General features: G+C 41.8%; 1 protein-coding gene and 1 non-coding gene across 3 annotated transcripts; both read left to right on the forward strand.

The window, feature by feature from the left end:
- The first annotated feature begins 53,725 nt into the window (after nucleotides 1–53,725).
- Nucleotides 53,726–112,013, forward strand: LOC117536566 (rho GTPase-activating protein 20-like). 2 transcript variants are annotated; one of them, XM_034201492.1, is made up of 15 exons: nucleotides 53,726–53,856; nucleotides 75,868–75,953; nucleotides 83,226–83,402; nucleotides 85,642–85,791; nucleotides 87,424–87,465; nucleotides 87,779–87,863; nucleotides 88,008–88,085; nucleotides 88,656–88,722; nucleotides 89,568–89,765; nucleotides 95,434–95,624; nucleotides 97,589–97,753; nucleotides 98,944–99,053; nucleotides 99,711–99,900; nucleotides 106,884–106,998; nucleotides 109,158–112,013. In XM_034201492.1, the coding sequence occupies exons 1-15, from the start codon at nucleotides 53,782–53,784 to the stop codon at nucleotides 110,831–110,833; spliced, it is 3,405 nt and encodes a 1,134-aa protein (XP_034057383.1). In that variant the 5' UTR covers nucleotides 53,726–53,781; the 3' UTR covers nucleotides 110,834–112,013. The 2 variants fall into 2 exon arrangements, with proteins under 2 accessions (XP_034057383.1, XP_034057382.1); XM_034201491.1 differs by lacking the exon at nucleotides 53,726–53,856 and adding an exon at nucleotides 72,641–72,938.
- Nucleotides 112,014–121,180: 9,167 nt separating this feature from the next.
- On the forward strand, nucleotides 121,181–121,252 carry trnae-cuc. Its single transcript has one exon. It is a non-coding gene; the product is annotated as a tRNA-Glu (tRNA).
- The last annotated feature ends 21,519 nt before the right edge of the window (nucleotides 121,253–142,771 follow it).

Raw genomic sequence — 142,771 nt, forward strand, 5'->3', positions numbered from 1 at the left:
TCACAAAGCTTTGATGCGTTCAAGTGCATTATTCTGGCACAGGAAGATTATGTTATAGGACATTAACGATAAAACTGAATATTGTTGTTCTATTTTTAGACACATCTCGTGATCGACTGGTTGGGCACCCCTGCGTTAGATGAAAATAAGGAGCCACTCCCCACGCCCCTCTGCGAGATATTTGGTTAAAAAGAACACAATGGTGCTCTAGGAGGAGATTCAGGTGATAAGGTGGTGGTGGGGGTTACCTTGGTTGGTGATTGGCTAATGGTTACACAAGCCAAAAAATCGTTATGACATCATAAAGTGGCCAAAATCTGATCAGCTCATTTTCAGACAGGTTTTTATATAAATGGATCAGGACAAAAAGTGAGAGAATCTTTTTTCCTGAAACTTTCAAAATCTCTTTACACAGAGGGGACACATGTTGATGTATAAAAGACGTGAGAACGTGGATTTTGCATAATAGGTGACCTTTAATGCTGCTGTTGCACAACAACCCTAATCTAGGACTTTATTTGGACCAAAACTGTATTCGATGTCATTTTGTAAGATTTAATAGATGTTGTGTTTTCAAATGGTAATATCTTTCTTTCTTCTTCTTAAACAGTTTTCAATCCGGATTTGAACCCATAATGTCACTCCGGAAAGCTGTTCTTGCTCCCCTTAAAAGTTCCTTCATGTAACTAATCTGAGGGTTATTTGTACGCTCTTTTACCCAATCAGAAGTCTCTCTCTGTAGTTACCACAAGCTAGGCTTCCTGGAGAAGTCTGGTATTGTGGTCATGTTGATTAGTGGCTTGGAGATGTATGCAGCTATATATATACTTTCGGAAACACACCCAAAATACAGACCATTCTGGAAAAGCGGTGGCGCTGGGGGTGGAGAGCAAAGAAGAGACAAAAAAAGTCCCCAACATACCACAGATGTTTCTGAGAGCCATTTGATCCACAGGGAACTGAAAGAAAAAGTGACTTCATTAAGTGGTTGAATGATACCGTATGTCAGGGGTACTCAAACTTTTTTGTTAGAGGTCCACTTGTGAATTTTATACAAGGTCAATGGTCCGGATCAATGCCAGTAAAGTCGCCCCCCCACACCCCCGGAGCGGAGCAACGAAACTGAAATTAAGAAGCAGTTTGGGCGCGCTATGCATGTACTTTGGTCAGGAGGTTTTAAAGTGCTATATAAATAAAGTTGGATTGGATTGGATTGGATTAATCTACTTTATTTGGGGGTCCCCTTCTGGTCCAAGCACTTGCCTGTCGGTAAACGGCGCCCCTGTATACACACAGACATTCAATACATACATACATACATACATACATACATACATACATACATACATACATACATACATACATACATACATACATACATACATACATACATACATACATACATACATACATACATACATACATACATACATACATACATACATACATACAGTATCATGGCTTGAACTAGTGGGAGAAATGGCACGGTTTGTCTGTTGCCAATGCCTTAAACCTCGGCAAAAATGGCATTAGAAGCATTAGAAAGTCAAGGTAAACTTGTGGTTAACTTAAATGCGTGTCACGCTCGCGCACACAAGTAAATATATGCACGTTCATTCTCAGAACGCGTCAGACACAAGACAATATACATTAAAGGGGACCTATCATGCAAAATGCACTTTGTGATGTCTTTTATACATAAACATGTGTCCCCGGTGCGTCGGGGAACTCACGCAGCGTCAGAAAATAAAACCCGCTCTCTTTTCCTCCGTACCCAAATCTTTTAAAAACAGGGTGTACCCCTACGAGCGGATATAGATTTGCTGCCAATCTGACGTCAAATCGGCAGCGGACCCACATAAACTTGCTATCAGAACCAATGCCTGACGCGTTTTGAACGTGTTTTGGACGTAATCTCGTCTTTGTTTACATTAGCAAGCCTCGCCAACACTCAGAGCTAACCTGTACTGGAGAGCACATGTGTTTAAAAAGCAGGAAATAAAAAAGGAACTCACCTTGTGATAAACCTGCAAGAGAAAAAGCATTTGAGCTCCAGACTGTTTCAGAAATAAAATTTTTTTTTAATTTTTTTTAAAATATATAATGGGACACAGGGTTCGGTCCGGATTGATTTGCAGTTCAGACCTTGGTCCGGAGTTTGAGAAGCCCTGCCGTATGTGATCTGCTTCTCGCTGCCAAAGAAAAGAAAAGCATCAGACCGTAAACATCTTTTAAACTCTAGGGCTGCTGGTGTTCAAACTTTCAAATTCTGAAACAAGCTTTGGTTCAGGAAGCCAACCCATGATGGCACTTCCTCTAGAGCAGTGATTCTCAAACTTTTTTCAATAATGTACCCCCTTTGAAAAAAAAATTCAGCCAAGATCTGATCAGCGCAAAAACAATTTGTACAGTACAGCGCTGCACCATCAGTGTCTGATTTATTAAAACAACAACATTGTAACTGAGAAACACTTAAATGCTACATTTCAAATGTTTACAATCCATCACTAAATTCATGGCAAACCAATTTTAACATCATGCAATAACACTAAGACGACATTAGTTGCATTGAACTGATCTTTTTAATAAGTTGTACTTACAATGTAGTGAGAAATATGGGCTTGTGCTTCACTGAGGATCTTTGTTATTCTCAGTGACAGGAAGGCCACTGCAGTTTTACACTTCGCGTTTTGAAATATGTGTAACTCTGTTAATATAAAACCCACACTGCTCAAACTTCGTTACTTTTCCTAAAATTGGTATTTTTTTTTCTCATTAACATAAAATAAATCTCACGTACCCCCTGCAGTACTCCAACGTACCCCTAGGGGTCCACGTACCCCCATTTGAGAACCACTGCTCTAGAGGACGGAAGGCCAGTAGACTAAAACTGCCTACCCAAATGAGATGGTGTACAGGAGATGTATTGTGGAGTGATTGGTACCCTTGATTTCCTCTGAGAGACTTATTGCCGTGTGTTTGAACAGTTCTCATCAAAACATAGTTGGAAACGTCCAAAACAGTAGACTTGTCCCCTTGTTTTGTGTCTACATTTTTGCTCATGTATACCTACATGTGCTATTTAGGGTGCAAAAGTTTGTCACAATGCAAAATATGGCAAATTGCACTATGAGTGATCTGATGGTGAACTCATAACGATGACAACTCAACAACTCAATGATCGCCAACTTGGCTAGTGAGGAAAGTGGTTCATGTTACGACATTAAGATTGCTAACTAGCTTGCAATCGTCACTTCCCTTGAGGGCACAGAAGCCCGGTTGAAATTCACATACAGTGAAAGTTTACTTAAGAACGTATTCATTAAAGGGCCCTATTATGTTCATTTTCAGGTTCATATTTGAAATTTGTGCCTCCACTGTGACATTTCCATGCTTTATGAAACCAAATGCTGAGTTTTTGTTATTACTGACGAGTCGACGTTATGCCACGTAACGTTGTGCCGTTTAACCATCATCATATTCTAACCCTTGCCAAGTAATTTTGTTGACTAAACATGACCAAGTACTTTTGTTGCTCTAAATTGTTGCGTTAACGTTAACCAAGATAACAAAGTTACACCAGTGTGTAAAGTGTTACAACGTTAACCACGTGCAAACCTTATGTGTGAAGATACAACCTAAAAACATTCTTTTGGTGTTATTTTCAGCCAGTGTGACTGGATTTATGTTTCCCAGATGTGCATGAACCATTTCTATTTACTCAATGAATGAATCACTGACTGAAACTGGCAACAATGAAACACAACACAGCGTTTGTACCCAAATTCTTGAAGCATTGTTTGTGTTCACATTTTGATTAAGGCGTAGTCCACATGTTCACAGGAACTATCTGTAAACAGGATTCTTCATCCTTCTTAGTTCTCTATTTAGATAAGCACTGTTTTAACACACACACACACACACACACACACACACACACACACACACACACACACACACACACACACACACACACACACACACACACACCACACACACACACACACACACACACACACACACACACACACACACACACACACACACACACACACACACACACACACACACACACACACACACACACACACATACCATGTATACATCACAATTTTGCCCTATTTGTGACACCGTAAAACCGAACATTTGAAGACATGTTTCCATTAATGCTGTAAAAATTATCGCGTTAACGGCGGTAATTAATTTTTTGAATTAATTGCGTTAACATATTTAACGCATTTAACGCGTGCAGAATGGCCCGCCCCATACGTGCCACCAGTGGCAGCGCCAGGGTAATGGCTGAAGGCTACACCCATACCAAGAAATGGCTTAGCCCCACCATGAACAATGATGTTAAAGTAAGCAAAATAAAGTCCGCCAACTCGCGCAGAGTAAATTGCACAGACAGCAGTTAGTAAGATTGATTTCAGTAGCCACTTGTCTGCACATACCAAAGACCAGAAACGGTTTTGAAAACGTTTGTCACGTAGTGATCGTCTTCTCAATAGAACATCTTTGATAATGTCTTCTGGCCAATCAGAATCACGATAACGGCGTGGTGTTGTTGCAGGAAGTCCCGACGGAGAATACTTTTGCTGTAGTACAGGGGTGCACATAACTGGTACGCAGGTTATGTGCGTAATCTGAAATGCGTACCGTCACTTGTGTCACAAAGCGCATACATTTGCGTACCGACGTACTTGTGAAGCTTTTCCAGAAGGCGGTTAGATCACCGGACGACAGAGTCGGTCTCCGTGGGCACAGACAGGGCTGCTGTTAACGTCGGTCTGTACAACGGAATTGTGCCAAAACTACGCCAACCGGCTGCGGAGGGAGACTCCCCCCCCTTCACTGGAGAACTGCGCTAAAACAGTTGATCACAATGTTCGCGCTCTGTGGTCATGAAGTACTCCACTAGCCCCCCCCCCGTCGACTTTCCTGAAGTACTCCCCCGTTGATAGAAATCAACACGTAATGAATTAAGACCCCACGGTTTGATGATTGATAGGTGTGAGGGCTGTCTTTCATTTTGACACACATGTTATAATAAACATATGTTAAATGGATATCCGCCTTCTTTCATTTATCTTTCCATTCCCACGACAATATACATAAAGAAATGGCATATTTTGGACATAGTTCGAATGGTGATTAATCATGATTAATTCATTTTTAAGCTGTGATTAATCTGATTAAAAATGTTAATCGTTTGACAGCCCTAGTTTCCATACAAAGGCACAGTTTTTGAGTTTACCTTGGGCATTGAAAAAAGGCCAAACAACGTTGAAATTCCGTATTGAAGAAGATTTGATTTGATTTTAATAATAACTTGTTTAAGTATAAATAAGGTACCTGGAAATAAATCTGACTTAAAGTGAAGTAAATATTCCTCCACTATGAAAGATTTATATCACTTCCTTTCTGTCTGTTCTGTGTCTGATTTTATCTTATTCCACAGAACAACAGTAGACTAAATTGTGCTGTGGAAAGCAACACCAGATGAAAGTCAGTGTGAAACATTTCTCAAAAATGACGATCAACAGTGTTAGTCATTTCTGTTGCAAATCTGAAACAAGTTTGTCGTCTCAGTTGTAATTTAGTTATTATTTTCTCAGAGTTGAATATTTCAACAGAAAACCGCCCCGAAATAGAAACCATATGTGCGTATTTTTCCATCAGTATTTGAAAATCAAAAACGCTGTGAGTGAATAGAGGGAAGAAGACGTAGAAAGAGTGATGGATCAACATGGTTTGGTGAGTTTGAGCTAATTAAATACATGGAGAGTCAGGGAGGGCATAGCATACTGACAACATTTATTATTCTATGACTTAAAGGTGGGGTAGGTAAGTTTGAGAAACCGGCTCGAGATACACTTTTTTCATCTGTGGAAGCCGTGGTACTGTAAAAAGCACGACCAATCATCTGAGCCGGCCCGGCTAAAGTAACTGGATGGCCTACCTGCCTGTCAGCCTTCCATCTGTGCACAAACTTATCTCGTGCCCTCATTGGTCATGTGCGCGTTCGTGTGTGTTGGAGGAGGGGCTCTGTGAGGAAGTGGCAGATTTGTTCCGGCTGTGTATTTTCAAATTCTAGCGCACTCAAGCTGGTTTCTCCAAAATTACCTACCCACCTTTAAGTAAACTTAGTAACTTAAATACAACACAAAATATCTTCTCTTTTGGCTCTTCAAGGGAAAAACGTGTACCCCTGATTATCTATTTCATATCTGACACTTCTGTTTATCTATCCTTCCTATTCATTAATGTATTCCTTCACCCCACTCCCCTCCATTGAGCTGAATTCCCTCTGCTCTATTTCACTGTGATGATTGACTCCCGAACCCCCTACAGCACTCCTGTTGTTCACATCTGTGGTTTTATCAGAGCTGAAGCAGGCTGGCATGGTCTACTTAAAGTTGGACAGAAAATAAATCTCCATTTTGCTCATGGTGCAGGTGTTAATGATGGGTAAACAGGGTGGTAAAAAGTGTTTTCCAAATGTCTAATGTGTGCTGAAAACAATCCTACCTGATTTGATCACATACGATTAAATCAGTGTGACAAGACTGGGGTTGATATTATCAGAGGCAGTCATGTGACCATGTTACTACTTACAGTGGGTTAAGAAAGAGGTCAAACCTGACGCAGCTGGCGCCCATGTTTCCCTCGCGAGTCACTCTGGGAATAACATTCATTTTTCTCATGGCGCTACATCTCTGCACGCCTCTCTCATAAAAGTCACATTAACCTGACGTGTCTCTTGTAAAAGTAAAGCGCCTACACACCTTTACAACTCTGTAAACCAGGTCATGGACACATTCCCTGTTGGATCCTCTTCACTGAACTACATTTGTGTTGTTACTTGTTTTCCCAGAATGAGTATTTGTAGTTTCCTTTTTGGTTGCTTTTCTGTTGCTTCGAAAGACAAAAAAAGTAAAGTTTGCCTCGCAAATGCTATTCTCACATTTGTCTTTGTCGGAGGTGCTTAATCTTCTATTGTTATGTTGGTTTACTCAATGAGTAAGGCAGAGATTAAGATGAAAGGTTCAAAATGTACTCAGTTTATTTGATGGACTATTTTTTATCATGCAAAAATGCCAGCATTGTTCTTTCCTGCGAAAACACAGATACAACACAGATGTCACACAACACAGATGTCAACGTTTTTTGCAAGTGATGCTTATTGAGCGACCTTTATTGAATGTAATGCAGAATAAAAATGAGTATAACAAGCCAGAAAGTGTTTTTGAAGAGGGTTGAAGGATAGTCGTATGGCTCAAACAAGACTCCTGTCATTTCTCTGGTGTAAGCTGTCCCATAAAGCCTGTTAGAAACTTTGAAAAGTGCTTTATGATCTGACAGCACTTGTTAAAACTCCAAATATCTTAACGGCTAAATGTCTAATAAGTGTTTTTCTGCATTGTCATGGTTTAGTTTTCACCTCAAACATTTCCAAGAAGTCTGCAGTTGCGGTTACGATTAATTTCTCCTCAAAATTCTTTGGATAATGTTTTTTCCAGATATGTGGGATGAAAATGTTTATTTGATTAAACTCTAATTGTAAGGCTTAGTTGTTTCAGTAAACAGTTTATATGCAGTCTACCATCCATGGTTAAAAGGCATCCAACTGGCATGACAACTTTTATTTTGAAAAACAAAGAAACTAACTCTGGCTTCAAGTGCAAGTTCATCTTTTTGTGAGCACTCTCAAGGTCACTTTGAGGAGTTTAGCTGAGCGAGCGTGACTGATACCAGAGCATTTCTGTTTTGGGAGTTTGATTGAACGGGCAGAAAGAGTTCGACTCGATGCCACCGGAGCTCAGCAGAGATGGCAAAAGTACACACACCCTTTACTCGAGTAGAAGTACAGATACTCATGTTTAAAAATACTCTGATGAAAGTAGAAGTACTGACTAAACTTCTTTACTCAAGTAAAAGTAAAGAAGTATGGGCTTTGAAATGTACTGAAGTGAAAAGTACCCATAACTAGCAGCTGTTTTAAAGAGTACCTGACCTCCCTTTATATTAATAGAACAATAATGTCATTGTTAGCTAATGAATGTTTCCATGCTGAACAACGGCAACATGACAACGTTTCCATTGGTCCCTCTTCTTTAGAGAAGACCAGGAAATGATGGATACACGGATCGTGTTCAAATCAATAGGCACGCAATGACTCTAAAGAATAATGATCACGCACCAAACACACATTCAAACTAAAGGAACCAGCTGTTTGGAAAATGTGAGAAGTAGAAAGTACAGGTATTTGAGTTCAACATGTAAGAAGTAGAAAGTACAGGTATTTGAGTTCAACATGTAAGAAGTAGAAAGTACAGGTATTTGGGTTCAACATGTAAGAAGTAGAAAGTACAGGTATTTGAGTTCAACATGTAAGAAGTAGAAAGTACAGGTATTTGGGTTCAACATGTAAGAAGTAGAAAGTACAGGTATTTGAGTTCAACATGTAAGAAGTAGAAAGTACAGGTATTTGGGTTCAACATGTAAGAAGTAGAAAGTACAGGTACTTGTGTTAAAAATGTAAGAAGTAAAAGTAAAAAGTTGTCAGAAAAATAAGTAGTAGAGTAAAGTACTGATACCAGAAACATGTAATTAAGTGTAACAAAGTATTTGTACTCCACTACTTCCCACCTCTGGCCGGTGGATAGTCTGAGTTTCTGCTGCTGCCAGAGAGCTCTGTCTTCATTCCTCCCAAACTCCATCCAGATCTCAGACTCCTGCTTCTCATTGCCTGCTTGGGAGGTTTGGTCTCTGGACGCTACAGTAAAGCAATACCACCCTAATCTTTGAGTGTGTGAGTCAGTGTGTACGTGTGCAGTTTAAGCACAGCATCCTGAAGTTTATGCACAAGTTAATGTGTTTATTTGTGGGTATGTCAATCTGTGGTCTGTGTGTGAGTTAAGGTTTTATGAGATACAGCACAGGGATAAAACTACTCCAGCTGGGATTGAATAGTTCTAACTATATAAACAAGAAACTATACTGTTGTATGCATGTCAATGAGTACAGAATAAGGTTAAATAACACAAGCACAGTCATGAAAGAAGTATGTAAATTGTTAACCTAAGAAAAGTACCAATACATTAATGTCAAAATACTCCTTTACAAGTAAAAGTCCTGTATTCAAAAAAGTATTGTCAGAAAAATGTACTTTAAGTGATGTCACTATATGTTCAGAAAGTAAATCAAATTAGTCCAATGGAGGTTTTTCAGTCTGTGGAAGGAACTTTGGCATTTTAGCCTTTGCAGACCATTTACATGCACTTAAAACCTACGCCTCCGCCCGTCCCCTAACCCTAAGAGCACCGCCATTTTTGTTCACACCCAGGTCACTTTCCGCATTGACTACTGCAACCCCCTTCTCTTTGGTCTCCCTCTCAAATCCATCCACATACTTCATCTGGTCCAGAACTCTGCGACCTTGAGAGCCTTGAAAGGCGCCTATATAAAATAAATGCATTATTATTATATAACAAACTACAGGAAAGGGAAAACCCAGAAAAAGCACAATAGGGTCTCTTTTATACATTGGATTATTTTGTATCTCTGGACCTCAAGCAGTTAAATAAACCTATCCTGGTTAAATAAAGGTAAAATCTCAAAAAGTAAAAGCACATTTCAGATAAATGTAAATGTACAATATTTCCTTGTGAAATGATAAAGTAAATGATAAATTGAAATGATGACTTTCCACCACTGACTATCAGCACAATGACAAGCGTTGACATGTTCATAACCTTATTTGGTTCAGTATAACTCCTTCTCTTCCTTCAATAAAACAGATGATGTATTCCTCACACAGCTGCATTGTCTTTGTCACTTCAGTGAAGAGTTATTAGACTGCTCTCCTGCTGAGTTCTCTGCAGGAATGCAGTTTGTTTATCCGTCTTTACGCCACGTTTTATGATCACCAATGCTAGCCGATGCCAGGAATGTGAGACAAATGTAAATGTTTTACTTACAGTATTGATCTCTGAGGAGGATTCAGAGGTCAGAGCAGCAGCGGTGGCTTCGTGCCTGGTAGGAATTTACAGTTTTTGCTAAAGGGCACTTCAGCAGGATGGAGGCAAGTCTTTCTGGATCACAGCTGTTGACCCAAACATCTTGTTGACTTTATTTTTGTCTGATGAAATCCAAAAAACATGTTCGGCTCTGGCTTTGCAATCACTTTCATTTATTTCTTAAAGGTCTCCTATTACACTGTTTTTCATCAATATATAGGTCTCAGATATACAGAACCTGTCTCTGATTGGCTGAAACACCAAACAGATCATTGCAGCATCCCATAATCCCCTCTGTTTCAGCCCTGTTTCAAAAGTGCTGATTCTCTGTTTGTTAAAGTTTAGATGAAAATAAGGAGCCCCTCCCCACGCCCCTCTGAGAGATATGTGGTTACAAAGAACTCAATGGTGCTCTAGGAGGAGATGCAGGTGATAAGGTGGGGGTGGGGGGGGGGGGGTTTGATTTATTTTAGGATTATAAACTATAACAAATGTTGCCTTGGCTCGGCCCTGTGGGGTTTCTGTGAAGTTTGAGAGTAAAAAATGTCATGAGTGAGTCAAAAGTTTGAATCATAACACCAACATTAATAACCATGCATAATTAGTTCTCTGACTCAAAGGATTTCCGCTCAATATAAATTAAATTACAGAGTGCAGTCCCAGTTTATGATACATCACTGCTGCATTTCTTGGTTTTGGGTATGATGTCTGTTCCTGAAACATCACTGGATATACCATGGTGCTCTCTGCCTCGTGTCTCTTTCTGAAGAGGAAAACGTTTCGTGGTGGGGTGGAGCCGGAGCGTTGAAAAATGTATTCTCGGAAGACATATTTCAGCGAGTGTGAAAAATGACTGCAAGGCCAAAACCCATACATGTGCCTCCCTGCTCACGTGCTGCACTGGAGGCAAGGATTGTGCTTTCTTGCAGTGTTTTCTTTACTGCACATATTTTATATTTTATTCCATTCTATTTCAATGTAAATACTGCTTTACTTTACTTTATTCTTTATTTGACTATATATATATTTTTTATGTTATTATAGTGTTCTTAAAGATGCATAAGTGGGTATGTTTTGACCCGGTGAGGTGGTTTTCTTGAAGTATCTTTGTAATTACATTTTTGTATCATTTCATATTCCAGCTATTCCTCCAAAAACATGTTTTGGATATCATGCCATTCAAATTTAAAATTTAAATTTGAAGAAATTGTAGTTTTTGTATTGCTACCCCAAGCTTCCATAAGTGGATCAAAAATGACCCGCATGCATTTCCTATGGGATCCTATGGGAACCTTTGATTCTTATCACCCGTTGATGTCAGGAATACATTCACTGTAGACCACACAGACCACATCACAAGTGACACCTCTCAGGAAGATTATTTTACACAGCAAGATCTGATACCTGTCAGTATAATAATAATAATAATACATTATATATTTAAAGGGCTTTTCAAGGACTCAAAATCGCTTTACAATATAAGGGAAGGTTAGGGTGGGGGGCAGGGGCGGACTGGGGGGAAAAAGTGGGCCGGGGATTAATTGACAGACAGGCCCACTTAATGCGCGGCATGTATCGGCCGGCCGGTGACGAAAGTATGTTACTTAACAAAAAACCCTGCATTTGATGTTATTTTGGACAATTATTCATATAGTAATCACATTACCTGAGCCCTTGAGTTGCCTAGAGCAAAATAGTTACAGCATATATTTAGTGATTTTAATGTTAACAGATCATTGATGCAATAATATTTTGACCCAATTTGCCTGACTTGACACATGGAATAAAACATGGGCGTAGGAAGCATCCTCAATGTGGGTGAGACAATTTAACAGGGGGTGTGAGCAGGTGGTGGACCTCACCTCCTCTAGGGGGGTCCGGGGGCATGCTCCCCCGGGAAGATTTTTTTTAAAATGTTGAAGTTGCATCAATCTGGTCCATTTTGAGAGCAAAATTAGGGACTAAATCTATGGCAGTCAGTAGGGGCTTGGACTGTGAGCCAGGGTCGCCGGTTCAAGTCCCCGACCAGACCTATTTGGAGTGTGGACTTCTACTTGGAGAGGTCCCAGTTCACCTCCTGCCGTGGTGCCCTTGAGCAAGGCACCAGACATCCCCCTTCCCCCCTCACTCCCATTGCTCCGCGGGCGCTGTACAATAGCTGCCCACTGCTCCTAGTACTAGACTCCTGGTGCTAGGATGGGTTAAAAGCAGAGAACACATTTCACTGTGTGTGCTGTGTGCTCTGCATGTGTGACCATTGAAGAGGGTTTCATCCCAATTCTTCTTTTTGAACAAGATCTTTGCATCAATATGTTCAAAACGTTTTTTTTCCAAATGTAATTTTTTTTTCTAAAATTATAAATAGTGAAAAATTAAATATAAAATATTTCTAGTGTGAACCAAAATATAATACTAAATATTATACAAGTGATTTTTCTTAACCGAAATGACAAACATGGCACAAAAACACACTAATACGGGTCCTTTTTGACCCACTTATGGAAGAGTGTAGTCACTCGTGCATCTAAAGGTTAAAATAGTTCTCTATCTGATTCTGATTCTGAATTAATGATCTACTGTTTCTAACATAAAGTTGGATATTTTATAATTGTGAAGGTAATCCTCGATATGCAAAACTAGGCTAAAATTCTTCAGACAGGTACTGCCTAAAAATGTATCCTAACCTAAAAAATCGCTTTAAATTACATGTAATTGAGCTGACACTTTTATCTCAATCCAAATAATCTGAATAAGTGCAATAAACCATATAGGCTAAATACAAACTCAGTATACAGCGAGAAACCATCATGTTTAGACGCTTTTGATAAGTTAAACCATTGTGAGTGCTGGTTTGTGTTAGTTTAAATGGCCATGGTCCATGGAAACAGGTGTTTTTTTTAATAGTTTGTGACGAAAGACTGATATTAAGGCGAGCTCTTTCTAAAATCTTGGAGCCAAATACAGTAGCAATCATGAGGCATAACCTAAGCAACTTGTGAGAGCTTCAGGAATCAAGGGTCATCCTCCAGAGTCGAGACACAACTCTGAGTGCTAGTCTAGTTTAAGTGCATTTCTTAATGTCTTGAAGGAACATATACAAGGTCTTATGTTTGAAAATGGACCAAAGGAGCCAGAGAGTTGTGAGGGTTACAGAAAGGTTCAGAAAGAGAGAAGGATAGTTACTGACAGTCAGAGTTTCAACTGACTTGAGTCATCAACTTCACGCCTCGCTGCAAGTGTGTGTGTGTGTGTGTGTGTGTGTGTGTGTGTGTGTGTGTGTGTGTGTGTGTGTGTGTGTGTGTGTGTGTGTGTGTGTGTGTGTGGTGCCCTGAGGCTGCTAACACATATATGCATCACTACAAATATGTACACACACACAAACCGGCACTTAGTCGGCTGGGATTGAGCTCAAATCCAGGTGTGGGGGGTGTGAGGTCAGACTGTAGATCAGATTCCTCTTTCTCAGACTGAACTCATTGACTGCACTTTCACTGCATGAGGTCAACTCCCTCCTTCACTTATAATTATAAAGAACGTGGAAACATGTATAGATGTTAGAGATAGGATAATGACAAATGGTCTCCTTTGGTTTCTAAAGAATCCAAAGATAAAATGAGGCTATGACCGGAAAAGCAAAGGTTTCTGAAGAATACTTGAAATCACTTGAAAGTGAAAGGACTACATGTTTATCACAGAACCTACAAATCTACCAGACACAAATGATGGGGCAATCACATTTGTAAAGGGAAGTGGTCAGGGTATTTTTTATCATCCTATATGCACTTAAGTGTGTGTGGGGATTTATTTCAGGTCAGGAAAACTGCTTGTTTCCTGTCTAAATAATTACATTAACCAATACCTGTGGATCATTCAGAGAAAAGGATTGAAAACCTGCAACAATCATCTGCCGAAAGAAAAGCAAGACATGGTTTTGTGTCTAGGGGTGTTTCTCAATGTCGAGTAAAGCTGCTCCAGAGCCACTATTTCAAGCATACTACGTCATCGAGTGCCGCCGAAGGACTGTTCCAATGTAGGCCTACTTGGAATTCTACCGAGCCCGCCATACTTCGTAGCGAGAAATTTCGAAGCTGCACATGTGTAGACTCCGCGGTCTTAAAATCCCCACAATGCTTTACGCACGGACCAATTTCCCCAAATCTGTGGCGGAAAATGTAAGGCGGGGCCTCTCATATGACACACACCTGCACACTTGCTCGCCTGTTCCACTCTTCGTTTTCCGAATGCCAGGAAGTTTACCTCGCTTCTGAAGCAAGTGACTCGGAAGACACGTGCTACCAAGCAAGCGTACTCGACATTGAGAAACACCCCTGGGGCCTCATTTATAACGCCGTGCGTAGGATTCACGTGGGAAGGTTGCTTACGTAGTAGAAATCCAAAAAATAGGTACAGAAATGTTCCGACATTTTCCGATTCACCAAACATTTGGCGTACCGGCGAGGAAAGTGCGTACAGCACTTCCTACGCCGGTTTCCCTTTATAAATCACAATCGACTCGAAATGCGGTGCAGCTTTTGCGGGCTTCACGTAACGCCCATATTTGCCTATACATAGTCAAAGAAACGCCCATTCATTCATTCATGTTGACTGACTTTATGAAGAAGATAGCAGGAAATTATGTCAGAACAGCTAAAAAAGACATCTCACACCGTGTCAGATTTTGGTTATTTTGGGGAGGTCGAGATAAATCATTGTTTGGTGGATGCAGTTTGAACCAGAGTAGCAGCATGGAGGTCGGATCGTCACCAAAATAAATAAATAAGTGGTCCAAAAAAGGTTCATGACAAAAAAAATACACATAGCCTTCCTCAGGCAGTGTGTTTGTACCGGGGACAGGAGACACCCCCTTGATGAGAGACTGTAAGAAGTGATCGGGGAATCCCTCCAGAGTGGAGTCATGACGACTGGATCTGAATTATGTTTTCGTATTTGGTGGTTTGTGTCCCAGCTGTCGATCAGCTGTGCGCAGCATCTCCACTGCAGCAACTCTATATCCACCAGTTAAAGGAAATACAACTAATGTGTTGTGTTATATTAGCTGTACAATTTACCACATATGGTGTTCTTAGTTTCCATACCTCATACCTTTCATACCATATGTGTTTTATGAGCGACTTATCAAGTCTTAGCAAATGGCATAAAACATGATTAAACATGGTAGTATATAAAACCATGCTCGTACAACCTATATAAATGCAAAACCGCATCATTTATGAGAAAACATTTCATAACATTAACACAACATATTCGAGGTGGTTTTAAATAACATATCGGGACGGGTGGCGCAGTGGTCTGTGCATCCGATCATCAGATCAAGGGGGAGTGCTGGGGAACTCCAGTTCGAAACCCGCTCCTGCCGCCACTGCGTCAGGCCGTTGTGTACTTGGGCAAGACACTTCACCCGGATTTGCTCCTGTGGGTATTGTCCACAGTACATGTATGATACCAATGTGTACTTGTAAAAGCGCCTCGATGACCTCGAGGCGTGAAGATGGACGGTGTGGCGCAGTGCGCTGTGCAATGATCATCAGATCAAGGGGTGAAACCCGCCGCTGCTGCATCTGTAAAGCCGGTGTGTCCTTGGGCAAGACACTTCACCTGAACTTGCTCCTCTGGGTATTGTCCACAGTATCTGACCATTGCATGTATGATATATGTGTAATGTGTGTATATGTAAAGCGCTTTGAGTCATTGAAAAAGCGCTATAATAAATGTAAGGAATTATTAATTATTATTAGGGCCGGGACTCGATTAAAAAAATTAATCTAATTAATTAGAGGCTTTGTAATTAATTAATCGAAATTAATCGCATTTTTAATCACATATAAATATTTGACCTGAGAACAGTGAGAAGCAATTTTTTTCACATGGATTTTAGTATACCATTAGGCGCATTCACACCGCAGTCCTTTTCCCACAAAGGTTCATGAGAACTTAGTTCATGAGAACTCTTTGAACCTGGGGGTGGATTAGGCAAATGAAGCCGCTGACGTCACTTCTTCTTCTTCTGCTTTGGGTTTACTGGCAGGCCGCAAACCACTTCACGGCGTATACTGCCGCCCAAAGTCCCCGGCCGGAAGTCCCCGGAGTTGGGGACTGGCTTCAGTAGAAGCTGAAGCCTTCCGAGTAAATCGCCAGAACGCCGACACCTCCTCATCTCCACCGCTCCCATGTTTTATTTTGTGTTGCCATACATTTGTCTCTCTGCGTTTCTGCGCTGGGCTAATGCTAATAATGCTAATGCGAGGATAATAAAATTCACAAAACTTTTTGGGAGTTTTACGGGGCGTGGTTTGCAATCCGCCCAGCCAATCAGAAATATAGCTCTTTTCTCACAAGAGAGCCGTACGAAAGTCCCTGCTCTCTAGCAGGGACTTTCGTGGGGTGAACTAATTTTAGTACCGGCTCTTTTTGGTGTGAACGCGATAAAAGAGGCTAACGTCCACGCTAGCTTCCACGCTAGCTGCTATATGTTTATATGTTTTGCATTGAGGTGATACTTGAGGCTTGATGTGCTGCGGTGATATGCGAATTCCTTTTTGCATAATTTGCACACAAACCGTGCTCTTATCGACGCTTCCATCCGTCCGTTTTTTAAAACAACATTTCCCACTGTTGTTCACTGTGGTTTGTTGTTGTCTGAAGTCATGAACGTTAGTTGGTGCTCCAGTATAATCGGTACGCCTGAAACTCATCCCGTGAGAAACGTTCCGCGGTGCAAAAATAAGTGCGATTAAAATGCGTTAATTTTTTTAACGCGTTAATTTTTGTGTAATTAATTAATCTTAATTAACGCGTTAAAGTCCCGGCCCTAATTATTATATCCGTATTTATTTATTTCTCCAAGTTATGTTTTGTGTGCACTGAGGAGTCGCAAACAGGCGTTTGTTTAATCATTTTAAGATTGGCTTTAATCAATGTTTGAAAATGAATTCTTCATATATGATAAACGAGAGGTAACATTTTGTTTATGGTATTATTTCCACATATTTCTCTCCATTCTTCCTTCTGCCAACGGTGTCGCAGTTTCTCGTCTCTCCCGTTGTTGTGCTTAGTGCGAACTTATGGGTCAGACCCGGCGTCATGGGGCCGGGCTCGCCCATCCAGGATTTGGGCCCGCCCATCCAGGATTTGGGCCCGCTGTTTTAATCAGGGCTGAATACAACATTTGAATTGTTTTATTATTATGTTCAGTGGCGGCGCCAAGGTATACTGGGGTAGGCTACAGCCATACCAAGAAATGGCTTAGCCCCACCATGAAAAATGATTTTAACCTGTTAAGCCCGAAGGTCCCCGCCGGCGGGGACCCTGGGTATTTTTTTCACAATACTGTGTCTCAGGGGATCTTAATATTTAAGAACCTATTAATGTGTTATACCAGATTAACGGAAATAATCTCAGCTAACTGCCGATACAAACCATGTTTACCAAAACAAAACACAAGTCTCATAAGAAGCATCTAAATTACCCCTGAGCGAAAAATGCTAACGGACATTGGCACAGAACTCAAGATAAAAGTACCCTTATTACTTATCATAGCTGCATATACAATATATCCGATTAAAGCTGAGACTCCATAGATTATGTAGGTATATAGTATCATTACTGAGTGATCCGGACTCGCGACAGGGGAAGCAAATACAGTCATCACAACACGTACCTTTACGAAGCTTCTAGGGAGATCGTCTCACAAGTAGCTGTCAATCTGATCAAAGTACGTGTTCAATGGCATTAAAATGAGAAAAAACGCGGCTGAATCTGTTAATCCATAGGTTCTTAACGTCCATGTATAAAAAACTGATTGAATTTATAATCCATAATTCCATTTTTATGTAAAAATCGGAGAGTAAATGCTAGCTGCTAATGGTAGCCACCACAGCTAGCTGCTGCTTCCGGTCTCGGCGATGCAGCAGTCTCACACATACACATGACCAAATAAGGACTATGCCGATTCCATTGGCTCTGACTGTCAGAAAGAGATGTCACATGTCAAAATCGAGCAAGGGGGGCCAGAGATATGGAAAATCCACCCAAATGGCCCCAGAAGAGGTTTTTTTTTTTGCTAAATCTGTCTAAAAAGGTCAAATATCACTTGTTTTGCATCAATCTTGATACAGGGTACTTATTATATGTTGTACTTTGGATTCCTAAAGCTTTTAGTCTACTAACCCATCATCCAAGGTTAGTTTTCACTATAAGTACAACATATTTTTTGGACGGACACTATAATTTACAGTTTTTTACCATGTTCAATCTGAATTTTCTTTAAAATAAAAAACATCTATATTGAATCTGACGTTTCTACATCCAACTCACAGGTTTATCATTACTTTGAGAAAAAAGATTATTAATTTAACCCTTTTAGAAGGGAAGATATGGTCATTTGTTCTGGGAATGTCATTTTCGAGCCTGAAACCTGAAAAACAGGCTCGGGGTTTAACAGGTTAAAGTAAACAAAATAAAGTCCGCCAACTCGCGCGGAGTAAATTGCACAGACAGCAGTAAATACCGAAGACTAGAAACGGTTTGAAAACTTTTGTCACGTAGTGATCATCTTCTCAATAGAACATCTTTGATAATGTCTTCTGGCCAATCAGAATCAAGATAACGACGTGGTGTTGATGCAGGAAGTCCCGACGGAGAATACTTTTGCTGTAGTAAATCTCTATATAGGCCTACATCGATACAACATTACGTGTTGATAGAAAATCAACACATAATGAAATAAGACCCCACGGTTTGATGATTGATAAGTGTGTGGGCTGTCTTTCATTTTGACACACAGAACAATGGGGGCTATCCACCCTTATCCACAATGTAAAGTAATTCACAGCCTCTTCCCTCTTCTCTCTGTGAGGAGCAGCAGGTTCAGCTTTCAGAAGAAAGTAACACAAAACTAAAATGGCATTCATGTCGTGTAGTAATAGATGTATTTATTTTTCTTCTCAAGAGAGTACCAGAATGTGTATTTTATGTTAGTATTTCAAAAAATCTCCTGGGGGAGAATCCCCCCAGACCCCCCTGCAGGGGTTGGGTTTTCAGCATGTCAACTCTTTCACCTGTAGGGAAATTGCAGGATTGGCTCCAGGTCGCCCTTTTTATTTAGGTACTACAAGACAAATGTGCCTTTTTATTTCATACAGTTCAATTTGGATTGAGACAGGGAAATAATCTAAACCTCACGCGTGGCGTTTCACTGTCAAGGGGAGCGTGTATGTAATTACATTGCAAATACTGACTTGAGCCCCACCACTGTATGGGTTAGCCCTACCATAGATTACCCAACAAAAACACTCAGGAGCCGCCACTGATTATGTTTATTGTTGTTATTTGTAGGGCTTTGTCCTAATATTTATTTTTGTTTTAAACTATGTTGAAAGATTAGTTTAATATCATTTTTTAAATTTTGCTATGAAATTCTGAATGAAAGGCTGCGCGCGAGACTGTTTTTTTGCTGGGTTGAGTCGTGTGGGTTTTTGAGTGAGATGCGGCACAGCAGCCTGTCAGTTTACTCTTGCTAGGTTAGTTTGGCTATTATCATTTATATTTATCTGCAACAATGGATATCAGGAAGTGGTTCACACTTATACACTTGAAAGGAATATGGCAACTCAGCGCCAGATGCAGGCACATTAGAAGACATCAGTTACGTTACCAACGAGCTAGCAAGCCAGCCAGGGACAAGGGAGGCTGGCAATCAATTATATTTTGAAGAGAAATTGACTCTCAAGCCGGCTCTCTCACAAACTCCTGCTCTTGCCCCTTTCACACCAGCGCTTTTTCAGCTCCGGCTCGGAGCTGGAGCCTGAAAAGCGCCGGTTTTTCCTGTTCACACCGCAGCGGCGCCGGCTCTTAGCTCCGGAATCAGGTTCACTTCCAGCTCCAAAAAATTGTCGGTCTAGAGGCAAGAGCTTCGGAGCTAAGAGGTGGCGTCGCTTACGTCTCTCTTACGTCGAGGCGTGCAGGAAACTAAACCCTCCTCCCCTGAACATGGGTCGACTGTCATGCCTGCCTACAAGCAGTAGTGCTTATAAACATACTTTATAAAGTCAGGCAACACTAACCAGGCTTCGTGTGATTCTGTTTATTTGTACCTTACTTTGACCATCCGTTCACTGTTATTGATCATTGTGGAGAGAGGCAGACGTGTTGTTTTGTATTATAGCAGCTATCGGATGGAATCAATACATGGGCTGCACAGGTTAGAATCATAATAAAAATACGCCGGTAAAATGTGCCTGTAGAAAACGGGTTATGCCACAATAGGATAGCAATAGCAAGTAGTCAGTTTAGCTTCGGTTGCTATGCTAACATCACCCATTTTATACCAGAGAAACTTTCATAACAGCGTTGTGATACCAAACAGCGTCAATTCAGACGGACACACATTCACTTAGGCTAAGGGGAACTGGGGATATGTATCAGCTGCTTGTGTGAGTTGGACAGTGAATATTTTAGAGCGGCCGCTGCAGTGTGAGCTAACCGGGAGCTAACGGAGGAGAATAAACTGCCGTGGAAGAGCAGCTATTAGCCAACACTGCAGCGGTCGGTAAATGCCGCAGAAACACATGAATACACAATGAACCACGGCACTCTGGAGCAAAGCATAAGGTTGGAGAAGTCGTTATTCAATTTAATCTGGCTTCGTGTGATTAAAAGCAACACGATCATCGACCCGACGCAGTTGTTGTTGTGAGCGCCGTAATGCCGTTGGGGAGCAAATCAGCGATATAAACGGTGACGTCATGACGCAGCAGCGGCAGCGGCAGCACCAGTCGGGTGCTGGGCGGTGTGAACAGAGCGGGAGCAGAAAAGGGAAACCGGAGCTGAACCAGAAAAGCTCTAGCTCGGAGCTAGAAAGGGAAAAGCGCTGGTGTGAAAGCCGCATCTGTGCGCAAGTAGATCGCTGCACATGCTCTCTGCCTCGCTCAATCTCTCTCTCTCTCTCTCTCTCTCTCTCTCTCTCCTCTCTCTCTCTCCTCTCTCTCTCTCTCCTCTCTCTCTCTCTCTCTCTCTCTCTCTCTCTCCTCTCTCTCTCTCTCTCTCTCTCTCTCTCTATCTCTCTCTCCTCTCTCTCTCTCTCTCTCGCACAGCGTTACAAATGTGCCACAAAACCAACCAATGGATGTAGCCTAAAATAAGACCGTCAACAGCCTTATGGCAACCTAACCCCCCACCCCCTTGACAAATCTCGAGATTTCCCAGGAAATGCAAGTTTCGGGGTGGGCCCGCCCTGGTAAATCAAATGCCCGCCCAGAGACGTATGTCTGCCGCCGGGTCTGGCATGGGTTAGAGTTTGCGTGGAGGACCACACGTTTGCCCGTCAAGTTAGTATTTTATAAATCGCAAACATTGCGTAGAAACTGGCGTACGCCATTTTTTGAGTGTATATCCCTTTATAAATGAGGCCCCTGGTCTGTACTCTGGTTTTCCTTTGTCTTCCCTCCTGTGTCCTCCAAGTCCTCCTAGTTTGTTCTAGTTTTGTTTGTTACTTTTCCTTTTGTCCAATCTCGCCAGTGTTGGTGCTGTACCAGCTTTTCATTTTTATAAAAGCTTACCTTTTCTTTATATTCCCATACCTGCCTCCCCTATTTCTCCTGCTCTTGGGTCCCCATTCTTGCCAAACCCTAGTTTTGAAACATAAATGCAGAGCCTCAAAACGAATTCCTGTGGGTTTGCTTTTTACATTTTAAGAGAAAGGAGGCATATTGACAGTGGCGTAACTATCGATGGTGCAGCTGGTGCATTGCACCGGGGCCCACAGCCGTCCAGGGGCCCATGCAAAAAATATTTTTTTCAATATATAGATTTTTTTGGGGCCCCAATGGCATTGACTGGTTGACGCAGTCTTCAAAGTAACCTAGCAACCTAAATTAATTTCATGTCATGTGATATCTTGATACCATACCATATACCATATATTGATACAGATTTCAGTATTCTGAGCCCCTACTCTCCCCATAACTGACGGCAACAAAAGTCCTACATTATTCAATTAAAATGAAGAAGTAAAAACAATAAGTGTGGCTTGATATTGAGTAAGAAAAAGGTTGATAAACGCTGTGAGAATGGATCTGCGGGTAGCATTCGCTCGCGATCTCAAGTCGTCTACAACATACGTTTAGGGAGCTATATAGAGGACTATGGACATCCCGGAAAGTTGAAAATGTACGCTAAGGGCCCCCCCCTTGCGTTGGAAAAAGCCGACACAGGGGACTTGACATAACGTCAACATAGGCCGACCTGGGAGTGAGGATGTGTTGGATAAGCACATTTTTAAAACATAGTCATTGTCCATGCCGGTTTCAGTTGGATTATTTGTCACAGTTGCTCCGATCAGATCGGTCTCCTCCATTTTGTAGATTATTTACGACTTTTGAATCCACATAAACACATCGGCAAAATCCGGCTTACTTTGAACATGTGTTTTAAACAGTTTAATCCCTTTTGTGAACTATTTCCACTTGCGTCGTCCTTTAATTTCTTCATACAGCGGGAATCCAAATTAATTAATCCTGAGTCCAATAACCATCAAAGTCACTCCAATAGTGCTCCTTAATTACGCTTTCATTCTCCTTTAACAAAATACTTCACATTCATCCAGTTTGTGACAGTAGTTGTAGCATTTTTGAGACTTTTAAACTTTAATTACCGCTGTTTCCCCCCCCCCCCCCTTTTGTGTGTGTGTGTGTGGGGGGGGGCGCAACTTCCAACAGGAGTCATTTGGGGGGGCTCTTGGGAAAAAAGGTTGGGAACCCCTGCCCTACGAGATAGAGGAGTCAAGTGCCTCTTTCACGGGGTGTTTCTCAATGTCGAGGATGCTTCCTTGGTAGGACATGTCTTCCGAGTCAGGTCATTCAGAAGCGAGGCAAGAATCCTTCCTAGCCTCGGAAAACGAAGAATGGTGGAACAGGCTAACAGGTGTGCGTCATATGCGAGGCCCCGCCTTAAATGGAGCCCGATTTCCGCCGAAGATTTTGGAAATTGGTCCGTGCGCAAAGCATTGTGGGGATTTTAAGACCGTGGAGAATACACATGTGCAGCCTCGAAATTTCCCGCAATGAAGGACGCCGGCCTCGGTAGAATTCCAAGGATCCTGGACATTGGAACAGTCCTTCCGCGGCACTCGATGACGTAGCATCCTTGAAATAGTCCTCGACATTGAGAAACACCCTCTGTCTCTGATTTTCACAGACTAGTTTTTGATTGATTTTTTAGTTGATTCTATTATTTATTTTGTTAAATGTGCTGGCACTTCAGCTCATGTTGGTCTAATTTTTTTTAAAACATTTGTCATAGCTAGATCCACATACATTGCCCTAGACAAACAGACTTTGAAAAATGATCTGTCAGATAATTTCTTAAGAATGTACTTCACTTCTTGTTTCCCAATAGTTTTGTCCAGTGTATGTCAATATAGCAAATGACACCAATCATTTCCTCAATCTACCTTACTGAGTTCTGGTCAGAGATAAAGGACATTAAAATGGAGAGTTCGATTCAGCAAAAGTTGAATCCCTTCTGTCACAGCAGTCTTCAATGAGATATATTGCTGACACTGTTGTTCAATGGCTTGTATGTAGGGAGAGTTTCATCGATATCTGTATGTTGTTATAGCTGTGAATTCAATTTGCCGTCAGGGACAATACATCTGAATTTAAATTTGTTGAAGAATATTTCATTAGTATCGTAAAAGCTATGGTATTGAAGAACTTGAGTACTGTTCCTTACCTAGATCACTGACCATATCCAATGTTAACAAAATAAAGATATATATCAGATGGATTTATTAAAACGATACACCCAGAATAATAAGAAAAGGAGTGATGGAAATTTCCCGACCGGTTCACTTCGTCACTTTAATGGATTCAGCTCAATGATGAAGTACAGCAGCTCTGCCAAAAACAACTGCAGCTCCTCCCGACTGATACACAGAGCTTTACTGTTACATTATATTTTGTTATCTTTTACATTCTTGTGTTTTTCATTGTTTGGTTTTAATTCAGACTTGCTTCTTGCCTTCAGCTCAGAGTTAAGTTCGGGGTAATGCAATATAGAAATACCTGATAAAAGCTGCTGATCGTACCAGGCATCACAAACACTGCTCAACAACACAACTAAGATGCAACAATATCTGACCTCTCTTTTACTTTATCTTGCTATTAATCAGAAAGCATTTTCAAAAGAACCCAATCTTCAGAATAGCCTACACGTAACAGAAATGATACAGACCGTAAGAAAATGTTTTATTCATTTATTATGTACAACCCTCTCCAGGCATGCACATTTTCATTAATCCAGTGACTAAGTATTATTTCTTAGCGATTAAACATCTGATTATCTTTCCTGTTAACTGATTACTCAATCACAACATTATAAGAAATTCCAGTTTCAGTTTTTTAAAGCCCAATTTGACTTCTAAAAAATGCTTTAGCCTGTCTCCAGTGCAGGACAAATTGCTTCATTAGCAATTTGAGCTAACTGCTCTATCTGGAATCGCTACTTCCCTGTTGGCAGTGAATCAAAGAGCTAGCTAATGCTCTCAGTCAGAGCCAAGGATAACTTGCAGTGTGATGATAACTATTCATAAATTACAGAGACTCTTAATCTTGTGTTTCAGATTTGTAGTTATTCCTTTAAGCCTGCGTCACACTGTGGACACACCCAATGGACACACGAATATGGAATTGTGAATTTCGCACGAAAATGGCCCCGAACCACACACGAAGGCAACATTTACATTACATTTAAGACATACAACTGCAATGAAAGTAACAAAAACAATGATGTTAAAGTACTATGATACTGTACTGATATTTTTAGACTTTGTTCTTTACTTTATCCGTCTTTATATGTAGAAGATATTAAGTTTTCTCCGTAATGTTGTTTCCATAGCAACAACAACTTCCTGTCAACTCGCCTTCAAAATAATATATGATATCCTTTTCAGTTTCACAGAACACAAATTGGGTTATTTACATAATATGTTTACATGATTTTGTTGTGCAATAAAACAATCCGATGGACACACGATAAAGGAAATGTTCAAATTCGGCTCTGATCGTATCAACATCGGGCCATTCGTGAGGGCATCTTAAGCCATCGTATGACCGCCGGTGGAGTTTCTCATGCTCCGGCAGCAACTTCGTGAGCGGTGGCAAAATCTTTGGCATGCCAAAAAATTGCCGAAGGACCTTGCGAAGGTTCATTTTTGTGTTGAATTCGTGTGTCCATTTTGCCCTTCGTAAGGCCATCGTGATGTTGTTACGATCAGAGCCGAATTTGAACATTTCCTTTATCGTGTTTCCATCGGGTGTCAATTTCGGGACAGTGTGATGCGGGCTTAAAGATGCTTATCAGGTAATTGCACCTTCTCGACTGTTTTTATTCATGATTGTGATGTGCTGTTTCAAGTCACCCTATTCTCTCTACCATTTCCCCTTATAGTCTGTGTTATTGCAGCCAATAAGACATGACCACCACTCTTTCCTGGAAAAGTATTCCTCCCTGTTTCTAAGTATTTAACTATTGTGTTGCTACACCGCACTGTTGTCTCTCTGTAGCTTTCTAAAACAAATCCTGATGATTTTCCGTAAAATCAGCTTCTGCAGTCTGTTAGTAAACAACGGATCAACGGTCACATTTCCGAGCCCTCTTCTCAGTCATGGAAACACAAACTACTTTCTCTTTTCTTTCCATGTTTATTTCTGGTTTCAGATTTGCTACAAAGAGCAGTAAAGTTGTCAGTTTCAGAGTGAAGGAATGCACGATGTTTCCCGAACATGGTACCAAAATTGAATGGCATAAATCAGGCATGACAGCCTTGAGCCTTCCTTGTGACCTGCATCTGTCTTGTATCATCTCCCCACAGTTTAGAAAAAACTTCCTGTAAAATAAGTTTTATTTGGGACATTTCTTTTAAATCCCACAGCAGAAACAGGAAGGAGCAACTGAGGATACATGCATTATTAAACACAAGTTATTTAAAAGTTGAAATATCAACTCAAACTGGATCCTTAAAATTGTGTTAACATATTTTTTGAGTTAAAGTAATACCACACTGTAAATAATAATCCAGATTGGGTAATAAATAGACAATTACACACAGCCCAAAGGCACATTTTCATAATGCCTGTGTCCAGTTAATAGTCACAAGCATCAATATTACAAAAGATGAAAATGATATAGAGATTAAAATGAGGAAAGCAGCACATACTCACAATTGAGAAGCTGGAACCATGAAGAAATTGCCATTTTTACATGTTTTTCTTGACAATTTGCCAAATTATGCTAAAAACTAACTTATGTTTTCAGGTACAATTAATGAAGTCAAAAGTACCCCTGAGATGTGTTTTAGAAGTGAACTACAGTACCAGTTTTTAAAAAAACTTTTTATCTCTTACATTTGATCAGTGTCTTATGTTGTGAAGCGCTTCTGGATTTGTCTTGACAGATGAGAAGCGCTATATACATTTAATTAATTATTATTATTACCACAAATGTGTACTTGAGTCATTACAAACGTCTGTCTTACTGAGTCTTTACTTGCAGGGGCGGTTCTAGGGGGGGGGGGGGCAGTGCCCCCCTTAACACTGACCTCTGACCCCCCTAACAATGACATTTTTTTAATTTTTTTTAAATGTATATTTTCTGGTACTCGGTTTGCCAAAAAACGCAGGATTTTGTTGCTGTAATGTGAGATTGTGCAGACATCCTTATGTAAAGTAGAGATGTAACTGTTCATTGCCTTTATTTTTATATAAATATGGTGTTAGTGCAAACATTGCACTATAACTTAAGCTGAAGCTAACAGTAATAACTATTAGATCTATCTGAAATAAATAAGTGTACTGAAACAAATACCAATAACTGTATTGCATTGTTTTCTTATGCGCAATTACTTCATAGTGTCTAGTTCTCTTTTTCGTCCTGCATTTATTGTGCCCCCCTCAGAAAATAACTGGCCCCCCAGTGGCCCCCCCAGTCAAATTGGTCTAGAACCGCCACTGGTCTTTAGGCTGCACAGAGGGAGACATTTAAACTGTATCCCTCTCCTCTGCTGCTCATCTGTCCTCATTTGACGTTTTCATAATTCACCTCTGAATGTTATGTAAAATATCTCCTGAGAAGAAATAAATTCAACGGTAAATCCAAGCAGTAAATATCCCAGGATTAGACGGGAGGTGAGATATACGTCTTTAGGACAGTGTGCATGTGTTTTTATTATGAGACCCAAGTTCCCAACGGCGAAAACACGTGGGTTTGCTGTCCTGGCTCCAAGATGGTGGAATGAGCTCCTCATTGACATCAGGACGGCAGATAGCTTGCACATCTTCCGGCGCAAACTGAAAACTCATCTCTTTCGACTCCACTTCGAGCGATAGAACTATTAACAAAGCACTTTTATACTAATAAAGGACTGGCTTTTCTAAAGCCAGTTGAGTAGCACTTGAAATGTTTTTGCTCTATGAAACCTGATGTACTTATATGATTCTGTTTTCTTCAAGTTGTATTTTGTTGGACGAACGCACTTATTGTAAGTCGCTTTGGATAAAAGCGTCAGCTAAATGCAATGTAATGTAATGTAATGAGTAGTTGTAAGTATGTCAACACCACTACGCTTGGAAGGAAAAAAGGAAACCGAAGCTCAATTTTTAGTAAAGATGTGTGTGTAAGATTAGTCTCAGCTTTTTAAGATAATAATGTACACACACGCCAAGTTTGAGCCCAGCCAAACTACGCTCACCTCCAAAAACAACATTGACTTTCCAGTTTTTAGAAATCTGATCGATGTGCTGATAAGACAAGTGTGGCATTTCTGAAACGCATGCCAGATCCCTCCTATCTGCTTCAATCATCACAAAATAAACACGGTCATGGGGGGTGCGTCGGTTGGGTAACAACTTTTATTTGTTACAGTGGTATTTATACTGTTAGTGAAGTAATCTGAGGAGAAAAACCACAAAATGTCTAAATCAGAATATCAACAAGGAATGTCTAAAACTGTGCAAGAAAGACAAAGAAAGACTTCATAATACAGTGCAAGAAATGTGAGTTACACAACATTTAGAAACGACCTAATGGATAATACATAGCTAATAGTTATTACTTCCTGAATAACTCCAAATCAAGAAAAAAAGAACGAGTTACAGACTGGGCGATATGTGGGTGATAATCACGAGGTTTTGATTATTTCAGGTAACGTCTTCCCCTCTGTCTCCCTCTTTCAACTCTGTATCTCCAATAAAGGCCCTCTCTGACCCCCCCCCCTAAAAAACCACTTTGCATGTAAGTGGTATTCTGTTAACTATAATGTTGTTGATGGTTTGTGAAAAGTGGAGAGGATGCAGAGAGACAGAAATAATGCACTGTGATGTCAATATGAGAATAAGTGTTTATACACAATGCCTTATATAACATTTCATTAAGCTACAGTTTCATCCAAAGCGACATTAATGTAGTGCATTCAACCATGAAGATACAAACCAAAAAAAGCAACAATTTTGCACATTAACTTTTAATAGGTTAAACCATTGTAGGTGCTGTATTACATTCGCTTCAAATAAGCTATACCTTTCAAGTGTTACAAACTGCTGACGGCAACAAAAGTCCTACATTATTCAATTAAAATAAATAAGTAAAAACAATAAGTGTGGCTTGATATTGAGTAAGAAAAAGGTTGATAAACGCTGTGAGATTGGATCTGCGGGTAGCATTCGCTCGCGATCTCAAGTCGTCTACAACATACGTTTAGGGAGCTATATAGAGGACTATGGACATCCCGGAAAGTTGAAAATGTACGCTAAGCCCCCCCCCCTCTTGCGTAGGAAAAAGCCGACACAGGGGACTTGACATAACGTCAACATAGGCCGACCTGGGAGTGAGGATGTGTTGGTGCAGAAGATAAGTATACTTTCTTCTGTACTCAACGTTTGCTCGTTGTAGAAGAGTAAATCAGTCTCACTTTACCTGCACATGAGTTAAAACTACTTGTGTTTAAAATGCAACTTGAGACGCTAAGATTATAAGTGTCCCATTCATAGAAACACCTGTAAGAACGCAGCGTTGAGTCACTAACCACAGCTTTGGCTGCAGAGTGTCTGTGGTTTGAAGCGCGCTGTGCCACAGGGAAGACGAGGGATTATCTCGTATTTGTTAAGAGATTTCTGGTAATGGTGTCTGGCATGAAACACACATTCTTTAGACATATCACCTGTGTGTGTGTGTTTTAATAATGTAAGGTACGCCAGGAAGCTTAAGAGCCCTATTGTATTTGTTTGTTTAACTTGTTGCAAGTACATTTTTTAATCTACAAGCCATTTTTATCAGTTAAATATTAAACCTTTGAATGTGTCCACTGATGCATTAATTCTATTAAACCCTGTCCTTGCATGGTTTGTATTCTATGTTCAGTTCAGGTGCCCCGTTATTATAAACATAGGAAAATATAATGTAGCAAGAATACATGTATATAGTCGTGTTGTTTCATTCAGTAAAGTTTAATAAAGGCAATTAGCTTGATAGATTACGTACCAAAAAACAATGCAAAAAACTCTAAAATAATTATTTTTCTGCAGCTTAATTTTTCTAACATTTGGATTGTTCTTATATATTTGTATTCTTTTTTGTAATGCTGATAAATGCATTTAAGGCTATCCAAATGTAACACATTGCAATGTCATTCCTAGACTAATGAATGAATACTTCCATCAAACAACAACAACAACAACAACAACCTCACTGTCAAGCTGTCAATCAGAGTGATGAATGTCCCTATGTGGCTCAGTTTGATCATATCTAAAGTTCATGTAGGTGAAGCAGAGATGAAGATGTGACAGAGTTAAGGAGAATCACTTTTTTTCCAGCTGCTCTGCCAACTATTTTCACTTTCCTTCACACAAAGTGTTTTGTGGGTGTCTTATCAGAGGTCTTTAATTGTCCTGTTTTTATTGTTGGATTCCAACAATAACGGCCCGTCTACACTACAGGCATCAACAAATCTTGAAGCTGGGCGTGTCTGAAACTTGGCGATTTTTTGCGAGCAACGCCACCAACAACTAATCACATGAATCTCCCGCCCCCGACATACAAAGCAATAGCAATGTTAAAACGAAGTAAACTGGATATAAAATCCCCAAACAGGCGAAAACCTACCAGTTTCACCCACTGTCTCTGCCACCTCCCTCCATGCCTGGTTCCTCCGGTTTGTATCCCGGTAAATAGTTCTGGTCGGAAAGAACCGGGTGATTTGCTACCGTAATTTCTCGTTTGGAATATGAGGAAATGAACTGCGGTCTGGCTCTCCCAGCTTGCACGCGGTTTGATTGGCTAGTGCTTGTACTGGCGGGAATTGCAAAAACGGGATTTGATTGGCTGACGCCAGCTTCGAAAGCATCAAAAGTTGAACATTGCTCAACTTTTGATGCCGATAGACGCTCGCGATGCTTGCAACGCCTTGCCATGCTACCCACAATGCAGTTCTGCGAAGTTTGAAAATATCCTACGTCACCCCATTCAAATGAATCCGGGCGAAGCGTTGAAAGCATTTTTTGACGCCTGTAGTGTAGACGGGCGGTAAGGGACATTCATCACTCTGATTGACAGCCTCTCCTTCTGCACAGTGTGCTGTGGTCTGTCCTCTCTCTCCCACACACACACACACACACACACACACACACACACACACACACACACACACACACACACACACACACACACACACACACACACACACACACACACACACACACACACACACACACACACACACACACACACACACACACACACACACACACAACACACACACACACACAACACACACACACACACACACACACACACACACACACACTTAACAAACCATCAGAGATTCCTGCTTGTCGGACCATCTTTATCTTCCTCCACGACTCGGGGTCAGCCAGGAGTTCATCTCTCATCTAGAAGGAGCTTTCACATTGATTTGGCAAAATAACTGATGATCCTGCCTTTTAGACGTGTCCGTCTCTTGGCCCTATAGCATGGCGACAACGTAAGTCCAATATATTCTTCAATGTGCAAAATTTATTGGATATGACAATCTGGATAAGAATGATGATATCTGCACATTTCTCAAATTCCTCTGCGGCACCACTTTGCATTGTTTACCACACTGCATCACATCCAAATAGGCAGTCATGACGTCCAAAATTAAACAGTGTGCATAAAAATGTGACTCATTTTCCAGGACAACAGTTGAAATAAGCCTTGTTTTTTTTGCATTTTAACAAATGTTACGGAAATGTTTACTAATGTGCAATGTTCTTCTTGCACTATTTCAATTTTATTTGTATTTACTTGCACATCCCAACACATTCTCTTGCACTATTTGATCAGTTGTACTTGTTCTATGTCCTATATATATGTTGCACTGTTGGAGGAGCCTGTGACCTAAGTCTTTCATTGCCATATCTACACTGTAGCTACTGTGCAAATGACAATAAAGCCTTGAAACTTGAAACCTTGCTAAATAAACTACTAAATAAACACAAACATCCATGTTGGCACAAACGTATCTCTTTGGCTTCCTGGTCACCAGTACAGGGTTTTATCTCTCCGGTGTTTGCATTTCGTGTCCGTGTTTGTCCCTCATCTCGCTTCGATACACCTCGCTGCAGGTCTGGTGCACAGCGAGGTCAGCCAAACAAATCCACGCCAAACAATGAAGAATATTTGGCTATATTCTGCTGCCAGTCACTAAGCCAGGAAGGCTGCACGGAAACGTTATCAGTGAACTAGAAATACAACAAATATTTATTATATTTTGTTTGGCATCAATGTCTTTCATTAACCAACCTGTAGAAATACAGTACAGTAGTGCTGTTAGTGTAATTCAACCTTCAACAGAGATAAGAGGTGGATTACCTTTTATCTCTGCCCTCTGCTTCCAATTCTGACCGGACATCATCCTGCCTGATGCTCTCCTGTCTTTCTACTGCAAAATATTTAAAACATAGAAAATCAGAAACATAGAAAAAGAATGAAACAGGTGGAGGAAGAAGCCAGATATTTGATTGAACTAAAAGTACTAAAACCATACTGTAAAAGTACGCTGTTCTAAGTTAAAGTCCTGCTTTTAAAAGGTCGCTTGAGTAAAAGTAAGTTAGTATTATAAGCAAAATGTACATTAGATGTAAAAGTACCCAATTAATTTTTTTGAGAGGTTCTGTAAGTAATAACAGACAAATATAAATGACAAAAAAACAGTGATAAGATACTTTTATTTATAACAAACCATAATTTTTTATAAAACAAATTAAGATGTGTGCTAAAATCCAAATTTCTAAAGCAATTTGTAACTGAAGCCATAATAAAAATGCTATCTAGTACCCCAAATGTGCACTTGAGTACAACACTTGAGTGAACTAACTTAGTTACACCACTGAAAACAGGGGACAATCTAATTTTGACATAACCAAGGACAGCTGTATCCCTGCAAGATCTGATTATCCTCAGTTTACTAGACTTTCACCCCCTATGTGAAATCCACCAATCAGAAACCAGGACTTGCCTCAGCCAGACGTATGGCTACAGTGTGTGTGTGTCTGTGTGTGCTCTGCAGATTTAAAGGCTACATGCTACCGTATGAACTCTGACTCCTATACACAAGCCCTCTTTCTTTCGGTGTGTGTACTCTCGCCCAACACAGGGTTGAGTGTGAGTTCATGTAACGGCCCTCCAGCTGACTTAAGGGGCCCGAGTCCTGGTCGGATGGTCCTACAGCTACCCCATGGTTTCCAATGTCGGATTAAGGGGGGGCCATTTCTGTAATTTTCCAAAACCGAAAATCCAAGATTCACATCCACTTCAGGACCTGATTGGCGAGCTGTGAAGAGGTGAGGAAGGAAGAAGGGTTTGGCGTCATTTCTGCAACTTTCTTTATCACGGAAAATGAAAATGTGGGCTGTCATTCCCAATGTCACATCTCCAGCCTCTTTATGATGAGAAGCATTTCACTCCGCTTTGTAGTGTAGCAGGAACACGACATGTCATTCAAACCAATTGTTTGCCTCTCAGACCCTCAATCACGGCTCTACCTCTATGATGGGGAACTTACTACAACGTTGATGCAAGATATCAGAATCAAGTTTATTGCCAGGTACGTTTACACATACAAGGAAATTGTTTTGGTATCTGGTGGTGCGAAAATAAACAATCTAAAAAAATAAGTTGCGATAGGTAAACAAACTAATATATAAGGATAATCAAAAATAAGTATTTTTAAGTAACAATTTAGCATAAAAAAGGATGCTAAAGACAAGTATTTACACCATATATAATGAACAACCACAACAAGTAAAGGTACAAAATGAAACCTCATATAACAGCACCTGACAAGTGAGTGAGGGGGATTTATAGTACAATGCCTCACAATGATTAATTTACTTTACTATCATACTGTTTGATGATCTGTAATAAACTCATTATTAAAACTACATTTGTTGCCAAATAATCAATTTTTATAAGAAGTAGCCATGGAATAAGTGGTGTAAGTAATGTACAGAGATGCCGTCATTGTTGCAAAATATGGTAGATATGGTATGGTAGACACTGAATATGTTCCCATAGGTAATTCGCCTGGCTTTCCCCGTGCTGCTATCGTTCCCAATTCATTTTCCATTGAGCAGTTTCAGACTTTAGTTGTTGGTAGAATCACAAGTTTTTTGCGCTCTAGTTTTTCATGTTGACTGATATTTCTAGACTGTTTAAGTCCAAAGAAGTAACACTTATGAATTAAAATAATGGGCGTTGTTCCTAAAAAAAGCAGAATACATTTAAACTTCCTCTCCTTCTGCACAGTGTGCTGTGGTCTGTCCTCTCTCCCTCTCTCTCACACACACACACACACACACACACACACACACACACACACACACACACACACACACACACACACACACACACACACACACACACACACACACACACACACACACACACACACACACACACACACACACACACACACACACACACACACACACACACACACCATGTATACATCACTTCAGGGGACATTACATTGACTTACATGCATTTCCTGGAGACTTATCCTAACCTTAACCATAACCAACACATGCCTAACCCTAACCCTTACCCTAATCCTAAACCTAACCAAGTCTTCACCCTAAAATTAATGATTCCCCTCATGGGGACCTCTATTTTGTCCCCATAAGGGAGGCGAGTCCCCACACGTGACTGTGTAAACAGATTTAGGTCCCCACAAGTATAGTACTACTAGGCCACACACACACACACACATACACACACACACACACACACACCACACACACACACACACACACACACACACACACACACACACACACACACACACACACACACACACACACCACACACACACACAAACACACACAATTGGTCATCCACCTGCATCTCTCTGTGTGTGTGTGGCTGTATATACTGTGACTCACATCTAACCTTTTGTCCTTCTTCTCCCCCCCCTCAAACCCCCTCCTCCCTTGATGGTGACTCATTTGTCACAGCCCAATCTCCCCACAATCAACGCTGTTCCCAGCACCAAAACAATGATCATCTGCTCGCTGCCTTTCACCCCCGGGCCCTCTGTGCTATTTGTCACTGACTAAATAATGATTAGGAGTACATGTCTAAAGACGTCACGGCCTGAATTAGGAGGTTACTCACATCTTTGTTGACATCCATGTCTTGGGACATTATTATTATTGGACTGACCAATGTGACCAATTCTGATTGGCTGACGTCACTGTGACCAGTGTGTGGGAAGATGGCGCCTGTGTCGGCTCGCCGCTCCCTGAGCTTAGGGTTAGCTATCCTGTTTTTGTTTTATGTTTGTCAGAATGTCTCTGCTCTGCTCATCTATGATCGCCAAGCTCTCCTCCACCTCAGGCCCTCATTGGAGTCAAAACCTCTGGTTAGGGACTTTTTAAATCTCCTTGATTCTTTTGGTCTCGTTCAGTCCGTGGCTGGCCCAACACACGAAAAAGGACACACCTTAGATTTAGTATTATCGTTTGGACTGTCTGTCTCTGTGGATGAAATCTGTGCAGCAACGCGTATCTCAGACCATTTACCGGTTCTGTTTACAACCTCGATCGCCTCCGCAGGAGTCGAGTCACGTGCCCCTGTGCGCCGTCTGCGTTCGATTAACCCCTTGACTGCCTCACAGTTTTTTGATGTTTTTAATGCTTCTCTGATCTGTAAATTAGAGATGAACTGTGCTTTTAGTGCTGATGAGCTTATCTCCATGTTTGACTCGACATGTACCCAAATACTCGATTCTGTTGCTCCTTTTACGATTAGACGCACCAAAGCTCTCTCACAGCCACGGCTCAATTACCTCATTCACACCAACGGTGTTTCAGGGCCGGTTCGGAGCTGGAGCTTGAAAAGCACCGGGTTTTCCTGTTTCAAGCTCCAAAAAATTGTCCGGCTAGAGCAAAAGCACCACATAAGTCACGCTTACGTCAAGGCGGGGGCAGGGGCGGGATCAACTCCTGAACAACAACAAAAAGCCGGCGTTTTATCCAGTTTGTAAACAACGATGGAGAAACTTAACAAGCAGCAGTAGTCCACTGAAGAGACCAACTACCTACTGGGAATCTGGTCTTCCGAAGAGGTACAGAGGAAGCTGGAGCACAATCGGCCATTGTTGTTGTTGTCGGTGTGAGCTGTGAGGGGTTTCCTCGTGGTTTGGCTTTATGAAGCAGGCACGCAAACAGTTACGTCATGACGCAAACCATGACGCAATGACGCAGCACCAGTCGGACTCTGGGCGGTGTGAAAAGAGCCGGAGCTAAACCGAAGAACCGGTTCTGAACCTGAAAAGCTCTAGCACGGAGCTTGAACCGGAGTTGCGTTGGTGTGAATGAGGTAAATGACTGTACTTGTGCTCTTAGACGCGCTTGCAGGTGTGCAGAGAGAAAATGGAAAAAGGACAAACTCCATGTCTCCCTAGAAATCCTTCGTGCTTGCCTTGCTGACTACCAGACGGCAGTCAAAGCAGCCAAAACACAGCACATTTCTCTATTAATCTCCAAAAACAGCCATAAACCTCAGGTTATTTTTAATGTCCTTAACTCGATCATTAATCCCTGTGATGTTTCTCCAATTGTGCCATCGACTACTCTCTGTGATAAGTTTCTTACATTTTTTATTGAAAAAGTATCTGCACTTAGGCTAGCCCACACTAATGCTACCCCAGATCCTGCTCCTTTTCTGTGCCCTGCTGTCCTCGACCACTTTGAGCCTGTATCCCTCTCTTCTCTCTCGGATGTAGTCATGCACCTGCGGCCGACAAACTGCACCTCAGACAGCATTCCCTCTCGCCTTCTCAGAGACGTTTTCGAATCAGTTGGAGCAAGTATTTTATTACTTATAAACACCTCTCTTAGCCCAGCTGCCTTCAAACATGCCGTGGTTAAGCCACTACTTAAAAAGAAAAATCTTGACTCCTCCATTCTCGCAAACACTTTTTTATCTAAAGCCCTGGAGCGAGTAGTCTATGTCCAGCTGCAGTCGTTTTTAACCACGCATGGCATCCATGAAAAGTTTCAGTCTGGCTTTAAACCCATGCATAGTACTGAAACAGCCCTTTTAAGAGTTTTTAATGATCTGCTCCTAGCCGCCGACTCAGGTAGCCCAGCTGTCTTGGTGCTGTTAGACCTGACAGCTGCCTTTGACACTGTGGACCGTAGCATCCTGTTGTCACAGCTTGAACAGTCCGCAGGCATCACAGGCTCTGCCCTTGCATGGTTCAGGTCTTACCTGACAGACCGTAGCTTTTTAGTGCAGCTAGGTGCCTTCTCCTCTGCCAAAGCCCCTCTTACCTGTGGGGTCCCCCAAGGCTCAATTCTGGGCCCCATCCTCTTTTTACTGTACATACTGCCCCTAGGTTCAATTCTTACGAAACACAATATTCCCTTCCACTGCTACGCGGACGATGTACAGATCTATCTGCCACTCAAAGCAAATGTCAACTCACTACAGCAGTTGATGGGACTGCTTAACAGAGATAAAATCCTGGCAAAAACGTCCTCAACCTCAATGAGAGCAAGACCGGGGTAATCTTTTTTGGACCCCAACCTCCAGCCTCTCCGGTTGATATTCTGGGCTCCCTAAGTAAAAACATCCTCCCCTCTGTCATGAACCTTGGAGTGACCTTCAATAGCACTTTTAAATTCGACAAGCAGGTCAGCACCGTAGTAAAATCCTGCTTTTTTTAAATAAGACTATTGGCCAAAACCAAGTCGTATTTATCTTTTAAAGACTTGGAAAGGGTTATTAACGCCTTTGTGACCTCAAGACTGGACTATTGTAACGCTCTGTATGTGGGTATGGACCAGGCATCAATTAAACGCCTGCAGCTAGTCCAAAACGCAGCTGCACGTCTCCTGACTGGCCACAAAAAGCGTGACCACATCACCCCAATTCTGGTCTCACTACACTGGCTTCCAGTCCGGTTCAGAATTGATTTTAAAATCCTTTTATTTGTTTTTAAAGCACTAAATGGGTTGGCTCCGGCCTATATAGCTGAACTCCTCCAGCGCTACTCCCCAGGCAGAGCCTTAAGGTCTGCTGACCAGCTGCTGCTGGTAGTGCCCAAGACCAGGCTCAAAACCCGAGGGCACCAAGCCTTCGCAGCAGCTGGCCCCAGGCTCTGGAACACTCTTCCCCTCCATGTGAGGTCGGCCCAGACCCTAGGGGCTTTTAAATCCACACTGAAGACACACTACTTCTCTCTGGCCTTCTAGTTAGAGTGGGGTCACGACTCCTGACTGTTCCATGTGTTGCTTTATCTGTTATGATTTATTGTCTTTTATTGTGATGTAATGTGTTTTTATGTGTTTCAATTACATGTACAGCACTTTGGCTCGACCAAAATCGTTTTTAAATGTGCTCTACAAATAACATTTGATTTGATTTGATTTGGGACACGACAGCCCAAAACACCTTTTCATGTTAAAGAAATTGAGACTTATGGACAACCCCCGAAAATCCTGTTTTGTGACACCCAGTAGTCAACATCTTAGCTTGCTGCAGTGATAGAAGCGTGTACTCCTGGTGTGTTTAAGTGCAATACTTTGAGGTGAAACAGACATGATTCTTTTGAAAAGAGAAGATGGGGAAACACTGCTTTTCATCCTGGTGTTACATCGCTTTTTAAAGAATATGTTGAATTAATTTTTTTATAAAATACTTGCTCAAATGTACACTGAAAGAGTTATTCATCTGTTTTTGTCCCACCTTACCATACTGGCAGTGGAATGTTTTGTTCCTGTTCTCACAGTACTTATTGTGTTTTTCAGTAGAACATTTGCTCCCCTTTGAATGAGAGAGTTTTCTGTTGAACTGCCTTGAAGCGATAACATGCAACTATAAGTAATGAGGCAAATGCTGTGAATTACTACATTTGATTAATGAAGACTCCACTAGTAAGACTGTCTGCACATACTTTTTATTGAAACAATAATGTCTCCAGATTTAAATTGAACACATTGGAGGACTTTAAGACCTAACATTAGCCTGTATTTCTTTCCTTCAGGAATTGCCCATTACTGTAATAAAATTATCCTTAGGGATAAGGTGAGAAGTTCAGTCATCCGGGAGGGACTCATAGTTGAACCGCTCCTCCTTCGCGTCGAAAGGAGCCAGTTGAGGTGGTTCGGGCACCTAGTAAGGATGCCACCTAGGCGCCTCCCTAGGGAGATGTTCCAGGCACGTCCAGCTGGGAGGAGACCGAGGGGTAGACCTAGGACCAGGTGGAGGGATTATATCTCTTCGCTGGCCTGGGAGCGCCTTGGGATCCCCCAGTCAGAGCTGGTTGATGTCGCCAGGGAAAGGAACGTTTGGGGCTCTCTGTTGGAACTGCTACCCCCGCAATCCGACCACGGATAAGCGGGAGAAGATGGATGGATGTAATAAAATATGAGATTGTGTCAACATTAGTCTAAATACTGTTATTGTTTTATTCATTTAGTAGAACAAAACTAATAGCATTATCTATAATATTTCAGAACCTTCCCAGCTTTAAAAACTTGGCACAACACTGTTTCACTGTACGAGTTTCAGCCATGAAACATCAAACATTACCCACAGAGTAATCTGCTTTATTGTAGAAACAGCATTTCCTTTGACCTGTAAATCTGCTTTCTGAGGCATTAACCAGATTTAACTCTTCATCATAGTTATACAAATATACTGCAAGCCTAATAATTCTGGTAAATTAGTAACAACACAACCTCTTCACCCGGGAAAAACATCACATTGATAATTTTTTATTAGGAACTGTCTTATCAAAAAGATCTTTAGGGAGTATCTGTCTGCATCTGTGTGTGGGCTGCTGTATATTCAGGCTATGGATGGAATATTTCACATGTTTTCTTTGCATATAATGTGAAGTTTTGTCAGTGGTAAAATTGAATGGGAGGTCAGTGAACCCAAAAACATCCCTCCCTGCAGAGAACAAGATTTATAGTTCTCATTAGAGTAGACATAGAATATTACAGATGCTCTAAGTGGAGAAGACAGGGGTTAAAACATAATTTGACCTTCATAAAAACAGACGGAGCGAAAGAGTAGATGAAGAGGGTGAGACGATGTGAGGAGGAGGAGTGATGGAGATGAAGAGAGTGAGAGGAGAGGAGGGATCGTAGTCCTGAGGCTTCATGCCAGATGTTCAATCACTCATGTAACTCCTTTGCAGAGACTTTACTAACTCTAATGTAAAGTTAATACTGTCTTCAGCACACAACCTTAGCACCAATGAAGACTCATCATCCTGATATCCTTTCCTCATAAGACCATTGCATTCTCTTTGATAAGAAGATGAGATAAGGTCCAAATGTAATAAGAATAGGTGATGATGAAGGGAGGTTGATGAATCACGTTTTCCTGGAAATGTAGCTTGGATTTTATATCTGCTAACAGGAGGAAGCCCACATGGTTGGGATGCATTTATTTTGGACACATTGCAACAAATGCACACTAGGGGTGTAACGGTATCCGGTTCGGACGTCACGGTTCGACGCGACGAATACGCCTTTTTTTACGAGTGGGAAAAAAGTCTGTCATTCAGGGCAGTATCCATTACATTATTTATAATCCAGGAGGCGGTATTGCGCCTAAAAGCTGTTTGCCAGCCGCCCTTAAACAACAAATGAAGAACAAGAAGAAACACAACAACAAAACGAACAAAATACAAGAAGAAGAAAAGTTAGTATGGCGATTTCAGATAACACACAGGAGCTAGAACTCACCTGCTTCTTTTAAATCAGCTGTGTGGGAACATTTCGGGTTCCCTGTGGACTACAATTACGATGGAGTGCGAGTGGTGGATCGGACGAGGATGTGTCGGCGTTGTTCGATAGTGGTACGGTATGCTAATGGTAATACATGCTAAATCATATCAGAAGGCATCAGCCAGATTTGCCAATCACCGGAGCCCGGCAAAAGACAACAGCAGTTCAGCAGCTGATCCCCGCTGTTTTTAATAAACCAATAGACATGAAAGCCGAGAGACCAAAATAAATAACGGAAGCTTTTGGCATATGTTTTTCAACGACTATGCGCTCTTGAAACACTTTCTTATTATTTATGATGCAATATTTTCAAGACATTCTTTTTAGTTTTACAGCTTGATGAAACCTTTTTGTTTGACATCAGCCATTATAGATAATATGGCCATCTGAGTGTGTGTGGTACTGTTTGTGGTTTGTTTTTAACTGTTTAATACAGTTAATTATTCAAAATGTCAGAGTTCCTTATTTTTAAACTGAATTGCACTACTGTTCAAAAATAAATAACAACAAACCTGGAATTATGCATTTGGGACTTTTTTTTGCTTTTTCTTGTTGTACCGAACCGTACCGAACCGTGACCCCCAAACCGAGGTACGAACCGAACCGTGACTTCTGTGAACCGTTACGGCCCGTCCACACTACAGCTTCAAAAAAAGCTTGGAGCTGGGCGTGTCTGAAGCTCGACCAACAACCAATCACATGAATCTCCCGCCCCTGACACACAAGCAGCGGTTTGATTGGCTAGAGCTTGTACTGGCATATGATTTGATTGGCTGACGCTTCCACCGAAAGCTTCAGAAGCTTCAAAAGTTGAACATTGCTCAACTTTTGCAGCCTGAAACGCCAGGAAAGCTCCGCTCTGCCTCCCACAATGCAGTTCGGCGAAAAGTGACGTCACCCCATTCAAAGTGAATGGGCAGACGCGTTGGAAACCGTTTTTGAAGCTGTCGAAGCTGTAGTGTGGACGGGCCGTTACACCCCAATACACACATTTAACATTAACTTGCTCTGTCTAAAGAGAGCTCTTACTCTTACTACCAGAAATATAATTAATATAGAAGGTCAAGGACACCAGGAAAATGAATATCAGAAATACCAGGAACATCCTCATGCATGACTGAACAATCACATGTTTAGTTTGGAGGAGAACAAAACCTTAACCATGGTTCATTTGGTATAACCAAGATATTTCCATCACAGGATTGGACGACAAAATATGTAAATCATTGTCTGGTGGTAGGATAGCAACACATGCGTTTAAAGAAGTGTTTTCATAATACAGGTCAAAGAAATCTGAAACGACCAATCCAGATATCTTGAATTGTTTCTGATACATATGGCTTAACAAAAGCGACAACAAAAAATAAGATCAAAGAATCGCAAAGAATGAAATGCCTTGCCTTGCCTTGCATGCATTTCATAAATTGATTGGGCTTCATCTTAGATTTTTACATTTCTCATCACCAATTTTATAGCATTCAGCGTTCTCATATGACCTAAAGTAAGACATCTCTCATTGAATGGTAAACGAAACGTGCAACCATTTCTCAGATGTTCATTCCTCAAATGGCTGAAATTAAGACATGGGCTGACCTTCATGCATAAAGCGGGCACTAATAAGACATCATGGATGCTTTAAACTCATTGTCTGCTTGCCTTTATCAGCTGTCTGTTCAGCTTATTATGAAAGCTTGTGTAAATCATGATCCAATTAGTCAAATCCAGACGAAGACCGAAAGGTGAGACAGTCTCTCGGTGTGTCAGGTTTATGTAAGATTGTCTCCTCAGTGAAGAGCCAGAGTGTTGGTTGCTTTGATTGGATAAACCATACCTGATGTCGTGTTCCCAGGTATCAGAAACGTTAAATTAAATTTGAAGATTTATTTATTTTCATTGTTGTTTTTTTGGCATTTATGAGATAGTATTTAGATATTAACATTCTCAATAGATGACTTTCAGATTTGCAGTTTTTCCATTACGACAGTGCGAGTGTAATCCTTGCATATAAATACACATTGCTTGTATAAACTGGAGAAACTGAAACATGAGGAAAACCCAAACAAACGGAGGGGGGAATCAAAAAAAAAACCTGACTGGTGCATCAGTGTTTATAATTAAGTGTGAGTATACGTCACAATCTGACGCTACACTTGATATTTGGATGTGAGCCAAAAGTTTGTTGAAAGAAATCGTCGGAACAGATTACCTAAACGTGTGGTTTGTTAGATCACACAAATATTCTGTATGCAGCGTGCAACACATATTACAGCTGGATGATGCGCTGTGAATGTTAACATTGTTAAACAAATACAAAAACCGTTAGATGTTCTGTGTTGCTGCATTTGGGTAGAGTAGTGCCTTGAGCTTATTTCCAACAACACCATGCTAACATGCTGTTAGGATTCTTGACTCAATAGTATGAGGACTCAAATGCACAACCCAGAGACACAAAAGGTTTGAAGAAAATAATCTTTACTTTGCAAAAACAAAATCACTCTTCCAGAGGATATAACAAACTGTCAAAAGTAAAGCGCTCACCATCGAGGATAAAAGGCAAAACACTGAGTCCTTTAAATGATGGTTTGGATCTGGCTTCATGGAACGAACAATACGAACCCTCCAGAAAAACGCGATTCTGCGATCGCAGAATTTACCGCATAATCAGCAAAATGGCGCATATTTTTAAAAGGCCGCATATTTATCAAAAGGCCGCATAATCCTCGCATTTTTCCACACAAAGTTGAGAAAAAAAAAGTTAACTCGTCTTGACGTGAAGTAGTGATGATGATGACGCGACGTCACCAGCTCGCGCATCACAGAAGGTAAACAACACCGTAGAGTGACGTGTGGAGCTCACACGAGAGAGAAAACACCAAGATGAAAACTATAGGTTACTTACGTAACCCCAGTTCTCAGAGTAACTAGAAGTGAGATGTCTCACTATGGGATGCGCCTCATCGCGGAGCAAACAGAAGCATCAATCTCATTACGCCAATCCTGATTGGCTGGTGATCTTGACGTCAGCGTCAGGGAAATCACCCCCTATAAGTAGCTTGCGCCACGACGCATGCGCCATTCAAAATAAGCACCTCTTCTCGCTTCACCATAGCAAGGAGGGCCGTCTGGTGAGACATCTCACTTCATGTTACTCTGAGAACTGGGGTTACGTAAGTAACCTATAGTTCTCATTCATAACACTCCGTTCGATGTCTCACTATGGGAAATTGTAGCTCCCGTATTGCCAGACGAGCTTATCTCGAAAATCACCAAACCAACCAGAACTTAACAGGTAGAGCTCTGACTCAACCAGGTGCCCAGCACTGCTTGAGTCACACTGGGAGCAGAACGTCCAGCCTGTTAGGAGGCAGACAAAAGTGAGCGGCGAGGACCAGCTCGCCGCTGCACCAATGTCTTTGATGGGAGACATCCTGGACAGAGTCCAGAATGCAGCCAGACCCTGAGTCGAAAGAGCTCGCGGACCCGAGGGTGCCTGCGAACTCTGACTCGTATGAGCCCCAAAGCAATTGCTTCCACAGACCAGTGGGAGAGCCGTTGCTTAGTAACAGGCTTGCCCTTGTAAGGGTTAGCCCAGGACACAAGGGGTTGGTCATTATGACAAAGCACCCTTGATCTGTCCCTGTACGTGCGTGAAGCACGGGCTGGACACGGCAAATCCGGCCGCTGTTCCCCGGAGGAATACAGTGGCGGGGAGGATGCCTCAATGTCAAATGTGGTATACCGAACCGACCGCCTTAAGATAAAGGCAGGGTTAGGCTTCAACCACACTCTGTTTGCCCTGGGGCAAACTGAGTGCATGAAAACTGTACAGATAGTGCATGAGTGCCACTGGCTCGCTTGGCAGCTGCCAGGGTCAGCGTCATGTCACACTGTATTTAGATTGTACCACTCACGGGCCAGGCCCATAGAGCCAAGCGCTCTGGGTGTGGGTGAAAGATCGCCCCCCCCGCTTGGGACAGTATGTCCCTGCGTAGTGGGAGCTGCCATGGCTGCCCGCACAGCAGCTGATATATCTCCGCTAGCTAGTACATAGCTGGCCAGTGCGGAGCTATCAGGATAAGTGTGTGGCGTTGCTCTCTCACTCTGGCCAGAGTTGGGGGTATCAGAGCCAGGGGTGGGAACGCGTACAGAAGGCCCGGGGGCCAATTGTACGCAAGTGCATCCACGCCTAACGGTGCATTTAGATCGCGCATCGAAAAGAACAGCTGACACTGAGCGTTGTCTTTCGATGCGAACAGATCCACCGCGGCTCTGCCGTAACGCACCCACAGCTGGCTCACAATCCTTGGATGCAGGGGCGGCGCCAGGGGGGAGCTAGGGGGTGCTGAAGCACCCCCCAGGATTGCCAAAGCACCCCCTAAGCACCCCCAAGAAATATGTGTTTCGAAAATTATTATTATTATTTTTATTAAAATTAATCAGAAAAATTATTGATTACATCAATGCAAATGTGAAACAAACAAATGTTTGACCAAAAACATAAAGCCAACACAGGTGATATGATTAGGCCAATGGCCAGCACCCATTAGATTTTTGACCTACCCATAGGCTAAATTACTTTGTGACACTTGAGTGACTTCCTGTTAGCTGGAGCCCCACATTATTTGCTAACAGCAAAGTGACAAATGGATCGTTTTTTAGTCCTTAAACGTCCACATGTGGACACTTAATCAAAACCACCTGAAAGCGAGAGGGATTCTGCACATAATAGGCCTTGTGAGTACAAGTAGCTTACTTCTGGGTCTCTGTGTTTCATTCAAGCTCTGCTCTGTGTGTGTGTGGCACGAGCCATTTTGTGTGCGTGCGCAAGCGAGCGAGAGAGAGAGAGCTCGCGCACCGGTGGGTATCTACCGGAGATCGTTGTGGTTAGCATCTGGTGCTAGCTAGCCAAGCTAACGGATATAAGGAGCTTTTTCAACAACAAGGTGGAGGGAGAGAACTATCTCCTGTCAGACGGAGAGTCTCAGATAACCTCAGCTCTGGTGAAGTAAAGGACTCTCAGTGTTTAGATAGTTAACTTTAGTCTAGTTATCTCAGTGGGTCTCAAATGGTTTGTTTTAAAAGGGAAGTGATTTGTAAAATATCTATAAAGAAATAGAAAATCTGTTTACAGTTCTGTTTCATATGTATGTTGAGAGATACAGTATATCCATAGATCTCTTCATTTTGCTCTCAAAGTGCACCAGATTGATGCTTTTAACTTCAATATTTAAAAAAAATCTTGCTCCCCCGGGAAGATTTTTCCCTAGAGAAGGTGAGGACCCTCCTAGAGGAGGTGAGGTCTACACACCACTTGTAAAAATAGCACTTTACTCCTGCTTACACCTATATGCCGTGAGCTGATTACCGAGCCTTCATTGTAACAGTCGCGGGTACACTGTGTGTGCGTGTGGGGAGTGTTGCAGTAGAAAATTCAACTGTAGCGCTGGTGCATTAATGGGAAACCCTTAATGTTTGAGCTGTTCATCACTCCCGGTACGTGCGTCGCTCTCAGAGAGAGGAGACGTCTCCCGCTCCATAGGATAAGTTTGCGCGCCAGTGTGTGTAACTGGAGAGAACGCAAACCCCCTTGGCGGTTAATATACGATATTGTGGTCGTATTGTCTGTCCTCACGAGGACGTGATGTCCCCTGAGGAAAGGCAGAAAGCGTTTTAGGGTGAGAAACACCGCTAAAAGCTCCAGGTAATTTATGTGTGCCCGCTGGAGGTCTCTGCTCCAGAGACCCCTCACCGGGCGACCTTCATAAATACCTCCCCAACCTGTCAGACATGCGTCCGTGGTGACCACTTTCCGTGAAAGGACAGCACCCATAGGCACACCTCGTACTAGAAAAGTCGGGTGCAGCCAGTGGCGCAGTGCCATTACGCATTTCACAGTAACCATAACTCTCCGCGCGCCATGGCGCGGGGTTTAGTTTTAGGGCGGCCACCCAGCGCTGAAACTCCCTCATGTGTAAGCGTCCCAGTCGTACGACCAGGATGGCTGACGCCATGAGCCCCAGCAATCGCAGGCATGATCTGAAGAGAACATGTTTGCGCAGCTGGAAAAGAGCGAGACAAGCTCTGAAAGCTTTCACTCTATCCGCTGACAAGCGAGCTGAAAAGGGCACCGAGTTCAGGTGTAAACCCAGGAAGAGTATAGTCTGCGCGGGGCACAACATGCTCTTCTCTGTGTTTATTATGAAACCCAGGTTGAGCAGGTGCTTTACGAGGACATTTGTCTGTGTAACAGCCTCCTGCTCCGACTGTGCGAGAAGCAGCCAGTCGTCCAGGTAGGTTGCCAGGCGAATACCCTGTTGTCTTAACGGGGCTATCGCGGCTTCCGTACATCGTACAAACACCCTTGGACTGAGAGACAGACCGAAGGGGAGTACTCTGTATTCATAACAGATCCCCTGAAATGCGAATCTCAGATATTTCCTGTGTGGGTAATATACTGGGATGTGAAAATACGCATCTTTCAGGTCGACTGATGTGAACCAGTCGTCTTGTCGCACGAGCCGCAGCAGAGATGTGTGAGTGAGCATTCTGAACTTATATCTTCTTAGATATTTGTTCAGAGCCCTCAAATCAAGTATTGGCCGAATTCCGTTCCCTCCCCGTTTGGGAACGAGGAAGTACTTGGAATAGAAGCCGCCCTGACTCTGCTCGGCGGGTACAATAGATATAGCCCTCTTTTCTAGGAGAGAGAGAATCTCTTTCTCCAGAATATGGGCTGACTCTCCTCGGGCCTGCGAATGCAGAATGCCCGAGAAGCGAGGGGGGGTGACAGCGAATTGGAGTCTGTAGCCCCGTGTTACTGTCTTGAAAACCCAAGCAGATGATGTGAGCATCTTCCACTGCATGCTCCTTAGAGCCAGTGGAGATGTCACATCTCTTCCCCTCTGAGTCTCTATTTGTTGTGTTATGGGGCCCTCTAGTGTCTGAACACAGTGGTGCCCCTTTTCGACAATCCCCACCGACACTGCGCATGCGCATGCCGGTGGTGCCTTCACAACCCCAGCCGGCACTGCGCATGCGCGTGGCGGTGGTGCTTTTAAAACCCCAGCCGGCACTGCGCATGTGCGTGGCGGTGGTGCTTTTAAAACCCCAGCCGGCACTGCACATGCGCGTGACGGTGGTGCCTTCACAGACCCGCCTGTAATCCGCCTTTTGAGAGATGCCGTAGCTGCTCTCAGAAGGGGAACAGTTGACGGGCTGTTTATTGGTTTTATTGTTTTTCTTATCATTTTTTTTTTTTGAGCTGCGCCCTCGGCCTGAAGCCTGGATGCGTCAGCGGCAAATGTTTTATGACAGAGGAACAAACAGATTTGTGACATGTGTTTTTGCGGACTTGAGGATGGTGTTGAGGCATCTCTCGAGGCGGCGGGAACACATTTAGAGCTGGGGAACCGTGGACTTCCAGCTCTGTCACGGAGGGGAGAAGGAGGGGCTGTCACGCCGCTCGCTTCTTCTTCCTCGCCTGCTGGCCGAAATTCTGGGTTGGCTGCGCCTGAGCTGCAGCCGGAACCGGAGATTTTCTGGGCCAGCTCGCCCTCGTCTCCAGCCTGGGCTGGGGACTCGGGGCGGGCTGCGACCTCTGCATTTTCGGTGTTTTAAACCGAGCAGGGTTCAAGGCAGCTTGGGCGAAGGACTGCTGCTGCGAAGGCAGCGGCTGGACCCTTCGAGGGAGGCAGAGGTGGAGTGCCTCGTCCTCCCTCTTTTTCGACTCACACCTCCTTTGCATGGAAGCAAGAGCGGAGCCGAAAATTCCCTCGGGAACGATGGGCATATCCAGCACATCCTCCTTTTCCCGGTCTGGGAGGTTGGTGAGGTTGAGCCATCTCGCTCTTTCCTGCACCACCATGATCCCCATTGCCTTACCCGTGGCCTGGACGGCGCAGCGTTGGACACAGAGACAGATGTCTGTGACCGCTGCCATCTCGTCCAGAGTGGCTGCCCCCGGGTTACCCGACAGGTCCTCGCAGAGCTCCGCTTGGTAAGCGGTTAGCAGCGAGGCCACATTCAGGGCCCTGGCGGACAACGCTGCGGCTTTGTAGGACCGTTCAGTCATTGTCGACTGAAATCGGTCCGACTTTGCCGGCAGCGTGGGGTTCCTGCTTGGTGACGGGCCCATCCTCGGTAGGAGGTGGGCTGCTACCAGCGGTTCCATGGGCGGTATGCGGAGCAGGCCGAGCTTCTCCATTCCGTCACAGTCTAGGGAGGAGGCACCCTGGATTGGGACCTTGTTGCTGAAGGGCCGGTCTCTCCACGAGACCGACACCTCATCCAACATCTCCGGGAAGACCGGAAGGAGTTGCCTCTTTGTCCGCGCTGCTTGGGGAAAATGTTTCCCTTCGTAGCGGGACCTGGAGGTCTCCTTGGCCATTTCAGGCCACGGGATGTCGAGTCTGGCCGCAGCGCGTTTGCACACGGCCTGCAGGTCCATGCTCAGACAGGGCGAAGCTGGTGTGCTATCGTCTGGGAGAGCAGCCCTCGCTCCAGGCTTTGCAGCCTGAGCCGATGACATGAAGATGTCCTCTTCATGTTCATCCGACTCGGACAGGAGGAACACCGAGGCGTCCTCTTCGTCCTCGTCGTCCTCGTCGTAGTTCAGCTCGAGGACATCCTCCGCGGGTGAGACCATGGTGAGGTCTAACCGGGAGCCCCAGCTCGGTAAAGCGTGGGGTCCCGTTCCCGCGTGTCTTGCCGTCACCGGGTCCCGGCCTGCCAGGGCGCGGGAATCCGGTTCCACGGCCATCGTAGATACTGAGCCCCAGACCGACATGGAGAGGGGTTCACTCTCTGTGGCGGATGCCCCCGCGTCTTGACTGCCGGCCGGCAGGTCAGAGGACATGGGGGGTCCTGTTCCGACAGGCTAGCTTGGCGTGCTAGCCTTCGGTGGAGGCTCTTTACGGTGAAGCGGACACAATGTCCGCACGAGCCGGGGTTGTCGATAGCCCCTCGGGCGTGTTCCAGCCCGAGGCAGGACGAGCAGACCTGGTGTGTGTCTGTGCCCGAGATCTTCAACCCGCAGCCGCAGAGTCGAGCCACCGAGTCCCTGACTCCTCTGGTGTGAGGGAGAGGGGCGTCCATCTTGTTCGCCTCGTGGCGTGGAGAGGACCCGCTCTCAACAGGTAGGTCGGGAGAAAAAGAGGTTACCACCCTGTCCTTAATCCGGAGAAAAGGACGGTGTGGGTCTTTTATTCCCGGAGAATACTGACTGGTGTGGCAGTATGCTCCTTTTAATCCTTTCCTCCTCCGTGGGGAAGAGAAAAGAAAAAACTTCCTCGCTACCGTGGTGTCGGTAGTGAGGGAGCAAGCTAACGCTAGCTTGAAAAAGTCAGACCTAGCTTTCTTTCCGGGGAAAGAGAGCGTCGAGGTCGATTTCAACAATAACTAGCGTTAGTAATTACCGTCTTCCTGCGAAGCAGAAGGAGTAGCCGGCGAGCGCCCGTCGACTGAAATGGATATTTGGGTTCAGTCTGTGGACCGTTAAGCTTGTCCGGCTACCATAGAGATGTGCTCTGAAGCGAGAAGAGGTGTTTGAATGGCGCATGCGTCGTGGCGCAAGCTACTTATAGGGGGTGATTTCCCTGACGCTGACGTCAAGATCACCAGCCAATCAGGATTGGCGTAATGAGATTGATGCTTCTGTTTGCTCCGCGATGAGGCGCATCCCATAGTGAGACATCGAACGGAGTGTTATGAATGAGAACATCTAATCCATCTAATTTACCGACGAACATTTCTGCTAAAGACCGGGCAAAGCAGTTCCCCGATGTCTTGCACGAAAGTGGGGGGAAACTATTCTGCACCCCGTGCAACTGTGTGTTGGAGCATAAGAGAACAACGACGGTGACGACCCACTTTGATTCATTCAAACATTCGAAAATGCATTCTGCTGCTGCGGACAAGAAAGCCAAACAACTCACGTTCACCGAGGCATCGACCGCCAAAACCCTTTCGAGGGCTACAAGAAACGAGGTGAGTAGCCTACGAAGCTGGTCAGATAACGAACGAGTAAATTAAAACAGAATGAGTCGTGTGTGTGTGTGTGAGAGAGAGTGTGATTAAAATAGCCCAATTGCTTTTATAATAAATAAACATTGAATGTGTTTAATTGAATAGTAAAGGGGTTTAACGTTAGTGGCAGGTTGTGTGTGAGAGAGAATAAATAAATAAGAAAGCCCAATATTTATTTTTTCCGCATATTTAGCATATTTCGCAACTTTTCGCATATTTCGCAACTTCCTGCAATTTCACCGCATAAAATCACATAAAACCCCGCATGTTTGATCGCATAATCAAGGATTTTTGCCCGCGTTTTTCTGGAGGGTCTAACTAACAAGGGGAGACAGGACAATATATACATGAGGTAAGTGGGCACAGGTGGAAACAATCAGGGGCCGGGCAGACGCTGACGATGGCGGGAAAAAGAACCAAGGCAGGAAATAACTGGACCTGGAATGAGACATAGTGAGTACAAAATAAAACAGGAAGTGGAATATACACTAAACTAACATGAACATGACAATCACAAACATGACAAAACGTAACCTATTTGATGGGACACTACACATGCTCACAAAGACAACATTTACATACGGAAGACAAACAGGTACAACATTAACCATTTTCCCCTAGCTTAGCGTGTTAGCATGCAATCGCAAATATTTACCATAATTAGCATAACAAACTAAATGATGCTGAGGCTTACAGCGTGTTTGCAGGTTTTTGGTCTAGAACAAAATTATTGGACATATGGAAACCTGATTATTGCTCTTTTTGAAATAGCGGATCGTCAAAGTAAATTGTCTTAAACATCTGGGCATAAAAGCCTGCAGCACAATTCACATCAATCTGTATGATACATGTATAATTACTGCCACACTGCAAGCCTTGTTAGATCAAGTACAAAAGTTCATGACTGCAAACAATATGTACTTAACCTGCACCATGACAACACTTAAACCAAACCTGACTGCCGCTATTGTATCATATGTGGTTACTGTCGATCATTTGATGATGGTTGTTTAGGGTAATGTTTCAACAATGGCTATTGTCCTACGTTTGACATTTTCTGACTGTCTTCCTATGTATATCTGCACCCACGTAAAGTCAGGACTGCACTGAGTTGCATTCAGACCTTAAAGTTCTTTACATTTTTGTCTGTGAGGTTCAGCAAAGTGAGCAAACACTGCTCCAGGCCAGTCGATTGAAGGATGAAAGTCACACAGGAACGAGACTGTAACTGAAGCCTGATAATCTCTCTCCTGCTCTGGGTATTTTTCCTACGACTATTATGGTTTGTCATGTTGTTCATCCCCTCTCTCTTTCTCCAGGCTCCCCTCAGACGTGACTGAAGTCATTAAAAGAATCTCAGACTGGAGGCTATAGTCCTTTCAACTGTGTCTTTAACACCAACAGTATCTCATGTCCTCGGCTTCCAGGAGAGATGGACATATTTGTCTTAGTGTCTGGCTTCCTTATGTTTTGGTTTCCATGCCCTGAAACCTATATTGTAGCCATGGCTGAATGGTGACAGTGACAGTAATGTCAATCCTGCTCTGACATACACATACAGCTTTGCAAAGGCATGATGTGTGCTCAATAACTTTGGTCATTCTTGTCAATCACAAGGTAAACCAAATTGATTCAGAGACGAATACAGAGTTTCCTAATGGAACGAAATCCCAGATATTTTAACACGCTAACATGATATTAAACTTGTTATGTTAATCAAGTAATACTGCTAACATTCCTTGTGTTTTAGCTACATTGAACACGCTATTTGAGCAGGAGCAATTGTCAGAAAGCCTTTTAACATCGAGCAACATGAGAGACGCGTGTGCAAGCTCTTACCCTGCAGAACCTGTTTATGCAACAAAACATCTGGGTTAGATTTAGGAAAAGAATGTGACTTGGGTTAACATTTGGGTTACATACCTTATGTTATGCATGAGTTAAGTGTGTAAGTCTTCGACGCACAGTTTTCTTTATATTGTTGGGACACCTTTCAACGCAGGATTATTGTGAACTGCGCCTACGAATTTCTATAACTTTCTGAAACTGAAAACCTCCAACATTACGCCTGGATTGTCGAAGTAAGATAGTAGCTCCTTTCTCCTGTTTAAATGTGTGAACAATAAATATAATTATGCATCTGAAACGTCAAATGAAAGCCATTGGAAAGCAGACAGGGTGATACAGGGACAGTGAAAATAAGAGATGAAAGAACATGTACATAAAAACAAACATTGCCCATTCAAATGGTGTGTGTGTGCATGTGTTTGTGTATGGGTTGAAACAAGGTTACATGGCCCAACACAATGCCGCCTATTCTCACTGTGCATTTCAATAGGCCACGGGTGGAGGGTAACAACAACAGTGTGGTACAGTATCTGTATCTGCACTGGCTGACACACACACACACACACACACACACACACACACACACACACACACACACACACACACACACACACACACACACACACACACACACACACACACACACACACACACACACACACACACACACACACACACACACACACACACACACACACACACACACACACACACACACACACACACAAGGATCCCCCTTTCTCTCTTGGATCCCCATTATTATGTTAGTCTCAAACTCCAGGAAGAGCCTTAAGGTGATCCGATGTTCCTGTTGCTTTCTTCTGTACCCCTCAACCTTGTGTAAATAGAAAGGAAGAGGTGTTGAACATCTACCAAAAGAAAATACATTTTGAGTAAAGATATATTATTCAAGCAGAGAGATGTTACTGCAACCCTTTTCCCCCTCTGTGACAGTTTGTAGGACGCTGTCAGCCCCCCTTATAACCCCCTTCATGCATTTACCAAACACCTCCTCCTCTGTTTAGCCTCAGACCCTCCCCCTGTTTGCCCCCTTCCACCTGACCAACCAATGGGAGCAGACGGGCTTGTTCTGACAATGGGAAGGGGGGGGGGGATGACCTACTGGACAGGACCAAACACCTTTCTGGTCAGACAGGCAGGAGCAGAGGGGCTGGGAGAACTCAAGAGATCCATCTTCACAAATCTGCAGCTTGTTAGAGGAGAGTTATTGAAACGACCTGTTGCTTCCTCTCAATGGATCCTTATATCTGCAGGTGTGGAGGAGTGAAGGGGCTCCAAGAAGCTAAGACCTGAGAACAAGACCAGGAGAAGAAGAAGGAAAGCAGGATATACACAAGAAGGAAGACTCAAAAATTAACAGGAAGGAGGAAATCAAGAACATCTGACACACACACACACACACACACACACACACACACACACACACACACACACACACACACACACACACACACACACACACACACACACACACACACACACACACGGCAGGGCGAAGGTTTTCGGACGTGGGGATGTCTGTAAGGATGGAGGACGACCTGGTGGCTAGGAGCCGGGCTGGGAGCTGTGTGGATTTTTACAGCATCAAGGTAACTCTATTTATTTTAATAAAATGTGAGGAAATGGCTGAAAGAAATGAAGAAAAACCCAACTTTTATTTTATAATCAAATGTCTGCAATTCCGTTTCATTTTAAGAAGTGTATGTCAGTCTGGGTAATGTATATATTGCGAGGGAAGTCAGAATATAAGGGAATTTCACAGGAATGCACCAGAATGTGTTTCACCACTTGTTGCACACACTTGCTGCATTTCAGTGTAAACAAGGCATGAAATACTACCTGTCACTGAAAATGTATGATTATTTAGCAGAAACAGCTCCCTTGGGAACCTATTTATCTGAGCACTATGATTTGTGACTGTTTATTTTAGAAATAAATGGCATGCAATGATAATCAGTGGCAGATTGCGATCATTATAATAAATACATGTCAGATATTGATATTAATAGGTTTTCAATATAGATATATATATATAAACCTGGCAATTATATGCATACGTTCTGATCAAATGTATGAAATAGGGGTGTAACGGTTCAGAGTTCACGGTTCGGTACGTACCTCGGTTTGGGGGTCACGGTTCGGTACAACAAGAAAAAGCTAAATAAAGTCCCAAATGCATAATTCCAGGTTTGTGTTTTATTTATTTTGAACAGTATGCAAGTTTCAGTTTAACAATAAGGAACTCTAACACAGTTAAAAACAAACCACACACACACACACACACACACACACACACACACACACACACACACACACACACACTCAGCCATATTATCTATAATGGCTGATGTCTAACTAAAAGGTTCAATAAGCTGTGTGACGAAGGTAACTTCGTCACTGTGGACTGACTGCTTCGGGCCTTGTACTATTGCACATGTGGTTTTATTTTGAAAAGTGTTTCCCTTTCCCCATGTCTGTTACTCCTGATTATGTTCACCCGGTGCCCTGTGTTGTCTCCTTCCCCCCCCCACCTGTGTCTAATTGCTGATTAGTGTGTGTGTGTGTGTGTATTTAGGCTCTGTTGCCCTGTCTGTTAGGAGGCTGGTAGTGTGGTGTAAAATCCCTGTGGTTGGTGACGGTGTGCATATGTTCAGCCGGATTGAGGCTGTGAATCATGTGTCTGATTTAATAAATGGCATATTCGTCGTGTGACTGCATGTACCAAACCATGACGTCCAAACCGTGACGGTACAGGACGAATACGGATACCGTTACACCCTTAGTATGAAATGGTTGGAAAAAAGTGATCCTGCTTTGTTTCAGAACCGTTTGTTTTCATAAGCTGATACAAATCTCCACAATACAATAAAGCTCACATACTGACGGTGTATTTAGGAGGATAAGTGCAGCCGTTATTACAATCACTTCTCTGTGCCTCTGTTAAAGCCAGCAGACCAAAAGAGATTTGTATTGTGATTGCAAAAAGCTGAGCACTTCGAGGAGGGTCTGAGCAGGTTGATGCTCAAACTGCCTCTGAAACAAACCACCCTCCCTGCTTTCTCTAGGCTAATGACCTCAAAGTGTAGCAACAGGTCTGTGGTTTAGGTAAGGAAACAGTGGAACAAGTTTAGGATACATCTGTTGATCCTATAATGTGAAATGTAAAGCTTTTGTGCACCAAGTACATCCACCTCACACTGTTGGGCATTTAAAACCATCACACCCTTATATTTAGTATTTAATGTTAACACATCCAGGTGCACTGATGGATTGCAATGGTTTTTCTTTATGACGGTCTCATTTGATTGGAATGAACCCTCAGGGGGCTTCCCCTTAGGGTATTGGGGACACAAATCATGTTTTGGACACAAATAGAGTTTATTTACGTGTGAATTTGTTGACGGTATACAAAAGTCTGCCTATAGAGAGGTGAAGTCACGCCCTTCTACTTCCGGTCCATGGGACCTTATTTCGGAAAAATTATGTATTGAAGTCAATGGAGAGAGAAAACGTATCTTTCGATCCCGTTTGAATTGTGCCACGAATTACACACATGATGTTTGTCAATCTTAAAAAATCATTTCCATATCAAAAAAGTCACAGTTTGTCGTAAAACTGTTGAAATATAAGACTATGAAAAATACGCAACTAGAAAGACTACAAATCCCAGAATCCCGGTCCCGCATGCTGGCTCTTAGGAACCGACTAACTCCCCTTGTGTGTGTGTACAGCTCTCAACGTGCCCAGACTTGGGCTGCTTCTCAGGTCGATTAAATGAAATCCTTGCTTCCCTCACTTGCGTCGTTTCCCTGCGTTTAGTCCCTCCCACCAGGGAAGCATGGAGGGACGCAAGGAAACCACGCGAAGCAGGGAAATTAGTTTTAAGAGCAATGGGACGTCCTTTCCTCCGGAGCGTCACGTGAAGCGACGTCCGTTTGTGATGACGCTGCACAGCTGATCGTCTGACAGCAGCTCTGTCCCCGTTATTTCCACACACCCCCCGCCTCTGTTACTTAGTACACATTTACTGACACAAACATTTGTATCATCTGTTGTAGACCCCAATAAATAAAATAAAATAAGAACTAATTCTCAAAAAAGATAAACGCCATTCTTAAAATTTATAAACGAACAATAGTTTGATTAATATTGATTAGAGTGCACAATAGAAATAAAATAATTGAGAGAAGAAAAAGAGATATGTTATCTATCAAAACTCAGTTAGATTAACATTCATTGGATTGCACACTTTGTTTGTTTGTTTGGATATGTAGCAAATTAACATTGCAATAGCACTTAATGACTGACTGAATGGAAATGACAATAAATGAAAATGTAAAACGAAAAAAGCAATCATGAAAATGTTTCCAAAAAATGAATTAAATTATTTTTGACCACTTTGTTGTTCAGATATATCACATATTTGTAACTAAATGATACATGAATTGAAACAAAACACGGTATAAACTGAGGAGTGACTCCCGTGAGGTTCATGTGTTTTCTTCACTCTGCTCTCATGTCAAGAAGCATCAGATCAGTGCATGCACTGCCTCGTCCAATCAGTGAGCAATACACAGTAAGGGGGCGGGGTGAGTATCTGAGGATTTCATCGGAGGATGGTCTGGTGGTTCCTCGGTTATCGCTCCTCCATGATCGCTCCTCGCTCCTCGATCCTCGGTCCTCCGGCAGAAATAAGAGCCATGGGACGGTACTCAAGATGGCGCAGGCAAATCAACTTCCGGTGAGACCGAGGAGCGAGGAGCGAGGAAATAAAAATAATCGACCTGAGAAGCAGCCTTGGAGTGATTTTCACCTCGTTTAATACTTTCCGCCTCATTCTGAAAGAAAGAAGTGAAATGTTCCAACGTGACGGCCGTCTTGGTGTGTGGTGGAGATGAGAGATGTAGTTAATTGAGCGGGTTCACACTAAAAAAGTGTTACTTCACAGTTTTACGACACATTTTTATTTTTTTTACTTGCAAAATTATCTTTTAAATTGATAAACATCATTTGTGTAATTCGTGGCACAATTCAAACGGGATCGAAAGATAAGTTTTCTCTCTCCATTGACTTCAATACATACTTTTTCCGAAATAAGGTCCCATGGAGGTCCCCGGAAAGGGAGGGACTTCGCCACTCTATAGAAAGCAGGTGTACTCGTCACTGTTATGCGGATGACTTAAGGTTGGTGACACACCTGACTGGCAATAAGACTGCTAAACACCTGAACTGTTGAAACAACATCCATAACATTCATCTGCTACTTAGTAATTATTTATCTATGTATCTAATATATCATTCCAATAACTTGCATATACTGTAGACTCTTATTGCACTATTTCGCTTTTTTAAACTATTTTTTTTTGTATTTACTATATTACTATTTACTATTTACTTGCACTATATTTTTCTGTGTTATTGTGTTGCACTGTTGGAGAAGCCTGAGACCTAAGAATTTCATCGGCATAACTACACTGTAGCTATGTTCGTATGCACAATAAAGAACCTTGAACCTATTTTAAACAGTCAACAGTGGACTATCAAATTAAAGCGATACATGATGCAGTTTTAGAAACAAGTGTGGAAGAGATACTGTATTGAGTTTAGGGGCCTGTCTATGTTCAGTTCTGGCAGCAGATACACTTTTACTTCTCCAAGATTTGGTAGGCAGTGAAAAATGAAATACCTGCAAGGTTGCATGCTTTCTATGATGTAAATATTGTTCACCTGATAGAAGTTATTAGACTGCAAAAGGTGATTTGAACCTAAATTACACAACCATCTTTTCATTCATCACTTTAACATACAGTTTATCAAGGGTAAATCATGTGTGCAGTGTTGGAACGAGACAATGACCTATTGTGTGCGTCTGTCTTCTCTCTTCTCTTCACCCTGCTGAGAAAAACAAAGCCTACATCTTTTTTAATTATTTTGTGCAGGTTACTCTCTGTCATCTCTGTTATGTGCACACAAGATTACAATGAGGGTTTATGGGAGGTGTGAGTCGGTGTGCACAATAGAAAGTCAGGCGGCATCATGTGAGGTGGCACACAGACTCAGAGGAATGCTGTTTTTTGTGCAGCGAGACTTGGCTGCTATTATACAGAACATCCACTTGCAATTATAGGCTTTGATATTAATAAACAGACTTTACCAATATGTGAATTTGTCATGCAAATGTAAAATCAGGTACTATAATTCATATTAGCATTTATAGCCTACCATAGATATTAAGGTATACATAATGTTTTAGGTACAGCTAGCTTCCACTACTACTAAACTTAGTCAGTTGAAAGGTTAAGTATGCATGATTTGTGGTTAGGTTGCTTAAATGTGCATGGTTCTTTTAAGAGAAAGATAATATTACTAAAAAACATTACAATATACAGTATGATCACGTTTGAGATTGAAACCCATGACATAGGTTGAGGCTGACTGTATGTGTGTGTGTGTGTGTGTGTGTGTGTGTGTGTGTGTGTGTGTGTGTGTGTGTGTGTGTGTGTGTGTGTGTGTGTGTGTGTGGGGACTGATGGTCTGTTTGTATTCAACATAGCCCGATGAAACAGTACTAAGGGCCTCATGTTCGATGCTACGCCAGTAATACAGTCTTCAATATACACACACCCACACACACCCACATATATTGAAAGCTCTGAAGCCGTTAAGCTCATTAAAGTGATCTCCTGACTCTTCCAGGTATATCATTACTGCCCCAAAGTCATAACAAATCAGGCCATACTGATGCACTGTATATGTATTTATACATGTATGGTGCCTGTGTATATATTCAGGGTTGTGTGTGTGTGTTTGAGTTCTGACCTAACAGATTCCATGCATGTTCATGTGAGTGTCCCACCAAAGTCTTCTGAACAAAAGTGGAATCTAAAACATCAAGTCAAACTTCCAGAAATGAAAACCGTTATATCGCAAAGAGCAAAGGCTCAGCCAGTTAAATGTGAATAAATGGAGGGGGGGGGGGCAGAGAATTTGTTCGATCGATGGTCTTTGTGTTTTAAGCAACTATGTGAGTTAAAAGTGTGGATGTGCGACACCTTGCGATAACCGCTGCTTCAAACATTATGTAACATCAACCCTGCTCTTAAGGACTCAATACCGGATTTTGACCCGTCTTGTTTGACTTTAGATTTGACTTGAGACTTGATTTGAGAAGTCTTTTAACTTAATTTAGACTTGCCCCAATGTTATCAAGACCCTACATTTGTCTTTGACTTGCCCTTGAAGATGTCAGTGTAGACTTGGACTTCTTTAAATTTACTTCAAACTTGCTTTGGCAAGATTGAAGACTTGCCATCATCTTTCTGCCAAAGATCTAAAAGACTTGTCTCAAGACTTCTTTCGAGAAATGTTAAACTTAACTTGGTCCTTACAGAATCAAGAATAGACTTGGCCTTGGAAATTGTCTTGAACTTTTTACATTACATTACATGTCATTTGTTTGACGCTTTTATCCAAAGCGACTTACATACTCAATACTGTGGACAATCCCCACAGGAGCAATTTGGGGTGAAGTGTCTTGCTACCCCCTGATTTGATGTCCAGCACACTATCCACTGAGCCACAGCCTCCCACTTGAACTTGACCTTGTAGAGGTTGTGGCTAATAAGGACTTAAGACTCAACTTGAACTTAGGCTCTTGAGTTTGTGTTAGACTTACCCTGACATGGGGCAAGACTTAAAACACTATGAATTTGATAGAATTTCTGCCATGTAATCATAGAGCAAGCCTCTGGTTTTCTTTTGCTATTGGGGATAGATTTCCGATCCAGATCAACTAGTCTTTTCTCTTGAGTTTCTCTCAGCTCGTGGGTGGCCCTCATGGCTGGGTGAGGCCCCCTTTACAAGTCATCATCACAGCTTTGTTTCTTCCATATCCAAGATGAGCAAGGCATTCACTGTCAGGCTGCATTACGTCTCCTCGGCTTTAGACAGTGGTCATGACACGGCGGTTGTGAAGTCTGAGACGTCGAGATGGCGGCAGGAGGTATTAGGCCAGCTGTATCGGGGAGATTATGTCCCACTGACCCCGGGGTCCCAGTTTAGAGACCTGGAGAAGGAGAGGAGGTGAAGGGAAATTAGGATTAGGGGAAAGAGACAGAAAGAAAGGAGAGGGGGAGCAAAGGGTTGGTATGTAGAGAGGGAGGAAAGGATAGATGAAAGGAAGGAAGGAAGGACAGGAAACAAGGATAACGTTTTTGATGAGATGGCTTCTGGCAGGATTTAGTTTCCGATAACTTTTACAACTTCGGCGAGAGGTAGCTCCCTCTGCTGCTGCTCCTGTGAATGGACTGAAAACAGCCTCACCAAATTGAACGGACTGCCCCTTTACTTTTGTAACACTGACCCTAAGCTCACAAGTTTGTTGTGAAAACAGATGTGTGTTACAAAACTGTAATGTCACAGTTTTATATGTAAAGCACGTGCAAAACTCTCCTCAAATAATAGGTGATTTCAAAGGTAGACAAATTACCCTGGATGGTTACCATAGAAAACAGATAAGTGAAAGTTGACCTATACCTTTTCTGCATCGGTAAATCAACATGTCTGTATTAGATACCAACTGATACTTTTAATGGCATGAGGGATTATCAGCCCTTCTCAACTTTAAAAAAAAAGATTGCTTACATATCTTGCCATTCAAAGCAGCATACAGAGTTAAGCCCTATGCAAGATCTGCATCTTTAAATGTAAGATTTAACAACATAAATGATTGTTTTACATGTAAGAAATCACATGGTTGGTACTGCATTGGCCACGTAGCATTTAGCATTAAAATAACACATTCTTCATTTGAGTGGGCTAAAAGAAATTGCCAGGCAAGGCAAGTTAATTTATACAACACATGGCAATTGAAAGTGATTTTCAAAATTAGGAGCATTAAGTTATAGTGCAGCAGAAACACATTATAAAATAACATTTAAATACCTTTAAAATTGTCATTAAGTTAAGTAATAGCTGCTGACAATTACCCTGTATCATAAGTGACGAAAAATGGTATCTGCTTAGAGTCTGCGGTATTTCTCTGCACTTTATCACATCAAACAATCGTAAAAATGTCACTGATGCTTAGGTTTAAGTAGTGACTTGGGAGCGTGTTCATGTGGCCCAACAACACTGTGTTTCCATAGCAACAGCAGCAAACACATCTGTTATCCTATCAGCAGTTGATCTTCTGAGAGTGAGCATGAGAGATTGTTTCCAGAGCGAGGAGATTGTGATTTGTGCTTGGTTGTTGCAGTGTGTGTGTGTGTGTGTGTGTGTGTGTCCTTTGGTCATTAGGTTGGGTTATTATTATATGGGTTTTGAGGGTGACCCAGTGTAGAAACATCCAGAGGTCTATCTTTATCCGTGCTGTTTGAAGTCAAATACAGTATGAGCATAGTGTGTGAAACCTGATCGTGAAGATGAAGATAAAAAAGGATTCACTAACTGATAGTCCAGGAAAAGAAGGACAGAGTCGACTGAAGAGAAGACATGTAGACGAGATGAAAGACAAATATCCCTCACAAATTGGAAAAAGTGATTCCTTTACATGGAACAAAATATGGAAAAAGAAGGCGAATGGTGGATGGTAATACGTTTTATTGTGCGCAGGAAAATGTGGCAAGGAACATGTTTTTTGTCTTTTATTAGAAAGGGGTTTATGTCAGACGCTGTCTAAGGTTTTGGAAACGTCTAAACATATCCCTGTTGCTACTCTGTATGAGAGTGTACAGATGTGTGTTTGCCTGTTTTGCAATGTTTACGAGACAATAAGCTGCAAGGAAAAGGTCCTAGGGCCAATATGTGAAGGTAAATAACCTGCAGATGACGTGTAATGTGCAACTTCACAATCATCTTGAAGAATCATTGTGAAGTCGTTTCTTTCTAATAAAGCAATATTAGTTTACGATAACATGACCTAACTTCTCAAATGCTTGGCTTTCTGATCTCACTTTCCGAAGCCTGTTGAACGCTTGAGCCGAGCTTTGCTTTCTTCTCTTATTGCTGACAAGGTTTCTTTGCAGGCAATTTCTCAAGAGCTTAACACATTAAATAATGAGTGTGAAGATGAGCAATACATGATTTTCTGATAACAAATATAGCTTCCTGCTTCAAATCAGTCTCATAGTGGTTTGAGGAAACCAAATGGCTACCAACAACATCGATTTATAAGTTTCAGACGCTCAGTCAGACAGATAATGAACAACATCTCCTCGTCTCTAAGCCTCTCAGGGACAGAGAACAGTGGCTGCTGATATGATCTGTGGCTGATGGTCGGATCCACAGATACATCTTTTGGTTAATTGTTCTGCTGACAGGAAGGCTTTAGAGACACTGAGAGCTTTTTGCAAAGCGATGCACTGCAAATGTCACTGCAGAAAGCGAATCAATTGATTAATGTTTTCCACCTTTGTTTGTTCAGGGGAAAGTGTATGGACTCTTTTTTTACTCCTCTTCACAATTATTATATATATTATTATAAATGATGATACAAAAACCCACCACATAAAACATTGCACACAGATGTTGACGCAGCAGGAGGGTTGTGTGTCTGTCAGTTAGTGGAGGCTCTCTGTCGCTGCTGCACGTTTCTCTTCTCTCTTCTCTGTATTTGACAGGAGGACTATTACAGCACTCTCCACAGCAGTTTACCGTGCATTTAGAAATAGCAATGGGTGTGTGTTTCTGCGTGTGTCCAACACGTTTTTTTGATTGTGTAAGTTAGCATGTCATTATTGGGTGTGTGTGAGTGTGTTTAGCCATGTGTTCCGGGTTCATGTGTGTGTGTTCTTAAATAAAAGGAGGGTTAACTGTGGCTAGAAAATAGAAAAAAGTTAAACGTTGACATTCTCGTCCTGATCCCGGTTTATTTCTGTCGCAGTATGGCCAAAACGTGCCCACACACACACACACACACACACACACACACACACACACACACACACACACACACACACACACACACACACACACACACACACACACACACACACACCCTTGCCTTCTAATAACATCCAGACCATGCCTTCCCGGTCCTTGAGTTCTTGAGTTAGTGAAGCCGCAGTGGAACAGGATCCTGTCAAATTACAACTTTAAAGCAGCCGCTCCCTCCTTGTCTTGTTCAAGAGGAACTTCCATCCCCCTTCAATACCTCTGCTTATAACTGAACTACAACTGATATGGTTTTAATGTGTTACTTCACAACGTTGATAAATAAAAACTCTGTGGAGACTGTTTCCTTACCGCAGTCTACAAATGGTGTAAAGGAAGTTCACTCACACGGTGCACTTGTACTTGAGTATTTCTGTTATGATATGTTACATTTCTACTCTCCTACATTTAGTATTACTTTTTAACCCGCTAAAATGGTTTCAAATCAATAGATATTAGAGGTTTTATACATCACCATGTGACCAATTTATAAAATATATGTGTATATGTTGTTATTAAACAACCCATCCATGTAAGTTACCATTAATAATGAATACATCCAACAATACATTATAGGCCTGTTTGAAGACTTTCAGTGGGGCCATTTTGCATCATGAAAATACTTCAATACTTATTAGATACATTTTACTTTAATGACATATTTTTACACCCAATGGCTACTTCTACTATCTAAATACTTCTTCCACCACTGGCTAGCTGTTACACATTAAGTCTCAGCCCTTCTTGCACGGTTTGATATTGACCTTTGACCTCTCGATTATTGGCTGTTTGTGTCATCATCTAAGGAGAATAAAGACCACTAACCTGTACATCGGAGAATCCAAACCGGGACAAAGCAGGAAATGAAAAAGAGCAAAATGGGAAAGAAGCACAAGGAAAAAGTGAGCTTGATAATTAAAAAAAAACGATCTGGAAAAGTGTAACCTTACCTAACCACGATGTGTTTCGTCTTTTGCTTTTTTGGCAGAGCTCCTGAGTCGAGCGTAATGCCAAATAAATCCCCAAAGTCATCTTTTAGTGTTTCATTGATTCAAACAATATATGTCAAATATAATCCTCTCATTTTACGTGGTATGGTTTAGTCCAGCGTCCACTTATGATGCTGGCCTGGGAGGAATGCAGGCTTTGACCTTTGACCCCTGGTGTTCAGATAAGAGACGGTTGATGCTGATTGTGGCTCACACACAAGCTGTGACCGCCGCGCTGACAGACCTGCTCACACAACACACACACACACACACACACACACACACACACACACACACACACACACACACACACACACACACACACACACACACACACACACACACACACACACACACACACACGTACTTATCTCCTCCTCTGAACGCTTTTCTTCTGTCTGACTCCTGCAGAGCCAAGCGAGAAAGTGCCTTCATGACTCTCTCAATTCAATAACATTTGATTTAAAAAGCTTTATTGGCATGACCATAATGACAAAGAGTATTGCCAAAGCATTGTAGACATAAAAGATCAATCTATACAAACAAACAGACATGAAATATATTGTTGTGTTTACATAGAATTGAATTCACTCTATGTGCAGCATGGTGTGGTTTATGTGGATCAGACAAGCCTCTACTAGCTGAGTCTCCTTTGGATAGGTAGGAGTGTGCAGCAATGCCCAAAATGTGACACTGACATCTGTTAAATTCATTTTCTTGGACAAGAATTGCAGACAGGAGCAAAAAGCAAATTGGACATTAAACATATCATCTCGAAAAGTTCTCCACTCTATGATTAAATCACTCAACATGTCCTTTCAGGCTGTTGCCGTGACTAGAGAAGACCATACGATACTTTAGGAGGTGATGTTGTCTAACCCGTCTAATTCTCTGCTCCACCTTGTCAAGCTGTCAGTCAGGGTCTGATGAGGTCAGAGGTTTAAAACCCCTCAGAGGGCTCAGCTGATGACCAGATATGAACATAAAACAAATGGATCTTGTCTGGTTAGTAACATTATTATCTTGGCTGGCTGTTAGCAGAGGAGCAGTGTGATGGAGTGGATGGATGTCGATGAGTGACTAAAGTATGTGTTCAAACAATAACTGTGAGCAGTGGGGACGATCCCTCAAAGTTGTAACACAATGCACAAGTTCAAGTTGCGACACATTTTCTATAACAACCCTAGTCAAGTATTGATAAATTGAAATGATACAAATGATGAACAAGTGTTCAGATCTCGTAGTAACATCTTCAAGATAATAAACCCAAAGATGTTTAATTTCCAATGACATAAAACAGAAAAAAGCAGATAATTGGCACATCGGAGAGACTGGAAACAGCACATCTTTAGCAGTTTGATTGATAAATAAATGACAAACTGGTGCGGCTCCGTGCACACTGATGTCCAGCAGAGCTCTTACCCATCACTATTCAAAGGTTTAAAGGACACATCAAAGCAATCTAGAAAATGCCAGAGCGAGCTCCTGCTCTGTCTGCATCGCCAGCTGATCCACAGCAGGAAGGTCAACCTGCATGAGATGTCCAGCTGTCCGTGATATTATATATAGGACCGTCACAGCTTTTGTGGAAAACACGACTCTTTTGTACTCAGGAGCCAAATCATTTAAATTCAGGAGCATCTCTCTTTTCAGTTGTTACTCAAGTCTTTTGCCTTTCAGGAACTAATTGAGTAAACATAAACACATTTTCTCCGATGAAGAATGTTTCTCAGTTTATTTTAGGACAACCTTTGTTTGGACCTGTCGTTGTCATTGCCCAATGTTTTATTTGTTGCCTTATAGAATAAGCTTTTGGAGCTGACATGTTGACATGTTTACATAACTCAAAACATCAGTTCAGTCAGTAATGCAATACATGTATACACAGGTCGGCCGGCAGCATGAGGCTCCACTGTGATTACACCAACAATTCTGAGGCTCCAATTCACACATTTACACTGTTAGTCAATAAATACATTTTGTCAATCAAACATTTCAAAGAGAAGATACACCAACTGTTGAACCCTGTATCTCACTGGAAATCGTTTGCTATACAACAAAATGCTTTCTGATGACTGAAACCACCCTGCAGCGATCTCTGTGGTCGTTTGAGATGATCTTTTGTCAGTTTTGGAAATAAATGACATGTTTTGCGGTGTTGCGGAAGATTTTAGCTGCACAATGCTTTAAATGTTTGTTGAAACATTCTTGGAGGTGAAATGTGACTGATTCCTGTTCGGGAACAGATCATTAGAAGATGGCCTAGGTTTGGAAATGTCATTGTTTGGCTGATGGGGTCACGAGGGTCAGCCTGCAGGAGAGAAGCCTGTAGTTCTGGTGCTTCAGAAACAGTGTGAGACGGTGTCATTCATGTGCTCTTAATTACCTGAGAGAAGAAGAGAATATTGATTACTAATCCTCAGATGAGCTTCAGTGACAATGTTCTTCATCGTAAATGTATTTACAATGTCCGGCAAAAACAGAGGTTAGAGCATGATAAACACTTGGAAAATACTTGATGTCCGAAACAGCACTTCTTTTCATTGCTTGCATCATTCGGAGATAGGTGGAGTTACTGCAACATGACAGGTAATGTCAAGTAGGATATCTCACTCATTTGCAAATCTGGAATAGCTTGCTTTACTCACTCTCCTGAGGTATTTAGAGGAGGACCACATTAGCATAGCTTTTTGTTTTGGTAAATGTGGTGGGAAAACGACGTAAAGCAGAATACTAGATTAATTTAGAACACATGCTGTTTTACGAACACTTAGAAGAAGTTGATAAATTACACTTTAATAATATGAACAACACTGTATGACCACATGGCCCAAACAAATCCCAGTAATAGCTAATTCCCTTTTTGATTGGTTAATCCATGCATGCTCACACGGGACCCCTGCTGCTCTCACATGGAAACCCCGTTCAGTTGAACCTGCGGCGACCCCTCCTCTGAAACCAAACCGTCCTGTCAGCCCTGAGGGGGAAACTATCTTAACCTGTCCCGCTGCATCCCGCATGTTTTCATTAAATAATAGCATAGCAACGGAATCTGTGTATAGATGTATATGTGTATTATTGCAAGTGTGTACTGTAATATGCACATTTAAATGCACTGCATGTGACACAGTGACATACAGTCACAATAACAACAACAACAACAACAACAACAACAACAACAACAACAACAACAACAACAACCATAAAGCACCATGCAACAGCATCCCTCAGTCTGTAGGGAGACAGCGCTAATCAGATTAGCAGGGTTAAAGGGTCTGGAAGGTGGAGGAGGGGTCCCTGTGTGTGTGTGTGTGTGTGTGTGTGTGTGTGTGTGTGTGTGTGTGTGTGTGTGTGTGTGTGTCCAGCGAGAGAGCAGATGCAACGAGCCAACAGCAAGGCTCAGACGGTCTGTTTCTCTGATTTCTGTCTCAGTGTCTCTCACTGTCTGACTGGCTGAATGTGTGTGTGTGTGTGTGTGTCTGATTCAGGGGGGTGGGATTTAAGACAACAGAATCAGAACATGTTGATGGAGTTGCAACTTAGAGGGTCCCGTTACCTTTATAGTTGTTGGTCTTATCTGTTAAAGCTTAAGATCTGTAAAGGATCTGTCTAGTTATCAGATCTTCACTAAACGAGTATTGAGTAACTCTGTTTATCATGTGTTTTATATATTTTTGTCCCTTTTCCTTATTCCCTCACACTATTTCTCTGTTGGAAAAACATTGTTCAATATTAGCACTGTTTATTGTTTTCTCAAAACATTTCGGCGATGCAAAATGGCAGAACCTATGTATTTTTAAGGATACCCATTCGCACATTCAGCTCCTTTTTCAAGAAACGCCCCTAAAGACAAATCCGTCAGCCAAGGACAGAAACTGGAAATAACTTTAGTTAAACTTTCTAACATGACATGATGATAGATTATTACATGAACTAGCTGATTTCAAGTGGCTTTAATCCTCAAGCTATTGTTGTTATGTAGTACAACCGGATTCAATCAAATATAAAGCCTCAAAACAAAGGAAAGAAATAGATGTATACATTTGACAACTGTCCGTACATTAAAGTGACATTGATGTAATGAAAACCCGCCTGTTAAGTACTTAAAACAAGCCTAAAAAGCGTCATACCACCCGAGCAATGTCTGGTTTAGGTCGTGGCCAGCTAACCCACACTTTCCATCTCCATCTCATGTTGTTTAGATGTCCTCGTCCACCTGAGTCCCTCCCTCTCACCGCAGGCTTTTGTCTCAGTCTGCTTCACCCAGCCTGGCTCCGTCTGTCCACATGTCTCCACGGCCTGATCCGCCTCGCTGCCCACAATGTTTAGACAAAGTGAGAGACACAGAGACACAGTGTCGGTGGAGGAGAGTGATGCTAAAGTTTCCGCCTTCTCTTTCGGTGTGACCGCCCCTGATGTTTGTCTCAGAGGGTTTAAAGGCTGGATACGTCTCTGGGGAGTAAACAGATGATGGACTCAGCAAGACCAAAAACAGTGGAAATAAGAGAAGTCTTCACTTTTAAATTTCTTGAAAAGGGTCTCTACATTAATGCAACTGTAAATGCTCGCGATTCAATGTGCTTTGCGTGTCTTATATATGCAATGTAAGGTTGCTTTGTCTGCTGTATTAAGTAGTTACTCATAATATGGAGCTGAGTATACAGTAATCTAACAAGTTGTGTGGCTAATTGCTTTTGCTGGAGTAGTAAAAACCAATTTAAAGTACATTTTTCAAGAAATGTGCTCAACACAGGTCTTGACAAATGGGAAAAAACGTTGCAGAAAATGTTCTTATTGCTCGTTTGGAAAGCACAGACGAATCATTTAAACTGTCATTAAGTTGGAGGGAATGTTCGGATATTCATTGGCCATCACTGCTATATTATCCAGGTCTTATTTCTGAAGAGATGTTCTATTTTTTGGGAAATACAAGGGAGGAGAGACACCAGACATATCCGATTTAAGACAGTTAAAAGTGTTTCGCACCAGTAGAGTTCTTCGGTGTTCTGGAGCTGTGTATTTCTCTATAAAATGACTGTAAGTGACACAAAACGTCGCCCAGAAACCTCTGGATTCTGCTGTTCAGGGGAAAAAGGGAAGCAGTGGGTCTTTATTTTTGGCAGGCAACGTGGAAGTCTGGCTTCTCAAAGTAGAAGCGGTGGTTGTGGATTCTGTTTTGGGTCACAGCAACTCCCCGTCTGCCTGAAGAATCTCTGTCATCCGTCACACATCCATCCTCTGTGCAAAAAGGCTTCTAAAACCACTCATCATGTCCTCATGTCCTCGCCGTAAACTCCCTGTACATGTGTGTTTGTTTTCAAAGGAGAGGGAAGGGTAGAGTGCTCTTTAAATAGATATTCAGCTCTGAATAGTGCAAGCGTGTAAAGGTGTATTTGTGCTTGTGTTCACAGTGCAAAGCGCAACCCTAACCCGACGCAGAAAAGAAACATGTATTTTAATCTTGTGTAGATGGTGTGGGCACAGAAAGAGTGTCTGAATTTAGATTGCTGTTATAATGGATGATACATTAACATTGAAATCTCATTTAGGCACTGAGGAATATTCATTATGCACATCTATGGAACAAGCAATACACTCTATTGATTCAGGGCTTAAAATGTGAAGATTTTTTGAACAAATACTTTTTAAAGTTGTGTACAGAGGAAAAACAACAGTATTACCAGAAAGTATACAACAATTGTTCGTCTTAAATTCCGATGATGTGCTTAAGGCATCAGTTTGCATAACTTGCTTTACAGTTTTGCTGATGATAGATTGTTATGCTGACTTTTTGTTATGTTACTGTTAAAGTATGTTAAGTATTGCCAAGTGTGATTGAGTGACCGTCTAATTTTGAGTAAGGAATATAGGTCAAAGCTTCTTTCCCCTGCTCCACTCCATCATGGGTTAGAAACTGCTCACAGTGCACATCTTAAGACACAGAGGCATTTAAAAGTGCTTCACATAGGAATTCAACACATAATAATTAAAAACCAAACAACAACACTCGACTCTCCCCAGGTCATTTTCTCTCTGCAATCGACTTCCATGCTCTCCTTTGCTTCACGTTTTCAACTCCCTGATTCTCCAGGCGTGGCATTCCCTTTCAGACACACTTCTAAAGTAAATGTCAGATGACGTTCACAAGGACACATATTGATTCTCTGTCTTTCATCCGAGGGGAGAATCCCATTCCTCCCTGACCTGAAGTCACTCTGCCAAGCTGAGTCAGACATGAGGGGAATCTGTGAGTGTTTGGCTGCCGTCTGAAAGCGATGTGTGTGACCCACTTAGGGGTTTTTTCGGGCTGAATAAAGTGTGTGTTTTTCAATCATGTGTTGCTTTTTTGCCATGGATACTGAGAGAAAAACACACTCCGAGACACACTTTTCATTGTCGCATCTTCCAGCGTGGAAACAAAGAGGAGGTAGAAACAAAAGAGTGCCGAGTCGTGGTCGACCAGCGGCGTTTCCAACCACATTTCTGACACACCCTCAATTTTTGTTTTGCTTTGGATCCCTCCAGACGGGCTACTCTTGACAAAAAGTTGGAAACATAACTAGTCCTTTAACCCCTAAAAGTGCATTTGAAGTTCAAGAACAAATGTGACCTGGCCACACTGGGCCCTTGATGACAGGACGATTTAGTAGCAGAGAGAAAGAATGCAGCTGTCTGTGCATCAACTTTTTGAAACAGACAGAAACAGACAGTAGTCCTCTCGGCTGTTGTTTCATGATCAAAGCGGATAGTCGAGCTTTATCAATGCTCTTATCATCCTATGCATGCCACTTTTCTGGAGATAGATACGATGGAACAATTGCTGCATACCTTTGTGTTTGTGCACAGGAGATACTGGCCTACAAAAAAGGCTGCAGTGGGAAATAATCCTGTCAGGTTAATACTTTATTTAAGGATTTAAAACTGATTTTAAAGCAGACAAACAGCCGAAATATGCCTATATATGTCTTCAAACAAGATTTCACTTTTTTGGAAGAACTCAAATGGATTTACAAAGAAACCGTTATTGTAATAGTTATTTCACTTCAGGTATCTAGAATATTTTAATTATGTGAAACCAGAAGAAACAAAGATTTAATCCCAAATGCTATTCTGTTCTGTCATCTAATATTGGAGCTAAAGAGCTTTTCTTTTGCAATATTTATTTAACATAACAACAATGCAAGCCGCTCAGTCTGACTATTATTAACTTAATGGATTACAGCTGTAAAACCTAAATAGATTTACAAAGAAACCCTTCAGTTATCTATATAACATTTGAATTGTGTGAAACACCAAATGCTAATGTTCTGTTTGCATGGTGAAAAAATCCGTTAAACTTCAGCTTTGATGGAGGTATGTTCACTCCTTGCGTTCAGATTTTTAAAAGTCAACACTCCCCCCCTCTCTGGATGTTTTCCTACAGTAACGTATACTGTAGCTCCAGCTATAAGGAAAATGAGTCATGCGTCATGCCTATGCAGAAAAAAAATACTGAGTGCATTCCTCCTCATCAGTCATGTTATTCTTGGCTCTGGAAGTGCATTCTCACACCTGGCCGACCCTCTGCAGACCGCAGGAGAACAGACAGCTTCTATAGCACCGACTGCCACACATGGAAAACATGTGATGGGCCCTTCAAATAAAAACTCACACTTTTAAATACATAGACAAGCTCAGGAGTTAAACCAAAGCATGCTTTCAGATACACGAGCTGTGTCAAGAGTGAGGATCAGGTCAGGAAGTGACCAGAAGTTAGCCATGCCTTCAAAATAAAAGTGACCTGAGTACAGATCATGCAAAAATACATGCAATACTCAGGGTCTTTGATAAAACAGAGTGAACCTTAATGAAACCTTGTAAAAACCTTATAAACCTTAATCATTACATTGATTTACTTCTTTAATTGTATTGATCTTTGGAAAAATAATTGCACATAGTTGTTTATGTTTTACCTCCAGTTGCCTGTCTCGACTTCCATCAGCCTGGAATTAGAGCTAAACAAATCACATTACACTAGCACAAAAATAAACTAAGCCAATACATCTCTTAAAACGAGATATTAGTGTTATTGTGGGGGCAATGGATGTGTTTGGGTTGTCACTCACTCACTACGTGAGTGTGATTACGTCACCGTGTAATTAACATCACCCGTGAACCTGCAGATCACTGGTTTTTGTTTGTTTGTAGTCAAATTGGTCTAGAACCGCTTAAGGCCTTTTGGGTGCACATGAAGTTACTGGTTTTGCTCCAGCTTTGTGCATTTTCAGTTTAGGGCTTGAATGTAACACTGTAACATATTTTTAAACATTTTAACGAGCACTAGGCTACTAACATGTGTCAAATCCGGTATTTTAATTAAACACAGTTTTACTTTGGAAGCAAAACCGGAAGTCGCTTGTTTTAGTCCACGCTGACTTCACAACATCAGAGTGAGTTGAGGCGGACTGGAGTCTGTGCGCTCAGAGCAAACTGCGCTCAGACAGAAACACACAGAGAAACACACCGAGGAGCAGAAACAGAAACCATTCACCTCCTCTCCATCATGGATACTCTTTGGGCTCGTACCCTTCTCTTTGCTGGATAAACCTTTGGACCTACACTCGTATCATGGGAATATACTGTCTGCGCGCTCGGTCCCGTGGATGTCTATAGTCTTGATGGAAAGCATGTCCCCGCAGCAGGGGACCATGGGACAGAACAGGTCCGACTCTCTGACAGGAGGGGGCAAGGCTCTTCCCGACAACAAAAAGGTACAAAGAGACGCTCCTCTGTGGGGCTTTAGGAGCGGAAGGTTGGCTGAACGTGGACACGTTTTGCGTTGTTGCGCACTGTGTTGCCCGGTGCGCTTATTAAGGATACATGAGTGTATTCTTATTTGCAATATAAGAGACATCAAACTGGTATTTTACTGTATTAAAGTCATAATATTCCTGAATGTTATGTTGCTATGATATGATCATAATCAATGTATGATTGATATGATATGATCATTGCTATGGTGTGTCATTCAATGTTGCGTCTTTTTTCAACATTTCATAGACAGAGAAGATGTTTACTGATTAAGTTGATATGGTGTCAATGTGCCATGCTTTTATTTGAAACATGCCTTTCATGTTTGTTTTTATCAAACCTTTCTACTCGGTGTGTTTGATTTATCTGATGAATATCGCTATCTGTTTCGTTTCCATATACCACAAACAAGCTGGGCACGTGGAAGAGAAGGCTATATTTCACAACATATTTCTATCAAAATCTAGACCGCTAATGCTTTTGATACTTTATTACAATGGAACCAAATCCTGGATTTTTGAACAGCTTTTAACCAAGAAAAACGCCCAAATCTCAAAATCGGATTTATTTGTCCTCAATTTGTTTTTGTTATCCTCCTGACTAAACCAGACTGAGCAGAGGAGCCGGAACGTGGCTAAATAACAGAGCAGGATAATGTGCTGATAGAGATTATTTGTTAATCAGACAGAGGAGTCTCTGTGCAAACACAGAGGAATTATTCCTGCACTGTGGATCCATCAGACCTGGCTTCTTGTAAGTCACTTTTCATTACTTCAAACAATGTAATCTTTGTCTTTCCTGTAAACACCGTGCACATTGTTATTTATTTTAGCTTTCTATCGCGAGTTTTGGTCAATGCCACTGATAAGCGCTCATAGATAAAGGAGATGATTCTCCAGCAGAAGGGCAGTTAAGTTGTAGTAAACAGCGCCCCCTTCCAATGTGTGTTTAGTAAGTGTAACTGCAGCTTTAAGCAGGCAGGATTTGAGCAGCAAAGGGGAGAATATTTAGCCAAATAGTTGCTAAAATTGTCCATTTGTTGGTCCAATTTCAAAATAACAAGTAAGCTTTGACTTTCATCTTAACCAGCACAGACAAAACTAGTGATATCCTCACATTTCTAGAGTTTGCCTTGCCTAAAATATCCTTTACTAGCCTTAAACTGTTTACAAAAAAGAGGGCTGTCCAGAGTAATGCAGTTTTAATGACCAACCCAGATGTATTCCCTGTATAAACTCACACTACCATCAAAATCAATGCATGATTGTTAGCAGTCAATCTGCAAGTGATTCCAAGCAGTGTTCTGGTGTTACCCTCCAATTGAATCAACACACTACATCACTTTTTGGCAACAGACCAGTGTTTTCGTAATGTTTCTGTGAGCGTTTCACCACATCCCAGCCAGGGACTTGCAGTTAGTAAAACGTAGTCTCGGGAATCCAAAACAAATGTTACTGTAGTTCATTCGTTTGGAAAGTTGTGAGAAATGAGCTGTCAGGCTGAGCAGAAAACACAAGCTTTGTTTTTTCATCACTGGCTGAAAAACACTGCATAAATGTAGAATTTCCACATGCCTCATCACTAATGAGCTGTTTGTGTTGAGATGTGTGTGTCAGAAGTTGAACGTCAAGTTGACATGCATGACAGGAACATGCATGTTAATCAGTGTTTATCCTGCAGAGTAGGCCAACATGATAACATTGTTACTGCCTACAGTGCATGCTTCCTATTTGGTTTTCTGCACACGGTCAGCACAATTTAATCCGGAAAGGTTTGCTATTGTATTTTTCACAATAAAGTGTATTGTTGTTCCGTTATGCCAAGTGCAAGTGTTTTCATGTCACTGCTCACGTGTCCTGTCAACACCTGAAGGGAAAACAAGCATGTCATCTTATGGGTGTTGTGTTGCTTTTAAGTCCATTATTTTGGGAATGTGTTGAGTTTGCACCGTTCTTGATACATTTCCTGCAAGAAAATAAAGAAAATCTCACTTTAATTGCAACAAGAATATTTTCCACAAGCCAAAAACTATTAAACTGACCGAAAATGTAATTTAAATAGCTTTCAGCAGCTCATTAAAGGACACTTTGCATTACATATTTTAAAACCAGTATGTTTGGTGTGAAGTAAAAGCATTTGTATTCACTCCAAGCACCCCCCTAATGCACATGATGTTATATATTACACTGCACTGTAGTATCTTTGGCCTGAATGACTAACATGAGTCAAATTCTTCCTTCAACACTTCTACAGTGGAGGAATGTTACCCATAAGTCACTGCAGGATGAGTGCGGGAAGCAGAGTTTAATTTAATGTATGCAGCTACATTAGATTTATTTCCCTAGATTGAATGAATGTACTGTTTGCTCTGCACTCACATGGTTTTGTTGTAAATAGATTAAGTTGAATTAAAATGTCTGTGGTGGCTGCAGGGATGCCTGTCATTCTTCTGTGAGCCTACACTTCATCATGTTGCAGTGAGAATATGTGAGGGCATTGTGCAACAGCGAGACGACATATTTATCTTTCTCTTGATCATTGATCTGTCCGCCAGTGCCATCTTTAACCATCGCTCACTTCCTCTTTTCCTCTTTTCCTTCTTTACCGCTGCCACTTCCCTTTTCTTTCAGTCCCCATCCTTCCCTTTCTTTAAAAGTCTCTCGAACACACACGAAAAGAGACGCACATGAACTGAAGTTTTGTCTATTTCCCTTTCTTGTATTTCCTGCATTGACCACAGCAAACAACCAGCTTCAACCAGTGCTGAATGTGTGCATTGCAACCATGCGATTGTATCTTTATCATGCAATGCAAACCATTATGTTCTGCAAACCCGTCACCACTTGCATTAACTCTTCTCCTCTTCCTCTTTTTCCTCCGTCTGTGCAGAAGATGAAGACTTTGGCCCAGAGACGACAGTCGGCTCCCTCGCTGGTCATCAGCAAAGCACTTACCAGATCCAGAAGCACATCCAGGTATGATCGCACGCACGCACGCACGCACGCACGCACGCACGCACGCACGCACGCACGCACGCGCGCGCACGCACGCACGCACGCACGCACGCACGCACGCACACGCACACACTGTTGGCTGGAGTCAAACACTCTCTGGGAAAATACCGAATATATAAAAGGGTTCAGATTTAAAGTTCAGCTTATACATTTTTACAAGATTCAGATAGTTTCCCACATCGCCATAAATTCTTCTCTTGGCCTCCCAGATTCATTCATAGCTCAGAAAGGGTTTAAATGCTTACTTCTCCCAGAGCTATCAGGCCTTTCATCGCCCTTGTATCGCACAAATCGCTTCCTCTTCCTTTAACAGGGTCGGAAATAAGCCATTACAAACCCCTCGGGGACGGCATTTATACACAGGAATCTTTGTGTCGTGTATCTTAGCGGGTGCCTGCTTTTTGGGGGCAGATTTTAGATGGGGAAACAACAATTTAGGGACTGTAAGAGCATTCAATGTTTGGTAAAATTGTGAAGAAAAGCCACTTTAAACTCAATCTAGAACTGCCACAAATGAAGTGCATCAGCATCCCTGAAGGAATGCATGGAGTCCCTCGTGGGTGCAGGCTGAAAACCTCAAAATGCTTCTCAAGGGTTTAAAATATAGGGTTTTATGCCATCATAATTTCTCTAATGAGAACATGCAGGGTGATGAAAGTGACATGTTTATAATGTGCGAGCTAGAGGCCGCTTTAGTGTTCAAGCTGAGCTGCATTATGCTGAACTGTGAAACTGAAGCGTTGAGGGAAACACTCCACAATGTTAAAGGGTCGTTGCTCTCGGGGTGTTTGTCAGGTGCGAAAGAAAGACTTCTCACATATTCAGTTTGTAGTCATAGACGAAGGGCAAGACAGACTGGCTGTTGAGCGAAAGTCACTTGGTCGTGTGTGTGTGTGTGTGTGTGTGTGTGTGTCAAGTCTCAGGAGTTATGGAGCCAGGGCTTGACACTCTCAGCTGTCACCCTTGACGTTTGACCTCATCAGGCGGTGTAGGGGCCAGTGGGGGTCACCTGGGGTCAACACCTCGCATGGCAGTGAGTGTGTGAGGTGCTCATTAATGTCCGGATGTGGACATGTGGTAGTGCAGGGGGCGTTGCCAGGGGAGAGATGTGAAATGATTGTGGTCAGGTGACTCACAGAAGGTGAAGGTGGAAGGTCATGGTGGAGATGATTGTGAATTCCATTTGGGTATTTTACCTTCTATAGTTTTTTAGAATAAATAATTGTGATCTCTCTCAGTTTAAGCATTGATTTAGCAAGGTGTGCATACCTAATAGTCAGATTGCAGGGCATGTAATGTCAGTAACGTAAGGGAATTCAACTCTTATATTGTAATATCATACTATTGTGGTGCTTTATACAAAAGGAAAACTTGCACAGGTCTCCTTTCCATGAATTTCTGTGGGAGAGAAACTCACTCTGGAGGGAATACATGGATTTGAGCCTTTCCAGACCATATACATGCACCAAAACCTATATAACTCACTACAGGAGAGGGAAACTCCCTAAAAGCACAATAGGGCCCGTTTTAAAGCTTTCAGATCATCTCCATGTTTTGGTTACTGTTGTAGAACTATAACACCCTAAAGTATTATAATGAGAGTTTATTGGATACATCAGTTCTGCCAGCAGTACTTGGCAGTGGTTTAGGCATATTTTTCATCACCCAATATACTTTAATTCCAATTTTGAAGTTCTTATTTGATGACCTTATTCATCATAAAGTTGGATTACTGTAGCTGGGAGTTTAAATTGAATGCCTGAGAGTTGAGTTGAGAGTTGTTCTCCTTTCATATATCTTTAAAGAGACTCTGTCTTTTGCTTCCTCTGCCCTGCATTTCCCATCAGGCCAAGAGGTGCTGAAAGGCTCTCTGGCCTTCAGCTCAGTGTCTTACATCACCTCCACACACTCTCACTCTCACACACACACACACACACACACACACACACACACACACACACACACACACACACACACACACACACACACACCACACACACACACACACACACACACACACACACACACACACACACACACACACACACACACACACACACACACACACACACACACACACACACACACACACACACACACACACACACACACACACACACTTCATCCAGCAGAAGTCTAACAGCCTCCAGGCTTACAGTATTAGGGGTTGAAGCTGAAGTGTAGGCCCCCTCCTCCTCCAGCAATGAAATCTATACTGCAGGGAGGAAGGTGGCTGCACCATAAAGCATAAACACATGTGATTGGCTGACTGCCCTGACCTCTCACTCAATATCAGCCATTGTGTCACTACAAGGCGACACGTACAGCCATTCCTCTTGGTCCCAAGTACACGGACACATATTAGTAATCTCGTGAAGATATAACTGTGTTTATTCAACCACTTTAATTAACCTGAAACCCGAGTCCTCACCTGCTCTTAGAAAAGGAAAGAATATGTCTTAGTTGGGGTGATTTATGTGAGATTTCTTTGGTTGTTTAAGGACATTTCTCGTCCACATACAGTACAAGAACACATTTCCTGGTTTTAATAAAGAGCTCATGCTAAGGACATCATGCCCCCAAACTCCCAAGCCAATTTCAATATTCTGACCTCATCCTGTGTGGGGTTTTCCCTGTATGCATATGCGTGTGTTTCCCTATAGAGAGCATTGTGTGTCGGGCCAGGGGTGACATTATAGTTTGTCTATGTAAATGATCTGGCTGTGAGTCAGGTGGAAACAGGAGACAGAAGGTTGAAGCTTGATTTAAGAGATCTGGTAGTCTGCTTTATGTTTCCTACTTCATTGTTTCTACATTTGTATAGGTCTGTCTCCTGTCAACCACTCAGTGTAGGCAGAGGGATGAAATCTACTTTGGATTTTCCATAAAAGTTATGCATCATTTGAAATTCACTGTTTGTAATAGTGAATTCATAGACCACCTGTCTCTGCAGATCCCCTTAGGTCATCAGATATGTATTTGATAGGCTTTGAAGCTGTTTCCGGTGATGAACAAACGGTCCACTGTGGATTTAGGAGATGGTACGGACCCGGGTGTGCATGCTAACATCTTTTGTTCTCTCTCTAGCACACACACACACTGCGTTGTCAATAGATGCTTGTCAGGAAAGCCTTTACCTCACAGACAGAAAGAGGTCAACCTACTGGTGACGCAAACCTCCTCATGCAGAAGTAAACACGTACAAGTTCACCGGGGGACTCGCAAATAGAATAGACACATCTTCTCACATTCTCTTCCTACAAATGCTCCTGGACACACACTTTTAAACACACACATCTTTAGTAAATCACTGTCACATCTCTGACTCGCCTCCTTTATGGCGATTTAACCCAGTCAGATGAACGTCAGCTTTTGTTTCTGTACTCAGATCTTCTTAGTCTGACTTGGATTGATTGAAAATAAACGTAAAATGTGCGGTCTTAGAGTCAGATTTTCTATTAGAGGACAATCATTCGCAGACAAACTGAGTATACAGATACTAAAACACAAATAAACAAACCACATACAGACAAGAGTCCTTCTCTGTGTTGTTCAAAAGCGGAGCAGATGGACACTTATGTAATCGAGTCAATACTGCCCTCAGGGAGTCAGTGTGCTCGATCAGTATTGACCATTTCACAGCTGAGGTGGCGTTAACAGTTTAGTAAAATATTGATTTCTAATTATAATCATAAGGGCTTTAATTAATCCAAAAAGCAGAAGAAGAAAATGAGAGAAAGTGTGTTGAGAGATGAAAGTGTTATGATCATGTCGGCAAAGAAAAACAAGATAACCATGGACGGAGAGGAGATGAGAAAGTTTCAGCTGTTTTTCCAGCTGTTGTCCTCTGTGTGTGTGTGTGTGTGTGTGTGTGTGTGTGTGTGTGTGTGTGTGTGTGTGTGTGTGTGTGTGTGTGTGTGTGTGTGTGTGTGTGTGTGTGTGTGTGTGTGTGTGTGTGTGTGTGTGTGTGTGTGTGTGTGTGTGTGTGTGCCATGACGAAGACTTTGCGTGTTGTTCTATACAAGATTCAAGCACTCCCTGAATCAGAGGAGTGAATGATGGTTGCTGGAGATTTATTTGGACAGTCGAGGATATTTTTAAATGTATTTTTATAGTTCATACTGTTGGTACATTTGCCATCATTTCGAAAACTTAATCTATGCCGCTTATACCTGGTTGTATATTATAATTGTGTGAGACTGTAGCTTTACATTTTGATGGTGTTCATATTCGAACTCCTCCAGTCTGTATTGTGATTCTGCTTTCGGGTCGAATGATAGAGAGCCGTCTAGGTTGTTACGGAAATGGTCTTTTCTCTTGTTTCTTGTGTTAAATATGTGTCCTTGTTGATGTTGCAAATGAAGATGCAAGTAAAATATCAGGCTTTATCTGACAACAAAATATCATCCCATCATCAATTTGTGTTTTCCGGCTGTTTAAATCAGACGTGTCATCTTGCCCTACTTTGTGATCTCTTCCTAATCAACCTTTTATATACAAATCATGTCCGGTGCAGTTTAATTATTCATGCTGAGACATTAGTATGCGTCGTCGTGTGGTTCATTGTACACCGGCCTCTCATTGTGTTTCAGAAAGTCAACAGTTCTCCTCACACGCTGCCGTGCCTCCACAAAGGTGGCCATGTACGACGGGCCGGCTAAGGACTCAATTTATCAACATCACATGATGTACAATGGAGCCATTAGCTGCTCATCCGTCTGATTCAAAGGGCGGCCGGCTCAGCTGTCAATCTCTCATTCAGGAGGGAGGGTATGTGGTGTGAATACGGAAGATGTTGTCTTTTTATGGGGGGCAGAGAGATGTGAAAGGGGCTTTAGAGGAAGGTTGGACCGTTTGTGTTGGTGTGTGCGAGTGTGGGCTCCTATGACAGGAGCATTTCCCTGATTTGAATGGACAATAGGAACATTTCAATGTGAAATTTGCACTGTGTTAATCCCACTGCAACTTAATCAAGCAGCCCAAAATCCTCCAAACGTCCCTCTGGGGTGGTCCTTTACCCCGGTGCCATCGTGTTGCAGAGGCATTTGGCAAGACTTTGAGAGAGTAGTTACTCCAATAGTGAGAGAGCCACTGGACGCTGAGCTCAGATGCTCGGTGAGTCACATATCATTGACTAATTTGAAGCTTTATGAACCTTTTTGGAGAAATTTGGACAAAGAATAAACGGTCAAATACAGATGAATGTCACAGTATGGCACTAATCTGAAGGAATTGTTGTTCTGCTCCCTGACGAAGAGAAAAGCTTAATTTGTTGCAGTTAAATGGTGTATGAGTTACGTAAATGTTTTCAAAGTGGGGTCAAATCATTTCCCAGTAAACCACATGGGAAGTATTTTCTTTCCTCGTGGAACAATAGCTGATTGTTTTGCAACTGTAAGCTTTAAAGCCACATGGCGTCATGTCCTTAAGTATTGCTGACAAAAGGAATCAGACGTATCTTTCTTTGCTTCAACCGTCTCTGTCTCATTTCCAATACGTTTTAAACTCCCGCAGGGCGACGTGTCCCATCGAGTATCGAGGCTTAATTGGCTACATACATCTCTTTGAATTGAATTCTGTCAGACCCCCTTTTTTGGATTTATTTTTGGACGACACACAAAGAGGGACAGAAATGGAAGCACTCCAGCATAGCCTTCTGTTCTTCGTTAATTAATTACGTAACCAATCACTTGCAATGTATGAGAGGATCCAAGCCTTTTCTTTCTTCCCAGAAAAACTTGGACTGAATTCTTTGTTATGGGGTTACTCAGAGTATTGTGTGTGTGTGTGTGTGTTATGGATGTGCATGCGTAAGAGAAGTAAAACAGAAAGTAGAATATGTAATGGAGAGGGTGTGTACCTTCGTGAGAGAGCAGTAAGGGTGTGTGGATGAAAAAGGAACAGAAAGGTAGAGACGGAGATAGAAAAATGATGTGTGTGTTGTGTTTAAGGACCTTTTATCTGCTTGTGAAGGGTAAACAGGAAAGGATGGAGCCCTCAAACTACTTCCTCTTCCTTCACAAATTCCCCCTCTGTCTATCAGCGGCACACGTTGCAGCAAGGAAACAAGATAGACCATTTTAATTAAATCAAAAATCTAAGATATTTGTGTCTGTAGTAAAAACAAGGGAGTATTTCTCCAAAGTTCAGGAGGGAAAAACAAAAAGGATGATACAACAGTAAATCAAAAACAAGACAGACAATGTTTTTGGATGAATGGTTCATTTCAAAATAAAATGGCAGTTAACTTTGTCATTTATTCCGTTGATGCCGCCCGACAGAGCTTCCTCTAGTTTAATCTCAGCTCTTTGTGACTGTTTACATTCACAGAGCCATCTTTGTGTAGCTCCATGCAAATAATAACACATTTGCAGCCAAATGAGTGCACTAGTCAGAAAATCAAACATTTACTTGATTATGTGTGGTTCAAACTGTGAGGAACCAGTGATGTAAATACAGGAAATAACAAGGTAAATATTCCACTTATGGACTGTGGGATTTTGCTGCACAAGCTATTCGGACCTGTTGGCCTTTTTACAGCCTTTTCAAAGTTTGGTTCACCACAACATGGGCCTCGTTTTCTCTTTTTTTTGTTCCATGCTGCTGAATCGTATTACCACAGTGTGGAGGACATTGGAAAATCCCCGAGTGCTAATACGGGACAGGAAAAACACTGGACTGAATAAAGCTAAAACAAGATGTTTAAGGTTATTCAGGATTAAGTTACACCTTAGTCTTGCACTTTATAATACGTTCCCTCAATATTAACTGGAATTTATTTAGTTACTCACCTTTTCCAACATGTCTTGGTGATGACCTGCTGTTTTTATGCATATTCACTGGTTAGCAGCTCTCTTGTATAAAACTCAGTAGTTTTTGAGGTGTAGGTCTCTTCTCTCTTTCTCATTCTGTCTCTCTGTACGTCATTCCAGATGTTTTTAATCTGTATCTTCGTCCAGATTAAGCCTCACATCTTGTCCCTCTGTATCTCTTTTGTGCCAGTTTGTTTTAAGTTTCTCTCCCCCCATGCATGAATGAATACACTGTAAAGCCCCAGTTAAAAGGAACTTTGGGACTTGTAATATTTGCCCAGTAAAAATTAAATGTACCTGACTTGAATTTGAACTCAACCAACCACATCCAAAAGGTTTTTAGAGACACGCTTTTAAACGCATCCAGGCCACATGTTCCTTTGTGTCTAATAGTGTATTTCTTTCTTTTGTCTCTCCCCAGGGAAAACTGCTTGACGCCAGTCAGCCCGGAGTCCTGTCCCCTGGTCCAGGCCTTCCTGGCTGAGTGTCCACGCAGATTATTCTTGGGTCATATTCAAACGCAGCTGAAGACGGGCCTGCAGACCCAGGAGAGACACCTCTTCCTCTTCACCGACACGCTGCTCGTCGCCAAGGCAAAGTAAGTTTCCTTCTGTGCTGGAGGATGAAGCAGTGTGTGTTTATGTGGTTGTGTGAATGAGAGGGAATGCAGACACATAAACAGGAAAACACAGACTGAAGCTAATTAGAAAAACAAAGCACCAACCTTTCATAGTTGTGTCTCTAACAGAAATGGGCAAAACATGTGTAGAGTATGTAGTTCTATCCTATCTTTCTCCTAAAGTCTCCTTCCCTTACTCCCTTACTCCCCTGCTTCTTAAACTTCTCCCTCCCTTATTTTCTCCCCAGTATATAATTATTTCCTAGCCAATTAAATCCATATGAAGCCTGGCTCAGATCAAAGCCGCACTGGCCTACAGAATGGGGCTACCCACCCACAAACTGCCACACACACACTGCCACACACACGCATGTACGCACGCACGCACGCACGCACGCACGCACGCACACACACACACACACACACACACACACACACACACACACACACACACACACACACACACACACACACACACACACACACACACACACACACACACACACACTCAAAAATAGACCCTTAAATAGCACATTTATGTTTTTGAAGTCCACAAACACACACTTTCGTGCAGTTACGCACACACAGACGTGGACAAATTACTCATATCTTGTACTTAAGTAAAAGTAGAAGTACCAAAGTGTAGGCATACAGGGTTACAAGTGAAGGTCCTGCGATCAAAAGTAGAAAAGTATTAGGATCAACATATACTTAAAGTACTAAAAGTATTCGTTGTGCAGATTGGTCCATTCCAGAATAATATATATGATATGTTTTTATAATGATTGATCATGAAAGTGTTCTCAAAGTTGGTAAAGGTGCAGCTAGTTTGAATGACTTTGTATACTGCAGGGTAGCTTGTGGATTTTAGTCCAGGTGTGACTAAAGTCTTATTTGTGTGTTGATTATATTTCAGATCATTAATACAAATCTGTGAAGTAACTAAAGGTACTAAATATATGCAGTCGAGTAAAAGTACACGATTAACCCCTGAGTTGTGGTAGAAGTACAAAGTAGCAATACATTGAAATAGTCAAGTAAAGTACCAATTTGTTTTACTTAAGTACAGTACTTGAGTAAATCTATTTAGTAATCCTAGGAGTCATGTGACAGTGGGTGGAGCTGACCCCTGCAGCACAGAGACTATTCGCTATAATTGGCCATTACATTGTGGCTTAACACAGGGTGAGTTTGAGGAATGTGTGTGTGTGTGTGTGTGTGTGTGTGTGTGTTTGCGAGAGGGAAAAGTTAATTGATGTGTGTGTTTGTGTGCCTTTTTATATCTGTGTAATAGCAGGGAGAGTGTGTGTTTGTAATGCCACATGTGAGCATTTGTACTTGTGTCCCTCTATAATCAGGGATCTAGTGGTGTGTAAATACACTTTTACTGAGCATGCCTGTATTAAAATGCTGGAAATAGCTGCATCTTTTAATAATTCTAATCCATGTAAAGCTTTTTTGAAAGACTGACATACAGTATGTTAGTGGCTTGTGGAAGAATGATTCATGAAGAAATTAAAAGTTAGAGGATCCAAGTGGGTTCCTTGTGGAACCCCTAAATAAAGATGTTTTTTTTTTATGGGATGTTTTTAAAAAGGAAAGCTTTTGTGGGTTTCTTTTTGCAAAAAGGTCTTCTAAATATAATATTTTATTCATGCGTTGATCAACAGATAATTAATCCACATTCATTTTAATAACTCATCAATGATTTTAGGTATTTATAAAGCAACACAATTGTACTGGTTGTGTCATCTTAAATGTGAGGATGAAGATGTTTTTGCTTCATCTGTTTTTAAGTCACTATATTAAATTGAATATCTTTGAGGTTTTGGAATGTTGGTCACACAAACAAAAACTATATGGAGAGGTCAATGGGAGATGGGAGGCTGTGGCTCAGTGGTAGTGTGCTGAACTTAATGAGCTGAACTTTGAATCAGGGGATAGTAAGTTCGAGTCCCACTGCAGTCAGCATGTCGTTGTGTCCCTGAGACTCTTCACCCCAAATTGCTCCTGTGGGGATTGCCCACAGTACTGAATGTATGTAAGTCGCTTTGGATAAAAGCGTCTAACAAGTGACATGTTGACATCAATACTACATAATGTCAAGATTCGAATGTGACATTTTTGGCGTGATTTTCACTAGATATTTTCAGACTGAGACAGATTTATTTATTTATTGATTATAATGATGTGATGCATTACACTGTGTCATCTGCAGGTCTTCCACTCACTTCAAAGTGAAGGCCCAGGTCCGAGTGTGTGAGATGTGGACGGCCAGCTGCCTGGAGGAGGTGTGTGAGGGAAGCACCAACCCAGAGAGAAGCTTCGTCATGGGCTGGCCCACCTGCAACTGCGTGGCCTCCTTCAGGTACACACCTTCACATCAATACTACAAAATAGGCTAAAAACTGAAATGCCTGAACTTTTATTTCTATTGTTGAATACTATCTTAATTACGGTAACCTACAGTGGGGAAATTGTGCAAATACAAGGCAAAAAAGACGAGTAGACTAGCATATTAAATGAAGTACTAACTAAATAAAATACATTAAATAAGTCCAAGGTAAAATAAACGTAACACAAAAAGTAAGGAAATCTGTGTTTGGTAGATTATATCTTTGTTGTAACAATGCTTCCTGGCAATAAATCTTATACCGTTGGAAAGCCTGTTTTCTTACCTTTCAAATGGTGCCACATTTGTGACGAACATGCATTTGTGGGATGAGCAGCAGAGCTGAGTATGGGGTTTGCGCCCACGAAAAATGTGACAAATCTGTGTATAAGTAGCAGCATTGTTAAGTAATATAAGGAAATAGGAGCCAGTAATAACATCGATACATTGTTTTTCACAACAATAGAGTGACATCTTAATTTCCTCTTATATAACTTGGTTTATTATGTCTGCTGGCATTGCATGACAACTATTCTTGGCAGACATACACTGAACAAAAATATAAACGCCACACTTTTGTTTTTGCTCCCATTTTTCATGAGATGAACTCAAAGATCTAAAACATTTTCTATATACACAAAATAACCTTTTCTCTCAAATATTGTTCACAAATCTGAAAGAATCTGTGATAGTGAGCACTTCTCCTTTGCAGAGATAATCCATCCCACCTCACAGGTGTGGCATCAAGATGCTGATTAGACAGCATGATTATTGCACAGGTGTGCCTTAGGCTGGCCACAATAAAAGGCCACTCTGAAACGTGCAGTTTTGCTTTATTGGGGGGGTCTGGGGGGGTCCGAAAACCAGTCAGTATCTGGTGTGAGGGGTAGGGGTAGGGTTAGGGGTAGGGTTAGGGTAATGTTGTGAATCGAGTGGCCCATGGTGGTGGTGGGGTTATGGTATGGGACGACGAACACAGGATAAGCAATAATCATGCTGTCTAATCAGCATCTTGATATGCCACACCTGTGAGGTGGGATGGATTATCTCGACAAAGGAGAAGTGCTCACTATCACAGATTTGTTCAGATTTGTGAACAATATTTGAGAGAAATGGTTATTTTGTGTATATAGAACATGTTTTAGATCTTTGAGTTCATCTCATGAGAAATGGGAGCAAAAACAAAAGTGTTGCGTTTATATTTTTGTTCAGTGTACTAAACATATTTTCTAAGATGCCTCTCTGAGTCAATTCAAACAAGAGTACACTTTGTTCTGAGGTTTACATCGTAAAGGGAACTGATAACTGAACACGCCAACGCAAACTCCCTAAACCCTTTTGTGCAAACTGCAGTTAGACTGAAGCACATGCACGACATATACATTCATTTATTCTGGGCTATATCTTTGCAGCTTCCTCTTTGCCATACATGCATTCAAAGTCATTCACACTCATTGCATTTCGCATGAGAAAGAATCCAGTCGTAGCTCGGGGTGAAGTCTGCGGTTCAAACCAGGGGAAGTTACATAACAGAGAAAAACAGACAGTTGCTTTTTACATGATTTCCTCTGATTATGTTTTTTAATCCCCATATTTTATCCTCTTTAGCTCCGAAGAGCACAAGGACAAGTGGTTTGCACTCATCAAAAGGTAATTGGTTTTGACTCTGCAATGCTTTGTTTTGGTGCAGTAGTTCAGCTTTCAAATCACATTTTCCTTAAGGGGAGGAGAGATTTGATTAGGATGGAACAGAAATTATGTAAAAAGATCAATTTCCACATAAATGAAAATACACACAGTTCTCATAAATACATGCTTTTTACCCGAATGCATACATTAGTTTGACAGCTAGATTCATTTATAACTCCAACTGTCTGCCAACTATATAACAGTGCTGTTTTGGTCACATGATTTCATATCCAATGTAACAGTTATTGACCTCTTTCTTTGTGTTTCCCTACAGTCGGATACTTGAGGGAAAAGATAAGGACGACCCCAAGACCATCCCTCTGAAGATTTTTGCAAAGGATATTGGAAATTGTGCATATGTAAGCTTTTTTCTCTTTCCTTTGTGATTTTATTCCAAGTCCACATTAAGTGGATAATTAATGACCTCACCGGCAGTGCTGCTATTTATGTAACGCACAACCAACTACAAATGTCCCTAATGTGTCCACAACGTTTTCCAACAGGCCAAAACGCTTGCGGTCAGCCACACTGACAGCACCTCTGATGTCATCCGCATGGCTCTGCTGCAGTTTGGCATTTCGGTGAGTAAGGACCGCTGCTGATGCTCAACTGGATTACAAGTGACTGCGCTTAGATGTTATTTAAAGTAGCCTCGACCAGAGCTATTCATTTTGGCACGGTAGAAATAAGGTTTGGAATTGTTTTTAACTTTGTTTGGATGAAGGAATGTTTTCTTTGTACTGCCTTAAAGAAATGAATGTTGAGCACAGTACGAGTATGGACATAAAATAGGCTTTGTTTAACATCTACGTTTAATAGATGAAAGTATTCATTTCAGTCTGTCCTAACAAAGCGTGAAGCATGTTAACAAAGTAATGGCATTTTGACTTTTTCCCACGACTTATAATGTTTTAGAACAGTTTGTAACACAAGTTTTTTGGGGGAAATTTCACCAATTTTAGCCTTTCATTAATTACAATTTGCAAATACATCAGGATTGTTTGTAATATAAGCATTTTTAGTGGTTTTCCTTACATCAGACGTACTTCCTGTAGGTACCTTGACACAATCCGGAAAGACACAGACAAGTAATTTCATTAAAATGGAAGCATTATATATTGTTAATTCTGATTCTCCTTCTCTGGGTCTAGGGCTGCGAAAAAGACCACAGGTTGTGGGTGAGCTCCAGTAAGGACGACCCTCCGTACCCTCTCATTGGTGAGTCCCGTGACATGGATATTGTTATTTAATCATTCCCTTAAAAACACGATCAGACTATTTAAAAGGAAAATACTCCACTCACTATAGTCTATTTCCCTTTCCTTTAAGATGCTTTTCCGCCTCCAGTGGTGTAGGATTATAACACTTTGTATTCTCACAAATCTGCATGCATGCATCTTTTATAAATTCATTCAAGTTCAGCAAAAAACAACCTGTCTCATCTTTCTGTTGATGCTAAAAAAAACAGTCAGTACTAATGTAGAGATTACACACAGCGGGGGTTACTACAGCATCAGCAGTCCACCAACAACTGAACATCTGGAAGCATTTCACAGCAGTTAGTGACACATTGGTATTTAACCATATCTTTTGTTCTGTAGTTCCCACTGAATTCCCCAACAACCCGCTGATTCTTTTCTGCATGGAACACATTCTGATATCATTTTAAATCATATTTTCTTCCTTTTGTTACCATTGTTGTTTTCCACATTGAAAGTCAGGAAAAAAACACAACACAAAAACATCAACAAAAGTCTTAAATCACAATAATGCTGAAGTAAAAACCTAACCCGATATAAATCAATAATCATAATGATAATAAAACAATTATGATAATAACTCAAATATGACTTACATATTAAAAAAAGAAAAGTAAACTATAATAATAAATAAATATGAATGTTTCTAGATATTTAAAATCTACTTAACCTCACATTAATGCTTCAGACATATGCTCATGTTCCCATAAATCATCTTATTTCATTAATATTATACATATGTTCTCCCTTGACTCATGCACATACCGGACCCTCTAACCCCCGGACCCTGACCCTCTCTTTCAGGCCACGAGTTTCCCTTCAGCATTAAGATGAGCCACATTCGGGACGGGACGAGCAGCGTGGGGGGGGCAGGGAGGGATCCATCGACTCCCACAGACTCTCCAGGCGTTCTGCTGCTCGACCAGTGTCTCCCCCCCGACACCCAGTGCCAGTTCATCCTCAAACACAGCAAAGTGACCCCGGGACAGACTTCACTTATAGGTAAGACGGTCGGTCAATAATAATAATCCATTTTATTTATAAGCGCATTTTTCATTTGAGTAAACACAACTCAAAGTGCTACAGAGTAAAATGGTTGAGACAAAACAACAACAAAATAAAGTAAACAACAACATAAAAACAGTGACGTTTAGGCCGGCATGGCAACAATACTGCAGTTCTCTTTTGGAGGTCGACTGTTTTCCCAAGGCCACATGAGACATTTTTCCAAAGAAAGGAAATGTATTTCAGGAAAAGAACAGTAACGTATTCCAGTTGTGAAAGCAATTTGAACTTGTAGAGACGCGATCGAAGGGAGAAAGAGTTGAAACGAAACCGATGAATATTTATTCGTCATGTGAGATGCCAGAATTGTACAAGGCAAAAAAGGCCTTACATTTTTTTTTTAAACAAAAACCAAACCCTGGAATACTGAAGCCTACATGCTGGGTTTGTGGTCTTGTGTGAATAAAAAGACATTTCATTTTGTCTTCCTAAAAAAGAATGACCAAACTTCCTGTCCTCATTAAGTGCTGAAGAGGCCCTATTATGCTTATTGGGGGTTTCCCTTTCCTTTATATAGTTGCATGTAATTGGTCTGCAAAGACGCCAACGCATTGTACATGATGAAGGGCAGGACATCTCTAAGCGTCTGACCAATCACAGCAGAGCCGGCCAGTTAACCAATCAGAGCAGACTGGGCTCTGGTTTCAGACAGAGGGTGAAAAGAGGTGCTGCAACACAGGCAGTATGAGAACAATAAAGAGCTTTTTGAACATTAAAGCATGGAGACATGAAGTAGAGACACTACATACTGATATACACCTGAACATCAGCAGGAGAGGACTCTTTAAAGTAGAGACACTACATACTGATATACACCTGAACATCAGCAGGAGAGGACTCTTTAAAGTAGAGACACTACATACTGATACACAACCGAACATCAGCAGGAGAGGACTCTTTAAAGTAGAGACACTACATACTGAGACCTGAACATCAGCAGGAGAGGACTCTTTAAAGTAGAGACACTACATACTGATATACACCTGAACATCAGCAGAAGGACTCTTTTAAAGTAGAGACACTACATACTGATATACACCTGAACAACAGCAGAGAGGACTCTTTAAAGTAGAGACACTACATACTGATATACAACGTGAACATCAGCAGGAGAGGACTCTTTAAAGTAGAGACACTACATACTGATATACACCTGAACATCAGCAGGAGAGGACTCTTTAAAGTAGAGACACTACATACTGATATAACACCTCAACATCAGCAGAGAGGACTTCTTTAAGTAGAGACACTACATACTGATATACCACCTGAACATCAGCAGGAGAGGACTCTTTAAAGTAGAGACACTACATACTGATATACACCTGAACATCAGCAGGAGAGGACTCTTTAAAGTAGAGACACTACATACTGATATACACCTGAACATCAGCAGGAGAGGACTCTTTAAAGTAGAGACACTACATACTGATATGAACCTGAACATCAGCAGGAGAGGACTCTTTAAAGTAGAGACACTACATACTGATATACACCTGAACATCAGCAGGAGAGGACTCTTTAAAGTAGAGACACTACATACTGATATACACCTGAACATCAGCAGGAGAGGACTCTTTAAAGTAGAGACACTACATACTGATATACACCTGAACATCAGCAGGAGAGGACTCTTTAAAGTAGAGACACTACATACTGATATACACCTGAACATCAGCAGGAGAGGACTCTTTAAAGTAGAGACACTACATACTGATATGAACCTGAAAATGAGCAGAATATGTCCTTTTTTTTTTTTTTTTTAAATGTCAGCAATTGTGGTTTCAAAATCTGTGGGAACAAATTAGGCATAAAACTACTGTGACAGTATGTGTTGTTAAAAGAAATGTCATCAACATGCCAGTCAAGTTCTCAAATAGGTGGTTGGTCAGTGCCAGGAACCCGTTCTGTTTGAAACCACAAGAAGAAATATGAGGATACAGAAGTATTAATGCAGAACAGAAAGTTCTCTGTGACCTTCGTAAACATCTCACTTTGTTGGTGCTCATTTCTGTCGTGGTGTTGTTGTTGTGAGGATGAATCGGTTTGGGAAGAAGAGAAGGAGTCGAGGAGAATGGTGGGAAAGGAGATGTTAGCGGAGCAGGGGTTACAGCGGGGGTTAGGAGAGACACAGTGTCAGAACAAGAAAAACATCAGACAGACAAAGGGGAAGAGAGCCCAGAAGAGATGGATGAGGGTGAGAATAGGAAGGTGGAAAGGGAAAAGAGATGACACAGCTATTGAGTAAGTCTGAAGGCCAGCGGAGGTGAAGGAAAAAGAAACAGCAGAATGTAACAGATAAAGAGGGAATAATTCACAGAGGGACACGGAAAAGGGGACGTCAAAGGCGAGAGGGACAGAAGAATGTGAAAGAAAAACAAGAGGACAGGAACTAGGATGAGTAACGGGGGACCTGGGTGGAAAAAAAGGGGGTGAGCTTTAGAGGAAAACAAGTCAAGGAGAAAAAAGTGTGTGGAGGCTGCAGTTTGCCAACCACAAGCTTCGCCTCAGATTCCTTTGCTTCAAGCATAACAGCATCTTACGCAACCGCTCCATACCAGCCTGCCACCATAGAGGCCCTGATCGCTCACACCCGTCCCGAGAGCCAACCAACGTGTGTGTTTGTTGGGATGGAGCCATGGCAGGACCATTTATTCTCAAATAACCCGCAGTAAATGATCCCTTGAATGTTGCAAAAATAATGTAAAATAAATCCTTGGAGATGTTGTTTTCCAATTTGCTGCAAGATTGGTCAGTTTCAACATACTGCATGTGTGCCAGAGATTGAATTGAGTTATCTCCGCGGCTGTGACCAAATGTCCAAACACCCATAATTGACTGGAGGCAGAGCAAACAGTATGTCCCTTAGATTGACCCATTCGTCTTTAAAGAAGACATATTGTGCTCCTTTTTGGGTTCATATTTGTATTTGGTGTCTCTACTGGACATGTTTCCATGCTTTGATGTTCAAAAAGCTCTTTATTTTTCTCATACTGCCTGTATCTTTTCACCCTCTGTCTGAAACCAGAGCCCAGTCTGCTCTGATTGGTTAGCTGGCTGGCTCTGTTGTGATTGGTCACCCGCTTAGAGATGTCCCGCCCCTTAGACTATCAAGTGCGATGACTTGGAGCGCTAGCCAATAGAACAATTAATAGTAACCCCTTTTTCAGTTAACAATAGTTCTGAAATACAGTTTGACAAAAGCCTCCGTGCACAAGGAGGCGTGTGGCGCAGTGGGTTGTGTGTTGGTGTTGGGATCACCAACTCACAGGTTCAAACCCCACTGCAGTCAGCATGTCGTTGTGTCCCTGGGACACTTCACCCCAAATTGCTCCTGGGGGGATTGTCCACAGTATTGAGTATGTAAGCTTTGGATAAAAGCGTCTAACAAGTGACATGTAATGTAATGTAATGTGCATAAAACATCATATGGTACATAACAGTCATGAATGTGTGCTATGGACACATTTCAGCTGGTTCCAAAACAGTATTTTATTTCTATATCCAGTCCAACTCACAAACTTATTGCAAGAAATGTAATGTAAGATTGCGTCCACTCTGCTGCAGGAAGAGGTCCAAGATGTTCTCACTGTATTTGCTACAATGTCAGATTTCCAGCAGCCAAAAGTCTTCATGTCATGTGACTCACGATGGGAGGTTAATGTGACTCACGATGGGAGGTTAATGTGATTCACGATGGGAGGTTAATGTGATTCACGATGGGAGGTTAATGTAGAAAAACTGAGAAAGTTTGTTTATTTTTGGGGAGGAAGTTATAAAAAATAAAGAGGTCCATCAAATATTCCGATCTGGTATCTCCATCCTTGAGACAATGTTAATCAATTCTTTCTAAAACCATAAAAAAAGACATCAAGAGATTCTAGGATAATGTCAACAAGCAGTCCACTTCCTCCGTCCTCAAACTATTCCCTGATTAGAAAGCTGTAATGATGTAACGCCTGTTTTTTAGAGCCAGGTCATGTTTTTTTCCATGATGGCGAAGCCCGCTGTGAGCAGCCCAGTTATTCTGCTACTGTTGAACTTTGTTCCCGAGTGTATTTAGGCACGGCGCCACGACAGATCGTTAAATAATGAGTTCTTTGTGAAGAATGCCACATATTTAGATCGCTCTTTTGGGTCCTCCACCCACGGCAGGAATCCTTGTCAGAGTCCCACCCTTGGATTCCAGTCTTAATGTAATTATGTCAAGACTTCTGGTGTTGAAGTTGTTGCAATAAAATGTCACAGCATCGGCTCTTTAACATGTATTGCAGCCTGTGCAAACTTACAGACCTCACCAGTAGTTCAGACATGTGTTTTAGAGTAGTTTCAATTCAGAGTATAATTCAAGATTAGTTCTGTGATTGTCAATGTGTGTATTCGATCACTTTTCTACGGCGGCCGACAAGTGCAAACGCGCTATAAAACACATCCATTAGGAGAAACACGCTGCAGCTTCACAAACGAAGCAAATGTCAAAAACGAAAAATTGCCAAAACACACTAAATGTGCAAAATGTGCATTTAAGAAAACATGAAACTCCTCTAAAAAGTAAAGTGATGCAAACAACACAAAGTTGGTTAGTCTGTTGCATAATTGTGAGTGTTGTCAGTATATTTGATAACAGGTCAGCTAGCTAGTTTATAGCAGATTTCCAGTAAGATCAGAAGGAATTAACATTGTTAAAATGAGCCAATTCAACTTACATTTAGCACAAGGTGACATTTCCCCACCCATGTGAGAAAAGCAGTAAATCATCACATTTCAGACAGTGTCTTTAACGAGTCTGTTCCATAAAGCTGACACAGGTTTGCGTGCTTCATTATAAAATAAAGACAAACAGTAGATGTTTGTTTCACATTCTCCTTAACGCACCTTAGAGGCACGCATTGCAGACAGACAAACAGACACAGGTAGACAGTGTGACTTAGGAACACCGCTAAGCAAATGTTTAACAAGTGACACACAGTCACAAGTCTGCAGAGACACACAGAGCCCTATACATGCATGTGTAACACACACACACACACACACACACACACACACACACACACACACACACACACACACACACACACACACACACACACACACACACACACACACACACACACACACACACACACACACACACACACACACACACACACACACACACACACACACACACACACACACACCTTAAATGAAATGGTGCTCTTAGGTGGGGGCATGGCTACATATGTTTATCCCAAATTCTGAGTCAATGGTTCTTTCTTCCTCTGTCTTTCTGTCCCCGTCTTATTGGTGTCTTTCTCTATCCCACCTACATGTTTTAAGTGTGTGAATATTTTGTCAAAGTTTAGTGGACAGACCAAGCATTCATGAGCATGCTGAAAAAGTCTAAAATATGGGACACCTAGTCTTACTGCGAAACAATTCACCACCTACTCTAAGCTAACCTACTCTACTCTAAGCTAACCCCAGATCTCTAAAACGAAACCTTTACATTTGCAGTTTGGTAATCACCGAGCATTAGCGGACGTGGTGACTTCCACATGCATTACTCAAGCAGCAGCAATCTGATGGTGTCTGAAACCACCTCTTCCTCTTCTCCCCCCCACAGAGCCTGGTCAGCAGAAGTCCTTTAAGAGGAAGAGGTCTCTGATCAACTGGCCTTTCTGGAGAGGCTCCAACACACAGCTGGACGGCCTCCCCCTCTCCCCCACCTCCCTCTCCCCAACTCAGGGTCGTCTGTTCGGGCGCCCCCTGAGCTCCGTCTGCTCTCCAGACCACGGCCTGCCCAAGCCTGTCATGGTGAGTCGAGTCAGGGTCACGTGAGGCCAGAGGGAGAGGTCAGGGTCCCGTCTGGAGGGGTCAGAGTGTATTTAGGGAAAGGGAGATTTACTCAGATATTGTACTTGAGTGAAAGTAGAAGTACCAGAGAGTAGGAATACTGTGTTACAAGTAAAAGTTGACAGGAAAGAGGAAAAGCTTAACAGTTTCATGCTGACTTACTCCCAAGCACTCAGGAAAATGTGTGTAAATATTTGACCACTTAGAGGATTACGTCGCCATTAAAGGGTTCATTCTCCCAAGATAGCTTCAAATTCAATATCGCACATTAGACATTTTCTCAGTGTGCTTTGAAGTGTGTACAGCATATCATACTGTCTGTCCTTAGCAGAGGTGGAAGAAGTACTCAGTTATTGTACTTAAGTAAAAGTACCAGAGTGTAGGAATACTCTGTTACAAGAAAAAGTCCTGCATTCAAAATGTTACTCAAGTAAAAGTAGAGTCTCATCAAAATAAAGTTAAAGTACCAAATGTAAAAGTATTCATTGTGCAGATTGGTCCATTTTAGAATAATATATATGATATGTTTTATAATGATTGATCATTAAAGTGTTCTCCAAGCTGGTAAAGGTGCAGCTAGTTTGAATGACTTTGTATACTGCAGGGTAGCTTGTGGATTTACTCCAGGTGGAACTAAAGTCTGATTTAAGAGTTGATTTATATTTTTAATTATTAATACAAATCTGCTAGGTACAAAATAAATGTAGTGTACTTGAGTAAATGCACTTAGTTATTTCCCACCTCTATCTAGTCATATGGACAAGTAGAGGGTTTGCTTTCACTACTTTATGTAATTGCTAGATTACTGTTTTGTTGGTAATGACCCCTTAAATTAAAGAAATAATTGACAAACTTGGGTTGCATGAGAAGTGAAATCCCAATCTGTTGAATAAGCAATCCATTTTCTACTCTCAACAAAACATGTTTCCTCTCTGATCATGTGGTGAAACCTTTTAGAAAGAACCTCACTGAGTCTACATTGCTAGTTAGTTTCTGACTTGGTAATTGGCTCCTTGTTCCACAAAACTTTACATAATCCTCTGATTCTTGCAAGCAGTGGCGGTTCTAGACCAATTTGACTGGGGGGGCCACTGGGGGGCCAGTTATTTTCTGAGGGGGGCACAATAAATGCAGGACGAAAAAGAGAAATATACAGTATGAAGTAATTGCGCATAAAAAAACAATGCAATACAGTTATTGGTATTTGTTTCAGTACACTTATTTATTTCAGATAGATCTTATAGTTATTACTGTTAGCTTCAGCTTAAGTTATAGTGCAATGTTTGCACTAACACCATATTTATATAAAAATAAAGGCAATGAACAGTTACATCTCTACTTTACATAAGGGTGTCTGCACAATCTCACATTACAGCAACAAAATCCTGCGGTTTTTGGCAAACCGAGTACCAGAAAATATATATTTAAAAAAAAAAAAAAAAAACTTTTCATTGTTAGGGGGGGCCACAGGGGGGTCAGAGGTCAGTGTTAGGGGGCACTGGCCCCCCCTGGCCCCCCTAGAACCGCCCCTGCTTGCAAGTAAATACAACAAATCGCACACTCATGTCTCCAGTAATAATGCTCTAATAAAACCCATTTGATGGCAGAAATGAATTAAGATTAATTTTATTTGCACAAGAAAATATGATTCTAGGAAATCAAAAATTTAAAAACAAACATCAGGGTCTAAAAAGCAAAATTCACTTAGTCCGTAAATCCTTTAATTTCCTTTGGTTTAAAACATTGCTGGACTTTCTGAGCAAATAAGCCCTTGAGCATTACATGGTATTAGGAGCAATGAGCATTTGTGCTCTGAGAGTTGTTCGCTCAAGCTTTTGAGTTAAGAGCTATGTAGAGCTGCTAATTTCTCTGTCTTGTTCGAAAATATTCAGAACATTACTAAAAGGATGATGTGATCCCTGCAGGACATGTTGGTGTTCCTGTTCCTGGAGGGGCCGTACACACGGGGCATCTTCAGGAGGTCCGCCGGGGCCAAAGCCTGCCGGGAGCTGAGGGACCGAGTGGACAGTGGGAGCGAAGACCCCGAGATCACACACCAGTCTGTGTTCGTCATCGCTGCTGTCCTCAAGGTAATACACACACACACACACACACACACACACACACACACACACACACACACACACACACACACACACACACACACACACACACACACACACACACACACACACACACACACACACACACACACACACACACACACACACACACACACACACACACACACACACACACACACACACACACACACACTGCACTGCACTGGTTTGAAAGCAGACAACAGAGAGCAGGAGGAGCGACTGATGTGCGTCCAAAATCACAGAAGTCCAGACAGGATAATCTGTCTCTGCAGAGCTGCCAGGCAAACCCTACAAGGTGCCACATTGTTCAGCATCCACACACACACGCACGCACACACACACACGCACACACACGCACACACACACACAGCATGGGCTTCAACACAGCGCTGATTCATCTCACTGCCCTGCTGGACTTCACCTGGACACGGATTGTCCTTTGTTAAACAATTAGTGCATTGAAAGGACATTTCCTGATGCCAAAAACGAAATTGTTAAAGTTATTTCTCAAGTAAAACCCCAGGAAACTGAATACATGTTCTCAATTACTAACGGTATTTAGACAAGGTAAGATAACACTTTATTAATCCCTGCAGGGAAATGCAGGTGTCAAAGCAGCTACAGCTACTGTATGAGAGTGAAATATAGGATAGGATAGGTAATTATGAGATAATAAGAATACAAATGTACTTGAAAATAAATATATCAACAATAGGATTAGGTTAAACAGAGTTCCTGAAATGAAAATATTTGAATATATATGAATCTTTTTTGGGTCATACCCTCAGGATGAACTATATGTTTGCCCTAGTTTCCATATGCTTTTGACAGCATGCTTTCTTCCCTTTTTGACCTTATAGCCTTGATGGCTATTTTTGTGAATTCCTCGAGGTGCTTATGGACCAGATGGCCTAATTTCTGTGGCACTTAAAACATAGATGTAACATTGCTTTAGGTACATCTGAACTTGTGTTCATGTACTCAAGGAAGGTTGCTCTGATTGTAGCATGAATTAAGGAGGAAATAAACCAGCAGTATGTAGGTCTTCTATATATAATGTTCACATGTAAAGATGCAAGATGTGCAAAGGCAAGGCAGGCAATGCATTTGAGACTAAGTGATTACCTCAGTTCTTGATAATTGATCTCGAAATCTCTTTTTATGTTTGCATCCAGGACTTCCTGAGAAACATCCCGGGCAGCCTGCTGTGTGTGGATCTGTACGAGCAGTGGATGGATGTGATGGAGGGGGAGGCGGGAGAGGAGAGGACACAAGCTGTCCAAAGGTAAGATCTCTTCTGGATGCACATTCTGATGCTTATTCAAAGTTCAATACACCAAATAATACTGTGTTTTATGTCGAGCACAAACGGACACAACAAGTCATACAGACGTGCGTTATTTGTGACAAGTTAAATGAATAAATGCGGCTTTTCCTTTCAATTACACACTGCTTTTTCTAGAGGGGAACAGAAAGACAGGGAAAGAGGACAAGTCAGTTCCAGATGTAACAAGCTGCATTCCTTTTGCTTAGGAAAACAAAAAACAAGTAACATTAAAGCAACTTTGAAAAAGTGTGTGGAGAAATTCCTGTGGAGACCAGCCAACACACACACACACACACACACACACACACACACACACACACACACACACACACACACACACACACACACACACACACACATACACACACACACACACACACACACACACACACACACACACACACACACACACACACACACACACACACACACACACACACACCACACACACACCACACACACACACACACACACACACACACACACACACACACAGTGAGAAGTGTTTGAGGATCGCTCTAGTCATTACATTCCCATGTATTACATCTCGTACCATCTTAACCTTCTCTCCTTACTTTCTGTCCTTACTTCCTTTCCTTTCCTTCTCCCCTTAAGGTTGCTGCAGCTCCTGCCCAGCGACAACCTGCTGCTGCTGCGTCATGTGATCGCCGTGCTGCACTGTATCCAAGGCAACGCCCACGACAACCAGATGAACGCCTTCAACCTGTCCGTCTGCATCGCTCCCAGCATGCTTGGGGCTCCAGCGCCGAGCACCCCCGAGATGGAGGGGGAGGGCACCAAAAAGGTGAGGAGGAACACACACACACACAATCTGCCGAACGAGTACTTTTACTTTTGGTACTTTCAGTATATTTTGATGGTAATACCTTTTTACTTTTACTTGTGACAAAGTATTCCTACACTCTGGTACTTCTACGTACTTAAGTACAAGATCTGAGTACTTCTACACCCTCTGCTAAGGACAGACAGTATTGCATGCTGTACAAACTGCAACGCACCCTGAGAAATATGAAATATGTGATATTAGGCTATATAAATACAATTAGAATTTAAAGCTATCTGCATGGTTAGCACCAGAGGTACGCAGAAAGCATGTTTTCATCGTAAATTGGAAGAACTAACCCTTTAATGGCGACGTAATCCTCTAAGTGGTAAACTAGTTACACACATTTCCCTGTGTGCTTGGGAGTAAGTCAGCATTAAACTGTTAAGCTTTTCCTTTTTCCTGTCAAGTCTTGCTCTAATCTCAGTGATTTTAAGCTCAGCAGAGTTAAAGAATGTGTGATTCTAGCTCAGGGGTGATCATCAGCGTGTGAACGTGACTGAGTATGTGTGTGTGATGTGTTGAATGTGTGTGTGTTGGGTCAGCTCCTGCGTGGAGGTCAGCGCTCAGATTCACGGTGCTGACACACAGCTTTCAGGCTGAATGTGTGTGCGTGTGAATACGTTCGTGTGCACACACGGTATACCTGTGTCAGGGAATGTGTGTCTGGTCTCTCACACACACACACACACACACACACACACACACACACACACACACACACACACACACACACACACACACACACACACACACACACACACACACACACACACACACACACACACCACGCTAAGTACACACTCATGCTGAGGCAGCTTGCTTCTATTATTCCATTGAAATGTTAAATTCCTCAGTTTACACACGGTCTCAGCAAGCCTCTCTGACACACAAATACACGCACACACACAGTTACTCACACACACACCTGTAGCACCTCAGTGTATTCAAGAAGTTCTTCAGTTGGATATTTTTGTATCTACGCTTTCGTTCATAGAGCTACAAAAGATTATGATCACCGCTCAATGTGTTGTTTAGCTTAGCATAAGAAACAAGGGTAAGCTAGCCTTAATCTGTCCAAAGGCAAGACATCTGATTGCTGGTCTCAACAAAAATGACAAATGGTCAAGCTGTATCCCATTTGGGGGAAAAGAGAAGCTGCAGCACAGGCAGTATGAGAACAAAGCACTTTTTGAACATTAAAGCATGGAGACATGTCCCAGAAGTGGCGCAAAATGAGAATAATATGGCTCCTTTAAAACATAACTTAGCGTTTGTGACCAGGAGATGTGTTTAACTGGAGTTAAAATAGTCGTTTTCAGTGGTCTTTTATTCTTATTTTGTATTTTTGTGAACTAAAGTTAACTCAAAAGTGAAGCAACCTTTCCTCCATCATTCATTCTCCATCATATCTTGGCAAGCAGGGCTAACTAAAAAGGACTTAATTCCTCACCAGTGGCTGCAGCCAAAGCCCACAGCGGAAGCCCCCCTGCCCATTATGTTGTCACTAAGACATACAAAGCATCATAATCGTTTTGAAATATGTGGTCTTTCTGGAAAGTTACAGTATTGGAGTTGCACACTATCTCTGTGGGTGGCTGGTTTGCTTATCTTAGAAATGTGAATGTGTGTACTCTGAGGTGGTTGTGGTTCATTGAGAAAACATTCAAAGAATTTCCTACAGAGTCACGGGACTAAGTGTGTGTTTTAGTGGAAGCAAATATGTTACTGAAAACCCTCACACATTTCAGCACAAATACCAGCACTTCCCACAAATACCTAAATATCTCTTTCATAAATACTCCCCTGATAACACTTTCCCTCCCACACGGCATGTTTGTGTGTGCTGCCTGAGCGTTGGCAGCCTTTTTCTGAAAAAACCCAACTAGATTTCAACATTTCCCTCCTTGCGGTCATACTGTCGGCCAACGCAAACCAGCGAGGCTCCTGGCTGTTTGATGGCCGGTTTCCAACTTTGTGTGAAGACACGTGAACGCTCGGTTTAAGCCAATTCAGTTTAGTCTCCGTTTCCCTCCTTCTTTTCTGCAGCTTATGATTTAAATGTTTTTGGCTTAGCTGTGGAGGAGGTAAATACAGCTTTAGCTTGAGTAGTACTTTAGATGGAGACAGAGAGACAAATCATTCAAAAGAAGGTTTGTTTTTCTCTGGAGCCAGTTTGTTTTCTCTGACTCTTCTATAGTAGAAGAAACATATATTTGTTTTCTGTCTGTTAGATGTTGACTGAAGACCTTGGAAATACTCAGACATGAACCACTCACACACATCTGTCACACATAAGTCCATTCCACTGGTTGGTGGTGGCGAAGTCGATAGGGACTTGGCTTGGTAACTGGAAAGTCACCAGTTCAAGTCCCGGAAAAACCAAGTGCTACCGAGGTGTCCCTGAGCAAGGCACCGTTCCCCACACTGCTCCCTGGGCGCCGTTCAAAATGGCAGCACACTGCTCCTACTAGGATGGGTCAAATGCAGAGAAACAATTTCCCCACGAGGGATTAATAAAAGTCCATCTTATCCCAACCTCCTTTTTTACATTACATTTAGCTGACGCTTTTATCCAAAGCGACTTACAATAAGTACATTCGACCAGGAAGACACAACCTTGAAGAAAACAGAATCATATAAGTATATCAGGTTTCATAGAGCCAAACATTTCAAGTGCTACTCAACTGGCTTTAGGTAATCCAGTCCTTTATTCGTATAAAAGTGCTTCGTTAATCGTTCTAACGCTCGAAGTGGAGTCGAAAGAGATGAGTTTTCAGTTTGCGCCGGAAGATGTGCAAGCTATCTGCCGTCCTGATGTCAATGGGGAGCTCATTCCACCATCTTGGAGCCAGGATAGCAAACCCACGTGTTTTCGCCGATGGGAACTTGGGTCCCCCTCGCAGCGAGGGCGCAACGAGTCGTTTGGCTGATGCAGAGCGTAGTGCACGCGCTGGGGTGTACGGTTTAACCATGTCCTGGATGTAGGAAGGGCCAGATCCATTCGCAGCATGGTAAGCAAGTACCAGTGTCTTGAAGTGGATTCTAGCAGTTACCGGAAGCCAGTGAAGGGAGCGGAGGAGCGGAGTGGTGTGGGAGAATTTAGGAAGGTTGAAAACCAGACGAGCCGCTGCATTCTGGATGAGCTGCAGAGATCGGATTTCATACGATATACACACATATTCTATGAATTGGCAGACATTTAGAAGTTGATAGAGAGTTTAGGATAACATCCCATTGGGTAAAAGAAGAAGAAGCTGTTCTGAATGTGCTGTTGATGGATGAGTGAAAGGATGCCTGCAGGCTCTTTGTAACTGTGTGTCACGTAGCAGAGTGACGGGGAGGAATGCTAACTGAGTGATGAAGGAGGACAGAGAGCCTTATTGAAAGAGAGTGTTACTGTAGATAAGAAAATATGAAATCAAGAGAGAGACTTTGAAAGAAAAACCTGGAACATCTGATGGGGGCTAAAGATTGACGGTGGTCAAAACAATAGACAAATTACTAAAATAATTGTCGTAACAGCTAACGCCAGGTTTTAAGACTCTACCCAAGGATAATAATTCATCTGAACAACTACGATGTAATGCAACTTGATTTTTTGTTTTTTAATGGACTTTTGTCTTGACATTTTTCTTTTAGACTTGTATGCAAGTTATGTGTGTTGTTTTATATGTTTTGTTTTGATTAGAACCAAGGATGTATAGATATATAACTTATTGGTAGATAATGAGGATCCAAAATAACAATATAGAAATATATATTCTACTTCCTTTAAACATTTTTTTATTTGTTGTTGTCAACATTCAGCATGGAAAGCATATAAGAAAGCATATTTGTCATGAACTTAACTTATATGCTAGACCCTGTTTTAAGACCTATTGGTGTTGAAAATGACAGAAGCAGAACGAAAGCCTTTCATGAGAGAACTGAGATTTCCTTTTCGCCTGGGTGTGTCTCGGGAGCAGTGTGCCTCTTTAAGTCGGACTAACCAACATGCACACTATATATCCCCTGTAATTATGGATTGATTAACACACACTTACTTTAAAATGCCTGTCGGGTGATGTGCTGTTCTTCAGGAACCAGGAATGTCATTGTGCGCTGATGACAGATGTCACAGTGGCAGCAGTATCTATGGGTAACAATATCTCACCTGTTATCACAAACAGGTTTTTCACACCCAAAGATAATTGGTTACATTCAACCTCCCCTGAAGCGAATCACTGAAATTCCTCCATGTTTTGTTTCTTATTGGTATCTGAAGTCGGATAGTGACAATTATGTATATTAAGATGTGCCTGTTATATAGGTTTTTGTGCAAAGGCTAAAATCCCAAAGTTCACAAGTCACAAAATACGAATATGAGCCTCAGAATGAGCGTAATAATGCCCCTTTAAAAGTGTTGGAGGCAGTGATGAATGTTACAGAGAGATGAGACATGTGTACATTAGGGCTGCACGATTTTGGGAAAAAATCTAATTGCGATTTTTCTGACAAATATTGCGATTGCGATTCGATTGTGATATTTCTTTTTAAGCGACCCAACGGAAGTTTATTGTAAAATGCGGCCATAATCTCCGGCTAGGAAGGTCGCTATCAACAGTGCTCCCGTCTCTAGCACCCCCGCAGCCCGAGCTACGAGTGAAAGAACTAAACTTACATGAAACTTCCGTTGGGTTGCTTTAAAGTCAAGCTTCAGTTTAAGATTCACCCTGTAATAGAAACATGTGATGGAGCATTACTAACCTGACTCAGATGGTTCACTAAACCATCTAGGAAAGCTCCATTGGAAGCGATTTGGAAAGGGCAGGCACTTTCAAAAGCACTTGGCAGGTGATTGGATCAAAGTAAAAAAAAATCGCAGGCTTTGCGATTTCATAATCGCATCATTTCAAATCGCGATTTCGATTTAAAATCGATTAATCGTTCAGCCCTAGTGTGCATGCATTTGCTTCTTATGTAAGTGAAACTGCAGGATATGGACAGAAGAGCTGAGAATAACCCTAATCCAAGTAATAAATGTGTCATCAGGCTTTCGCACAGCAGTCAGTAGCACAAGTGGTATTTAAAGAACAATCGTGGGGATAAAGCCTGGAGGTTAATGTTGCGTTTGCTCTCTGGTTACAGCCATGACGGATTAACTTCCCCTGAATACTAAAATAAGGACTCATTAAGTTATGTAATAGCTCTCATCTCCCATCATCTGTCAGGTCAAATGTTTCTTTCATATTTGAATCCCCAATCTGGTCCATTATTGGACCTGGGAAGTATTTTTAGTCTTCAAATGTGACCTAAAACTACAGTGCACTGAACTGACTTCAACCCGTTTTTATTATAAATCAACTTGTTTGAAGCTAGAATAAAGAAAATTGCACGTAGTTCTTTAAAAAATAGTGAAACAAATTGATTTTAGTCGTAAAAGCTTTATTATTTGAGCCACTTTGCTGTCTTTTAGAAATGAAGACCTTTTATAACTTGAAAATAAGCAGAAACAACATGTTTTCCTCTGAACACTGAGTCATACAACACATATGGACGCCACGCTGTACAGCTGTACCACACACATCTGGCCCAGCAAACACACAAACAGTTAGGCCCTGAAAAGTGTGTTTTGTCTCCAGTGTGTTTTCCAAAGTGTCGCAGTAACGCAGCGATGGCGATGTCATTTATTAAACTCAACCGACAGATTTGAGTGGAAACTTCAAGTCAAGGAGGATATGACTCTGAGTGGCCCGGCGACTATTTGTGTCGTAGCGCGTCATGTGTTTAGTCATTTTTTGGTCTGTTTTGTTTAAAACATGGTGCTTTCCGCCAAGTAAAGTGATTTGTTTGAGGACAGGTTCCAACTGTGGATCATTTCCTGAAAGCACAGACATTGTCGGTATGTTTTACTTGAACTGACCCTTTAAAAAAAGCCATTTAAAAAGTGTCCTGATCCCTTAATAAGATAAGATGAGCGTGAAAAAAAACAGTACAGCAAAGATTCACACAGATCAATAAAATCTATAATAAATAACATAAAATCAAGGAAATAATGATAATAATAATAAAAGACTATGAAAATAGGAGATGAATAAAAATAAGAGTAAAATAACTGTCAGCATATATACATATTTGGTCTTCATCTAAGTTATAAAGTGCGGAATAGGTTAAAGTGACAAGTTAACATGGGTTGTGGAAACAGTGTATATTTATGACCAATGGCATTTTTGCGGGGATTGCGTGTATTTGATCTTACATAGGATTTAGTAACATTCATCATCTTATAAGACATGATACGTTTTAGAAAAGCTACTGTTATAAACATTGGATATGTGTCTCTTGGTCATTCAATAAACATTTGAACAAGTGATAATCAAAGCTAATACAGTTATTATCATCATCAGGACATTGTCCAGGAGCGGGAAGCAGGATTTCGTTTTCTCAGTGCTGAGGAATGCAAATACTAAATCTGTGGAAACAAACAAAGCGGAACATTTCTCAGCATGATAATATGGGAAATAAACGCAGAAAATAACATAACTTTTGAATTAGTTTGGGGCTGAAATCACACAGTTATCCAAGTCATGATTCGAGCCTACAGAAAAAGCAACTACACATGTTTTTTTACGTTTTGCATCAGATCTACATTTGATCAATATCAAAATGCTCATCAGGGAGGGGGGGAGTGTGTGTGTGTGTGTGTGTGTGTGTGTGTGTGTGTGTGTGTGTGTGTGTGTGTGTGTGTGTGTGTGTGTGTGTTCCTTTTTGCTGAATTTCTGCAGATTTTTTGCTGGATCCCTGAGAAACTGCAAGAGCAAATGAAGCTCTGCATAAACAATAACCTTATTACACTTTCAGCCAACTGTTTAACAATGAAAATGAACGGTCAGCAGCTGCAGGGAAAGCAAAGAAAAGTCCAAAGTGTTTAGTCTCTAACCAGGCGCTGTTTCTCTCTGCAGGTGTGTGAGCTGGTCCGCCTCCTCATAGAGAACTGCACCATGGTGCTGGGAGAAGACGTGACCTCGCTGTTCAGGAGCTTCAGCCAGAAGAGCAGCAGCAGTGACCACGGCTCAGGTGAGACTGAGAGACAGAGGGGTGTGAAAGGAGATGAATAGGGAATGAATGAGTCTGGTAAATGTGTTGATGGAGGCCAAGTCTGCAGAAGGGGCTTTCTACAAAAATGCCCAGCTCCGCTCTATCATCACTTTACTGGCACTGTTGCACACATGTGGAGATGATGGATTACGAACAAAACAGCAACAAAGGAACATCTAAAAATGTGAACATTTTACAATATTTGCTTGATTAAGGGCGACTGTGGCTGCGAGGGAGTGCGGTCGTCTTCCAACCAGAAGGTTGTGGGTTCGATCCCAGCCCATGAAGTGAACATGTCGATGTGTCCTTGGGCAAGATACTTAACCCTGAGTTGCTCCCGATGGCATGGCCAACGCTGTGTGAATGTTAGGTCCTAGAGCAGGGATGGGCAACTTGGATGGTGGTGGGGGCCACATAATGTATGTACTGGCCATCAGGGGGCCGCAGATTCACTTGGAACACACACACACACACACACAAATTGCATGTATTGTATGTAATTGTAGTTGTCTAACTTGAAACTAGCTAAAACACTCTGCTGTTCCTCAGCGCCGCTCCCCTCCCTCCCTCCCGCTGAAATTATGAATGAAAAGTGTAGTAATCATAGATAACACGTCAGGGTCCGTGACAGTTTGTTTTCATCTGATTTCAAATAAACAAAGTCTTGGTTTTTAGAATATTAAACTTGTTTCGCCAAATTCAGATGATAAATACAGCTTTGAAGCTCGTAACGGCATAATTACAAGAGGCAATTTAACGTCACAGCAGGCATAACAACAGCCGGTGTTTCTTGTGAGTGTTTCCCCGGGAAACAAACACAATACACACAAATGCGTCACAGATTATTTTGCGGTATTTGAAATCATCTACGCAGCTCGCGACGTAACTAGGAGTCTAGTGGACGGTATCAGTACTACAAATAAAATTAAAATAAATATTTTTTTTTTTAATTAATTAGGTTGTTTATAAATTAATCTGAGGGCCGTAAAAAGAGGAGGTGTGGGCCGCCATTTGCCCATCCCTGTCCTAGAGTAAAGTACACTGCTCTGTATGAATGGGTGAATGACATGTAGTATGTAAAGCGCTTTGAGGGGTCTTAACGACTGGATAAAGCGCTATATAAGTCCAGTCCATTTACCATTTAACCACTTGATCATCAATCATGATTTAAAAAATATCGTGGGCACAAGATCGAAATAATATATATAATATTACATTATAAACACCAAGCTGCTACTAGAGGAAAACATATGTATTTGTGCACAAATAGGTCTGTGAAGCAAATATGCTTACCTGTAATATCTTCCATGTTGATATTATGTGCCTAACCCTAAAATGAGAAGCATAAATTAAGCAAGATTAAGACGGTAACAATGATTGATCAGAGGTGCTGATGGGGTTCAGGTCCTAATCGAACAGCTCCTTGACCGAAGGTGCTTTTTAACCGTCAACTCTTCTGTGTGTTGCACCTCAGAATATTGGAGAGAGGTGCTTGTACACTGACTAGCTCTCAGTGAGTGTAAGGCTCTTTCAGGCCTGCTGATTGGGGTCAATAGTTTGACCTCCACTAATTTCAGTGATTGCTGAGGTGCTGATTAACGCAGCGCTGAATCACTTCATTCATAAATATCACCAACTCTCTTCCTGATGCTATAAATAACCACGGGAGGTCAAAGACTCACTGCGGGACGACACTGTCCTCTGTTCTCTTCTCGGGTCAATGTTTTTAGTTCGTCCCACTTTTTTAAAAACGTTGTGTATTTAGTTTCTACCATGAAAGAGAAGCATATTATGGGAGATGCAGTTATTGTTCTTTGTGTAGGTTGTTGTGTTACTAAATGTAGTTTGGTCTGTCTGAACTTGGATTGCTCATTTGAGTTGCTAGTAGGAGGAAATAGCTTAAATTGCAGGATGCTTGTATGAAATGGCATGTCTGGAAAAGCTGTTTATTTTAAGGACTACTTTATCTTCACGTGAAATGCAAGGTTTAATAAGACTGTATTTTGTCTGCAAGATTATTATTTTTCTGTTTTTTTTAGATTAAATGATCATGAACTTAATTTGACTTCTCTATAATAATAATCTTTCTCTCTTCTCCCCTTTATTTCTTCATCTTCCTCCTCCTCATCTCTTCCCAGATGTGTCGTCCTTCCAGATGAACGACTCGTCCTACGACAGTCTGGAGAACGAGCTGAACGACGACCCCGAGTCTCCCTTCCAGGAGCAGCTTCCTCTTCGAGACAAAGACAAGCCGGACAGCCTCAGTCGAGACTCTGTCATCACGCTCAGCGACTGCGACCCCGACCCTGACCCCGACACGGACCACCTGCTGCAGCTGCCCCCGCTGGCCAGGCCGCGCAGGTTCAGTCCTGCGGTCCGACAGCCTCGAACCCGCCAATCAAACGGGGCGTCGCAGGGTCCCCGGAGACTGAGGAGGAGCTCAGAGCCCGCCTTGGCCCTGTCCAGCACTCCTCCATCAGACACGTTGATGCTGCATGCAGATCTAACGGTGAGAAAGGTGAGCTACGACGCTGCCATGGAGAGAGAGGAAGAGGAGGAAGAGGTGTTTCTGCAGCAGGGGCTGAGTGGACTACAGCTGAAGGAGGAGGAAGAGGAAGGTTGTGAGAAGGGAGGAGGAGCCAAAGTGCAGAACGGTGGGCGGAGGAAGATGAAACACGCCCCTCCTCCTCCGCTGCGATTGGATGTCAGCTGCTCCAGTCTGTCGTCACCGGCGACCTCACCCACAGGCTCCTCCCTCAGCTCGTTAGACTCCGCCTTCTCACAGTACTCCACGGACTACGCCAGCAATGGGGCGAATCCATTGGCCGAGCTGCCACCACCGCTCTCCCCTCTGTTTCCTGGACGTCCTCCGTTGTCACCGAGAGACTCCCCGCCTCAGAGGGAAGCCCCGCCTCTTTGGCCCACACAGGGCATGAGGACCAATCAAACGCCCCCTCACCATCACGGCCTACACCCTAACACGTGGCTAAAGAAGGACCGCCGCCTGTCACTAAAGCAATCTGATAATAATGGACACTCAGAGGAGCCTGAAGTGAACGGGAAAACAGACACAAATGGGAAAACAGACACAAACGGTAACAGCTGCTCTGACGTTCAGGAGGTCGAAGTGAACAGAAACTGCGGGCGTAGATCCAGCAGCCCTCCGTCGTACCAGCAGGCGTTACTGCAGCTTCAGCGCAGTCGCTCTCCCTTCTACAGGGGGACAGAGAAACCTCTGACGGTCCGAGAGCTGAGGCAGCTCCAAGACCCGACCAACAGATCCATCCAGAAACCACTCACAGGAAGTGAGGTCACACACAGGACTGCTAGAAACGAGTGTGTGCAGCCGCCACAGGGTGTTTTCTACGGACAGAACGCCACCACCCTGGTTCTCAAGAAGCAAAAGTCCCACTCTATAGCCCTCGATGGACACAGAGGGCAAAGGACACTCCCTCACCCCCGCAGAGCATCTGAACCCTCCAAGGTCACGGCGAACTCTCCCCCCTGCAGCCTCACTCTGGACAGACCTCGCTCCTCTAAGGCTCGGCCCAAAGATGGCGGCCTGAGGGTGTCACAGGTGGAGCCCAACCACGCCGAGCCACGCTTCTGCCTGTCTCCCTCCGCCACCCTGGCTGTAAGGGACTACTTTTCCTCACAGCAGGGTGAGGAGGATGCGGACGCGTGCCTGCGGAGGAGTCAGGAGGTGGCGCTGGCCATCGTTCAGGGGAAGAGGGACTGGCAGAGCAGGCGCTGCAGCGACCCGCCGGCGGAAGACTTTGACCAGCTTTTTTTTGCAGAAGAGTCATACGTGTAAATAAGGAACTCTGTACAGACGGATTGTGTATAAGAAACTGTTTTATATCTGTTTAATTCACTTTGTGATAATGTTCCCCCATATACACCCCTTTCAGTGGTAGTCATCCATATACAAAAAGGTGTTGCAGTTTGTGGTACGGTCAAGGTTTTAGATTTTAAAAGGTACCGATGAACCTTGTTCGCCTCCTTGTGGTTGTTCACTACTCAAATGTATTCTGACTTCCTGTCAACAGTAGACTTTGAAGGCGTTGGTTATAATCCATTAAATTCATTTTCGATACCTCTTTCATGTATTTGATGAAGTTGCTTTGTAACACTGCAGTTAGAGGTCCTACTATGGTTAATTATTAGGCAGTAATACTTGATTCTGTGAATTCAATACAGATTCATTGGACATCTGGGTCCCTAAACAATCGTTAAAGCTGCTGTCAAAACAAGTCAGAGTTACAGCTCATTTAGTGTGTTCTTGTTTTGGAATGTGATGAAGCTTTTTAAAAAGAAATGAAGGAAGAGGAGCTCCTCAGAAATGAAAGAGAAAGGACAAAGAAGATTTGTTTTATTCGCTTGAGGCTTTTCAAATGAAAACATATTTTTACCAGCCAGCAGAAAACCCCTTGAGACTGGTGGGAAATCATGACTTGGTTTTTAACAGAAAAACTAATCAAATTGATTTAAAATTTGGCAAAATGTTCATGGAACTTCAGACTTTTCTGTATATTATTGTAGTCTTTGCACTTTTCTTGTTTAGAAAGAAGCAAATCAAAGTTTTTTTTATAAGGAAATGCAATAAACGTGAGCATTATGACAACTGTGACTTCAAGCAAATACTATGAAATGACTTTAAATGTCATCCACAACGTTTTAGAGAATTACCAACCCTGTACCCATTTGAAAACGCCTTCAAATGTGTATCTTTTATGACAAGTTGCCTCTGTAAAGTGGAAACATTTTCCCCAGCGAGTGAATCGTTTGTCCGTGTGAATCAGTGAATCAATAGGGCCGGTATTTATTCATGTGAGCCGAGTTTCCAGACACACAGCACACAGTGTTGTCCTGCAGCTCTGGCTTATATCTCTGTGACCTGGGCAGAGGAGGGAGGGAGGAGGAAGAAGAGGAGCTGTGTGTGTGTGTGTGTGTGTGTGTGTGTGTGTGTGTGTGTGTGTGTGTGTGTGTGTGTGTGTGTGTGTGTGTGTGTGTGGTGTGTGTGTGTGTGTGTGTGTGTGTGTGTGTGTGTGTGTGTGTGTGGTGTGTGTGTGTGTATGTGTGTGTGTGTGTGTGTGTGTGTGTGTGTGTGTGTGTGTGTGGTGTGTGTGTGTGGTGGTGTGTGTGTGTGTGTGTGTGTGTGTGTGTGTGTGTGTGTGTGTGGTGTGTGTGTGTGTGTGTGGTGTGTGTGTGTGTGGTGTGTGTGTGTGTGTGTGTGGTGTGTGTGTGTGTGTGTGTGTGTGTGTGTGTGTGTGTGTGTGTGTGTGTGTGTGTGTGTGTGTGTGTGTGTGTGTGTGTGTGTGTGTGTGTGTGTGTGTGTGTGTGTGTGTGTGTGTGTGTGTGTGTGTGTGTGTGTGTGTGTGTGTGTGTGTGTGTGTTAGCATTACTATACTTGTGGGGACCGAAATCTGTTTACACAGTCAGGTGTGGGGACTCGCCTTCCTTATGGGGACAAATTGGAGGTCCCCATAAGGGGAATCATTAATTTTAGGGTGAAGACTTGGTTAGGGTTAGGGTTAAGGTTAGGATAAGTCTCCAGGAAATGCATGTAAGTCAATGTAATGTCCCCTGAAGTGATGTGTGTGTGTGTGTGTGTGTGTGTGTGTGTGTGTGTGTGTGTGTGTGTGTGTGTGTGTGTGTGTGAAAGAAAGTCAATATGTTGTTGCAAACTGTGTCCTGAGCAGGAATGTGAGAACATGTGTGCCATTGAAGGAGAAATGTGTTTTTATTCTTGCTTCTATGGCACTTCATTATTCTATAAAGAAACCTTTAGTCTCACCAGAATGACAAGGATACAGTGTGGGTGTTTGTGCGTATGTGTTAATACTCCACACGTATATTTTAACTGTTGTATGGTTTGTCCATAATTGTATAATATTTTTGTTCCAGTGCTGCAGTCGTTGCGATGATTCCTAGGGTGTCACTTAACAATAAATGACCTTATTTCACTGTGCATTCATCAACAGAAAGTATGTAAATTCATACTTACAAATACATATTCATAGCACAATGTAGGAGCAGTTTTCACAAGTTTAAACCCAGTGTTATTATGAGTTCATCATAGCTTTCCCTAAGGACACACACTGCAATAAGGTCATGTTAAGCGGTACCACTTCAAATGATCTCACAATGTACTTTATCCTGTATTAATATTTTAAATGTTATCTCCATTACAGTGAATTCTGTTTAACTTGTATAATTCTGCTATATTTATGATACAGAAATATATAAATATATATATTAAATCTTATCCTGATACTTTGGTATGTTTTGTTGTGTGAGAAAATCAAATGTGTATTTTTGTACATGCCAATTCTGCTGCTGCTGTCTCTATAGAAAGTATATTTGCTACAAAATGCACCATTTGTATATTGTGTAAATTTGATGTCAAATGCTCGCGAGAACAAAATATCATTGATTTTAATAAATGTTGCTCTTGTGAAAGTACTTTGCAGATTGAACTGAATTTCTTCTGTAGTGTTAATATTCATGACAGATTTATTTCACAATCATATACAGTATACAAACGTGCTTATTCCAACATGTTCTGAAAGCAGTTGTTGCAGCAGAGAGCAAAACACGACATTGTGAAATGATCAAACGTCAGTCCAGTACTCACTCTCTTTCAGCTGTTTTTGGACGAGCGGTGCAACTGGAGTTCCTCAAATGGAAACACAAAGCCAAAAATGTGTCAATTCACATAAACCGGTCATTTATCATGCTTTACTGTATAGCAGAAATGTACAACTTGGTACAAAAAACTGTTTTTGTCTCTATATCAGAAAAATAAAGACCTTTTTGAACATTAAAGAAACATGTCGCAGTAAGAAAATACAAATATGAACCAGAAAATGAGCACAATAGAGCCCCTTTAAACAGGCTAAAGTAGTATAAGACAGGAATAAAATACAAGAGTACAAAAGTTACAATGTAGTGAACGATATTAATAGTTGTTTCATTTAATAAAGGAATACAGAGAATCCTCAACCTGGATTTAAACGAAGTGAGAGTTGCACTAGACCTAAAGTTTTATGGAAGATTGTTCCAGATATGAAGTATAGTAACTACAGGGTCGGCTCTAGAACAAATCGAATGGGGGGGCAATCATTTACCACGGGGGGGGGGCACACACTGCCATCAACAACCAACACACACACACCAACGCAACTTCAATAAAAAAAAAACATGCTGTAAAGTCTATTGTCTTTCACACACATTGCAGGGGTGTATGTGCTATTGTATAGCGCACCTATGACTTCTGCATACATGCACGGTTGTGGCACGACCACCAAAACAGAAACATATGGACATAGGCCACCATATAAAAAGTGTGCAAATGTATTTAGTATCCTGTCCATGTGAACATGTTTTAGGTGGGGGATGGACCTTCATATGAAACAGAACTGTAAACAGATTTACTTTTTCTTTATGGATATTTTACTAATCACTCCCCTTTTAAACTGTATTCTTGTGTTACTGTCCTATAGTATTTCATACCTGTTTTTCATTTATTCTCTTATTTTTTAATAACTATAATGATCATATGTAGGTGTGTTCCTCGCAAATACTTGTTTACATGGTGACCAAACCGTTTGACACTGAGATAACCTACAATAAAGTGAACTATCTAAACACTGAGAGAGTCCTTTACCTCACTGAGCTGACGTTATAAGATCCTCTCAGTCTGACAGGAGAGGACTCTCCTCCACCTTGGTGTAGAAACAGCTCTTTATATCAGTTAGCATAGCTAGCTAACCAGATGCTAACAACAACATTCCACGTTACCGCTCGAGTACTCACAAAATGCGACCGTGCCACACACAGAGCCGAGCTTGAATGAAACACAGAGACCCAGAAGTACTTGTACTTGTACTTGTACTGTACTGTATATCATATTATTTTTGATGGCTTTACTGTATAATCAGTGTAACAGATTAACAGATCGCCACTGGGCTTTCATCTAAACACACAGCCACGTAATGATAACACAACAAAGGTCGGGGGCATAGGTCGGGGGTCATTGGTCAAGCAACACACCAATCAGAGAGCAGCAGTGAGCACAGCTCAGGCTGTGTTTTCTATTTGTATTCTTTATTTCTGATTTATTTCACACAAAAAACTTTTAGTGGAAACGTTTTCACTTAGCCTATATGATTAAAAAAAAAACGGCAAAGTGGCAAGGCTTGCCCGCCCTTCGTTGGGGGGGCACAGTCACTCATTTGGGGGGGGCATGGCCCGCGAATGACCCCCCATGACGCCGACCCTGAGTAACTAACTTATAATATTATGGCTTAATGTCACATTATATAAGATATGGCCACCTTTAGCGACAGATAGGTGCTAACCTGGGCTTGCCTCAGCCATTTTGACCTCTCTGTTCTGTAAAGCTGGAAATCATTGAGTATCCACTTTCACGTTGATATTTGGTTATAAAAAGATAAATCGTAGCTGCTTTAAGTTTGGAAGTGTTTGGAAAATGTGAGATATGTAGCCTACTATTTGAACATTGCTCGGCTGTAGAATTTAGAGGATTACACAACCCCCTCTGTTCCTCCAAAGCATCACAGAAAGCTTTGTTCTCAAGTCTTCTGAGTTATGAGTGCGAACCCGATACGAATATTTACTGCCATGAATCTTTGAGAGCAAGATTTACCTAAACACAAATCAACTGTGGTCTTGTAATTGTTCCTCAATTCTTAATTTATCATCTTTTTCTGAAGGCCTTTAGCACAAAGTCATCATTAACAGAACCGCAAGTGAAGGATAACTCGTATATTTTGAAGGCACATTCTGGGATGTCAAAACCAGCAGAATTATAGACGTAATCATCAAATGCCTGCAGATTTGTACACTGCTGTATCTCATTCTCCTCATATTTCTGCACCAGTACACGACGTTAAGTTATTGTTTGCTGATGTGACTCCACTGGCATGATGTTCCTCAGAAGGAGAGGTTAGCCACCAGTAAGGTGATGTAATGCAAACACAATCTTTTTGGGAATGTCTCCCATAAAAGTCATAGATCCAAAGTTGTGATTGAAAGACTGTGTTTGGTGTTTATGCGCCACCAGACTGGAAAAACTCATTGGAAACTGACAGGAAAAGTGTGTCAGTGCAGCTGCAAGCATGAGTTATATTTTCCTTTAACTTTTCTCATATGTGTTTTAAAGAGTTGTCATAAAGCTGGTGTTTACCAGATGCTGTACACCTCCAGTCTCCATTAAGTTACCTGGACCTGTAACTGATGCAAGTAGAAGAGAATAATAATAATAATAATTCATGAACATTTTTATTAGAGCGCTTTTCAAGGCACTCAAAGCGCTCTACAATTACACATTACACATATTAGACATGTAACAGTTATTACTCTGGACAATACCCACAGGAGCAAATTAGGGTGAAGTGTCTTGCCCAAGGACACTATTATATAAGTAATATTAATAATAATAATAATAATTAACCTTCAAAGAAATGTTATTGCAATAATGATGTATTCTTAATAATGAGGACTTCAAAATAATGTAATAATAATATAATAAACAACCTCTCAAAAATAATAATAATAATAATAAAAACCTCTCAAACGATTATCATTTTTAATTAGAAGTACAGGAATGAGTCCTAAAACCAAGAAAATACTTTGCATTTTTACCACTTCAGGTTTCTTAGTCTCAAGGACATAAAATACGTGAGCATAAACCCCACTGGTGAATGTCCGAAGCTTTAATGTGTCATAAAAACGACTACAGCTAACAAGTAACTAAATGAGACTAGTACATGTCATCATGCTGAACATTAGCCGCCTTTAGCTTACCGTTTAGCTACGTTAGCGATTGTGTTTATGCTTCGAAATCATAAAGTGGTGTAAATATGTGGAGATTATCCGGCTGAATAAAACATCTAAGTAGCATAAGCGTGTCTTTGTCACAGATTGTATTTTTGCAATATTCTAAAATCCAATGGAAAATTACTTTTTGTTGAGGGAGCCCTTTCGATGCTAACCTCCTGGTCGGCTTACAAAATATATCATCATTGCACCAGTCAAACTGTGTAGTGCTTTAGCTTTTGTCGCTGACACATTTTAAAATCCTGATTTCTTTCTCCTTACAGCAACCCTTATGACCCTTAGGTTTAAAAGAATACAGGTGGGGTGGGCCAGGGCTTGGAAAGTGAGTCTTTAAATCTCAGATTCTTGAAATCCCAGCAGTTCATAAAGCACCTGTTTCTGTTTTGATTACCATTAATAACCTCCTCAAGATGTATGCCGTTCGATGTATGCAAAGAAACCTGTTTTTCAAACACGAATGCATTCATCATAAAACTATCAATTGTATAATGAAGGGAGTGTGCGGTAAAGTAGATTTGTAATGGCCCTGACTGTTTTGTTTGGAGACTGTAGTCAAGTAGAATAACAAGGACATTATCAACAAGAATAAAATACACTTTTATCGCTCTGACATCATCACCATGATCAACAGAGAAAAACACAACACCCCACTCTCAACAGGTGACACTGACAGACCATATCACACTCTCTAAAGGTCAAGAACCTCGTAAAACATTACAGCCGCCATACGAGGAGTTAAACTAGGCAGAACGAACTGGAACATACTATGTTTATAAAGACAAGGCGTCTGTTAATAGAACCTGAGCTAGTTCACTCAATTGTGCTTTCTTATCCATGCTGTATTTAAAACAATGATTTCAGAGTCAGAAATCCACTATTCGTCCGTGATACGACCCAGCTAGGGGAGATAAGCAACACAAACCAGGAGCTCTTAGTAACAATATCGTTTTTTTAGTCGCCCTCTTATGCTTTTTGGTATTTTCCCTTTCAAATAATAGAAACTACTCAGAGAGGAGCTTCTGTAAAAGGCACCTGAAGTACGCATATTGATTTATATATATGGTGTTACTCTCAATCAATCAATCAAAGTTTATTTATATAGCCCAATATCACACGTTTTACATATTTCTCAGGGGGCTTTACACTCAGGATATATATATATATATATATACACACGACACCCTCTGTCCTTTGACCCCCAAATAGGACAAGGAAAAACTTCAAAAGAAACCCCACAGTTAATGGAGAAAAATGGGAAGAAACCTCAGGGAGAGCAATAGACATGTGTAAATTGAAAAGACAACATATTCCACATTCTAGAAAAAAATCTTATGTCTGATGTCCCAAAATGCACACTTGATTCTTGGAATTGGTAACATTCAATGTGATGGAGTTAACAAGGTCTGAAGGTATCCAGATATGTGAGAACAAAACCATAAAATACATTTTTACGCAGTGACATGCGCCTCAGGTCTGTAAAATCGGTGTGCAGCTGAATTCAAAGAAAACCCAGCAGCCATGTTGGAGTTCACAGCGTTTAACAACCAGCTATTAAACAGGATTGAAGCAGCCGCCATCAGATAACAACTGGAATCCTCAGAAAGGAACAAACTTTACCTGAAAAATGACAGGAAGACTTCTGAAGTTTCCTGACAGTCATTTATGTTAGAGTTGACTCTCAGGGACCTGACGGACGATTTAGGCAGGAAGGGGAATTGATTGATTGATTGAAAAGTTTATTAACAGCTTGTATATTGGGTACAGTACAGTACAGCTCAAAACATACAATTGTTAAGGGGATGCAGACCAGAGAAAGACTTTCGTCTTGTTTATATCAGGGTCCCCCATTTCCAATTCATCATATCATTTAAGACATATAAGACATATTTGACATACAGATGGCTTATTTACAATTTACATACAGGTGGTTTTTTTACATACAGATTGCTTATTTACAATTTTCATTTTAGATTTCGTTCTAATACATCCTAACCGGACATTTAAGACATACCAAGTCTACAGATATACAGTTAGTAACAGAGTCTAAAATGCGAGTATATACATAGATGGGGGGGGAAGCTGTCCATTGTACGACAGGTTGAGATTTGTACCATTACCGGGGCCAGTTTTGCAATGCTCTCCCCCGAAGGTGCTCTTTAAGAGAGGTTTTGAAGGTAAGTATAGTTTTACTTTCCTTTACAGTTGTGGGAAGAGCGTTCCACCTTGATGTGGCATAATTGCGAAACGTGTATTCCCCCTTTTTTGTGCCAAATCTGGGTTTCACATGATTTGTGGAGCTCCCTCTGGTGTTATGATCATGGTATTCCTTGACCTTTGGGAAGAATTTTAACATGTACATGGGTACCATAGAGGTGTAGTGGATCTTGTAGACTAGGCCCATTGCAAGTAGCTGTACTCTGTCGTCTACTCTAAGCCATCCTAGGTTGTCAAAGTGGGCAGAGGTGAGGTGGGTTCTAGATGAAAGGTCAAGCAGTTGTCTGACCAGTTTATTTTGCGATGTTTGAAGTTTTATTTTTAGCGCCTTGGAGGTGCTATGGTACCATGACGTGCAAGCATAGTCATAGTACCCTTGAATGAGTGCTCCTGCCAGAGTTTTCAGGGTGTTTTTGTTTACCAGAGAGGAGATCCGGTATAGGAATCTAGTTCTTTGATTGACTTTTTTTATTACATTGGATGCCATTTTGTCACAGGAGAGGTTTGCCTCAAGAATAGATCCTAGGTATGTAATTTCCTTCTTACTTGTGACAATAATGTCGCCCACTGCAACTGAGAAGTCGTCGGATTTGCTGAGATTATGTTTCGAACCGAAGAGAATGGACTGTTTTACCCAGGTGTAATGATAATTATTATCGGCGAGCCAGGTGCAGATTCTGCCGAGCTCGGAGCTGAGGGTTTTTTCAACCTGCAATCTGCTCCTGTCAGAGACCAGCAGGGCTGAGTCGTCCGCGAACAGGAACAAGTTGCAGTCACATGCTGATGACATGTCATTTACATAAATTAGGAACAGTAACGGACCTAATATGCTTCCTTGTGGAACACCACAGCTCACTGGGAGGGGGGGGGACCGAGTACCGTTTACCTCCACCATCTGTTCTCTCCCCTCCAGGTAGGATTGCATCCAGCTCACCGATAGGAACTCTCACTGACTGCTGGTAGCCTCAATATAGCTCCACATACCTGGATGGTGATTTATCTGCTGAATTATGTCATGAAACCAAATTATGGGGTAATGAAGGGATGAGTAAAAGTCATTCATAGGCCTGTATCACAGGACAAGGGCACACTTTTAGCCTTTATTAGGAGGACCCTCCTATCAAACAGGAAGTCATAGGGTAAGTTTGAGAAACCGGCTCGAGATACACTTTGTGTTATATTCCATGGAATGCTCTTAACATCCCGATAGCAATGAATATCTTAAGTGCTTTGACAAAAAATCCATACAAAAATGTCATCTGTGGAAGCCGTGGCGCTGTAAAAAGCACGACCAATCATCTGAGCCGGCCCGGCTAAAGTAACTGGAAGGCCTACCTGCCTGTCAGCCTTCCATCTGTGCACAAACTTATCTCGTGCCCTCATTGGTCATGTGCGCGTTCGTGTGTGTTGGAGGAGGGGCTCTGTAAGGAAGTGGCAGATTTGTTCCGGCTGTGTATTTTCAAATTCTAGCGCACTCGAGCTTGTTTCTCCAAAATTACCTACCCCACCTTAAAGTGATTAGTAGAAATACTGAAAGGACCTTAAGTGGTGACTTTTTGACTACAGATGGGGTCAAAAACTAGCAAGCCACGTGAATGTCAAATTAATTGTATATGCTACACAAATATGGCCAGGATCCGTTGAATTTTCGGAATATTGGGTTGCAGATTAGAATTTTCAAAAGGGAGGTTCATTTAGTAGAAAGAAAGGTCAAATAAAACTATTTCTGCTAAAAAAGTTAGCAATGATTGAGAGTCAGAGCTAAACATTTCAGATGTGTGTATCTCACACTGCACTGTAACTTTAATTCATGTACCTTTGTTATTCATGTTATCTTTGCTTTTAAATTAGTGTTTTTAAATGCCATTTTATAATATGTTTCTTTCATTTTTGTAAAGCACTTTGAATTGCCTTGTGTTGAAAGGTGCTATATAAATAAACTTGCTTTGCCTTGCTTTTATTAAAACACCTGAAACCTCATTCCTGACTACTGGGAGATATTATTTCAGAATGGAGATTTGTAATTGTTTTTATAAGTTATGTTCGGGGATTTTTACAAAAACGTGAAGGTGTTGCGTAACTGTCCCTGGTGGTCTAGTGGTTAGGATTCGGCGCTCTCACCGCCGCGGCCCGGGTTCGATTCCCGGTCAGGGAACGGCATTTTTTGGGCAGTTGTAACTCAGTCTTAATAAAGGACTTGAAAATGAAGGTTTGACGTTCAAGTCCCGATCGAAAAAAGAATAAAAGGTGCGGGTAGATGGATAGGAACCAGTTCGCTTCCTAGGCTCTGCAAAGGTGCCTTAAGCAAGGCACTAAACCCCAAAGTGCTCCTTGGTGTTGAACCATTTGCACCCTCTCCACTAATGTGTATGGGTCCTGTTTGACTGAATCTGGGGTTTATTTGTATTAATTTAAACAGGGAAAAACGGACTTTATAATAAATTCTGTCTTAATCTTAAGATTCAAATTCCCATAAAAGATAATCAAAGAAAGGCTTAAAAAATGAAGATAAAGAAAAATATATATACTAAATAGTTTACATGATGTACCATTATTTACATGTTGGTGTTGTTGTGAATAGGCAGAAAATATTTAAAATCTTTATTTTCTAATTTTTGTTATTTATTTTGGCTTCTTAAACATTTCGTAACAGGTACTCGTTAGCTCTAGTGTTATTCAATATACTTTTATTGCACTATAATAATAACCTGTGAGCTATATTATTCAACTTGATTTGTAGAGCCTAAAACTTTCAAATGAAAAACAAGCATTATGGTCATAACTCAAAATAAAAACATTGAAACTCTGGAAAGAACTTCATATGTTATTTACGACTCTAATAGAGATACATTCAAACATAAAAGAAAGTCAATGAAATACAATGTGAAGACGTGAAGAATGACAGGTATGCACAGATGAGTGTGGAGCCAATCAGCTTCTGAATCATTGATCTTCACACCGATCCACTGAGACAACAACAGCTGTGTTTCACAAACAGCTGTATCAGACTGGCCTTGTTCACGTTTTGTCCGTTCCAGCAGAAAGCAGAGCAAATACCAGCACAGTGAGGAGCAACTCAAAAATGCACTTGGTTTTAATGTCATATTGCACATGCACATAAGCTACTGAGTAGACATGGCAATGAAAATCTTCTGACCCGAGCTCCTCCAACGATGCAACAAATATAATAAAATACAAAAATACAAAATAGTGCAAGAAGTCTATATAGCCTATAGAATATGATATATACGAGACAGCATGTTAAATTAAATATTGTACATTAAGACGAAAGCACTGTGCTTTAGATAAGCTGTGAGATGCTTTTAATGTGCCTGGTTTGGAGAGTCAATCCACAGCTGAACTTTACTCTTTACAATCATCTACAACACAACTCTCACTTCTGGAGCAGCACCTGCGTAATGGTAAACTGATTGGATTAATTTAGGGGTTTTCCAATCTGTGCAACCCCTCAAAGTGCTTCACATATACAAGTCATCATTCACCCATTCATACAGAGGGAAGGGCTGCCATACAAGGTGCCCCCTACTCAGAGAGACTACGTTCACACACTGATGGCCATTAAGCATCTTCTCAAAGCACCCTCTACCTGTGCCTCAGCCGCTCTTCCCAAAATCCCAAATCAGTCTCTTTAGGGTCTTTTATTAATGGTGTAACTGAGTCACCTTCCAATTTCAATGACTACATCCTTTCATTAATTCCCCACATGACAATATGCCTTAGGTCATAAAACAGCATATTCTGAATTCAGCACTTTCCAATGAATACATATGAGAAATGCCTCAAGAGAGGAGGATTAGACATCTATACAGCACATTTAGAATATGCAGCTTAATTGAGATTGACCTAATAATGCAACAAATGGCTCTGGCCTGTTTTTTGGTCCTAATGAGAAACAAACCCGCTTTTAAACATTAGGAAAGACTTGGATATCATTATGATTTTGGGATATCCACAAATATTGGTGAAGGAATGAAAGACGGAAGCTTTGTTTGCAAAACATAAAACATTTTTGAATGCATGTAAACATATTCAATGTATGGTTTTTGTCACGATTCTCATGTAATGTCACGATCTGTCTGTGTTGTGTCTTGTCTAGATCTGTCTTTGGTTTTCTGTCTGTGTTGTGTCTTGTTTAGATCTGTCTGTGGGTCCCTGTCGTTAGTTTCCCTGGTGTGTCTAATTTACCCGATTGTGTTCACCTGGTGTCCCTGTGTTTTCTCCTCCCTCCTCACCTGTGTCTTGTTTGTATGGTTAGTCTTGTGTGTATTTAAGTTCTGGTTTTTCTGTCTGTCTTTGTCGGTTCGTCTTTTGTTGGTGACTGAGTTCACCAGTGAGTGTTCTGTTTTGTCTGAGTTAAGTTCATTATCCTTGAAATAAAGGTTTATCAGAGTTATCTGCATTTGGGTCCTGCTTCCTTCACTCAAACCGTGACAGTACGAACCGACCAGAAATGGACCCAGCAGATGATCCATTTGAGGTGGAACTACAACATTTTTCCTTTTATTTGGCTTGCTGCTATGATTGGTGGAAGGGAGCGTCCAGTGTTCTGCAGAAGGAGGCCGCTCTGGTAGAGGCGCACCGGTTGGCTATGGAGAAACCAGACTTGGTGAAATTCTTACCTGGCTGGATTTTGAACTTCCTCTGGGTGTGTGATTTCCAGCCTGCTGACTACAAACGTCTCGGTGTGTTCCGTCTGGAGTCAACCCATGCTTCTGCTCCAGTTCCTGCTCCTGTCCAGGAGTCGTTTTCTGGAACTCGTCTGGCTTTTGGAGGTCCACGGAGCCTTCAGGCGGCTTCTAAGAGAAGGATTCGCAAGTCCAGGCTAGCAGCCCGAGCCCCAAGAGCCATGATTCCGGTCCCAGTTCTGGCCCCAGCAGCCATGGTTCCGGCCCCAGCAACTATGGTTCCGGCCCCAGTACCGGGCCCAGCAGCAATGGTTCCGGCTACAGAACCGGCCCACACAGCCATGGTCCCAGCCCCAGCAGCCATGGTTCCGGCTTCAGTACCGGCCCCAGTAGCCATGGTCCCAACTCCAGTTTCGGCTCCAGATCTGGCTTTCCCGCCGACGCCAGCTCCCCGTGTCCTGTCGGCGTACCGGCCGACTCCAGCACCTCGTCTCCTGTTGGCTATCCAGCCGACGCCAGCTCCCCGAGTCCTGTCAGCGTACCGGCCGACCCCAGCTCCTCGTCTCCTGTTGGCTCTCCAGCCGACGCCAGCTCCCCGTGTCCTGTCGGCGTACCGACCGACACAAGTTCCCTCTCAAGTCCCCTCTCAGGTCCCCTCTCGAGTCTCTTCTCGAGTCCCCTCTCAAGTCCCCTCTCAAGTCCCCTCTCACGTCTCCTTTCCAGTTCCCTCTCAAGTCTCCTCTCCAGTTCCCTCTCAAGTCTCCTCTCGAGCTACCTCTCGAGCCACCTCTCGAGTCACCTCTCAAGTCTCCTTACAATTCAATTCTCAAGTCCCCTCTCGAGTCCCCTCTCAAGTCTCCTCTCCAGTCCACTATCAAGTCTCCTCTCGAGTTCCCTCTCAGGTCCCCTCTCAAGTCCCCTTTCAAGTTCCCTCTCAGGTCCCCTCTCGAGTCTCCTCTCGAGTTCCCTCTCAAGTCCCCTCTCGAGATCCCTCTCAAGTCGCCTCTCGAGATCCCTCTCAAGTCCCCTCTCGAGTTCCCTCTCGAGATCCCTCTCGAGTCCCCTCTCAAGTTCCCTCTCGAGTCTCCTCTCGAGTTCCCTCTCAAGTCTCTACACAATGTCCTGGTCCGTTGGAGGTTCCGCTGGGGGTCCTGCCAACCCTGTGTCCTGTGCCGTTGGAGGCCCCGCCGTCTACTCCCCTGCCGGGGGTCCTGCCAACCCTATGTCCTGTGCCGTTGGAGGTTCCGCTGGGGGTCCTGCCAACTCTATGTCCTGTCCCTTTGGGGGTCCCGCCGACTACTCTTCTGCCGGGGGTCCTGCCAACCCTATGTTCTGTGCCGTTGGAGGTCCCGCCGACTACTCTCCTGCCGGGGGTCCTGCCAACCCTGTGTCCTGTCCCGTTGGGGGTCCCGCCGACTACTCTTCTGCCGGGGGTCCTGCCAACCCTATGTCCTGTGCCGTTGGAGGTCCCGCCGACTACTCTCCTGCCGGGGGTCCTGCCAACCCTGTGTCCTGTCCCGTTGGGGGTCCCGCCGACGACTCTTCTGCCGGGGGTCCTGCCAGCCCTATGTCCTGTTCCGTTGGAGGACCCGCTGAGAGTCCTGCCAATCCCATGTCTTGTTCCGTTGGTGGTCCCGCCATTACCTGTCTCGCCGGGGGTCCTGCCAACTCCTGGTCCTCTTCCGTGGGGGATCCTGCCGAAGCCTGTCCCACCGGCTCTGGTTCCTGTCTGGCCGACACCGGGTCCTGCCCGGCCTCCGGAGCTGTCCCGTCAGCGCCTTCCTGCCCGGTCTTCGCCCTCATGCTCGGCCCCCTGACTCTTCCTGCCGCTGCCTTCGCCCTCATGCTCGGCCCCCTGAGTTTGCCCGCTGTGGTCTTCGCCCCTCCATGGACTCTACCTTGCCCCCGGGCCGTCCGCCCGAGACCCCCACCTTGGACTTTGCCTTGCCCCCGGGCCGTCCGCCCGAGATCCCTTCCGGGCCCTCCGCTGTGCTCCTGGGCTGTCAGCCCAAGACCCGTCCTCCACACACCCTGGTGGCCCTAGTTTTCTGTCTGCGTTTTGTCTTGTTTAGATCTGTCTGTGGTTCCCTGTCGTTAGTTTCCCTGGTGTGTCTAATTTACCCGATTGTGTTCACCTGGTGTCCCTGTGTTTTCTCCTCCCTCCTCACCTGTGTCTTGTTTGTATGGTTAGTCTTGTGTGTATTTAAGTTCTGGTTTTTCTGTCTGTCTTTGTCGGTTCGTCTTTTGTTGGTGACTGAGTTCACCGGTGAGTGTTCTGTTTTGTCTGAGTTAAGTTCATTATCCTTGAAATAAAGGTTTATCAGAGTTATCTGCATTTGGGTCCTGCTTCCTTCACTCAAACCGTGACAGCATTTCTGTTTTGCTGAAGGCTTGTTGCCTCCTTTACAGGCAACAGTTCACACTCTCAGACCCAGCGCTGCCCTCCTGGCAACAATACGTTTATTTTGTTTTCATAAAGAAAGATAAGGGAGTTTAAGGGCAGCTTGGCTTCCCTGCCAGCTTGCAGCTCTGCGCAATGAGGTCACGCTTGATATGATCTATCATTCAACAATTAGCCGTGTTTTCCTCCCTACGCTTCACTGTTGACCTTCTCCAAAAAGTATGTTCCCCCCTGCACAGGAACCCTGGTTTCTTTCCCACAAATTGTTTTTCTGACACAAATTCTGCAGCTTTAGTGAAAGACTTATGTTGCAATGAAAGGCATGTTCCCACTTTATGTCCTCCTCACGGGACCCTGCATCTGATGTCGATTAAGCATCTATGTGCAAAATAACACGAAGGAATGACCCTGACAGACAGATATCTCTATGCCAACTTGTATCTTATTTTACAATCCTGTCCCATGTGGGAAGTAGTTGCTGTAAATGAAACCAATCGTAGCATTGTTTCTTCCAAGCTTCAACCCACAAAATAAATTGTGTGTGGATTTATAGGACAGAAGTAAAGAGGCATTTGAAGAAAAACATGTCAGTTTTTTGTTTTACATCTAAATACCACAAATTGCAGGCACTTCTCAGAAGAATTCAAGACCTCCAAGAATGTTTATGTAGAAAGAAAATGTATGGGACAGAGGACTAAAGGAAAGGGGACACAGAGACACCTGCCACAGTAAAGATGGTTGGTGTGTGTATTTTTTTGCAAACTTGTAGTATACCAGTGTCTTTGTGTTTTCCTTCTTGTCTTTGTATATGACTGTGTATTCCTGTGCATATAGCCTACAGCATGTGCAGCATATACAGCATAGCCTACAGCAGGGGTGCCCAACCTTTTTTGAACCGAGAGCTACTTTTAAAGTTGCCAGTCTGCCGAGATCTACCAGTCCAAATAGAGAGGCGTAGTTACTGACAGCCGACTACCAGGTAAATACACACTTCTACTTGTATAAAACTGACCTTTGTACGATTAATACTTCATAAAATACTGCAGATCCTTTATCTTACCTCTTTCTAATCTACACGCATACAAGTATTTAACTGAAGTTACACAACAGTGTTGTTGATACAGAGTTGGAGTTTATTCACACGTCACATACTACAGTGGGTAATGTTTTCAAGAAACATTGAACAGTGCTGCCACATATGACACAGGGAAAAAAGAAAAGACTCTGAACCCTTTCTTTGCCATTATATAAAAATAGTGTTGCTACAAAAGTATAAATTAGGTTTACTAATAAGACAACTCAGATCTGAAGCTACACAGGAATCTGCTGCAACAGTGCAATAAAAAAGACACAATTAATAGAATCAAACCCTTTTTTTGTTGCATTTTAGTAGATCATAAAAATAAATGCCTTTAAAATAGGATGCAAGCAACACTAGTTTCTTAACCTGAATTGATAATAGACTATAATCAATTGAAGTTTGCATTATTATACCATTTTGTACAATAATTATAATGAATAAGTTCAAACAAACTAAAACTTACAGCTGATTAATAACGGTATCTAACTTGAGTTTTTATCATATCAAAAACCTGTTGAAATGCTTCTGTTATTTTTACTGTCCCCAAAAAAGCGCGTCGGCAGCCTCCAGGAATGCTTCTTTCACAACTTCGCCGTCTTTGAAAGACTTCATGACACGATAAGATGCTCTGGTAGCAGCCTTGCTCTTGTTGTTGAGCCTGGTGAAAATGGACTGCTGTGCATTTAGCTGTCCTTTCAGGCCCCTCCCCTTTTGGGAACGTAGGGCAGAATAGGAGGGAATTCCGTCTCGTAGCGTTTGTGCACTGTTTTGAAATGCCGCTCCTAAATGACCCTTCTTCGATAAAGCCACGCTCGCATTACAGATGAGACAAATGGACTTTGAATTGGAATAGATACAGAAATAATCATCCTCCCACTCGGAGTGAAAATTATATATTTTGGGATTTTTTGCTTCTGCCATAATTGCGGTCTTGTGTGTGTGTGGACTGTCACTCCTGTTGTTGAGTGTTGACACAGACAATGTCAGCGAAATAGTGCCCACTGCCCTGCCCACCAGCCACGCCCCGACACATGGGGTCACGCCGGCCAATCACAAAGCTTTGATGCGTTCAAGTGCATTATTCTGCCACAGGAAGAAAATGTTTCAGGACATTAACGATAAAACAGAATATTGTTGTTCTATTTTTAGACACATCTCGCGATCGACTGGGAATCTCCCCGCGTGCCCAAACAGTCGATCGCGATCGACTGGTTGGGCACCCCTGGCCTACAGCATGTATTGTCCCCATCTATGCTTATTTCTGTGAATATGATTGTTGAACAGCTGAATGCAGTTGGGCACCAGCACACAGAAGGTTTTTAAGCATGTAGGGGAAGCTTGAATGGCAGTGCATTGCGTTTTCCTAATTTTAAGACCATATAAGAGATATTTTTCTTGCACGTTCTATACTGGAGGCACGGAGCCCCCTAGGGGACATGGAGAATGTGAGATCTCGCAATACCCCTTTGCGAGATCTCGCAAAAACTTTTCATTTAGCTCAATGTAGCCTACTTCCTGGTCAGTTCGGCTGCTACGGCAACACAGAAACCACAATAATGGAGCGGTTCATCGATTTTACTTTGAGCTTGGCCTTAAATATAAAGACATAACATCAGTGCTTGGCAATAGGCATGGGTTTCACATATGTGAAAGACACCTCAAGAGAACACTCAGAGCGAGACGACACTGAAGTTGGCTTCCGATTCAGAGCATCCGATTCGGCAGTTAAGGGGAAAGTTAAGGGACATTTAATTTACAGCGCTGAGCGAACAATCCTCCGTGTTTTAACCTCTTAAATAGCTGCATAGCCGATTTATTTGGACTGGATTATCCCAGAGAGTCTAAAGATTCTTTATAACACCGTTTCAGAATTGTGAAACCTTTATTCTATTTGTGAAAATACAAACAAGGGAGATTTCAGTGCTTAGTTCGCATCCTGACCACATTAGACCAGGTCCTGATCTAAAACCACTATACCTAGACTCATCAAATCTGGACTGGATTATCCCAGAGAGTCTAAAGATTCTTTATAACTCAGTTTGAGATTTGTGAAACCTTAATTCTATTTGTGAAAAAAATACAAGAAGGCATAAAGGCTTGCCCAGCTGGGAGGTTCACTCTGATCCTGGCCTGCTGCAGCAACCTCAGCCTTCCACCTGTGTTTGTATTTTCACAAATAGAATAAAGGTTTCACAAATCTCAAACTGTGTTATAAAGAATCTTTAGACTCTCTGGGATAATCCAGTCCAAATAAATCGGCTATGCAGCGATTTAAGAGGTTCAAACCATATACAGTCTATGGTTCAAACACGGAGGATTGTTCGCTCAGCGCTGTAAATTAAATGTCCCTTAACTTTCCCCTTAACTGCCGAATCGGATGCTCTGAATCGGAAGCCAACTTCAGCGTCGTCAGAGCGAGGGGACATGCACGTCCCTCTGAGCTGAGTTATTGACAGATTCGAATTTCGCGGATCAATAACTCATGAACATAACGTTGTAAAAATACAAACAATGTGACTTTACAATCATAGCAAGGTAGAGAACGAGCTACAGAGTCGTTTTTATCAGAACAGTTCGATACGCCGTCATCCGAGCTAAACATCAAGAATTGGTCACAATCTTCAGCTGGAGGAGGGAGAGGAGTGCTTAGGGATCTCGCAAAACTTCTTTTTTTTTTGTGCAAATAATTTTGTTTTCTTCTCCATGTCCCCAAGGGGGCTCCGTAGGTAGGGGGCTCCGTAGGTAGGGGGCTCTGCATCAGGTATTATTTAGTAGTAGAGCACATTTTGGGGGCACTCTAGGGACTTCCCCACCTGAGTCCCCCAATTTGTTTGTATATGGATGTCTGGCTTATTTTCAGAATCAAAATTCAAAGGCTTTATTGTCATTTGCACAATAGCTAAAGCTTAGTTTGGCAATACAATCCTAGGTCCTTCTAAATAGAAAAGCGACATTTGCAACAAGATGTGCGATCACAGTTAGTTTGGCTGCTTTCTGAAGATCGTGGTGTTGGTTTCATGTTGAAATGTGAGGTAACTTGGTTTCAATGTGACCGGTTATTATCAGAGTCAATGATGCATGACTTAATTTCTCTGCCTGAGCTAATGTAACTCTTCATTAAGAGAGAGAGTCCAGAGAGCCAGACGCGACTGCCAATTAATTAAAAAATATTCTTTACATTTGTTTCTGCATGTTGCTAGACTGTTGTTGGCTATTTGGATCTGCATCCGGCAGTGGCTCAGTCAGTAGGGGCTTGGACTGGGTCGCCGGTTCAAGTCCCCGACCAGACCTAAAATATGGAGTGTGGACTGCTACTTGGAGAGGTCCCAGTTCACCTCCTGCCCTGCTGTGGTGCCCTTGAGCAAGGCACCGGGCATCTCCCTTCCCCCCTCACTCACGTTGCTCCCCGGGCGCCGTACAATAGCTGCCCAGTACTAGACTCTGATGGGTTAAATGCAGAGGCCAAATGTCTCTGCATGTGTGACCATTAAAGAAGGTTTCATCCCTCCCTATTCTATCTATATCTATCAGTTTTGATTTGTAGAAAATGTTGATGCGGGTAAAGCCCAAGTACAACATCACCAAAGTTTAACACTTGTTGCCCTCAGAAGTTTTTGCCTGTAGCTTATGCCTTTATTCTGCTGTGAGGCAACTTCGGTAAAATCTTCCAACATTATATGGACTCTCAAGTTTCAAAGGTTTACTGTAATGTCATATGCACAACAACATAGTTATATAATAAAATACAAAATACAAATACAAAATAGTGCAAGAAGTCTATATACACATAAAAAGAATATGATATACGAGAACAGAATTACTCTCTAAAAAGAGAAAGTCCCTATTGGATTGCTTACACACCCAAACTAACACCATTGCAATCTCATATAAGCAAACACTATAAATGCATTTCTGCTTAAAACATTTATAAAGAGGGAAATATGCAACCATCGCAAACAGGGACACATATTCTCGTATCAGTCTGCAACATGGAGGAACATCAGGACAGATTCCCTGCTGTTTTCCACGTGCTGCTGCATACTTTTGTATGTGTGTCCCTTTCATGTGTGTGCCAGTGAAGGTGGGTTGGGGGGGGGGGGGGTCTGACCTTTCATCTTCCCCTTTGTTATCACCACCAACGCTCTCATCTACGTTCCCCGTGGATAATAGCCACGATGCTTTGAAGACCCCAGACATTCGGTGAATCCCTTCCTATGGGGATTTTAGGGATATCTTTAAAGTGTTAAGCCCCCTTAAAGGTCTCCTATTATGCAATTTGTAGGCATATATTATGCATCTCAGATATATACAAATATATAAAAAACATGTCTATGATGTGTTTTGCTCAAAATACCAAACAGATGATGCATTTTAGACATCCCTCATATCCCTCTATTCTAGCCCTGTTAGAGAAACGCTGATTCTGGGGTCCTTAGCTTGAAAGAAAAAAAAGAGGAGGTGGAGCTAATGCCTGCTCAGAATTCTACGAGATACTCAGCTAAATGCTGCCGTGATCAAATGCCATATCATTTTCAAAACCACATCAAGGATTATTTCTGAAACAGTAGGAGCTCAAATGCTTTCTCTCTTGCGGGTTTACCACAAGGTGAGTAACTTTTTTTATTCCACACATTCTCTCTCCAGTACAGGTTAGCTCTGAGTGTTAGCGATGCTAATGTAAACAAAGACCATATTACGTCCAAAACACGTCAGGCATTGTTTCTGATAGCAACGTTTCTGATAGTGCCGGTCGTCCACATTTCCGATATTACGTCATATCGGACGCAAATCTGGATCAGCTCCCTGACACACCGGGGGACACATAGTATAAAAGACATCAAAAAGTGCATTTTGCATTACAGGTCCCCTTTAAATGTAGCTTTTAATAGCTCTTCAGATATGTTATCCTGCTTTCATATGAATTTAATGTTTTGCGTATACTTCAAAATATATACTGTATAAAACAGCATTCAACCTGTTGAACCCCATCCCTGTTTTTCAGGTCTCAGGCTCGAACATGACATTTCCAGAATTATTAATGTTCCCCTTCTAAAAGGGGAACATTAATAATCTTTTTTCTCAAAGTAATGATAAATCTTTGAGTTGGATGTAGAAAAGTCAGAATCAATATAACTGTTTTTTATTTTAAAGAAAATTCAGATTGAACATAGTAAATAACTGTAAATTATAGTGTCCGTCCAAAAATTCTTTTTTACATATAGTGAAAACTAACCTTGGATGATGGGTTAGTAGACTAAAAGCTTTAGGAATCCAAAGTACAACATATAATAAGTACCCTGTATCAAGATTGATGCAAAACAAGTGATATTTGACCTTTTTAGACAGATTTAGCAAAAGAGAAAAACACTATGGGGTCATTTGGGTGGATTTTCCATATCTCTGGCCCCCCTTGGTCGATTTTGCCATTTCTTTTTAACCGCTAGAGCCAATGGAATCGAGGGAAAGTTCCACATACACACACAGGTTACCAAATAAGGAGTGAGAGCTAAAACCGGAGTTGTGACACACTCAGGTGGCTACCATTAGCAGCTAATTTTTCTTCTCCGATTTTTGCATACAAATTGAATTATGGATTATCAATACTTTTTTCAAAGTGACAGACACATTGCTATAACCTATGGAATAACCTTCAGCCGCGTTTTTTCTCGTTTTAATGCCATTAAACACGACTTTTTATCAGAACAGCTAAGGTGAGCATATCTCCGTGTTTTGCTACCTAAAGCTACGTTGTGTGTTGTCTGTATTTGCTTCCCCTGTCACGAGTTCTGAACGCTCAGTGATGATCCTCATATTTCTATAATCTGTGGACTCTCAGGATGTATAAGCTTGTTTGTGCAGATCCAATTAGTATATCGATCGGTATAGCTAGAGTTCTGTGCTAACGGCCTTAAGATTTGTTCGCTCGTGGCTAATTCAGAGGCTCAGCGTTAGCTTTGTGGTTTTTTTTGCAAAAAAAAAAAAAAAAAGATCAGTTAGCTGAGTTTCTTCCCGTTACAAGGATATGAAACATTCATAGTTTCTTAAATATTAAGAAGCCCTCAGACGCTGTTTCCTGCAGATGATGCGTTTTTCTGCCCGGGGGCGGGTCGATGAAATATTGAACAATCGTCACCAAAAATTAAGACAACAATTAAGAGCACTGTCCCTTACTCTCTTGTAGCTTGGATTCAAGTCACCATTAAATAGTCTGAACTTTTTTTAAATGTCCCATGTCATGCTTTTCCGGTTATTACCCGTCCCCTTGTGTGTTATGAAGGTTTTTATGCATGTAAATGGTCTGCGAAGTAAAAAATCCTCAAAGTATACCCTGTAGCGAGTAAAACTCTAACACAGAAAAGACCTGTCTATGCTGCCCCAGAACGCCTCGTTGGAGATTTCTCAATTTCCATTGTTTGCTTCCTGGGTTCTGTGACGTGTGAACACCCACATCAACAACAAATGACCGGATTGGCCCAAATGGACCAATCCACGGAGCACCTCACACACCAGGATCCCTTGGCTAACTAACAGGGAGTCCCCATTAGGCGCATTCACACTGCGGTACTTTTCCCACAAAGGTTCATGTGAACTTAGTTCATGTGAACTCTTTAGTTCGCATGAACTAAGTACAGATCGCGTTCACACTGGAAAAAGTCCCTGGGGGTGGATTACGCAAATGAAGCCGCTGACGTCACTTGTTCTTCTTCTGCTTTGGGTTTACTGGCAGGCCGCAAACCACTTCACGGCGTATACTGCCGCCCAAAGTCCCCGGCCGGAAGTCCCCGGAGTTGGGGACTGGCTTCAGTAGAAGCTGCTGGGAGTCCCAGCAGTCCCCTCATCTCCACCGCTCCCATGTTTTATTTTGTGTTGCCATAAATTAGTCTCTCTGCGTTTCTGCGTTTCTGCGCTGGGCTAATGCTAATGCTAATAATGCTAATGCGAGGATAATAAAATGGCGGCTTCACAAAACTTTTTGGGAGTTTTACGGGGCGTGGTTTGCAATCCGCCCAGCCAATCAGAAATATAGCTCTTTTCTCACAAGAGAGCTGCACGAAAGTCCCATGCTCTCTAGCAGGGACTTTCGTGGGGGTAAAAAGGTTCACATGAACTAATTTTAGTACCGGTTCTTTTTGGTGTGAACGCGATAAAAGAGTTCACATGAACCTTTGTGGGAAAAGTACCGCAGTGTGAATGCGCCTATTGACTTACATAGAGCTCCCTGAACGCTGGTAATAGACGAGTTGGGATCGCGGAGAAATGCTTTCTGCAGACCCGTTCTCACAGCGTTATAAATACAAGTTATAAGTCCTTCAGTAGTAGACAGAGTAGAGTTTATGCAGATCACTAAATAACTAGTTGTAGGAAGCACAATGCTGCAGTTTGCAACGGACAGTAAACATGGAAGGAACATGAGAGTGGGGGGAAATGGCAGGTGAAGTGGGAGTGCTACATGACCTACGAGTAAATCAAAGACATAAAAAAACACTGATCCCCCCCCACCCCTGCCCAACATCAAGGCTTCAAAAGCCCATCGTCCGCCCCCCCATTAAACACCTACACCCTGTGTCCCTCTCTGATGAGTCATGTTCGGTGACAGGTCAAAGTTTTTTATGTTGAGTGGAAAATGTGTTTGCTTTTGTTCCTATAAAGATCTCTGCATGTGTTCCTGTGGCCATTTTGATCGTAAAGCAACAGACTGTTAGCTATGTCCCTTTAAATGTACTCCACATGACATTTTAACACCCATTCTGTTAACAAATGACATTTCTCTTCTGGGGTGAATTTGTTGGGAAATCTCCTCCACCAATGGTTCTGACTGTGTGTGAATATTTGAATGTTTACAAGTGTGTGCAAGTGTGTTTTTGTTTGTCTGTCAACAACATCTGGTGAGCTTACCAAACACATTTAAAAGAGTGCTCCAGATACATTTTTCCCAAATAGATACTAGAGTTAATGCCTCATTCTTTGACAGGCGAAAAAAGCAACAGAGAAAGTGGCGTTCACTGCCCTGTTCAGTCAGTGTGTAATTTACACCACAAAAACCATCCGTCTCTCTTATTACCCCTTTTTCCAGCTGAACCTTGTGATGTAACACAGATGTGATCCTGCGCACATGCACACGCACACACACACACACACACACACACACACACACACACACACACACACACACACACACACACACACACACACACACACACACACACACACACACACACACACACACACACACACACACACACACACACACACACACACACACACACACACGCACACGCAACCTTATATAATACATGAATACCCGACCTATTTCACTGTGAAACCACTTAACATGTAAGGATTCTTACATGACAAATATTTTTGAATTCACAGAAAAAAGCATCATTAGCAAACACCAATATATGTTTATGTGTAAAAATAATAAAAATATGGTCATATAATGTACTTTAAAAACTGAAAATTACAAATTAAGTAGTTTCAAATGAGGTACAAAAGCCACACTTTGGGAATATAATAATAGTGGACAGATTAATGGAGGAATCGACTCAACAGCTTTATTTTTAATATGTTGTGCTGAATATAAAGTCAGCTTTCTGTGTGCATGAGTCCAGGGATTGTGATTTAACAGCATGACCTCAGCGGGGGATATTGGCAGGCGTGTGAGGTTCAGCTGAAACCGTAGCATGTGTGTGTTTTTCCTTCTTATTAGCTGGTCATGGGTGGCCATTATATTCATGACTTCTGACCCTCTTACATAAGCGTCCTTATTCACTGCACTCAGGACTTTTCAACAGCTCCTCGGCAAGGGTTTCTGAAACTTTTTTATATGGCCAAAATATAACAGTGAGCTTGATGCTGCTTCCCAAGAAGTGACTCAGCGCTGGCTCTCTGGTTTTTAGAGGTATAGTGGAGGTTTGTGCAGATATTATAGGTTTACAATGCACGACTTCACCTATGATCAGGAGCTCTGGGGATTGACCAAACATAATGGGATTTCAGGGAGTTGGCGGGATAATACAGAATACATTGTTGGACCTAGGAACACATTTAAATTGAGAAAAGTATGGATGATTTAAAAAGCAAGACTGTTGTCTCAGTGGATCTGAACAACATTGTTTATGACTCGGTAATAATTTGTGTGTCTGATTGTGCATTTAGAAAAAGTTGGCAAATTCCCAAGAGAAAAATAATCTGTGTTGCTGTTTAACAAAAGTTAATATTGTAAATGACTATGAAATATATAGAAAACAAAAAAAATGACATCTTTGTTTGGTTTTTCCATTATTGAACCTTCTTAAATAGTCATTGACCTAATAGAGTCTTTAGGTCAACATAGCTCCTGCTACCAACATATAAGTGCTAGATAATAACATTTTTAGTAATAGTGTATGTGTCACAATAAGTAAAATATTAAAGCAATGTTAGATCCCATAAGAATCTGGAAAAGGAAAACTCCTGTTTCAATTGTAACACTGTATGTTTGCATCTGTCCCTAAAGAAAGTGGGTTTATTTCATGTCTGTTTTTCATTCCCTAAATGTGTCCCTGTGATCCTCTGCCAGGATTTCATGCACACCCGGGTCAACGAGGCTTGTTATCACAGCCCAAAGCTCTGGATACAGTATTAAATCCACATGTTCTGTAATTAGTGATGTGACTCACTTACTGTAAATACATAATAAGTAAAGCACAGTGCACATGTCCTCTGAGACCTTATGGCCCCAGCTGGCTCTAGTCAATATAGTAGATGACATCATGGTTGTCAGGATGCGTGGAAAAGGTAGGACCCAAATGCAGTATTAACAAAAAGCGAGCTTTAATTTACAAAAAAAGCCGATGACAAAAGAAAACAAGAGACAAACTTAGCATTACCAAAACAGGGGAGCACGAGTAAATAATCCAGGACCAAAACTTCAAGGACAAACATGGAGCGTGACATGAAGGGAAAGACAAACAATGAACCGACAACGAGCACAAGAAGAGACAAGACTAAATACAGGGAGGGGAAATCACGAGACGAGAAACAGCCGGGCAGGGGAGGAGAAACACAAGGGCAACAGGTGAACACAATCAGACAATCAGACACACCAGGGAACTAACGACAGGGAGGAAGACATGGAGAAAAGAACAGCAAAACAAAACCCATTACCAGACACACAAAACTAAAACCGTGACATGACATAAGAATCGTGACAATGGTTACATAATGTTAGTCAGAGTTTGGACTTTCCAACAAGTAATCGGGTCAGTAACATCTCCACGATTGTTGGGACTGTTGATATTAAAAGCACATCATGTTTAATGCACAAATAAATGAGAAATGCACATGACTGTCCATTCATTTTATGCCAAGGGAATGCACTGAAAAAGACAATTGGTTATTATTATTAGTATTCCCATCCTTCCCATGACGTGAAGCTGCAATTAGAACACATTCATATTAACACTGCATGTTATGACTTCCTGCGATGTAAAGGGTTGCTTTTTCTGGAGGAAAGTTATTGCTTATTTTTTTAGTAATGTTTATATTTTTGTGAGACAACAATAAAAGAATGTATACTGGAAGTAATTTCATACTTCTTGAACTCTGTTAGAATACACTGTAATAGACAAGTCTTCTAATATAAACATATAAACTTATGATAGTTTATATATTATACAAGTAGCAAAGCAGTGTTTTATTTAAATTGAAATGCAATGAGGTACAGAGTGAGAGCAATACTGTATGTACACATTTGTCGGGAAAAAATCCTGTAAATACTGTCTTTGATAATAAGGTATTGTGCTGTTGGAGCTGGCCTATGAACCTGCAAAACACACACACACACACACACACACACACACACACACACACACACACACACACACACACACACACACACACACACACACACACACACACACACACACACACACACACACACACACACAGAGGGGTAAACATGCTGATAATCTGAGTTGCATCCCCTCAAACAGGCTGGTAAATGACAGCTGGTGAACTCTCTCTCTCTCTCTCTCTCTCTCTGGACAATTGCCGGGATGAGAGCCAATGGAAAAGCAGAAAGTGGGTCAGCTCGGTGGATAATAACTCCATCACTGATAGTTTTTATTCTATGATTGTTCAGGTTGTCAGATATGGATCAAATATGGGCAAAGCCTCTTAAAGCCACTTACAAAGATTATATTAATCAGATTGAAGGGTAAACCAAATCCTAGTGAGGGATTTATTGAGCAGATGAAAACTGGTATTAGTTTGTCCTATTGTGGTCGCTGATGAAGAGGTCATCTGATAATGTGAAAACTGCCTATGAATGTAATAACTCTGTGTCCCATCACACTTATTTGTGCCAATATCTTGAAACCAAAACAGCAATTTTGTCTGTTTATCCACTTTTTTGTGTGGCTACGTTTAGTTGTGTTGTGGGCTAAAGATTATACATTTTTTTCACCATTCCAAAACTGTGAATTGGACGAAATCAAATAGTTGGGATGGTCCTCCAGAAATACATAATAAAAAAATTGTAAATGTTTGACCCTTGCTTGTTTACAGATCTTACACAGTATTACATTATTATGAATTATTCAAACTGTATATATGTAAACCATTTTAATTTCTTATCTTATACTGTCACTTGATTTTGTATTTGTTATTCTAATTAGTCCTTGTGTGAACTCTTACCTGTGCTATCCTGTGTTTCTTTTGTATTCCTGTATTACCCTACAGGGATCAATAAAGGTTTATCTTATAATTTCTAAGATACTACACACTGCCGACAGGAGACGGGTTTAAACCAGAGAGGATTTTAAACGTGTGCACAGGTGACCTTGTTGTGTTTCCAGGTATTTAGGCTTTGAAGGGTTTTGAACGTGTGACTGATTGCAGATATTTCTTCATGATTAATGAGAGCATTTAGCTGAGACACCTGCCTAAACTTGCAGGAGCCAATCAGAATCGCAGGTCAGTGTTTCACCATTCCAGTGATTGCATCCACCATGTCCTGCAGCTAGAAGGTAACCCCACATGGCTCAGCTCAGCTCACGTGTTTCTGTGAGGGGCCAAATGAGGCCCTAACTCCCAGTTTAACATCTGCCATGTTGGATCTGATAGAAGCACATGTACTAGTACCTCCTGCTGCTGGCTTGTGACGTACAACTGGATACTGTGTTACAGAATGGACACTTTGGGAAAATATGACTAAAGGGCAGAGGTGGGAAGTAGAGGAGTACAAATACTTTGTTACTGTACTGAAGTACATTTTGCTGGTATCAGTACTTTACTCCACTACTTATTCTTCTGACGACTTTTTACTTTTACTTCTTACATTTTGAACACTAATACCTGTACTTTCTACTTCTTACATGTTGAACCCAAATACCTGTACTTTCTACTTCTTACATGTTGAACACAAATACCTGTACTTTCTACTTCTTACATGTTGAACACAAATACCTGTACTTTCTACTTCTTACATGTTGAACACAAATACCTGTACTTTCTACTTCTTACTCTTACTGTTGAATCCAAATACCTGTACTTTCTACTTCTTACATGTTGAACACAAATACCTGTACTTTCTACTTCTTATATGTTGAACTCAAATACCTGTACTTTCTACTTCTTACATGTTGAACTCAAATACTTGTACTTTCTACTTCTTACATGTTGAACACAAATACCTGTACTTTATACTTCTTACATGTTGAACTCAAATACCTGTACTTTCTACTTCTTACATGTTGAATCCAAATACCTGTACTTCTACTTCTTACATGTTGAACCCAAATACCTGTACTTTCTACTTCTTACATGTTGAACCCAAATACCTGTACTTTCTACTTCTTACATGTTGAACCCAAATACCTGTACTTTCTACTTCTTACATGTTGAACCCAAATACCTGTACTTTCTACTTCTTACATGTTGAACTCAAATACCTGTACTTTCTACTTCTTACATGTTAAACCCAAATACCTGTACTTTCTACTTCTTACATGTTGAACCCAAATACCTGTACTTTCTACTTCTTACATGTTGAGCACAAATACCTGTACTTTCTACTTCTTACATGTTGAACCCAAATACCTGTACTTTCTACTTCTTATATGTTGAACCCAAATACCTGTACTTTCTACTTCTTATATGTTGAACCCAAATACCTGTACTTTCTACTTCTTACATGTTGAACTCAAATACCTGTACTTTCTACTTCTTACATGTTGAACCCAATACCTGTACTTTCTACTTCTTACATGTTGAACTACAAATACCTGTACTTTCTACTTCTTACATGTTGAACTCAAATACCTGTACTTTCTACTTCTTACATGTTGAACTCCAAATACCTGTACTTTCTACTTCTTACATGTTGAACCCAAATACCTGTACTTTCTACTTCTTACATGTTGAACCAAATACCTGTACTTTCTACTTCTTACATGTTGAACTCAAATACCTGTACTTTCTACTTCTTACATGTTGAACACAAATACCTGTACTTTCTACTTCTTACATGTTGAACTCAAATACCTGTACTTTCTACTTCTTACATGTTGAACTCAAATACCTGTACTTTCTACTTCTTACATGTTGAACACAAATACCTGTACTTTCTACTTCTTACATTGTTGAACACAAATACCTGTACTTTCTACTTCTTACATGTTGAACCCAAATACCTGTACTTTCTACTTCTTACATGTTGAATCCAAATACCTGTACTTTCTACTTCTTACATGTTGAACCCAAATACCTGTACTTTCTACTTCTTACATGTTGAACCCAAATACCTGTACTTTCTACTTCTTACATGTTGAACCTCAAATACCTGTACTTTCTACTTCTTACATGTTGAACCCAAATACCTGTACTTTCTACTTCTTACATGTTGAACTCAAATACCTGTACTTTCTACTTCTTACATGTTGAACCCAAATACCTGTACTTTCTACTTCTTACATGTTGAACACAAATACCTGTACTTTCTACTTCTTACATGTTGAACACAAATACCTGTACTTTCTACTTCTTACATGTTGAACCCAAATACCTGTACTTTCTACTTCTTACATGTTGAATACAAATACCTGTACTTTCTACTTCTTACATGTTGAACACAAATACCTGTACTTTCTACTTCTTACATGTTGAATACAAATACCTGTACTTTCTACTTCTTACATGTTGAACACAAATACCTGTACTTTCTACTTCTTACATGTTGAACCCAAATACCTGTACTTTCTACTTCTTACATGTTGAATACAAATACCTGTACTTTCTACTTCTTACATGTTGAACCCAAATACCTGTACTTTCTACTTCTTACATGTTGAACACAAATACCTGTACTTTCTACTTCTTACATGTTGAACACAAATACCTGTACTTTCTACTTCTTACATGTTGAACCCAAATACCTGTACTTTCTACTTCTCTCATTTTCCAAACAGCTGGTTCCTTTAGTCTGAATGTGTGTTTGATGCGTGATCATTATTCTTTAGAGTCATTGCGTGCCTATTGATTGGAACACGATCCGTGTATCCATCATTTCCTGGTCTTCTCTAAAGAAGAGGGACCAATGGAAACGTTGTCATGTTGCCGTTGTTCAGCATGGAAACATTCATTAGCTAACAATGACATTATTGTTCTATTAATATAAAGGGAGGTCAGGTACTCTTTAAAGCAGCTGCTAGTTATGGGTACTTTTCACTTCAGTACATTTCAAAGCCTCTTTACTTTTACTTGAGGAAAGAAGTTTAGTCAGTACTTCTACTTTCACCAGAGTATTTTTAAACACGAGTATCTGTACTTCTACAGTAGTAGTAAAGGATGTGTACTTTTGCCATCTCTGCTAAAGGGGAATATGATTAATTCAGCATTGCATGAAATAATGCAGAGAATATTCACTGAACTAATAATGGCAGATGTTTTCTCTGGGGAAAACAGCAGGAGAGATGAAGGATTTTCATTAATTTTGAAGAGCGATGTTCAACTGCAGCAGAGCAACTCACCAACAAGAAATGTGCCGGAAGAAACAAGGATGAAATGACACAAAAGAGGAAAAATAACATGTTATCACATACAAGGTATTGAAATATGACACAGTTAGATCATTTATAGATCGTTAAATAAACCGGGTGTGTTTCCAAACCTGCGGCGCTTTAAATGCTTTTTCCTCTCTCCCTTTCTGTCTATCAGTGGCTGTCACATTTCATAAAGAATAGCTCAAAACATCGTATAAAGAGTTATGTTTGTCATTATTGTTATGGCATACTGTTGCCCTCAGGCAACAAACCACTTTTTTCGACCTCACACTGGCCCTCTAAATATTTTAATATTTTTAAATATACACAATGTCACCTGACATGCTGGTGTCCAATAAAATGAGGGAATGATATGGGTGTGGCATTTTGTCTGGGGGTGGAGCAGTCCTTTCTGCAGGCAAAGCTGCAGGGGACTCAGGGCCACCACTTGGTAAGATACATTTCACTTTTTAACATATTAGAAATGTACACAACTTAAAACAAAAAATACATGCATGTCATA

Source organism: Gymnodraco acuticeps, unplaced genomic scaffold (genome assembly GCF_902827175.1).
Source record: "Gymnodraco acuticeps unplaced genomic scaffold, fGymAcu1.1, whole genome shotgun sequence".
NCBI lineage: Eukaryota > Metazoa > Chordata > Actinopteri > Perciformes > Bathydraconidae > Gymnodraco > Gymnodraco acuticeps.

What these genes read in the sequence shown, in the direction of transcription:
- LOC117536566 (XM_034201491.1), top strand. Translation starts at nt 72,831, where the DNA reads ATGTCTATAGTCTTGATGGAAAGCATGTCCCCGCAGCAGGGGACCATG. An exon ending in TGGTTTGCACTCATCAAAAG is followed by an intron (nt 87,466 to 87,778) that starts GTAATTGGTTTT and finishes GTTTCCCTACAG; the next exon opens with TCGGATACTTGAGGGAAAAG. An exon ending in TCATCGCTGCTGTCCTCAAG is followed by an intron (nt 97,754 to 98,943) that starts GTAATACACACA and finishes GTTTGCATCCAG; the next exon opens with GACTTCCTGAGAAACATCCC.